Consider the following 133,900-nt stretch of genomic DNA (forward strand, 5'->3'; position numbering starts at 1 on the left):
GAATGATTGAACAAATCAGGTCAACTCCTCACCTGAAAAAGCCTCATTCTGCATGCAGGTTGGAGTGGCATTGCCGTTTATATGATTATGCAGTCAATCAAAATTGATGGCTGGACTGCAAACATGTCTTCCTAGGAACTGGGGATAGAGACATGCTGAAGAACTGTAATGGCAGAGTTTAAAAAAAGAGGGAGAGAGAGAGAGGACAATAGGCTGTGTAAGGTTAAATTAACAATATGAATGTTACCTATGGCACGGTACCTTATTATAAATTACTAAAATTGCAAATATTGGGTCACACGAGGGCACCCTCATTTTTCAAATAGCTCTTCCTACTTTGATCTTAAAACAGCTATCCTTTGAGCCTCTTATAAATCAAGTACTTCTACCCTGAATCTTCGCTGAACCCCATGGCTCTGGTCATTGGCTACTCCATGCATGTTACATTCTCTAGTCTTCATCATCCAAGAGAGGAAATTACAGAAACCCTGTGGCTTAGGTACTGGTGTTTCAAACTCTGAATTAGGCTCAAAGTACTGATAATATAACTTTTCACCTGGCCATCTGCTGGTTAGACATCAGCAGCCCTTTTTACTTCACAGCCATCCTAGAATAAGCACCAGCATTTGCATCATAAGTTGACCTCTGATCAGATGCTGGCTGCTGCAAGTCTTCATAACTACACATTTAAGGAGGAGGCTGTCAGTTAACATTGAATGCACACCCTTAAAACAGGGCCATTAAACATCTGGGTGACAGCCCAGCAAGAGAACAGAAGCTTGAAACCATGAAGGAAATAGTATTGTCAGCCCAATCTCCTTATGCATTTAGATCCAAACCCTGCTCCATGGAGGTCAGTGGGAGCTTTACAACTGGTTTCAAGAGGATCATAATTTGCCCTTTTCTATATTTCACCAAGGAGAGTCCTAATGCATGGTTTTAGGAGTCTCTGATCTACATCTACCCTAGGGCCCGGATTCACAAAGGTGTTTAGGCTTCTAATTTCTATTTATTTTAATGGAAGCTAGGAGCCTAAATACCTTTGTGGAGCCAGGCATAGCCATTTTCTCCTAAAATTTCCCACCTTGCTAATGCCTGGGCAGCACTACCAGGCAGGGCTGTCCCTAGGGGGGTGCAGAGCACCGGCCGGAAGTGACATCACTTCTGGGACCGACAGCGCTGGGTAGGGGAGACAGATCCTCCCCAAACAGCCAGGTGTGGCCCCACCCACACTCCGCTCCCCACAAGGCCCCGCTTCAGTAGCATGGCTGGGCTCCAGGGACCACGCTGCCCACCTTCCCGGGCCTGGGGAGGCTGCAACGGTACTGCCGCATGCTCTCCCTCCCAGTGCTCCAGGACCGGGGAGGGGCTATTTTTCCCGGCGCTGGGGAGGCTCCCAGCACGCTCTCCCTCGGGTGGAAGGGGCGAGGCTGGAGGTAGCCTCCCCCAGCCGGCAGTTCACCTGCTGCCCATGCAGCGCTGGCCAATCAAGGCGGCAAAGCACAGGGCCCGGAGCAGTAGCCCTGATTCGCTGTCCCCTAGGGACGGCTCTGCTACCAGATCTAGCAACAATGGGTGGGCTACGGTGCAGACAGTCACCCATGTTTTTGATGCTGTACTGTCTAACTCTGCTCAGAACGAGTCTAGATGATATAATAGTCAAAATGCCAGCAATGGATGGTGCCTTATCCGCACTCCCTGTGCTGGTTATAGCAATGGTAGGAAATTCTAGGGGAAAGAGAATAATATAAACAAAGCTTAGTCCACTTCTAGCCTTGTCAATATCAAAGGTGTGATGGGTTCCCCCGGGGTGCCACCTGGAACTGGGGTACCACTGAGCCACCCTCACCCACCAGCCTGGACTCCCTTTACACTGTACTGCTGTGACCAGGCTGCCAAGCCCTCGCCCAGGCTCCAGCAGACATACAGATGGGGACACACCCTACATACAGACACTAAGATCAGTTCTGCATGGGAAGGCTTCAGCTAAGGAACTGCCCAGCCACTCAAGTGCACACCCCCTTCTGGAGTGTAAACCTAAAATTATACCATCTTGCACTGCACAGAGAACTGTACAGCATAAATTCATGAAATTTGCCCCCTTCCTCAACGTGGAGAAGGATGTGCAACAGCTTTTGCCCCAAGTTATGACTCCCACACACTGGTTTTAGACAAAGCAAAAAAAAGTTTAACTACAAAAGATAGATTGTAAATGATTATAAGGGATAGAAAACAGATTACCTAGCAAACAAAGCAGATTACCTAGCAAACAAAACACACAAACTAAGCTTAACATACTAAAGAGATTGGATACAAGTAGAAAATTTTCACCCTAAATGATGACTCAAGCAGGCTGCAGATAGTCTTAAGGGGGCCAGCTGCATTTGCTTACAGCTTAAAACCCCATGTGTTGCTTTCACAGGCTAAAAAATCCTTCAGCCTGGGTCCAGCACTCATCCCCATCCCCCGCCCCCCCAACTCAGTCCTTGTTCCTCAGGTGTTTCCAAGAGTCTCTTTGGGGCAGGGAGTCAGTGAAGAACCTTGATGATGTCACTCCCCTGCCTTATTCAGCTTTTGCATAAGCGGGGAATCCTTTGTTTCAAAGCTTGGTTCCCACACCAGTCAGTGGAAAAACACTGGTATCCCAAGATGGTGTCCAGTACCAGGTGACCTGGTCACATGTGCCTGTAGTGTCATAGCAGCCATGAGTCAGAGGCTGTTTGTAGTGTCCTCAGGAAACCCCCCCATGACCCTCCAGTGGGAGATAAGCTGCTTCTAAAGCCTACTGTTTTCTCCTAATGGCCCTTTAAATTGAATGGGCCCTTCCCAGCCAGCCATCTAGACAGAGTGCATTCTGCCTAGTGGGCACTCTCCAGGTATAAACACATGTGTAATACAGATATATAGTCAATATTCCTAACTTCGGATACAAAAATGATCATGCACACCAATAGGACAATCATATTCAGTAAATCATAACCTTTCCAATGATCTCACAGGACCTATCTTGCATAAAATACATCATAGTTATGCCATAATCATATCATAATATCTCTGTGAAAACTATGGGTGCAGTGTCATACAAGTCTTATGTTTTTAAAATTCCAAGACAGACTTGTGAGGATTGATCATTTTTGTGGGACAGCTATGAATGAGATAAACAAGTTTAGCACTAGGATGACACATTGAGTACAGAGGACTGGACTTGAGGACTTCTCGAGGTCCCTTCCAGTTCTATGATTCTCTGATTATGGACTATGAGCAAAGTTTTCAAACCTGACTGTCTGTGTGTATGTGTGCGGATATATTTCCCCTCTGAAAAATACTAATAAAAACATCAGTTACAAAGGAGTAATAGGAAATACCTATTTGGGGCTGGAAATTACTACTGCCATTTTCCTTTAGGTACCATAAAATGTTATAGAACAGCTGGTTACATTTGTTGATCTATAATACTTCTCACCTCTAAAGACCTTCCCAAAGTTCTGCCCCACGCTATTTCTTTTCTCCTGTGGTGTCCCTGTTCAGCCTCTCCAGTGCTCCCATAATGCTAGTCTTGATGCCCCATTTTTGTCTTTTCCCTCCTTTAGTCCCCTATGCCCTTCCCAAGCCAGTTTGCCAAGCCAACATCCTCTTTATTCAAATCCCTTCTACATTCATACAGCACAGAATTGCACATCCTGGGTGACATCCTGACCCTGTTGAAGTCAATGGGAGTTTTGCCATTGACTACAATGGAGTCAGGATTTCACCCCCTGTATTTTAGCTACCTTTTCCTCCCTCTGCCCTTGCTTGTTTGTCTCATTCACCTGACATGTCTTGTCTTAAACGGCAAATTCTTTGCGGTGGGGACTGTCATTAACTATGTTTGTACAGCACCTAGCACAAAAGGATCCAACCTGATTGAGGCCCTTAGGTGCTACCAAAACATAAATGTTAAATAGAAATAGGAAAAAATGCTTCTTTTACAATGGTCACAAAATGTGAATTTTCTAGCAGAGTAGAAAAAACCAAACCCTTCCCCCAAAACCCCAACTATGAACTTTAATGGAAGTATCAAGAAATGTACATGCCTTCCTGAGGAAGATCATTGTTGCCATTTCTCTTCCTGGCTCATTTCCTCTCCTGATCAGTTTAAATAGTATGCTCTTCAGGGCAGAGCCTGTGTCTTTGTTTCTGTGAAGCACCCAGCATGCATGTGGGTGCTCAAAAATAAATACCATTAAAAAAAGCCAAGTTGTAACACATGCCCCCAAGGGCTGCTAGTTGCAATGCTAAGAGATGGACATTAAATCATTCACTGGTAATCATTTCTGCTAAAGACAACAACAACAAAAAAAAAGGGGGGGGGGAGAGAAGAGAAAAAGGCAGACTGAGAACACGTGACATTTCTTTGAACAGCACATTCTGAGTTCAAAATCCTACAGAGCAGCCAAACCACAAGCCAGCATTCATTCCCCTGATGAAAGAACTCAGATGAAAGTGGATTCCAAGCTGTAGAGGCCCCGAAACATTGGAGATGTGAACTGTCGCTCTTTCTGGCAAACACCGAGCTATTGACAATCAAGAGCTATTCACTGACTGGTGGGTAGCACAAATGTCACACTCCTTCTATTATGTGCTAGCCCCATAGCACTGGTGTCAGGGATTTGCGAGTGACAGGAGTTATTGCAAGATGAGGGGGTTCAGCAGCTGAAGGATTTGCAACTTGCCAAAGCTCAGCAGCCAGGAGGCCGAACCATTATTTACAGTCAAATCCTGTGTGCACTGAAGTCAATAGGGAATTTAGCCATTAACTTCAATGGGAGCAGAACTGATCTCTCAAAGCTATTAAACTCTGTGCCATTCCCCATTTCCTCAGCTGGCATGGAACTGCCAAACCCTGGGATCAATCCAATGCTGCTAAAGTCAAAAGAAAGATTCTCATTGACTTCAGTGAGAAGTGAATCAGGCCCCCTCTTTCCAATTGCCCTAGATCAAATGTGCCTCATCATTGCTTAAAGCTTTGGATGAATTCACAGTTTAATCAGTATAGCCAGTTTGTAGGCTGTGCTATGTATTGCAGCTGGGTGAGGGCCATGTTCTGCTGGCTAATTTAGAGCTGTTTATGATTCTGGAAAGATCCATGAGAGAGGCTAGAGCAAAAGGAAGATGCAAAGCCAATTCTTCTTTTGGGCCCTCGTTTTTTTTTCCTCCACTGCTCTAGCCTTTTCTTTTTGTGGGAGTAGCCTGGCCTCCCCCATACACATTGAGCCCAAGTCCTCTTCTCCCTTTCCCCTGCTGGAGAGGGGAGGAGGCCATGGGTAGACTTCAGGTCTATTGCTAGAGAAGATGAGGAGGAGCTTTCCATAAGAGGGAGAAGGGTAGCCAAGAGAAGATGACGGAATCCAAGTTCACACCCACTCCAGATCCATGTGAGAATCCTGGACAATTTCCTCCCCCATTCAGGAGGTCCTGGCAATTCTCCCAGAGCTGGGCTGTACTTTGGACGATCCCTGTCCCTCTCCTTAAGACTAGAGCTTGCTAGCTCTTCTCTTTGGAGCTGAAGTTGTACTTTAGACCAGTTGTAGAACCTCAGGCAGCTTCTCCTCCAGCTAGCCCTTTTCCCAATAAGTCCTTCCATCCCCAGGTTGGGAGAGTTAACATAGGCAGACCTTCCCCTGTTGCTTTCTTCTCCCTACAACATTTACAGACATCTACCCTACTATGAAGGGGGCGGGAGCATTTGACCCCTACTCCCAGCTCATTCCTTAGTCCTTATTGGCTGGGTGAGAGAGGAGCCCTGCCCCACCTTCTCTGCAAGGCTTCAAGTCCCAGGTCCTTAAAAATACAGTAACAGAAGTCCTTCTAAATGCCACTTCTTCTTAGGACCCATCTCCTGTTTTCCGGTATCTCCTCAGGCTTTGTGTATCAAATCACTCCATACTTTTCAAGGGCTGTGCCACATATTGGGTTGCCTAGATCTATACTTTTACATTTAGCTGTATTAAAAATACATATTGCTTGCTTGCACCCAAATGCAGGGTTGCCAGAATAGGGCAGGGGGGCCAGGGCCCTCCCACTTTTTGAAAGTGAATGGGTCTGGTCTGTCCTCTTTTCAGCAGGGGTCCCTCCCCCGCCCCTCCTGGTCAGGCCGGCAGCTGGAGCCGTAGCCCAGGCAGCTGTGGGGTACCACAGACCCCCCACCTGCCCAGGGTGAGGGGGTTGAGAGCACACCCCTGCACATGTCACCGTTCCACGGGCCCTCACCCCTGCACCCAGAGCGGGAGGGTCTGTGGCTTCCCCAGCTGCCCACCTGCCGCTCTTACTTGGACTCGGCTCTGGCTGGGGGGGGCCGCAGCCCGGCCCTGGTAAGAGCCGCGTGGGCAGCAGCACCACGGACCCGCCACCTCCCCTGGGTGGGGAGCCCCCAGGGAGGGGACACGGGCTGGGGGCTGCTCTTGACGCCCTCACCCAGGCAGGGAGGGTCCGCGGCGCAGTTCCCCACGTGGATCTTACCATGGCCAGACTGTGCCCCCCCAGTCAGAGCCAAATCCAGTTGAGGTAAGAGCCATGCACGGGCAGCTCTGGGGAGCTGCGGACCCTCCTGCCCTGGGTCCGCAGCTCTGGGCCTTGGGCAGAAGAGGAGGGGTTGGGGCAGGAGGTTTTGACCCCTGGCCCCCCACTTTTCAGCAAGCTCTGCTACCCTTGCCCAGTTTACCAAGCAATCCAGAGGACTCAATCAGGGACCTATCCTTTGCATTATTTACCATTCCTCCAAATTTCTCTATCTGAAAACTTTATCAGTGAGGATTTTATGTTTTCTTACAGGTCATTGTTAAAAATGTTAACAGTGTAGGGCCAAGAACCGATTCCTGTGGGACCCCACTAGAAACACACCCACTTGATAATGATTCTCCATTTACAATTACATTTTTATATAAATTAGCCAATTTTTAATCCATTTAATGTGTGCCATGTTAATTTTATATTATTCTAGGTTGTTAATCAAAATGTCTTATGGTACCAAGTTAAATGCTTTACAGAACAAATCTAAGAATATCACATTAACACTATTACCTTTAAGAACTAAACTTGTAATCTCATCCAAAAAAAAAAAAATCCCAATAGAGTTACATAGCTGCCAAATTTTCTTCAGCTCCATGTCAGATTTTATGCAAATTATTTAATAAGCCAATTTGCATAATTTCAGATAACTTGCATATAAACATCATTTGTAAAGCTGTGTGAGTGTACTTGCTAGTGAAACGTGTCTGCCTACTTGATATCCTGTGACAACAAGTCACTGATTTCCCACTCAGGGTTTTACTGAACACAGAGTAGATGTGGGGAAGCAGGACCTTCCTTGCACCTCTCAAGTTAGAGGAGAGGGTTTGTGGGTGTAACCCTTCTGCCCGTCAGAGTTGGCAGCAACAAGGGCCGGGTTCAATATCTAGAGGTTCCATTCCAATAACACAATGCAAACCGGCTCGAGCCCCCACCCAGTGACCTGGGACAAATATATACCACCCCCGCTGGGCGCCTCCAAGAGGCAATACTTCCCCTCTCGCAAGCACATAGTCTGAGTGTAGCAAAAGTCTTTTAATAACAGAGAGAAACAATGTGGCATTATGTTGGGGAAACACCACCAACAGGATTCATAACACAACCCATGAGCAAAAAAAAAACCCCACCCCAGGCAAATTGGGGCATGCCCTTTTCCCTTTAGTCCTTGAGTCCAGCAACCCCAAATCACCCAAAGTCCCAAAAAGTCCAATGCCCCAAAAGTCTCTGTCCCTGGTCAGGGCAGCCCCGGAGTTCGAAAGTTTATCTGCGGAGCTTTACCTCCCAACCTGGGTGGAAATGGGACGGGGGTAAGAGGCACCTTACGTGATCTGAAGCTGACCGCCCCATAGCTCCATAGCAGCGCTCCGCTCCGCCAGCCGCCCCACGAACTCCTTCGCTCAGCTGCGCTCCGCTCCGCCAGCCGCCCCACAAACTCCTTCGCTCAGCTGCGCTCCCCTCCGCCAGCCGCCCCATGAACTCCTTCGCTCAGCTGCACTCCGCTCCGCTCCACCAGCCGCCCCACGAACTCCTTCGCTCAGCTGCGCTCCGCTCCGCCAGCCGCCCCACGAACTCCTTCGCTCACCTCCACAGCCCACAAGCAGCTCCTGCCATCCACACACTGCTCCGTGTCGAACTGCTTCACCAGCCATCCCACAAACTGCTCCACAATATATCTTCAGGCTCCCCCACTACTTAACACAACACTCAGTGATTTCAGCTCTTAGGTGAATTCAGCTTATAGTAGGGGAGCCCCAGTGCTGGTGCACTGTCAGCCCAAAGTGAGCTCAGCAGCCTATAACTAGACTTCTAATGAAATCAAAATTAGCTCTGATATTCCACAGTGGAGAGAGGAGAAAGTGCAATCAGCATGTAAGGCCCATCACCGAGAGGCCCATACCACCAAGTATTACTACTTGTCCCCAGCCTCTCTCTATTCACACAGTTTTGGAACCCATGACCCTTGCCTAGCGAGTGCTACTTAGTTGATGGTGAATCCCTCCATCATAACAAAAGGCCACGTACAGTTCCAAGCACAGTTCCCATAATCAGGGTAACAACAATTTATTCTTCCTGCCCCAATAACAGAGACACTGGGGATCCCACAGCAGCCAAAGTGACCATTTGGGCAGCTATGGTCTCATTCTAGGCGTGGTGGGTGTGCCTATGCAAATGAGATCGGCCCCTGAAGTTCTTTTCCACAACTTGCCACACCTCACCACCAGATGTCAGGGTGGAGCTCATCCTGAAACTGCTTACATGGGGAACTAGAGGGGAAGGCAAATGTATCTGGGAGCCCAAGAGGGTTCAGTTGCTGAGTGGAAAGGAGGCAGGGGAGTTACTAGAGGGATTAGTGGGGGGTGTTGTTATAGGGTGGCATTAGGTAGTTCTCCCATCAGACCTTCTCCCTACCCTGCCCCCCTTAGTTCTTCTCCCATTCTGTTTCCTCCCTCACTAGCACCTGCTTTTCCTTCCGTCTCTGTTACCCCCTCTCAGTGCTGGTACCCCATTAACTCCTAATGCTAATGTTGCCGGCACCCAGTGCCGAGAGGCTGAACAACAGCTTGAGTGGTTCGTTACCCGGTGTGCTACACCCAATAATCACAATGGGGTGGAGAAGCAGAAAAGTTTATTTGCAGCTGCAAAAAGGTACAGGGAGAATAAAATCTCAAATCCTGCACAACAGAGCAGGAAGTTACACAGGCTTTTATACATCCTTTTTCTCAGCATACTTATCCAATAGCAAGCTGCCCCAAGTATCCATATAGCCAGCCAATCCAGTTCCCAGCTAGTTCCCTGACTCTCTGTATCATTTGTTAAACTATACATAAAGCTGCTTTATTCAGCATTGTTCTTTCATATCTCCCCTGTTTGGCCTTGCTTAGTTTCAGGCAGTCTGACTCTGCAACATACTGTTGCAGATTCTCAGCATAACTGCTGTGTGTGCCTCCAGGCAGGGGGGCCAAGGACACTTGGGCCTAGTACGCAGAGCTGCTGCGAGTGCCACCAGGCAGGAGGGGGGGCCAAGGACACCGGGGCCTAGTGCGAGGGGGCTTCATCGACACTCGTGGTCTTCCATCCCCTCGAGTTACCTAGTGGCCATGCCCCAGTGTCCCCAACAACTCCCCCCTTTGAGAACACTCAATAGCCTGGGCTCTGAGTTTTCTCACTTGGGCTTGCTACATTGGAGATGTTAACTTGACGGCAAGTTACATTTCCAAACCCCTTTTTTGTGGTAAGATTATTTGTAAGTGTTTCCCTAAAAGGGGAGGAATCATTACACCCACACTGTTGGCCTCCCCTGTTGGTCTTTATCCAATACCCATCAGCCCACTGTGTAATAACACAGGAGCTTTTTCCCACAGGACGCCCATAGTGATCAGATTGGTTTCGGGTAAAACATAACACTCCCTCAGTGAGTACTGCAACTGAATACTCCTGGTCCTGATAGGTGGCCTGCTGTAAAGAGGTCTTATTCCAGAATGGCGAGTCCGTTCTTTCCTGCTCTTTGGTGGTGGCTAATTCTGCTAGGGTCAGGGGCAGCATGTCAAGGGGCATTCCCGTTTTGGGGGATAGTGGAGTTGGAGCACATACCCAGCAATCAGTCTGGTTTGTTAAAGTAGCAACATGGTGCACAAGCAAAACAAAGGAGTTATGCTCCCGATATGCACAGTTTGGAAATACCAATACAGAGAATAACAATGTTACCCAATTAATTATTACCAGAGTCTTCCCAACCCAGGGTCTCCAGTACCTGGGTGGGCCCATTTTAGCATTAAGGTGCCCGCTATTTGTGTCTTTTAAACAGTAGCTTTAGCCCGAGATCTCACTAGATGAGGAGTCAGCAGGTTGGACAGTCCACTGTCCTGCTGACGAGGGGGCGGTTACTGCCTTCAGACGAGAGTGATGGATCCAGTTCTTGTGTCCCTCGATCTTTGCCGCTGTATGGGAGACCAGCAGGACGGTATAGGGTCCTTTCCACTTTTCCTGGAGAGGCTCGTCTTTCCAGATGCGAACAAGCACAGAGTCACCGGGCTGTAAGGAGTGAACGGGAGAGTCCAAGGGGAGAGGCTGGGAATCCTTGGTATACCTGTGAAGAGACAAGAGAACAGCAGACAGGGAACACATATACTGTGACAAAAAACCATTACCCAACTCCCATTCCCCTGACAGAACCGGGGTGCCATTCATAGGCCATGCCCTTCCAAACATAATTTCAAAGGGACTGAGCCCTAATCTACCCTTTGGGAGAACGCGGATACGGAGTAGGACGAGGGGCAAAGCATCAGGCCATCGCAGTGAGGCTTCTTGGCACACTTTTGAGAGATGCCGTTTAAGGGTCTGATTGGTCCGCTCCACTACCCCACTGGCTTGCGGTCTCCAGGGCGTATGGAGTTTCCAGGGGATCTGTAAGGAATGTGAAATGCTTTGAATGATTTTTGACGTGTAATGTGTCCCGCTGTCAGATTTCATCCACAGGGGGAGTCCAAAGCGAGGAATGATCTCCTTAACAAACTTGAGGGCCACTGTTCTGGCAGTGCAGTTACGGCATGGGAAGGCTTCTGGCCATCCGCTGAACCGATCCACTATGACAAGGAGATATTTGAACCCTTGGGTCTGGGGAAACTCAGTAAAGTCTATTTGCCACACTTGTCCGGGGCCCGGAGTGGGTTCTAGGGCAGCTGGTGGCACAGGATGTCCCGGTCGGGGGTTATTCTTTTGGCAGACTAAGCAGTCCGCTTGTACCTGGGCAGCCAGGGGTCGGAGTCCGGAAGTGATAAAGTATTTTCCCATTAGCTGGATAAGTGCTTCCCTGCCAGCATGAGTGGTTTAATGTAGTTTCTGAAGCACTGGCCGGATTGGGTAAGAGGACCTTCCCTTCTGGGGAATGGAGCCATTCCTCCTTTTCCCGGAGACCGAGTTTGTCAGTTAGCTGTCTCTCCTCCCCAGAGTACTGAGGGGTTGGAAGCTCCCCTACTGATGGGATAAGGGCATGCATATGGGCGTTCTCAGCCTGAGGGGATGGCAGGGTGGCAGCATGCTTAGCCTCTCTATCTGCCCAAGCGTTACCTCTGGCCACATCTTGATCTTCCCTTTGATGGGCTTTACAGTGTACCACCGCCACTTCCGAGGGGAGTTGTATGGCTTCTAGGAGCCGGAGGATTTGGGGCCCGTACTTGACTGGGGAGCCTTGGGCTGCCAGCATTCCCCTTTGCTTCCATAGGCCAGCATGAGCATGCAGCACACCAAAAGCATACTTTGAATCAGTAAAAATGTTGACCCGCTTTCCTTTTGACAGTTCAAGTGCACGGGTCAGGGCTATTAGTTCGGCAAGCTGGGCAGAGGTCCCAGCAGGCAAACCTTCAGCTTCCACAGTGTCATGGAGGGTCACAACAGCATAACCCGCCCTCCTTTGCCCATCTATTACAGTACTGCTACCATCAGTGTACCACTCATAATCTGCATTTGGGAGAGGTACATCCTTTAATTCCGGACGGCTGGAGTACTGGACATCTATGATCTCTGAACAGTCATGTTTCTGTTCCTCTGTTTCTGGCAAGAGGGTGGCTGGGTTAAGGGAGGGGCAAGGCTGTAAGGTGACTTCAGAGTTCTCTAACAGCTTAGCCTGGTACCGAGCAATCCGAGCCTGGGTGAGCCAAAGCCCTCCCTTTGCATCCAATAAGGCTTGGACCATATGGGGAGTATAGATTTGCATAACCCCTCCCAATGTTAGCTTCTTTGCTTCCTCAAGCACTAGGGCAGTAGCTGCGACCGCCCGTAAACATGCCGGCCAACCCTTTGCAACCTGATCCAATTGCTTAGAAAAATAAGCCACGGGACGTCTCCATGCTCCTAATAGCTGTGTGAGCACTCCTAGGACCACCCCCCTTCGTTCATGTACATACAACTGAAACGGCTTAGAGAGATCCAGCAGGTCCAGAGCTGGGGCTTCCATCAATTTTCTTTTCAGGATTTTAAATGCCCTATCAGCCTCTGGGGTCCAATAGAAGGGGTAGATCCACTCCTTTTACACAGTCGTACAGGGGTTTAGCCCACAGTCCAAACTCTGGGATCCATATCCTGCAAAAGCCTGCCATACCCAGAAATGCCCTGAGCCACTTACAATTATTTGGAGAGGAACTTGACAGATAGATTCCTTTCTTTTTTTTGCTTGAACAGCTGACGCTCCCCTTGCCTAGCTGTAACCTGATCCCTCTCCACCTCAGACAACAGGGTTCTCAGGAGGATATTACAGTCGTCTCAATCGGCTTGTGACTACTGAGGCACCCCTCAAAGACTGAAATAAACCTGTTTGGGTTCGTTGAGAATTCCCCAGCCTGTTTTAAAAGCTGCTAAGTCTATTGGATTGAATGGCACATGGGTTTAAACTTGCATAGTGGTAGCCTGACATCCATCTGCCCCTGGGCAAGCCACAACAGTCTCGGTAAGCAAAGGATAGAGTCCCACCGAGGAGGCAATCTCTGTAACCCGAGGCATCCTACCCTTATAAGGTGGGGGTGTGGGGGCCGAAGGGGACTCCGGCTCTGCCATTACAGTGGAGGTGGGGGTCTGGGGACTAACATTAGCTACTACCGAACCAGTTGGAGTCAGATTACAGCGCTGTAAAATATCTGGTCGAGTACATAAAGTCAGAAACAAATGCGCATACATATGTTCATTCCATTTCCTTGTTCTCTGACAGAACAGGAGTAACTGAAGGATCGTGTTGTAGTTAATTGACCCTCCTGGTGGCCATCACCCTGGTCCTCTAGTTGATATTGAGGCCAGTCAACTGTACAGAATCATTTTAATTGGCTCTTAGTCATCGGATCTGCACCAAATACCTTCCAGTTTGCTAGAATGCACTCTAGGGGCGTACACCGTGCCCTAACCTCTGAGCTCTGTCCCTGTCCTATACCTACAGGGTAACTCTGGGCATCCCCAGGTTCCAACAGAGCATATAATCCGGATTTTAAAAGGTTCCTACCTTATCCAAGGGACCGGTTCTTCACCGTGGCCTGCAGCTGCTCCTCCCCCATGTCTAAGGGACCGGTACTTCACCGCCGTCCACAACAGCTTCTCCATTATATGAGTGTGTTGCACCGTTGTGCCCTCTGGGGTCGATCAAATCGCGTCTCCTCCGAGGCCCCCGATGAACTCACCGGTGCGCGCTGGGCGTCGGTTCTCGCCGCAATCCTCGACCTCCAGGAGGGGTCCGGGCAAGGCTAAATTGCAGCCTCGTCGCCCACCCAGGGACGCCAAAAGCTGTTGCCGGCACCCAGTGCCGAGAGGCTGAACAACAGCTTGAGTGGTTCGTTACCCGGTGTGCTACACCCAATAATCACAATGGGGTGGAGAAGCAGAAAAGTTTATTTGCAGCTGCAAAAAGGTACAGGGAGAATAAAATCTCAAATCCTGCACAACAGAGCAGGAAGTTACACAGGCTTTTATACATCCTTTTTCTCAGCATACTTATCCAATAGCAAGCTGCCCCAAGTATCCATATAGCCAGCCAATCCAATTCCCAGCTAGTTCCCTGATTCTCTGTATCATTTGTTAAACTATACATAAAGCTGCTTTATTCAGCATTGTTCTTTCATATCTCCTCTGTTTGGCCTTGCTTAGTTTCAGGCAGTCTGACTCTGCAACATACTGTTGCAGATTCTCAGTGTAAGCAGTGTCAGGATGAGCTCCACCCTGACATCTGGTGGTGAGGTGTGGCAAGTTGTGGAAAAGAACTTCAGGGGCCGATCTCATTTGCATAGGCACACCCACCACGCCTAGAATGAGACCATAGCTGCCCAAATGGTCACTTTGGCTGCTGTGGGATCCCCAGTGTCTCTGTTATTGGGGCAGGAAGAATAAATTGTTATTACCCTGATTATGGGAACTGTGCTTGGAACTGTATGTGGCCTTTTGTTATGATGGAGGGATTCACCATCAACTAAGTAGCACTCGCTAGGCAAGGGTCATGGGTTCCAAAACTGTGTGAATGGAGAGAGGCTGGGGACAAGCAGTAATACTTGGTGGTATGGGCCTCATATGCTGATTGCACTTCCTCCTCTCTCCACTGTGGAATATCAGAGCTAATTTTGATTTCATTAGAAGTCTAGTTATAGGCTGCTGAGCTCACTTTGGGCTGACAGTGCACCAGCACTGGGGCTCCCCTACTACAAGCTGAATTCACCTAAGAGCTGAAATCACTGAGTGTTGTGTTAAGTAGTGGGGGAGCCTGAAGATATATTGTGGAGCAGTTTGCGGGGTGGCTGGAGTGCCTTGCGGACCAGCTGGTGAAGCAGTTTGACGCAGAGCAGTTTGTGGATGGCAGGAGCTGCTTGTGCGCCGTGGAGCTGAGCGAAGGAGTTCGTGGGGCGGCTGGCGGAGCGGAGCGCAGCTGAGCGAAGGAGTTCGTGGGGCGGCTGGCGGAGCGGAGCGCTGCTATGGAGCTATGGGGCGGTCAGCTTCAGATCATGTAAGGTGCCTCTTACCCCCGTCCCATTTCCACCCAGGTTGGGAGGTAAAGCTCCGCAGATAAACTTTCGAACTCTGGGGCTGCCCTGACCAGGGACAGAGACTTTTGGGGCATTGGACTTTTGGGACTTTGGGTGATTTGGGGTTGCTGGACTCAAGAACCAAAGGGAAAAGGGCATGCCCCAATTTGCTTGGGGGGGGGGGTTTGCTCATGGGTTGTGTTATGAATCCTGTTGGTGGTGTTTCCCCAACATAATACCACATTGTTTCTCTCTGTTATTAAAAGGCTTTTTGCTACACTCAGACTATGTGCTTGCGAGAGGGGAAGTATTGCCTCTTGGAGGCGCCCAGCGGGGGTGGTATATATTTGTCCCAGGTCACTGGGTGGGGGCTCGAGCCGGTTTGCATTGTGTTATTGGAATGGATCCCCTAGATACTGAACCCGGCCCTTGTTGCTGCCAACTTTGACGGGCAGAAGGGTTACATCACCATAACTGCTGTGTGTGCCTCCAGGCAGTGGGACCAAGGACACTTGGGCCTAGTACACAGAGCTGCTGCGAGTGCCTCCAGGCAGGAGGGGGGGGCAAGGACACCGGGCCTAGTGTGAGGGGGCTTCATCAACACTTGTGGTCTTCCATCCCCTCGAGTTACCTAGTGGCCATGCCCCAGTGTCCCCAACACTAACAACAGCTCTTGAACCCCTCCTTCGTCCCCCTCCCCAGCTAGTTCTCCCTATTAGCCCCTCACATGGGGCACTCACCCCCCATTGGACACCTCCTCTTTCCCTCTCCGCTGCACCATGTGGGCTGGGAACTGGCCAGGGACAGAGGCAGAGAAACTACCAGACTGCTTTCAGTGGCTATGAGGATCAACTTGCTGCTCCCCCCAAGCCCATATGAATGTGTGGAGCTGTCTGGGCTTCGGAGTACACAAGGGGGACTTATAGATGTGCATGTCACACAAGCTGCCTGGCACTGACAGATCTGAAGTTAACAAGCTGCACCTGCCACAATGAGTCAACAAGATCTCCCCCTACCCCCAAGTTCCAACACCTGCTAACAGGGCAGGACAAGAGGAGAGTGCTGCTACCCACTCATGGTTTGTCTCACTGCATCCTGATGTAGTAACAGTGTCTGCATTTAGATCTCTGCATCGTGAGCGCTGTGGTGTGTTGTTCTCGCCAGCTCCATCCCTGCATTCAGGCTAATTTTGGTGCTGTCAGTTCTTACTAGTCTCAAAAGGACGGACACCAGCAGGGCACAGGGATGATTAAGTGAAGAGTTCACTTGATTTGGCACCAATTTCTAGCAGTCACAGTCAAGGTTTGGGCCATCACAGCCCAGTGCACTGGCCCTTGATTGGCTTGATTTTACCAACTCATTCACTGACAGCTTTCCTCAACTCTCCTATTGCCACCCTTCCTTAACCTTCTCCTCAGGTCCCTCTGGCACCAGTGTTACTGGCAGATTCCCATTGTTATCTAAACTTCAACAAGCATGATGCTGATCTTATCACATGTCAAACCGTCGCCCAAATTCAGGCCCCGGCGTGTGTGTGTAGAACTCCCACCAGTTTGTATCTGAGAATCCAGCAGAAGCGTGACAGGATACCAGGGCCCTGGCAATGTGGGGAGAAGCTTCTAGAAGAGCATGGCCATTAGTGGGGCTGAAGAGGTTGAGTGGCAGGGAATGCATTCCTCAGACTGTATAGTCAGGAAGTGCAGCCTGAAACCTCCACTACTTGATAGCTGGAAATCTGGGCCCACTTAAGGGAACTGTTGATTTTAAACCTTTCCTGTGACCTGCCAGTGTCATTTCTGCAGCTGAATGGAGCAATAATTGGCAGTGCTCAAATCTGCCTGAATGCTGGGACAGAGTTGGTGAGAAGAACAGTACTCTAGAGAGATGATGGAAGAGAGAGCCAAGCCTGAGAGACTAGGGCCATACAAGCATTTCACTCGTTAGCTTGACTTACTTCTATTATTTAGTGCTGTTACTCCTCACAGTATCTATTCTGTAACTCAAAGCAGAGAGGCCAATATAACAGTATATTAGAGACCAATGACCAGATTTTGCCTGGCACCATTGTAGGTGCACAAGAGGGTAAGGGCTCAAGAAGACCTCAACTTTCCTCTGATCCTCATGCAGCATTCAAATGCAACTACTGTCCCTGTGCTCCTCCAAGCTCAGGGCCTACTCCTTCCTAATGCTTCCAAGGGTACAAAACACCCCAATGGGTACAGGGATGAGGTGAGGCCATCGCAGAGCTGGATGAGTGCAAAGTGGGGTTGCCACTTTTGGCTGGACATATTCCTGGAGGTTTCATCACAACATAATCCCTAATTAAAGATTAATCTTCAATTCCTGGAGACTCCAGGACACTCCTAGAGGGTTGAAAACCCTAGATGAGGAATGGTGCAACAGGCTTGCTTCCTGACAACATGATTTGACTGGTTTTGAGGAGGAACTTGTCTAAACCTGAGTCACTTCCAGAGGTACAGCTCCTCATTGGACTCAGCTGAAAATAATTTGTAGCCCAAAACATAGCATAATTCAACCCAAATTTGCAAAGCTGGGAGGACACAGAAATATGCCTTCCTATGGAGCTCTCCTGCTGACCCAAAAACACCTTTGTTTTACATTAACATTTTTCTGCAACGAAGACTTGTTTCCTCACCCCATGAGAGAGACTCCAGGCCAAATCCTGTCCTGTGTCTGAGAGCAGAACTGGATTCAGTTTTTTTCCTAGGCAGCATCCTTGCAATGGTTAAAGTATGAGCTCCTCACTGGAGATTTATTTTTTACATTAAATACAGTTCATTTGGGTGTCAAAGTGAATGGAGGTCAAGTTGGCCTTTCCCCTAGGGAGGCTCAAACAGCCTTCTGGATTCTCAACCAGTGAAAGAGAAGACAATTTCCTTCAGCTTCTATGCAGTGTATTCCTCTTTAAAGGCCAAATTATGCCCTGACTGTGAAAGGCCCTTGACTTGAGTGGGGTATATAGGAGGTTGCTCAAGAAAGACTTTTTCCTGATGTGGCCTTTTTACGTTTGCAAAAGGCTGGAGTCAGTTTAGACATGCACAACTGTTAATAAGTTTCCTGACAAAGTGACATGTAAACAGTGTGGACTGCACAAAAAGGAGCCTATATTTTCCACTTCATTGATACCCTTTGCACCCCCACAACCATCAGCTCTTCTGAAAGCTCTGGGTGGAGTGTGCCAGGTGCAGGGGTGGTCCGACATGCTGGTTGTTCTCTAAATAGAGAAGTGAGCCTATTCAATGAGAGAGTGGGAAGCAGAAATATAGCAAAATGGCATCTCCTCTGTGAACTTGCAGTACCTCTCAGTAACTATTGTTTTTGAAAGAAAAACACATCACATATATTGGACTGCCAGGGGAATGTTCTGCAGTACAATACCTCATAGCTCCTTCTTCATATACTGTGTATCACACATTGTCACAAAATCTTGTGGAGTGAGCTCCCATGCTCAGGGTCTAACTGATTGCCATACATGGGGACAGGAAGGAATTTCCCCCCAGGTCAGACTGGCAGTGACTTTGGAGGAGGTGGGGGGTTCCACCTTCCTCTGCAGCGTGGGATGCAGGTCACTTGACAGGTCCCTGAGTGAATCTCACTTAATCATTTTCCTGCCATTGCCAGGGTCTCAGGCACTGTTGCAACTTGGTTCCTCCTGTTTTCTGCCTGTGGCATGTAATAGCCGAGGCTTCTGTGGGTTGTATTGCTTTGGTCTCATTTCACTTGTTGAGTTAGTGGGTGGGTTCTGGATGGTGGCGGCGGCCTATGATATACAGGAGGTCAGGCTAGATGATCAGGGGATCCTTTCTGATCTTAAACATTCTGACTCTATGGGTATGTCTACACTACGAAATTAGGTCGAATTTATAGAAGTCGGTTTTTTAGAAATCGGTTTTATATATTCGAGTGTGTGTGTCCCCACAGAAAATGCTCTAAGTGCATTAAGTGCATTAACTCGGCGGAGCGCTTCCACAGTACCGAGGCGAGCGTCGACTTCCGGAGCGTTGCACTGTGGGTAGCTATCCCACAGTTCCCGCAGTCTCCGCTGCCCATTGGAATTCTGGGTTGAGATCCCAATGCTTGATGGGGTAAAACATTGTCGCGGGTGGTTCTGGGTACATATCGTCAGGCCCCCGTTCCCTCCCTCCCCCCATGAAAGCAAGGGCAGACAATCATTTTGCGCCTTTTTTCCTGAGTTACCTGTGCAGACGCCATACCACGGCAAGCATGGAGCCCGCTCAGGTAACCGTCACCCTATGTCTCCTGGGTGCTGGCAGACGCGGTACGGCATTGCTACACAGTAGCAGCAACCCATTGCCTTGTGGCAGCAGACGGTACAGTACGACTGGTAGCCGTCATCGTCATGTCTGAGGTGCTCCTGGTCGCCTCTGTGAGGTCGATCAGGAGCGCCTGGGCAGACATGGGCGCAGGGACTAAATTTGGAGTGACTTGACCAGGTCATTCTCTTTAGTCCTGCAGTCAGTCCTATTGAACCGTCTTATGGTGAGCGGGCAGGCGATACGGACTGCTAGCAGTCGTACTGTACCATCTTCTGCCGAGCAGCCATGAGATGTGGATGGCATGCAGTCCTTCTGCACCGTCTACTGCCAGCCAAAGATGTAAAAGATAGATGGAGTGGATCAAAACAAGAAATAGACCAGATTTGTTTTGTACTCATTTGCTTCCCCCCCTCCCCTGTCTAGGGGACTCATTCTTCTAGATCACACTGCAGTCACTTACAGAGAAGGTGCAGCGAGGTAAATCTAGCCATGTATCAATCAGAGGCCAGGCTAACCTTCTTGTTCCAATAAGGACAATAACTTAGGTGCACCATTTCTTATTGGAACCCTCCGTGAAGTCCTGCCTGAAATACTCCTTGATGTAAAGCCACCCCCTTTGTTGATTTTAGCTCCCTGAAGCCAACCCTGTAAGCGCCCCTCCCAGCGTCAGAGCAATGGCAAACAATCGGGCATCTGAGAGGGCTGTCCAGAGCACTCACAATGGAGCACTCTGATGGGGCTAAAACATTGTCGCGGGTGGTTCTGGGTACGTGTCGTCAGGCCCCCGTTCCCTCCCTCCCTCCGTGAAAGCAAGGGCAGACAATCGTTTCGCGCCTTTTTTCATGAGTTACCTGTGCAGACACCATACCACGGCAAGCATGGAGCCAGCTCAGGTAACCGTCACCCTATGTCTCCTGGGTGCTGGCAGACGCGGTACGGCTTTGCTGCACAGTAGCAGCAACCCATTGCCTTCTGGCAGCAGATGGTGCAATACGATTGGTAGTCGTCCTCATCGTGTCCGAGGTGCTCCTGGCCACGTCGGCTGGGAGCGCCTGGGCAGACATGGGCGCAGGGACTAAATTTGGAGTGACTTGACCAGGTCATTCTCTTTAGTCCTGCAGTCCTATTGAACCGTCTTATGGTGAGCGGGCAGGCAATACGGACTGCTAGCAGTCGTACTGTACCATCTTCTGCCAGGCAGGCAAGAGATGAGGATTGCTAGCAGTCGTATTGTACCATCTTATGCCAGGCAGGCAAGAGATGAAGATGGCTAGCAGTCGTACTGTACCATCTTCTGCCAAGCAGCCATGAGATGTGGATGGCATGCAGTCCTTCTGCACCGTCTGCTGCCAGCCAAAGATGTAAAAGATAGATGGAGTGGGTCAGAACAAGAAATAGACCAGATTTGTTTTGTACTCATTTGCCTCCTCCCCTGTCTAGATCACACTGCAGTCACTCACAGAGAAGGTGCAGCGAGGTAAATCTAGCCATGTATCAATCAGAGGCCAGGCTAACCTCCTTGTTCCAATAACAACTATAACTTAGGTGCACCATTTCTTATTGGAACCCTCCATGCAGTCTTGCCTGAAATACTCCTTGATGTACAGGCACACCCTTTGTTGATTTTAGCTCCCTGAAGCCAACCCTGTAAGCCGTGTCGTCAGTCGCCCCTCCCTCTGTCAGAGCAACGGCAGACAATCGTTCCGCGCCTTTTTTCTGTGCTGACGCCATACCAAGGCAAGCATGGAGGCCGCTGAGCTCATTTTGGCAATTAGGAGCACATTAACCACCACACGCATTATCCACCAGTATATGCAGCACTAGAACATGGCAACGCGATACCGGGCGAGGAGGCGACGTCAGCGCGGTCCCGTGAGTGATCAGGACATGGACACAGATTTCTCTGAAAGCATGGGCCCTGACAATGCATGCATCATGGTGCTAATGGGGCAGGTTCATGCTGTGGAACGCCGATTCTGGGCTCGGGAAACAAGCACAGACTGGTGGGACCGCATAGTGTTGCAGGTCTGGGACGATTCCCAGTGGCTGCGAAACTTTCGCATGCGTAAGGGCACTTTCATGGAACTTTGTGACTTGCTTTCCCCTGCCCTGAAGCGCATGAATACCAGGATGAGAGCAGCCCTCACAGTTGAGAAGCGAGTGGCGATAGCCCTGTGGAAGCTTGCAACGCCAGACAGCTACCGGTCAGTTGGGAATCAATTTGGAGTGGGCAAATCTACTGTGGGGGCTGCTGTTATGGAAGTAGCTCACGCAATCAAAGATCTGCTGATATCAAGGGTAGTGACCCTGGGAAATGTGCAGGTCATAGTGGATGGCTTTGCTGCAATGGGATTCCCTAACTGTGGTGGGGCCATAGATGGAACCCATATCCCTATCTTGGCACCAGAGCACCAAGCCGCCGAGTACATAAACCGCAAGGGGTACTTTTCGATAGTGCTGCAAGCTCTGGTGGATCACAAGGGACGTTTCACCAACATCAACGTGGGATGGCCGGGAAAGGTGCATGATGCTCGCATCTTCAGGAACTCTGGTCTGTTTCAAAAGCTGCAGGAAGGGACTTTATTCCCAGACCAGAAAATAACTGTTGGGGATGTTGAAATGCCTATATGTATCCTTGGGGACCCAGCCTACCCCTTAATGCCATGGCTCATGAAGCCGTACACAGGCAGCCTGGACAGTAGTCAGGAGCTGTTCAACTACAGGCTGAGCAAGTGCAGAATGGTGGTAGAATGTGCATTTGGATGTTTAAAGGCGCGCTGGCGCAGTTTACTGACTCGCTTAGACCTCAGCGAAACCAATATTCCCACTGTTATTACTGCTTGCTGTGTGCTCCACAATATCTGTGAGAGTAAGGGGGAGACATTTATGGCGGGGTGGGAGGCTGAGGCAAATCGCCTAGCTGCTGGTTACGCGCAGCCAGACACCAGGGCGGTTAGAAGAGCACAGGAGGGCGCGGTACGCATCAGAGAAGCTTTGAAAACCAGTTTCATGACTGGCCAGGCTACGGTGTGAAAGTTCTGTTTGTTTCTCCTTGATGAAACCCCCCGCCCCTTGGTTCACTCTACTTCCCTGTAAGCTAACCACCCTTCCCTCCTCCCTTTAATCACCGCTTGCAGAGGCAATAAAGTCATTGCTGCTTCACAGTCATGCATTCGTTATTCATTCATCACACAAATAGGGAGATGACTACCAAGGTATCCCAGGAGGGGTGGTAGAGGAGGGAAGGAAAATGCCACACAGCACTTTAAGCACAGCACTTTAAAAGTTTACAACTTTAAAATTTATTGAATGACAGCCTTCTTTTTTTTGGGCAATCCTCTGTGGTGGAGTGGCTGGTTGGCCGGAGGCCCCCCCACCGCGTTCTTGGGCGTCTGGGTGTGGAGGCTATGGAACTTGGGGAGGAGGGCGGTTGGTTACAGAGGGGCAGCAGTGGCAGTCTGTGCTCCAGCTGCCTTTGCTGCAGCTCAACCATACACTGGAGCATACTGGTTTGGTCCTGCAGCAGCCTCAGCATTGAATCCTGCCTCCTCTCATCACGCTGCCGCCACATTTGAGCTTCAGCCCTGTCTTCAGCCCGCCACTTACTCTCTTCAGCCCTCCACCTCTCCTCCCGGTCATTTTGTGCTTTCCTGCACTCTGACATTATTTGCCTCCACGCATTCGTCTGTGCTCTGTCAGTGTGGGAGGACAGCATGAGCTCGGAGAACATTTCATCGCGAGTGCGTTTTTTTTTCTTTCTAAGCTTCACTAGCCTCTGGGAAGGAGAAGATCCTGTGATCACTGAAACACATGCAGCTGGTGGAGAAAAAAAAAGGGACAGCGGTATTTAAAAAGACACATTTTATAAAACAGTCACTACACTCTTTCAGGGTAAACCTTGCTGTTAACATTACATACATAGCACATGTGCTTTCGTTACAAGGTCGCATTTTGCCTCCTCCCACCGCGTGGCTACCCCCTCAACCTTCCCCCCTCCCTGTGGCTAACAGCGGGGAACATTTCTGTTTAGCCACAGGCAAACAGCCCAGCAGGAATGGGCTCCTCTGAGTGTCCCCTGAAGAAAAGCACTCTATTTCAACCAGGTGACCATGAATTATATCTCACTCTCCTGAGGATAACACAGAGAGATAAAGAACGGATTTTGGTTGAATGCCAGCAAACATACACTGCAATGCTTTGTTCTACAGTGATTCCCGAGTACGTGTTACTGGCCTGGAGTGGTAAAGTGTCCTACCATGAAGGACGAAATAAGGCTGCCCTCCCCAGAAACCTTTTGCAAAGGCTTTAGGACTACATCTAGGAGAACCGCAAATGCCAGGGCAAAGTAATCCTTTCACATGCTTGCTTTTAAACCATGTATAGCATTTTAAAAGGTACACTCACCAGAGGTCCCTTCTCCGCCTGCTGGGTCCAGGAGGCAGCCTTGGGTGGGTTCGGGGGGTACTGGCTCCAGGTCTAGGGTGAGAAACAGTTCCTGGCTGTCGGGAAAACCGGTTTCTCCGCTTGCTTGCTGTGAGCTATCTACAACCTCCTCCTCATCATCATCTTCTTCGTCCCCAAAACCTGCTTCCGTATTGCCTCCATCTCCATTGAAGGAGTCAAACAACACGGCTGGGGTAGTGGTGGCTGAACCCCCTAAAATGGCATGCAGCTCATCATAGAAGCGGCATGTTTGGGGCTCTGACCCAGAGCGGCTGTTCGCCTCTCTGGTTTTCTGGTAGGCTTGCCTCAGCTCCTTCAGTTTCACGCGGCACTGCTTCGGGTCCCTGTTATGGCCTCTGTCCTTCATGCCCTGGGAGATTTTCACAAAGGTTTTGGCATTTCGAAAACTGGAACGGAGTTCTGATAGCACGGATTCCTCTCCCCAAACAGCGATCAGATCCCGCACCTCCCGTTCGGTCCATGCTGGAGCTCTTTTGCGATTCTGGGACTCCATCATGGTCACCTCTGCTGATGAGCTCTGCATGGTCACCTGCAGCTTGCCACGCTGGCCAAACAGGAAATGAGATTCAAAAGTTTGCAGTTCTTTTCCTGTCTACCTGGCCAGTGCATCTGAGTTGATAGTGCTGTCCAGAGCGGTCAGAATGGAGCACTCTGGGATAGCTCCCGGAGGCCAATACCATCGAATTGTGTCCACAGTACCCCAAATTCGAGCCGGGAATGTCGATTTAAGCGCTAATCCACTTGTCAGGGGTGGAGTAAGGAAATCGATTTTAAGAGCCCTTTAAGTCGAAATAAAGGGCTTCACTGTGTGGACGGGTGCAGGTTTAAATCGATTTAACGCTGCTAAATTCGACCTAAAGTCCTAGTGTAGACCAGGGCTATGAGTATCTCAAGTAGAAAATGAGATAGCACTGAAATAAATTGGACTAGAACAGTGGTCCCCAAACTGTGGGGCACAGCCCCCCTACAGGAGAGCAGAGGAATATTCAGGGGGTGCAGTGGGCCACAGACCAGCCCCCATGGGGGCCAGGGAGGGAGGGCCACACTCAGCCCCGCTCTGCCCCCAACCCCAGCAGCAGCTCCAGCCCCAGCCTCAATCACCAGCTCCTGGCCAAGTAAGGGTGGGGGTGTGACCAAAAAAGTTTGGGGAGCACCGGCCTTCATGGGATGCATAATGTGTGCCACACTAGTGAGCTGCACTTCAATGATATGTGCATTTGATAAAAATATGTTTTAAATATCTAGAAACAATATTATTATTAGTAGGCCTAGAAATTTACTGGAAGTCAGGGCTCCATTGTGTCTGGCATCACACAATAAGAGACAGGAGCACTAGAACGGCGGGGTCAGGGAGCCATGGTCCTCCCATTTTTTGGAAGTGGACAGACCTGGCCCATCCACTTTTCACCACGGGTCTGCCCCTGCCCGTCCTCTTCCCCCCCAAGGCCCAGCCCTCCAGCCAGGCCAGCAACTGGAGCCCGGTCAGGGAGCGTGGGCCGCTGCAGACCCTCCACCTGCCCAGGGAAGGGGAGCCCCCAAAAGCAGCCCCCGGCCTGTGTGCTCACCCCCAAACCTCCCATCCAGAGCAGATGGAGGGTCTGCAACACCATATATCTGCCTGGGCGGCTCTTACCATGGCCAGGCTGTGGCTGCAAGGCCCGCCCCCTGGCCGGAGCTGGGTCAGGGTCAGAGCTGCACAAGCAGCTGTGGGGAGCCATGGATCCTCCGCCTGCCCTGCGTGGGGAGCCCAGGAGTTGGGGACATGGGCTGGGAGCTGCTCTCTGTCCCCCGTCCTGGGCAGATGGAGGGGCTCAGGTTCCTCAGCCCTGATCCAGGTTGAGGCCTCGGGAGGAAAGAGGAGGAGCGGGGCAGGGCGAGGCGGGGCAGAGTGGGGCCATGGAGGGCCCTGCCCCCCCCACTTTTGGGAAGGCTCCACCGCCCCTGCTAAGAGAACGTCCCTATCCCAAAGAGCTTGCAGACTAAACCAGCAAAAGATGGGAGGGGAAAAATAGAGGTAAAGAGGCTTATCCAAGGTCACACAGCAAGTCAGGAACAGACCCTGGAATAGCCAGTCCCCAACCACTAGACCACACCAGCTCCTTCTCACAACGCCATTTTATTTGGCACAACATATTTCATTCCAATTGCATCCCAAAACGATATACAGATGTAAATAACAGTTACAGAATTAAAGTAAAACCTGATGGCACATAGGGAGAGGGAGAGAGAGAGATCTTGGCAAGGGAGGAAATACACATTTTCATGAGATTTGAAGAAAAAAAGAAGTGAAGGAATCCATAAGGTGCAGAGCTGCAGAAAAGCTGTTCCAGGTGGCAGGTGCTATGGCAGCAGCAATGAGATTGTTTGATGTACTGTCGTTCAGGTTAGTGCTTCTTTAGCAGAGAGAGAGGCGGCCCGTCGGATAAGCTGGAGCAAGGCCACGGAGCATTTTAAAACAAGGAGAACGAATCTGAACTGGTTCTGGAAATGGATGAGGAGCTAGCAGCATTGTCCGAGCGTGGACTATGAAGGAGAAGGAAGGCAGCAGCATTCTGCACATGCTGCAGTCTAGAGAGCACTGGCACTTTGGAAGAGAGCTGTGAAAGTCAAGGCCTCAGGATAAAGAAGAGATGAGGATGGAAGCAGGAGTACACCAGGGACAGCGGCAATAGGCAGAGCTGATGGGCAGACTGAGCTACAGAAGAGGAAGGAAAACAAAGGAGAGGATACGTTAAAGTTGCAAACGGTGGAAGTGAGTGAGATGTGTACAAGGGAGATGATCCCCTGGCCCAAGGGAAAGCATTTCAGCCTTTAAAATGCTTTGATTAAGGAAGCCAAGCTGGAACCATGAGTTTACTTGGTCAGACAAGCAAAGAAGATGAACACAGAAGAGTCATTTAGGCCTGATCCAATGTCCATTGAAGTAGGTGGAAGGATTCCCATTGACTTTAATGGGCTTTGGATCAGTTGGTTATGTACAGTTATACTGCTAGTGTGCACAGATAACTTCAGAAAAATGTCACAGGGATCATGCAGCCTTTTGATAAGATCCACAAGAGGGAGCTAAAAGTAAATTAAAACATTTGTACAGACATTGCAACATTCTGGAGACGAGAAGAAAGCTTCAGGCAATACTCTGTCTCCTCTGCCTAGTTAGCGTGCTGAAGGGGTTGCTAAGGTCCCAATCCAGCCATTTAGAACAGGCAGAACAGGGCTCTGCATGCATGCAGCAGCCCACTCTTGTGTTGCAAACTGCAGAATCAGGACCTAAAATTTGACAATAAGTTGGAGTGACTAGAAGAGATATTAGGCCAAATGAACCCTAATGTAAACCCACTAGCTTCAGGGGAGCTCCCCACAGAATCATAGAATATCAGGGTTGGAAGGGACCCCAGGAGGTCATCTAGTCCAACCCCCTGCTCAAAGCAGGACCAGTCCCCAATTAAATCATCCCAGCCAGGGCTTTGTCAAGCCTGACCTTAAAAACTTCTAAGGAAGGAGATTCTACCACCTCCCTAGGTAACGCATTCCAGTGTTTCACCACCCTCCTAATGAAAAAGTTTTTCCTAATATCCAACCTAAACCTCCCCCACTGCAACTTGAACACCTGTCTCAGAGAGCCAAATTCAGACTTGGTGTAAATGGATACAGCTCCAATAAAATCCAAATTTGGCCATAACTTATTTTAAGAAAAGTTAAATAAGTGATTAAGTCATAATGATTTAGCATGAAATAAGAGATTGTAGACATATCTACTGACTTCCTTGGGGCTATACAGTGATGAATTTGGCCCATAATCTTTACTATCAAAGCTTAAAATGGATATGGGGCACTGATCACTTATAGTGTTAGTTGGAAATACCCTTCATTCCCCACTTAAAGCCCTTATTCCTGCTCCCATAATACTCAGATTTAGCTTCATATCTTAAAGAAATGAGACATCACAATAGAAAATTTCAGCATTAAGTAGTACAGGTGCGTTTTCATGTTATTAATTTGTGAGATTGGTCAGAGATATAAATGTTCCATCAAATTCACAGCATAGCAGCTGGATTGAGTGATGGAAAGAACATGGCACCGTCCAGTGCTTTCTGAGACAGAATTGTTAGGACTATAAGGAGGACCTTTAGTAGGCCACTGAATCCAATCTTTCCCTCTCTGTGTGTGGATGATGAAGAAATTGTGATGAGTGTGACTTGAGAAGGAATGATGGGTGTGAGATGGTCCCAGATTCCTGTGCAGATTAAAGCTGCTTTTCGAGAGCACATTAAAACCAATGGGAGTTTCCATTGATTTCACTGGACGTGAAATCGGAATCCAGGTAATGAGCCCTCAAGAGCCTATCCAGTGAAGAAATTAAGCACATGCTTAAAGCTATGTACATGAATAGTCCCACTGAAGTCAGGGGGATTATTCATGTGCTGAAATTAAGCATGTGCTATAGTGCTTTGTTGAATGTACAGCCAGACTGCTTAGCACTTTGCAGGACAGGGTCCTATATGTACAGTAGGTAAGGCTTCTCACTTAGGGCCCAGTCCTGTTCCCACTGAAATCCACAGAAGATTTGCTATTGACTTAAATGGCAGGAAGATCATTAGTCATTATGGATCTGATCCTGTAAGGTGCTCAGCCCCTTCTGTGAAATAAGTAGGAGCAGATGGCACTTAACTCTTTGTAGGATCAAGGGCCTGTGGAGATGTTTCCCTCTGCATCTAGGTTGAGCCTGAACTGTTACAAATACAATCTGCATTTTTGAAATGTATAAAAAAAGACAAATTCTTATTTGAAGGTAGATATCTGACTTGCCTTTTTCTGCCAAGTATTGAATCACCCGTATACACGGTACCTGTTGCTAGAAGTCTGCTGCCACTCCCTAACATACAGTGACAGACTGGATAAATGAATCATCATCATTTTTCAAACCACTGTGAGGCTCCTTCTCTCTCTTACTAAGGTTGGGATCAATCTAGATAACTCACCCACTACAAAAACTAATAAATAAATCATGGAAATTTTGAAATACCATCTCCTATTCATTTCACAGTGGTTGTCAACCTTTTTCGATAACTCAACCACTACATAAATAAATAAATCTCATTATGTTGAAAAATATTTTGTAGTCCAGTGGTTGTCAACCTTTTTTCATTTGCAAACCCCGAAAAATATTTAAAATAGTGATATGGACCCCTTTGGAAATCTTGCAGAGTCTGCGGACTCCAAGGGGTCCCCGGACCATGGGTTGAAAAACCACTGTTGTAGACAAACATAGCAATTTGGATGATTAATTCAGGCCAGCAGGAATGATAGCTGCTGGCTAGAGAAGGCCTGGATACCAATTACTGCTTCCATGGATGGGGACTGGGAGAACACCTGCTATGCATGAATAATTCTCCCTGAGCTAATATGCTTTCATTCGGAGCTGATTAACTCTATACGACATATGGGGTGATGATAACAATGTGATTAATTCCTTTATTTTTGCAACCCTCTGATAAACTACATTTATTTTTCACCTTTGACCTCCTCCCTTGCACTCTGCCTATTAATCCTTCTCAGTCAGGACTGCTGCTAATATTCCAACCCTCCCCCCCCCCCCAGCAGCCATCAAACAGTTGCCTCTCATTTTCTTTTATAGAGAACCTGCCACAAAAATTTAGGACCCGTGAAAGAACAGATTGCAAATTACAGCTGGAGGACCTTTTTGTAATATGTGCACACAGTGTCAAACATACTGGGGGCCCAATTCTTGATCGGGGACTCTAGGTGTTACCACATTATGTAATAATTAATATATATGCTTGTCCTATTCAGTCCTCGATCAATAATAGTTGTAAGGTGTATCATCTTGCAGACAATCAGGGCTGCAAACACAGGGCCAGACAAACCACTTGAAGAAACAAATATAACCATCGGACTCACTAGATATTAGCCCATGTCATGGAATGGGGGTATTAACCTTTATTTCCAGGCTCCAGGTACCTGACAGGACTCTAGGTTGCAAAGGTTAATGAGTCAGTGTTTATTCTTACACCAGGCCAATTTGAATTGACTGTAGCTATGAGCTGTGATCTTGTCAGCTCTCCTAAGATGAACAGGATGAGACTTGGTCTGTGCATGGATGGGAGACCTTCAAGGAAAACCTGAATCTGCTGCAGAAAATGTTGCTTGTGACTAATCTGGTGGCATTTCTTCCTCCTAATCTGCACAGAACCAATGTGTTAAAGGCTGGAGGGATCACCTCTGGGTGAGATGTAAGACTGAGAAACTGCCCACTAGTGATCGTTAATGATACCATGACACTTTCCACCTGGGTAAGTGTATTGATCCAGGAGTTCTGATCAGATTCCAATTTGACTAACTATGTATAATCCCCTGAAAATTATAAACATTTCATTTACTAGTATGCCCTGTATCCTGTTTAGTTTTTATAGTTCTTTCCCCTTGGACAGTGAAAGTAGAGAAGTCAATTTTACTTTTCTGTTTATAGGCAGCGTTGCTTTCCAATTCCCATGTTTTAGCACAAATATTGTTGTGTTTGGATTTCCAGCACTGTAGGCAAAACTTTAAAAAATTCATTTTACGGGATTCTCTCCTAATGGTGAGAACCTGGTTTAGGACCAAAACTATTTGCCATAAAATCTGCAAGAAACCTATTCTTTGTATGTTTGTTAAGTCTTCTAAGCATTCTCTATCCAGTATTAGTTCATATTCATCCAGTTCTTATGGTCTGATATAACAGATTCTCTGATCTAGACAGACATCCGTCTTTTAATTCCTATCCCTTCCCCACACCATCAGCTGTGAATTTTTTTTTTCTTTCCATGTTTGTATTACACACAGTCTTGGTCTTCTGTGTACTCACCCTAAGGGTAAACTCCTTCTCTGAGTTCTCCTCTGACCATTGTTTGAAAATCTCTAGGGGGTTCAGCAATAGTCTCTATCTTGATATCCTTTCTTCTCATTCAAGGTTTCTGAAAATCTTCTCTAGGAATGAGATAGATAAGTGTCAGTATCTCAGTGTAATTTTTTTAACTCCCCAATCAACTGGTTTTCCTCATTAACCTTGTCAGGCTTAAATGCCATTGTACTCTTCATGTAGATGTTTCAAGGTAGCTTGTAGTCCTCCCTCTTCCAGTACTTCAAACAATATGTCTATTTTCAGGATGTCCTGAGTCTTTTCATATTCTTAGTAAGAAGCTATATTCAGCAGCTTGCTCTATTCATCTTACTTCTTCAGAACTGGAATTATTTTGGATGAGCCAGGGTTGAAGAAATAATTTGGTAAACTGCCAGTCGCCATGGTTGATTACAGTTCAGACACTTCTGTGGCCTCTTCACCAGTATTTCAGTGATCAACTTGTATCAGTCTAATAATAAACTGCTGTGTCAGGGCTTGTTGCACCCCAGCGTGCAGGGAAGTTTGGGGAGGCGTTGGGGAAAGAACAAGGGTGCAAGAATTCAGAAGGAACAAGGGGTTGGGGAAAGGTGCAAGTAGATCTGTAAGTGTTCGGATCCACTGATCATTCTCCACAGTGGAGGTGAAATGTGCCAGCTGCAAGGGTTACTGATCAGTGCCATTCCCTCTTTGCAGGCTGGGGGCAAAGATTCCTTTCCCTCAGGCCCGAGGAAGGTCCCTAGAACACAATCTAAAACACTAGGGAGTGAACGCTCAGTTCCCCAATTTGGCCCTAATGGCCTTTGCCTTGTTGGTTTGTCACATCGCTACGTGATGCCCATCTTTTATTGCTCAACAGGTTGGGCATTACAAATTGCCAGCTTTTCTTTTCTTACTTTCAGTCAATTCATCTCCTTTCCCAGTGTTGACCCCTTTGCCTGGAATGACCTCCCCATCCTAGTTTGCAAAGCCAATATCCTCCCCCTTCATTCAAAACCCACGCCCAAAACCCATCCCTTTTGCAATGCCTATATCGTGCAGGACATAAGTTACCAATAACATTCAGTTATTCCCTCCTCTGGAATCCCCAGTGCACCCTGCCTTTAGACTGGTCTTTGAGATTGTATGCTCTGCAGCACGGTTTGAACCAGATCCTCGGCTGGTGCAAATCAGCAGGGTTCAATTCAATATACCAGCTGAGGATCTTGCCTACGGTTTTTATCTTTTGGTCTTGAACTGCACAAAATCCATTAGTGCTGAACAGCCAACCAGTAAAATAATAGCATACTGCAGTTGGAACAGTTCTGCTCTCTAGATCAAGAGTCAGTAAAAAGATATGGATTTAAATACAAGCGCAAAAGGCCCTTAAAGTGGATTTTATATCATCCATCAATGACAGAAACAGTATGACTGAGAAAATTTTAAGGTAGGGACCATATATAATGTTAGCTAACTGATCAAAGTGGCCTGCAGCATGAATTCATTCAGATTAAACAGCATGTGGCTAATATAAAGCTAGAAGCCTGGCAGGACAAGACGACATCAGCCCATCAAAATGTGTTGAGATTTTCACTTTAGAAAAATAACGTCATTCACCAAATATTTTTGTGAAAGGTGGGTTGGCTTTCCCGGGCACTAATGCTTGTGTTGAAAGAAAGTTGTCAGTTCTGAAAAACATTTACATTTGAGAGGAAACAACTGTCAGTGGAGACAACAGAGCAATCAGGCCCATCAGGGTGGTAATTACTGAGAGTTCAGAAAATATTAAGAGGATAAAATAGCATCTTTGGGGAGAGGACACCCACTCTTCTTTCTCAAATCAACCTGCATATTGGTGGGTTTTTTCCTCTCTTCCTCCTTTTTCTGATTGTGAGTTTGTGATACACATTAAATATGGTTTCAGAATTTGTCTAAGTGGATTTGTCTACTGCAGCGTTACACAGTGTGCTACTGTGGGCGTTACAAATTGCTAAGCAGATTTAAAGTGTTCTTTTGAGTTGCAAACTGCAGAATTTCTGCACATACTGATTATTATTCATGTCTTCCAAGACACACAGGGCCTGATCCTGCAATCTGCTGCACTCCTATTAAAGTCAGTGTTAGGGGAGTTTTGCCTGAGTAAAGTCAGCATGATTAACACCCAATTAGTAGAACTGTAGGGTATAATTCCATGAATCCTGAGAGGTTCATACACCTCCTCTTGTTTTTATAGGGCTCTGGAATGGGTTTACAAAGACAGACAACATAGATTGCATTTACAATGGCAACATGGTGCAAGACTAAAAATGTTGGACTAAACTGTGCCTTCAAGCGCAGAGATGCGCTATGGGACGTGGTCTCAGTGGGGGTACCTCTAGGCATTCTGACTGCACTTGACAGAGGTCGATTGAATGCCTCAGGAGCCACATTTACTGCCCATACAAACCCATCTCCTCCTAGTGCGCTGTCTGCGCAGGTGCAAGGGGTGGATGGCTCTGGCCCCACTTCTCAGTCACTCCCCTTTTGAGGAGTGCCTCTCAGCCACCCACACTAATGCAGATGGCACTACCTGAGCTACCTAGCTAATCTGATTGATCTCGCTCTCTAGGTTCTTCTATCACCCCCATCACTGCAGTATCTAAGTGCCTCTCAGTTACGAACCCCACCCCCCACAAATATCAGTCTCTCTCCCCGTTCCCCTGCAGGAAGGAGTAGATTGCTCGCTTTGATTCTAGGGTTGGAAATTAGGTTTGTTTTTTGTTGGTTGATTATTCAATTCTGAAAAAATGGAGGGAAAACTAATTCAAAGGGATGAGTTTCATACAGAGTCCTGATTGGGGTGAGGTCCGTGGTCCTTTTCATCTCCAGGGGGAGGGAGAAAGAGAGCAAGTTCCATAGTCTTGCTCTGGACCATGTGAAAGTTCTGTCTCCTGCACTTATGAGACTCCCCCGCTGGTCAGTTTCATTGTTACAGTGGAATGCAGCTGTTGTGAAAGGTCATGGTTGCAGAGGAGGAAGCTAGGGACAGTTCCATGGAGGGCTTTGAATCATAGAACAAAGACCTTGAACTAGATTTGGTATTGAATGGTGAGCCACTCCAGATAGAGGGGCACTAGCATGTGTTCATGGAAACCTGTGCTGCTAAGCAGAGAGGATGCTATGCTTTGTACTAACTTAGATTGTGAGGTTTCATTCTTTGAGAGGAGTTCCAATAACTGAGCATGGAAGTCACAGATATGTAGATCCTATGGCCAGGTCTGAGTATGACAGGATGGGATGCAGTTCCCTTTTCCATCCCCAGCTGGCCAGAGTTTTCCCCCCAGCTAGGGCTGCATCCAATAGCAGGAGGAGTCTGAAAGAGCCTAAGCTACACCCTTAGGGTGGGTCTACATTGCAGTTGGGAGGTGTAACTGCAGCACATAGAGATATCTGAGCTAGCTTTGATCTAGGTAGGTCAACGCTAGCTCAAAGTAATATATATCCAGGGTCCTGGGTGGATGGGGCTCGGTTGTGTTGCCAGCCATGCTGAGGTGGCTTCGTGGCTATTGTTACTCGCTAGATTCTTGGTATTGTTACTCACTATTGTTACTTCCTACTAGAACAAAGCTAACTGTGGTATGTCTACACCTGCTGCAGCCACATCTCCCCATTGCAGAGTAGACATGGAGTCTGAACTCAGGGTGTGCTAACAGTGGCAGTTGCATATCTGCTGACTCCTGTGTGGGGGCACTGAGGCCAGAGCAGATCCCTGCAGCATCCAGGTCTCCCCCCAGCCCAGCATGCCTGCATGGAAGAGAGCCTTGATTTCTACCTAATAATCACTTATTCAGAGAACATGTTGCGTGAAATCTTGGCTCCAGTGAAATCAGTGACAAATCTCCCATTGACTTTAATTGGGCAGGATTTCACCCATTGTGTCAGCAAACACCTGTGAGAGTGAAAAATGCTCAGTCAAAAATGTAAGCAAAGAAGCAACTTTTAAAAGGTCACAATTAGTTACTTTTCTACCATGGGGGTGTTTAATAATGAAAATTGGGAGTGAGGCCATATTAGCCCTAATTATAGCTCATTAATATTTATAGAGCTTAATCTTTTCTAACCTGGCTAATTTTTGTTGCCATATGATGCGTCTGTGCTGCTGACCTATTCCTTCCAACTCACCTGTGTCTGTTCACATTATAGGGTTTTGATCAGCCATCACTCGTTTTGAAATGCAAGGGATGGGAATGCAGCACCGAGAGGAAACCCAAAGAAGTGAGAACACACTGTCTAAAGAAAAACCAAGAGAGTTTATGAAAATTAGTCACCAGCTGTCCCCTTAGGAATCAACTGGGACAACCCAACTCCATTTTCACTGGTGACCTCAGCTAGATTGGACATGTCATGTCCAGAGGTAACAGGCTAGTGTGCCAGCACTCTCTGCCACCTCACCCTTTTTGTTGTTTGTTTCGAACGACTATATTAAATGTACTAGAACTGGAGGGAAGAGAGATAAGGTACACATGACAGGTTTCAGAGTTCCATATGGTTGCTGATACAGAGTTAAAACTGAAGTCCCTTTCCTTAACTTTTTCAAGTCCCTTCTTCAAATACCTATCTTTCAAGAGACCTAGAAACCCTAGTCCTCCTTCCAGAGAATTGCTAACAAGTTAGAGGACTGAAAATCCAAAAAACAAACAAACAAAAACTGAAGTAGTAATACAACGAATGCTAAACTCCACTCTTCAGTCACACTGTACATGGACCACTTAGTTTGTGCGCTCTCTAGGACAGAGAGCTTGTATTTAAACAAGCCTGAAAAGCACTTAGCAAATCATGAATGGTATATAAATAAAAACCAAGAAAGAACAGCTAATATTCACAGCAGAGGGTGGGAAGCCCTGTGGTAGTCTTGAGTTGGTCACGTTGAAGGCTAATAGCATATTGGGCTGTATAAATAGGAGCACTGCAAGCAGATCGAGGGAAGTGATTATTCCCCTCTACTCGGCACTGGTGAGGCCACACCTGGAGTATTAAGCCCAGTTTTGGGCCCCCCACTACAGAAAGGATGTGGACAAATTGCAGAGTCCAGTGGAGGGCAACGAAGATGATCAGGGGGCTGGGCAACATGACTTATGAGGAGAGGCTGAGGGAACTGGGCTTGTTTAGTCTGCAGAAGAGAAAAGAGTGAGGGGGGATTTGATAACAGGTCCAAAGAGGATGGAGCTCAGTGGTGGCAGATGACAGAACAAGGAGCAATGGTCTCAAGTTGCAGTGGGGGGAGGCCTAGGTTGGATATTAGGAAACACTATTTCACTAGGAAGGTGGTGAAGCACTGGAATGGGTTACCTAGGGAGGTGGTGGAATCTCCATCCTTAGAGGTTTTTAAGGACCGGCTAGACAAAGCCCTGGCAGGGATGATTTAGTTGGTGTTGGTCCTGCTTTGAGCAGGGGGTTGGACTAGATGACCTCCTGAGGTCTCTTCCAACCCTAATCTTCTATGATTCTAATATTTTATGTTTCCTGACTGGTTGTTAGCACTCATATTCCTGAACCTGTTATACAGTCAAAGAAATACATCTGTATTACTGGATGCTTCCAACATATTAATCAGTGCTAAGTTGAAAGGTAGATCTGTACCTCCTCTGGCTGGCTCATGAACTTCCCAGGGAAGTGGGAGAAAAGAATAGAGAAGGACTGCAAAATGAAAGCTACTACAATAGCTCAGAAAATGGATCCAACCAGTATTTGTTTTTCCACCACTGGATTTCTATATATTTATAGTTTTTCCTTTTGAATTGGCTTTCATACTGGGGAAAAAATGATCTTCTCTCCTATCAGTTTTATGTAAGAATAAATGACTTCTCTTTTACGGTAACAGGTTGCTATTTAATATGCACAGTGGCATCACCAGCAATCATGCTGTTAGCTGAAGGTCTATAGAGAAATAATATTTTCTCTAAAAGCTTGTTCTTTGCTTGACACAGCACATGGATGAATGAGCCGTTGTTAAGTTGAATTCTTTACTTGTTACTAAGCAGCTATCCCAGTAATGCATGCTAAGATAAGGGGGATCAGATCTCATACTTCAGGGTGAAAGCTAATCACTAGACACATGATGAACATGTTTTCCTTCCTCTGATGCATCACGTATTGGCCACTGCTAAAGGATACCATTGCCCCTTTTCAACTTGAGGAGTGAGTCAGATTTTGGGGCCCTGTGGATGTTCCAGTTGAGAGGCAAAATTATTGATAGGTATTTCTTTGATGCACCTTTGTTTATTTACAAAGACATGCAGTCCTGTGTCTCTGCATTCCGAGATAACCAAGAACAAAAGGAGATGCATTTCAGCTTTTAGCTCCAAGCCTCTTTAGCCAACAGACCCAAAGCCCTCTAACTTTTTCCAAGGTCATACTGGGCTTACAGACTCCTGCTTGGAGTTTTTGCTTTGCCTCTTATCAGAGGGGAAGCCATGTTAGTCTGGATCTGTAAAAGCAGCAAAGAGTCCTGTGGCACCTTATAGACTAACAGAAGTATTGGAGCATAAGCTTTTGTGGGTGAATACCCACTTCATTGGATGCTCTGCCTCTCTGTTCTTATCTGTTCAGTTTCTGTGCATTCTCTCACACACCAACACACAACCCCTACCCAAAACACAATACTGAGCCCAAAGCTCCTATGTTTCACGCACATCTTTTGTCTTAGGTGGGGGCTTATGCTTAGTTATGTTAATTGAAGGGTGAGTTCACATCTCGCAATCTCCTTGGGGATTTAAGTTAACCCATAACAAGTTTCTCCCAACTCCTAATAATGCCATATTGGTTTAATGCAATATAGCAAATCCGACTCTCCTCTGTTCCTAATAATGGGATTTTCTTCACTCTAATAATATGCCCTACTCCTTCCTTATGTTTATTATTTGGATTTTGAACTGGACTCTTTGGTATGTATCATTCATTAAGCAAAGAAATGAAATGACTTTGGATCACCTTTGTTTAAGGGTGAGTAACAATTGAGTTACTTGTTGCCATTTTCCCATGGTTTGCATCCAGTCAACATCTAGCAGCCTCTACCTTGTGAAGCTGAAGTTTCCCCACTTAAATCATGTTGCTTCAGAACAGAGCTGGGTGAATCCTATAAACGTCATTTCTGTGACTGTTCATCTGAATTTTTTTTAATGGCTATGCTTCAACGATGTTCCTGCCCCTTTTGTGTTTGCTTTCCACAAATGTCCTAGTAAATGAGTTTGCTGGTAGGAATAGTTACCAAGAGTGATTTTCATGTGACTATGAAGAAAAAAACTGAATTTATAATCAAAAGTACATGCACCAGAAAAACCAATTCCAAGCGTTAAATGTCTGTTCCCTAACTGACAGAGTGTATCATGTGATCTACAGTGAAACAGCTTGAATATCAAATACTCCCAAGGTACTGCTTGCAAATTGCTAAAATAGAGAGTTATTCTCTAAAATTACTTAGCAAGTAATTAGGGCCCTACCAAATTCACTGTCCATTTTGGTCAATTTCACAGTCATAAGATTTTAAAAATTGTAAGTTTCATGATTTCATCTATTTAAATCTGAAATTTCACAGTGTTGTAATTGTAGGGATCCTGACCCTAAAAGGACATGTGTGGTGGTCACAAGGTTATTGTAGGGGTGTGTGATAGGGTGCTGGCTAAGGAAATCTGAGCCTGGTCTCTGTCACATCAGCGCCAATCAAGAAAGGGGAATTGGAGCTGGCTGAGTAAGCCCAAGCCGGATTGACAAACGGGGAGCAACTGCTGGCCTCGTTAGTGAGGGGCTACATAAAGGCTGGCAGGAAAGAAGCTGGGGGGGGGAGAAGAACAGGGAGGCGGTAGAGAATTAGAGGGAGTACTTCTCTGCTGGCTCCAGGAGCTAGCAGTCCCTGAGGCTGTAATACTGAAGCTGTTTCTAGTTAGAAGGTGGTGGGAAAGTATACTGTAAATAAAGAGCATGGGTGATTGCACCAACACAGAGGTCTCTGGCTGGTCTGTGGGTACAGCAGGGGCCCAGTGACACCCTGTTACAGGGAGGTTGTACTACTGCTACTCTTACTTCTGCGTTGCTGCTGATGGTGGCGCTGCCTTCAGAGCTGGAGAGCAGAGGCTGCTGGCCGGGAGCCCAGCTCCGAAGGCAGAACTGCTGCCAGCAGCAGCACCAAAGTAAGGATGGCATAGTATGGTATGGTCAGCCTTACTTCTGCACTGCTCCCTCCGGAGCTGGGCCCTTGATCAGCAGCCGCTGCTTTCCGGCTGCCCAGCTCTGAAGGCAGCAGCGCAGAAGTAAGGGTGGCATGGTATGGCATTGCCACCCTTACTTTGGCACTGCTGCTGGTGGGGTGCTGCCTTCAGAGCTGGCCACTCTCTGGCCACCACTTTGAGAAATGCTGGTCTCCCCCATGAAATCTGTATAGTATAGGGCAGTGATTCTCAGACTGTGGGTCAGAACCCCAAAGTCGGCCATGACCTCATTTTAATGGGGTCACCAAGGCTGGCTTAGACTTGCTGGGGCCTAGGGCCAAAGCCTGAGGGCTACAGCCCTGGGGAGCAGGGCTCAGGTTACAGGCCCCCTGCCTGGGGCTGAAGCCCTTGTGCTTGGGCCCACCCACCTGGGGTGGTGGGGCTCGGGCAGCCTCAGGTTTCATTGTCACCGCCTTGGGTTCATGTAGTAATTTTTGTTGTCAGAAGGCGGTTGCAGTGCAATGAAGTTTGAGAACCCCTGGTATAGGGTAAGAACACACAAAAGACCAGATTTCACTGTCCATGAGGCTTTTTTCATAGCCGTGAATTTGGTAGAGTCCTACAAATAATTCTCAACACATGAATCTGAGAAAATTGTGATCTGTTCACATATAAGCCATGAACAGGAAGAGAAGCAAAATCAAATACAATATTTGCTACGTGAATAAGTCACAGGAGTACTCAGAAAATAACCAAGAAAGATGCAAAACAATTGGTCTTGGAGAAATTCACCCTTTTAGATGGATTTCTTAGGTTAGGTAGCTTCTTATAGGGAAACCTGGAAGAAAAAAAAAACCAAAACACAAAACAGCAGAATAGCTACTTCCTGTTGCTCACTGAAAAATTAAACATATTCAGACAACATCCTTGGTTTGAATATTGGAGTGAAGGAATAGCAAAGAGTCTCTGATAAACAATAATGATCTCAAATCTTAACTCTATTAATCCAGGCAAAGGGTATGTCATAGTCTAAGCCAGGGGTGGGCAAACTTTTTGGCCGGAGGGCCACATCGGGGTTCCAAAACTGTATGGAGGGCTGGGTAGGGAAGGCTGTGCCCCCCTACCCTACCCACCCCCTCCCACTTCCTGCCCCCTGACTGCCCCCCTCAAAATCCCTGACCCACCCAACCTCCCTTCTCCTTGTCCCCTGACCACCCCCTCCTGGTACCCCCTGCCCCAATGGCCCCCCGGGCCATCACCCGCTATCCAACCCCCCCTGCTCCCTGACTGCCCCGATCCCTATCCACACCCCCGCCCCCTGACAGGCCCCCCTCTAAAGCCCCTTTCAGAATGCAGCCTTGCGAACATGGGTGGAGGACTCAGGAGGAGCAGCAGCAGCCAGAGAGAAGTGGCTGTTTCCCCTTCAAAGTGGTGCTTCTCTCTGGCCAGCTGCGTGGCTGCCCGGTGCTCTTCCCGAGTCCTCCGCCCTCATTCGCTGTGCTTTCGCCACCCGCACCGCCCGCCTGCTCCCCTGTGGCTTCAGGGGGGCCTTCCTCCCTGCTCTCCCCTGCCCCCGCAGTGCAGCCCCCTCCCACACTGGCGGCACCACGAGCTGAGGCTGCGGGGGAGGGGCTGGTCTCCTGACCGGGAGCTCAAGGGCCGGGCAGGACGGTCCTGCGGGCCATAGTTTGCCCACCTCTGGTCTAAGATATACTGAGGCACTGGATGGCAAGTGACTAAGGACATAATCCAAACACTGTTGCCCAAAATTTCTGAAGAGATGCCCAAGAGGACATGTACGGTGGGTTTTTTTCCTAGCACACTTAAGCAGTATTCTTGTGCTTCTTCATTTGTTCTCTTGTTGAGCCATGAACTAAATTTCCCTTCTCTTGTACCTCTGCTTGAAGTTAGATCACAGCACCCCACTAAAAGATTGTGTTCACTGGTTCTCTTTCAAACCTCCATTCAAAAGCCTCTGCATGAAAGGCAGAGCGCATCCCCCAGGGCAACTAAGTCTGCCATCTGGTAGGCTTGTTTTTTATAGAGTCATTTGGAAGATATTAAATCTTCTTTTGTGTGCAGTGAATTAGGTGGTAGAGGGACTTAAAGTTCTATTGAAGAAGGAAAAAAAGACATTGTGTCCAGAGTACAAATTATAGAGGCATTAGTGGAAAGACAAAAGGCAAGCAAGCATCAGTCCCTTTGAAAGCTGTAAATCACAAATGCCTCGGGTTGTTGGTTAAGTTCATAGTTTGCTGGGTAATCATTGTCCTGCGTTAGAACCTAAGTTTCCAAATAGTTTCTTTTGAAACTAAATCATTCAAAATGAGCAGCCAGAAAGTCCTAATGGTGTCAAAGGGGAATCATGGAGAAAATAACTTAAAGAAAACCTTTAAGAGAGCCCATATATTCTATTTATGATGCTAAATTGTTTATCATTAGAAAATTAGAATTGTTTCAGGCTGTTCTCTTTGGCCACTGAACATGATGCTGAGGATAGTTGGTTTCCTCAGGGGGAAAAAAGCCTCTTCATAACTTACCTCGTCACTTGCAGTAACTCCATGGACTGACGCTGAAGAGGTTTCCAAGTCAACAGCCATTCCAACAGATGCCAGCAGCTATGTTCTTGGTGTGGTGCCCCTCCAGTTACAACGAAATGATTGGAAGCTTCTCGCAGGTTGTTCCAGAGGCCAAAACCAGGAGGCCCAACTAGAGAAAGAACATTTGGCAAGTTTGTTACAGGAAGTTCAGAAAACTTTGGCAGGGTCTCAGTTTTGAGCAAGTGGCACATCACAATCCACCCATACTATTAATATATAGCAAAGACCTAGACAAGGTGCCTCTTCATGCAAGAGTTCTCTCATAATATGCACTAGGGAAGTAGTCTCATTGATTCTCCAGTGACTTAGGGTGATATAGTAGCACTCCTGGGTGCTATTTTGAGTGGCCTACCAGCCTGAAACTGCAAAGTTATTCAAGTTTATAAGCATGGGTGGCTCAGTTACTTACACAGGACTGTATACAGCTCGTAACCTCTGCATCATGAGAGGGAAAGTCTCCAAAAAGGAAGGTCTGATTACCCCATGGCAATCATATTGTAGTCCCACAGTTGTTGCAGGACAACATCTTAGTAAAGATACAAGAGGCCTCACAAAATGCTGGGAGTGAGCCTGACAGTTGGTCTGCTGGCTCAGCATAGGGCAGAGCTTAAAATGCAAGAGGGAATCAGGCAAGTCATGCAGAACGACCAGAAAAAGTAAACACAAAGAACCTCTCAGACCCACAGCATTAGTGGATAGAACAGGACTAGAATTAGCAGCAGTACAGCACTCTGAAGAAAAAGGCCATATCTATCTGGCAGTCATGGACTATTTTTTCTAGACCACCTGATTCTCACCAGATCCACGTCAATAGGTCAGAGAAAAGTTTAAAGCCACTGTTTTGCCCTTTGGCATTCTAAAGAGGAATAGTCACTGACGGTGAGCTACCATTGGCCAGCTCTGAATTCTAAGCTCTTGGGATACACAGTAGGACTTTAAATATATTGCCTCCAGCCCCTACCACTTACAGAGAATGGACAGTATCAATTGCTAAGAGAAGTCTACAACACGGAGATTCCATATTAGCTCTACTGAGCTATCGGGCAGTGCCCACATCAGTCACAAGATTAGGCCCAACTCAGCTGCTTGAGGGCCAACAGATCAAATTGGCCATAGTTATAGAATGTGGCTTGAGAGATGCCAGATCTAAGAAGTCTCAGGCTTTTTTCCCTTAATCATCAGAATGCAGCCCAAAATTTATCCAGGGTTAACCCAGGAGACCTATTTCTGATAAGACTAAATGAAGAAAAATATGGGAAATCCCCAGCTTTTGTCACTGCACTGTTGATTTGTTAATGACTCCAATCTGCGGATGTGATTGCAGAGCCATTGGCCACTATTTTTGAAAACTCATGGCGATTGGGGGAGGTCCCAGATGACTGCAAAAAGGCTAATGTAGTGCCCGTCTTTAAAAAAGGGAAGGAGGAGGATCCTGGGAACTACAGGCCCGTCAGCCTCACCTCAGTCCCTGGAAAAATCAAGGAGCAGGTCCTCAAGGAATCAATTCTGAAGCACTTAGAGGAGAGGAAAGTGATCAGAAACAGTCAGCATGGATTCACCAAGAGCAAGTCATGCCTGACTAATCTAATTGCCTTCTATGACAAGATAACTGGCTCTGTGGATGAAGGGAAAGCAGTGGACATGTTGTTCCTTGACTTTAGCAAAGCTTTTGACACGGTCTCCCATAGTATTCTTGCCAGCAAGTTAAAGAAGTATGGGCTGGATGAATGGACTATAAGGTGGATAGAAAGCTGGCTAGATTGTCGGGCTCAATGGGTAGTGATCAATGGCTCCATGTCTAGTTGGCAGCCGGTATCAAGTGGAGTGCCCCAGAGGTCGGTCCTGGGGCCGGTTTTGTTCAATATCTTCATAAATGATCTGAAGGATGGTGTGGATTGCACCCTCAGAAAGTTTGCAGATGACACTAAACTGGGAGGAGTGGTAGATACGCTGGAGGGTAGGGATAGGATACAGAGGGACCTAGACAAATTAGAGGATTGGGCCAAAAGAAATCCGATGAGGTTCAACAAGGACAAGTGCAGAGTCCTGCACTTAGGACAGAAGAATCCAATGCACCTCTACAGACTAGGGACCGAATGGCTCGGCAGCAGTTCTGCAGAAAAGGACCTAGGGGTTACAGTGGACGAGAAGCTGGATATGAGTCAACAGTGTGCCCTTGTTGCCAAGAAGGCCAATGGCATTTTGGGATGTATAAGTAGGGGCATTGCCAGCAGATCGAGGGACATGATCCTTCCCCTCTATTCGACATTGTTGAGGCCTCATCTGGAGTACTGTATCCAGTTTTGGGCCCCACGCTACAAGAAGGATGTGGAAAAATTGGAAAACATCCAGCGGAGGGCAATAAAAATGATTAGGGGACTGGAACACATGAGTTATGAGGAGAGGCTGAGGGAACTGGGGATGTTTAGTCTTCAGAAGAGAAGAATGAGGGGGGATTTGATAGCTGCTTTCAACTACCTGAAAGGGGGTTCCAAAGAGGATGGATCTAGACTGTTCTCAGTGGTAGCAGATGACAGAACAAGGAGTAATGGTCTCAAGTTGCAGTGGGGGAGATTTAGGTTGGATATTAGGAAAAACTTTCTCACTATGAGGGTGGTGAAACACTGGAATGCGTTACCTAGGGAGGTGGTGGAATCTCCTTCCCTAGAAGTTTAAGGTCAGGCTTGACAAAGCACTGGCTGGGATGATTTAGTCGGGGATCGGTCCTGCTTTGAGCAGGGGGTTGGACTAAATGACCTCCTGAGGTCCCTTCCAACCCTGATATTCTATGAACAGAGGATTGAAAAAATGGAAAATCCCCAAGGGTAGGATGGGGAGAGACAAAGGTGTTAGAATCTTCTGTTAATAGAGAGACTCTCTCTAGCAGAACCAGAAGAGAAGGCTGTGAAGGAGGGGTGAGGAAACTGAGACAGGGTATTCCATACAGGCACGTAGGAGTGTGCAGTCATCCATTCGCATCAGTCTCTGAGGGATACCACACCCCTTAACTGTCAGGCCCCTGTTCAGGCAAGGGTTACTGGGGAATTAGCGATCTCAGAAGTGCTGGCTCTCTAAGCGGGGCCAGGCAGCAAGCAGTTCAGGGCTTGGGCCCTCAGGCTCCAAACAGTCTTATAACCTAACTCTGGCAGACAAACGTAGAACTTCTGACTGAAGGTGGGGAGGAAGCCACCCCAGGTGTGGGGATGGCAGGAGGGGGTAGCAGGACCCAGGCCCACCCCACTCCACTGAGTGCCAGCCCAGGGACTAACAGTTGCAGATGGTTCTGCCACTGCGTCAGCAGGGATCCAGCCAAACCACACTGACCTGGATTCAAGCAACAACGCAAATGGACTAAAGTCTGGTGTCCCTCGGCTACTTCCTACACTCTCCTGGCTGTGTACCCGGGTCTTGGGGTTGTCTCCCTAGGTATGTTGCCAGCAACAATCACAGCAGCCTCCTCAGCATCCTGGTTGGCTGGCAGCTCTGATGATCCTTGTGAGTGCTCAGCACAGTGGAGGTCCATCCTCTTCAGGTTCCTGCTCTAGCAGCAGGTAGAAGGCATCTGTGTACCTCAGAGTCAGTGGCTCCAGCCCAACTAAGCTACGGGACTCACCTTTTATACTTCCTGTCCCACCCTCTGCTTCTAGAGGGGCAGGTGTGGGTGTCCTGGCTCTGCCCACCAAGGGGTGGGGGGGTTCCTTCCTGTCTGTCTCAGAGGGAGGCTATGCCCCCTTGCTACAAGAGACCTGTATATCTCGTGCTTTGTGTATGAGTAAAGTGTGTGTGTTTTAGAAGAGCCTGTGCAAAGTGTCTGTGTTACTTACTTTAACTGTCAAAAAGTCATCAGAGTTAAATTAAGGTATCTCCACGGGTGGAGCTCTGGAGAGGGCATATATCAGCTACTGGGGAGATTTGGAGGGTTCTCACTGGTCTTGGGCCCTAGGGCAGCTGAGGCATGTGTCCCACATCACAACGGGTACCAGAATTGGCATCTTTATCCCAGGAGTGGGCCTGAATGGTCAGACACAGATCCAGTGTCTGGATGCTGCTCAGACTCAGTAAACTTGTGTCGGGTGCAAGATTTGGGTCTGATACAACAGCATGAGGAGCATCCACAAGGGGAAACTCAGCCAAGGCTGTAACACACATATCTTGATGGCATTATTAGGTATTATTTATAATAATTGATTTTGATGATTCATTTGTGGCAATGATAAAAGAAGAGGTGATTTAAGCAGGACTGAAGGAAGAAAGGGTAGCTGGGGCTTGGTGACCAGACCTGGATGAGTATCTCCTAGAGCTGTATTATGAAAACAAGGCAGTTTGTTACAAACTTGGGTTTGCAATTTTTTCCAGGGAGGCATTTAATAAATAAATCTAATAAAATAAACAGCAACTTACATTATCCATTAAGGGAAGGAAAATCACCGGGGATGGAAAGATTATTTTATGGTTAAAACACAGGAGTGGAAGTTCAGAGAAGAGGTTTTGTTCCACCCTGTGACCTTGGGCAAATCACTATCTCTGTGCTTTGATTTCCTTACGTGTATTCCTTCAAAAGATTGTGTGAGGTTTAAGGCATTATTGTTTGGAAAGCATTTTGAAAGTTTAACCAGGGTAAAGGAGATCACAAACAGCTAGATACTATGAAAGTTGTTTAACCACCACAACCTTCTCCATACTCCGATTTGAAAAGGGAAGATGTGATACTGGCTGATAATTAGCAAGACTGTCCATGCATCTCTTAGACAGAACAGGCTGCCTGTTGCTTTCCAGGAAGCAACAGGCAGCCTGTTCTGTCTAAGAGATGCATTGACAATCTCCACAAGTAAGGAACCCAAGACTTCTATACTGGCCTTCAGTAGCCAAAGAGGACATGGCTCCAAAGCACAAGTTGTGGGACAAAATTCTCCCAGCACCTCAGGGAGCATCACCGGCTGAAACTCCAGCCAAGACAACAAAGCTCTTGTTCCCTGAAGACCTTGCTTTGTCACCACAGAAGTGGACAGGGCATCCCTAATCTGATCAATTTGGATTGTAAAATAGCAAGTAATTTCCTTAGAACGGAAGGGACTCAGACAAGCTAGTGAGCTGAGACAGACTGCATTTACCAGACTACCATACAAAACAAATCTGCTCTCTGAGATCTTGCAGATGCTACGGTAGAGGAAAAGAACTTTCTCCTTGCTTCCCACACAGCCACAGAATAAGAGTTTTAAAAAATCTCTATGCTGCAGTCAGTCAGGCTTGGCATAAGTCTTCTGCTATTGGCACTCTAATCATCTTCCTTCTCGTTTCATTTATCACAGATAATCAGTAAACCAAAGTGACCATCAAGAACAAAGCCAGTGAAGAGGATGGCTAGGGGACACCTTATCAATAGTACAGAGTATTATAATCACCTACCAACCCTCAAAGGAGCAGTCTGTCAGTGTTCTCAGACAGGGCCGGATTTCCAGTTAGGCACAGTAGGCATGTGGCTAGGGGTGCCGGCATTCTAGAGGTGCCTAGAAGTTAAAAAGAGATTAAAAGTTTCATTTTTTATGGAAAACACGAAAGACAGCTGTAGGCCAGGGCAGGGCACTGAAGATGCTGTGGCTAGGGGTGCGTAAGGTTTAAATTCGGCCCTGTTCTCAGAGCTCTCCGGAACATTTCTTGTTTCCTTTAATCTTTAAGGACGGACCACCAAAACAGGTCTCTCATCCTGACTGGAGAGATGAGCCCGAACCATATGTGGTAATGGTAGGTCCATGACACCAGGTTTAAGGTCCAATTTACTAATTGCCAACTCCAGTCAAAAACCATATCCAAAGTGTGACCAGCTATATGAGTTGAGCAAATAACTACCTGGGATACACCCATGAGCTGCTTCTGAAGATTCATCATCTACATGCAGACTGAAATTGCCAAGAACAGTCAGTATCTGTATTTCCAATGCCACTGCAATGACGAATTTAGTCAACTCATGAAGCAATTTGGCAGTGCAAGCTTTTCAGTATGACCGGTCCCATTTTAGTCCCATCCCAGGACTCAGATATTAATGGACACAACTCTATAAGATCCAGGTTTGGAGAGGGCAGTGGCATGCTGAGGGTGTTTCAGCAATGGTTCAAAGACTCAAATCTGGATCCCCTTTCCCCCACCACAAAAACAAAATGAAAAAAACCCCACCACCAACAGTGCAGTCACCACTAAGTAATACTTTTACAAAGGGGCCTTCCTAGCTTTCTCTAAAGCAGTAGTTCTCAACCAGGGGTCCAGGGCCACGTGAGGGGGTCTACCAAGTATGGCTGGCATTAGGCTCGCTAGGGCCCAGGGCAGAAAGCTGAAGCCCTGCCATGTGGGACTTCAGCCTGGGGACCCGAGTCCCACCACCCAGAGTTGAAGCCGAAGCCTGAGCAACTTAGCTTTGTGGTGCCCCCTATAGCATGGGGCCCTGGGCAATTACTCTCCTTGCTACCCCCTAACACCGGCCCTGGCTTTTATATGCAGAAAAACAGTTGTGGCACAGCTGGGCCATGGAGTTTTTATAGCATGTTGGTGTGGGGGGAGGGGCTCAGAAAGAAAAAGATTGAGAACCCCTGCTCCAAAGCACCCCCATTAATTAGCTCATCTCAGTCTATCTGCCTTGCTTCCAAGTCCTCCATAGAAATAACTGCCACAGCCATTGGCGGCGGGTATAATGGGCAAGGGGAGGAACGCCTCTCCTAGCACAGCTGTCCCAGCCCCCCACCCCCAGCCCACCTTTTCCCCTCCCTGCTCTGACCCTTCCATGAGGCTCTCACCGCTTGCTGCTGCTGCCTGGAGTGAATCTTCCTCCTCTCTTCCACCCCATCCCCTTCCGCCCTCGGAGGTTCAGGCAGCTGCCGCATCTCCTCAGCCCCCGCCCCCAGCGGGGCATAGGTACGTATGAGAATGCAAGCGGGGAGTCAGTGGCAGATGGTGGGGGGAGGGGGGCACAGTTTGAGGAGGTGAGTGGAGGGGATCCTTGAGTAACTTTACACATTGACAGGTTTCAGAGTGGCAACCGCGTCAGTCTGTATCAGCAAAAAGAACGATGAGTACTTGTGGCACCTTAGAGACTAACAAATTTATTTGAGCATAAGCTTTCATGGGCTAAAACCCACTCCATCGGATGCATGCAGTGGAAAATACAGTAGAAAGATATATATATACACACAGAAGTATCTAGGAAGTGGACCTATTGTGTGGACCAGTCCACACTGAGGTTGATAGTAGGGTAGAAATCAGGTGGTAGAGAAGGGAAGTGGGGGAGGGGTCCAAGTTTGCTTCTTGCTCTGAGTCCCAGCCCCTCTCAACCCCTGTGGGTTTCTTACCCTCAGTCCTTAGATACTGGGGGGTAAGGTCTCCCTTACTCCAATTCTCAGGTCTTCTAAATCTCATAACACACCATAAAGGTAAGTCCCAATCCTCAGTTCTCCTCTACCTGCCTGATGCAGGGGTTTTTATTAGATTCCTAACAGGGCCTTAATTGACTGCAGGCGCTCCAATTAACCTGCAGCCACCTTCCGTAGTCTCCAGGGAACCACACCTTAATTAGCCTTGAGTTTATATATCTAGCACTCTCCCACTACTCCCTGGCCCTGCTGTATTATAAAACCCAGTGTAAGTAAATGAGTCTGGTAGGGAATTCTGTGTAAGAAAGGTGATTAAACTTAATGCAGGCTGTCAATGGCAAGCACTTTTTCCAAAGGAGAGATTAGGGTTCAGGTCTCTCTATACAGCACACACGGAACTCCCTGCCACGCAGAGGAGACTCTTTCTGGCAACTGAGCTACACCTCTTGTCTGTTCAGTTCCCTTGGGGAATGTTATTAGTGCTTTAAGGTGAAAAGGGGAGAGGGTGTCATGGGGGGGTGCAGCAGCAGGGTGAGGAGGTGAGCGTTGAGCCAGCTGCACAGCAGGTGGTGGTGGTGGGGTCTCATGGCGGTTGGGGAAAGGGTCTGGTAGGGAGGGGAGTTGTGAGGTCAGCAAGCGGGTGGGGGAGGAGGTGGGGAGGGGAGGAGGGAATCTCAGGGAGGGTGAAGAGATGAGTGGCGAGTCAGTGGTGGGGCCTGGGGCAGAGCAGGGGTGGAGCGTGGGTGGGGCTGTGGATGGAAGAGGCAGGACAAGGTGCTTGCCTCCCCCAGGGGAAGTTTCACCCACCACCCATGGCCACATCACTTAACTTTTCCTGCCTGTGGGGGCTTGGGGCTCTCCTGAGTCTCCAGCAAACCCCTATCCAAGTTGTTCATAATGTCCTTCCTCTGTCTGTAATACACAAGGGGTTCTCCAAACAAACCAAAGACTGGTCCTTTTCTCTCTCTTTCCATTGAGAGGGAGGGGAATCAGAGTAAAAGAAAGGCAAAGGTGGTCTGTCTCTTAGGCAGTCTTTTGGGATTGGCTTATCAGCTGATAGTGTATTTAATTAGGTTTCAGAGTAACAGCCGTGTTAGTCTGTATTCGCAAAAAGAAAAGGAGGACTTGTGGCACCTTAGAGACTAACCAAGCTATTACCAGCAGGAGAGTGAGTTTGTGTGTAGGGGGGGGTGAGAAAACCTGGATTTGTGCTGGAAATGGCCCATCTTGATTATCATGCACATTGTAGAGAGAGTGGTCACTTTGGATAAGCTATTACCAGCAGGAGAGTGAGTTTGTGTGTGTGGTTTTTGGAGGGGGGTGAGGGAGTGAGAGAACCTGGATTTATGCAGGAAATGGCCCACCTTTACTATCATACACATTGTGAAGAGAGTGGTCACTTTGGATGGGCTATTACCAGCAGGAGAGTGAGTTGGGGGGGGGGCGGAGGGTGAGAGAACCTGGATTTGTGCTGGAAATGGCCCAACTTAATGATCACTTTAGATAAGCTATTACCAGCAGGACAGTGGGGTGGGAGGAGGTATTGTTTCATGGTCTCTGTGTGTATATAATGTCTTCTGCAGTTTCCACGGTATGCATCCGATGAAGTGAGCTGTAGCTCACGAAAGCTCATGCTCAAATAAATTGGTTAGTCTCTAAGGTGCCACAAGTACTCCTTTTCTTTTATTTAATTAGGGTCTATCCCCAGCCGTCCTCCTCGTGGGATACCCTGTTTTATAGGTTTCAGAGTAGCAGCCGTGTTAGTCTGTATTCGCAAAAAGAAAAGGAGTACTTGAGGCACCTTAGAGCCTAACAAATTTATTTGAGCATAAGCTTTCATGAGCTACAGCTCACTTCATCAGATGCATTCAGTGGAAAATACAGTGGGGAGATGTATATACATAGAGAACATGAAACAATGGGTGTTACCATACACAGTGTAACGAGAATGATCACTTAAGCTGAGCTATTACCAGCAGAAAAGCCGGGGTGGGGCAGTGGTGGAAACCTTTTATAGTGATAATCAAGGTGGGCCATTTCCTGCAGTTGACAAGAATGTCTGAGGAACGGGGTGGGGGGATAAACATGGTAAAATAGTTTTACTTTGTGCAATGACCCATCCACTCCTAGTCTTTATTCAAGCCTAAGTTAATTGTATTCAGTTTGCAAATTAATTCCAATTCAGCAGTCTCTCGTTGGAGTCTGGTTTTGAAGTTTTGTTGTTGAAGAATTGCAACTTTTAGGCCTGTAATCAAGTGACCAAAGACCACTCCGACTGGTTTTATAGCTGGTCCATGCAGTTTCAGTGGCTATGAAGCCTGCTACTGTCTCCCTCTTGGCTGATCTGACAGTCTCTGAGGTACGGTAGTCTTTTTCCTGTTCACCACTCCTTCCTGTGACAGGTTTTCCCTTTAAAGTGTCTTCCCCCCTCCTTTCCAGGCAAACCAAGCCTTACTGGTGCACCCTGGTAGTGGTGAACAAGCCCAGAAAAGCTTGATAGTCTCCTCTCTGAGTGAGCATATGCCCCTTCACACTGCCCCATGGACATTCTTAGATAGGTCTTGATTAATTTTAGCTTGGTGAAATTCCTTTCATTAGCAGCCACGGTTACAGGAAGACAGCAAAAAATATGCAGTGCTGTTTTTATGTTAGGGAAACTCGCATCTAAAGAGCTTTTGTGAATGTAGCCAAGGCGATCAATGGGCACCTTTGTTTTTAAGTCATCCTTAAAAATATGCTTGCAAAAACTGGCAAAGAGTTCAGTATTCTTAATACTCTCAGAGTTTAAACCCTCAGGGTAGGTGCTTGCTAAGTTTTGAGGATGCCTCTTTAGGTCTTCCCTGTTGAGAAAGAAAGCAGGTTTGTATACCTTTGTCAATTGTGCAACCCTTTTCCAACCGTTCTGCAAGTTCCATCGAGCGAGGGACTGCCTCCATGTGGTCCTTCGAATGTTTGTGCTGGCATACTCACTCGCTAAATTGGAAATAGTCAGTGAACCCATTTTTATGGTTCACAAAGGAAGATGAGGAATTTGGCTAGAAAAGCAAACAAGTGAAACAGAACAAGAAGGCAGGAGTCAAACCGTATATCAACCAAAATCTCTGGCATAACTCCCTATTAGGAGTTTTGACAAAGAATCACAATTTTAATAATTGCCTTCCTCTGCATTCGTTAGATATGTCTTGTTGTAAATGAACAACAAGACTGTTTTCTACCAAAAAAACCAGTGAACAGAAACCATCACTTGTGGCCAAGTAGTCGTATCTGCCTTGTCCAAGTCAAAATTCTGCCCCACGCTTTCAGTAATCAGATCACTTTGTGTCTAAATCCATAACAGTACTAGCAACCAACAGACAACTTTCTATCCCAGAATCAGACTCTAGGATCAAACAATTTAATGCCAAGCTCTATGCTGGAGTCAGGGACTCCGACACCCAAGAAGCCTGACAAACCAAAATCAATGTCCTCATGAGATAAGGAAGGCTCAGAAATGCGAACAGCAGAATTGTCTGTGGCTTGTTCACCAGGAACATGCTTGTATTTCACACATTTCAAGAAACTTTGTAGACCATTCACATTTTTCTGATCTTTTACACAGGCCTGCTGCAGCTTGTGCTTTTGACCACCACTTTTGTGCTTGTCGGTACTCATGGAAGGAATCATGGTTAACTGTAAGAATTCACCCACCAAGCCCTTCACGAATGAATTGCTAGGTTTGGTATGACTGCGGCAGTGTGTGAAAGAACTAATATCTCTGTGAAACTCAGAGAAATCAGGTGAAAGTTCATAATATCTCTGGTTTCAGAGTAGCAGCCATGTTAGTCTGTATCCGCAAAAAGAAAAGGAGTACTTGTGGCACCTTAGAGACTAACAAATTTATTTGAGCATAAGCTTTCGTGAGCTACAGCTCACTTCATCGGATGCATACAGTGGAAAATACAGTGGGGAGATTTTATATACACAGAGAACATGAAACAATGGGTCTTACCATACACACTGTAACAAGAGTGATCAGGACAGGTGAGCTATTACCAGCAGGAGAGTGGGGGGTGTGGTGGAAGAGGGGAACCTTTTGTAGTGATAATCAAGGTGGGCCATTTCCAGCAGTTGACAAGAATGGGTGAGGAACAGTGTGTGTGGGGGGGTGGAATAAACATGGGGAAATAGTTTTGTGTAGGTTTCAGAGTAGCAGCCGTGTTAGTCTGTATTCGCAAAAAGAAAAGGAGTACCTATGGCACCTTAGGGACTAACAAATTTATTTGAGCATAAGCTTTCGTGAGCTACAGCTCACTTCATCGGATGCACTCAGTGGAAAATATAGTGGGGAGATCTCCCCACTGTATTTTCCACTCGCTGTAGCTCACAAAAGCTTATGCTCAAATAAATATGTTAGTCTCTAAGGTGCCACAAGTACTCCTTTTCTTTTTACTTTGTGTAATGACACATCCACTCCCAGTCTTTATTCAAGCCTAAGTTAATTGTATCCAGTTTGCAAATTAATTCCAATTCAGCAGTCTCTCGTTGGAGTCTGTTTTTGAAATTTTTTTGTTGAAGAATTGCCACTTTTAGGTCTGTAATCGAGTAACCAAAGAGATTGAAGTGTTCTCCGACTGGTTTTTGAATGTATGAATGGATGTAGAAGCCCTCTACACCAACATTCCACACAAAGATGGATTATAAACCGTCAGGAACAGTATCCCCAATAATGTCATGGCAAACCTGGTGACTGAACTTTGTGACTTTGTCCTCACTCATAACTATTTCACATTTGGGGACAATGTATACCTTCAAATCAGCGGCACTGCTATGGATACCCGCATGGCCCCACGGTATGCCAATATTTTTATGGCTGACTTAGAACAATGCTTCCTCAGCTCTCGTCCCCTAATGCCCCTACTCTACTTGCGCTACATTGATGACATCTTCATCATCTGGACCCATGGAAAAGAAGCCCTTGAGGAATTCCACCACGATTTCAACAATTTCCATCCCACCATCAACCTCAGCCTGGACCAGTCCACACAACAGATCCACTTCCTGGACACTATGGTACTAATAAGCGATGGTCACATAAACACCACCCTATACCGGAAACCTACTGACCGCTATACTTACCTACATGCCTCCAGCTTTCATCCAGACCACACCACACGATCCATTGTCTACAGACAAGCTCTTTGATACAACTGCATTTGCTCCAACCCCGCAGACAGAGACAAACACCTACAAGATCCCTATCAAGCATCCTTACAACTACAATACCCACCTGCTGAAGTGAAGAAACACATGGATAGAGCCAGAAGAGTACCCAGAAGTTACCTACTACAGGACAGGCCCAACAAAGAAAATAACAGATTGCCACTAGCCATCACCTTCAGCCCCCAACTAAAACGTCTCCAATGCATCATCAAGGATCTACAACCTATCCTGAAGGACGACCCATCACTCTCACAGATCTTGGGAGACAGGCCAGTCCTTCCTTACAGACAGCCCCCCAACCTGAAGCAAATACTCACCAGCAACCACACATCACACAACAAAAACACTAACCCAGGAACCTATCCTTGCAACAAAGCCCGTTGCCAATTGTGTCCACATATCTATTCAGGGGACACCATCATAGGGCCTAATCACATCAGCTATGCTATAAGAGGCTCGTTCACCTGCGCATCTACCAATGTGATATATGCCATCATGTGCCACTCTTGTTACAGTGTGTATGGTAACACCCATTGTTTCATGTTCTCTGTGTATATAAGATCTCCCCACTGTATTTTCCACTGTATGCATCCGATGAAGTGAGCTGTAGCTCATGAAAGCTTATGCTCAAATAAATTTGTTAGTCTTTAAGGTGGCACAAGTACTCCTTTTCTTTTTGCATAATATCTCTGTGAAACTCGGCACTATTCTAGGTGAAGCTAATAGCCAGAGCTCAGGAATGCGGATAAAATAAATAAAGGTGAAGAGAAAAGATAAGTTTCAGAGAAGACTAAGGCCCCATGGTGGAAGAAAAAAGCGAGAAGTAAAAAAGGGACCCTTTGTGGGCCCCTAATGGTCCAGGGCCCACTTCCATGGAACCCTCCTTTGCACAGCTGTAGGAGAGAGACCTACACTTCGGGCAGGATGCACTCAATACAGCTGCACCTCCTCTCTGCTGATGCCTCTGTTGGTTCATGATGTATGGCAGCAACTATGCCAAAACTGGCCCAGCAGCAGCATCCAAGCGGTGTCAGTAATAAGTGGGTAAGCCCTGTGGCCTGAAGCCTTAGAGGGAAGGGAGCTCGTCATTGTCACCTGTTTTTGAAATGGGAGAAAAGCGGCCCAGAGCTGCTTAAGAACGGCAGATAGGCAGGGGCTCCACTGGGGATGGAGTTCTCTGCCAGCTTCTGCGGGAGAGCAAGGGGAACTGACTAAATGGGTCTGACTTATTTGCATGTTAGTTATGTGACGGATTGGGGGCATTTTGGCTAAAAAACAGTTAAATTTTGAGTTTGGGGGCAACAAAATGCTTTTGACCTTGGCAGGAAATACGAGGACAAGACATCGACATCAAATGCAACTGCGGCCACTCTGACTGGACTACTGTCAGGCACAGTTTGGTGAGGGTGCCAGAAGACAGCAGGGGAGGGACAGCTGTGGGAAGTGCCTCTCTGATGGTGAGGACTCTGTTAAGGATCCATCAGTGCCCCGATGCCTCTCTAAAGAGCTGAACGGAGACAGAGGATGATGCAGACTGGCAGTGGCAGCTTTGAAGCGACAGGCAGCACAAAATAGCTGTAGTGGCGGGCAGCAGCTCTGAGGTGATAGCTGACCCAGTGCAGCAAAGGCAAATTGGAGACAATGGATGGAGCAGAACAGCAGGGGCTGGGATAGATCTGGGGCAGCTTGGCCTGAAGGCACAGACAGAGCAGCAGCCTAAGGATTATGGCCACCCTACCCAGCAGTTAAAGCTGAAATCATCTCAGCTGGGCCAGGTGGTAGAGCCTTCAGAGCAGCCTGGGCCTGCCAGGATCTGTGAACTTTTCCTGTTCAGGACAGCTAACTGAGAGTGGACAGCTGGGAAGGCACACCAACCAGACAAATCGCCAGGAGCACTGAGGTTGATTGTTATGGGCTCCTGGGAGGAGGGAGTCTTACCTCAGATAATTTCTCAATTTATTAATTGCTAGTTTTCCCAAGTTTATTCTGTTATCATCCCCCACCCCCTGGTGCCTCCTTTAATATAGTTTTCTTTATTTTAAACCCCAGACTCAATGCTTGCAAGTGGGGAAGTATTGCTCATCAGGGTGCCCTTGGGACTTGATATAGTTTCCCAGGATTCTGGATGCGAGTTCCAGCTGGTGTTAGTTAAGTCTTTACAGAAACCCCTAGAAAATGGAACTCAGCCTTTTTTGCTGCCATCAGCACCTGGCACAGTCAGGTGTTTCACCTTTTAACAAACCATAGAAAGTTGATATTTTATTTCTCACTGACTAAGCCTTAATCATCATGAACGGAAGACCAGGATCCTTATCTCTTGACAACTAGACCTCCTGAGAGACCAAAGGAACAGAAATTAAACCTTTTGTTCCTGGTTTAGAGTCTCCTTACAAATGTATTATCATCTGATCTCCCACTGCCAGCTACCACAGGGATTGAGGACTCCAAGCCCCCACACCACACCCCATGCTGGGCCTCCATAGTCCCAGTATTGTTCCATTCTCTTGGCCATTTGACAGTGGCCATCAAGGGGATACATCTGGGTGCTCCAAAAGACATCTCAACAAAACCCTTATCACACACACCACATCCTTTCCAACCCACCCCACACTCACTATCTCACACTGAATATCCTCCCACCTTACGGTGCCAACCCTCTCAAAACAAGAAAAAAAATCCTCCTAATTTCTATAGTCATTAGGTCTTTCTCCCCATAACCACACTGTCACTGTGCCCAAATGGAGAGGAACATCAAGACAACCACCCACATGCCGCATGCTATCCACATTTCTGATGGCACCATCACCTATAGCCATAATCCCTGCCACAGAAGCTAGCCCATAAATTCCATCCTACAGGCATCTCATTTTAATGATTTCTTACCCTGCTGGCCTTTCATCCCACCATTGGAAACCCTCTCAATCACAACAAACTACTCCCAGATCTAAATCTCTCAACAAGAAGAATACACCATAAAAAAACAACAACCCACAAACAGGCCACCACCCAGAAGGTCTGAAGTTTGCTCCCAGCCCTCTGCTGAGTTCCTGGTGGCTGAGAAGAGGCCCCTGTTGCCCTTCAGTAGCAGTCTGCTCAAATGGGACATCAAAACCAAAACTCCCTCCTTAGCAGTGGTCCATCCCATTAAAATGGGATGATGCTGGACTATAAGGTGGATAGAAAGCTGGCTAGATCATCGGGCTCAATGGGTAGTGATCAATGGCTCCATGTCTAATTAGCAGCCAGTATCAAGCAGAATGCCCCAAGGGTTAGTCCTGGGACTGGTTTTGTTCAATATCTTCATTAATGATCTGGAGGATGGTGTGGATTGCAGCCTCAGCAAGTTTGCAGATGACACTAAACTGGGAGGAGTGGTAGATACGCTGGAGGGTAGGAATAGGATAGAGGGACCTAGACAAATTAGAGGATTGGGCCAAAAGAAATCTGATGAGGTTCAACAAGCACAAGTGCAGAGTCCTGCACTTAGGATGGAAGAATCCCATGCACCGCTACAGACTAGGGACCGAATGGCTCGGCAGCAGTTCTGCAGAAAAGGACCTAGGGATTACGGTGGATGAGAAGCTGGATATGAGTCAACAGTGTGCCCTTGTTGCCAGGAAGGCTAACGGCATTTTGGGCTGTATAAGTAGGAGCATTACCAGCAGATAGAGGGACGTGATCATTCCCCTCTATTCAGCATTCGTGAGACCTCATCTGGAGTACTGTGTCCCCTTTTGGGCCCCACACTACAAGAAGGATGTGGAAAAATTGGAAAGCGTCCAGTGGAGGGCAACAAAAATGATTAGGGGACTGGAACACATGACGTATGAGGAGAGGCTGAGGGAACTGGGATTGTTTAGTCTGTTGAAGAGAAGAATGAGGGGGGATTTGATAGCTGCTTTCAACTACCTGAAAGGGGGTTCCAAAGAGGATGAATCTAGACTGTTCTCAGTGGTAGCAGATGACAGAGCGAGGAGTAATGGTCTCAAGTTGCCGTGGGGGAGGTTTAGGTTGGATATTAGGAAAAAGCTTTTTCACTAGGAGGATGGTGAAGCACTGGAATGGGTCACCTAGGGAGGTGGTGGAATCTCCTTCCTTAGATATTTTTAAGGTCAGGCTTGACAAAGCCCTGGCTGGGATGATTTAGTTGTGGATTGGTCCTGCTTTGAGCAGGGGGTTGGACTAGATGACCTTCTGAGGTCCCTTCGAACCCTGATATTCTATGATTCTATGATGTATAGAATTTTGCACTGTATCTGTTTGCATACTGTCATGTTTTAGCCCTGGGCAGATGAGTTCAAGCCATGAAATTCAGATCTGAAAGTTTAATGTGAACATCTCAAAGTTTATGGGTGTTTGTACTATGGTTTTTCATCCTGTTTATGATAAAGGTCGTTTGCAGGGTAAGATGACAAAACTCCCTCCAGCCCCAAATCTGGAGGTGTTTGGTCAGTGTCATCTCTAATATATGAGTAATATAATTTCTCCTCCGCACAGAGGTGGGTAGAAATAGCTTTGCTGCTTCCTTTATGGAAAAGTCCTGTAAAATGTAAAAGATGTTTAAATCGAGAGGGTTCGGTACAAACAGCGGATTTTATTAAAGTTACATTAAATATCCTCTAGAATTTCACAGAGCATGATCTTCCGCTTATGTCTCTCTAAAACCCTGGCACCAACAGGCTACAACAATGTCTGCCTGTAGGCATTTTCAAAAACCATCCCACAAATTTCTATAGCAAAAATATATATATTTTCCCTGTTAAAGTCGACAGGACGGTTTAACACAAACCTGTAGCAAAGCAACCACGCGCTGCTCAGTGTGCTATGTAGGACTTTTCCGTGGGGCCTGCAGTTTGAAAATCACGTCGCTCAGTCTCCTCCTGCCTGCCTTCCAAACTCAGGAGCTTCCACACGAAGCCTGGGCGGGGGAGGACGTGGGGAGCTGGGGCGGCTCAGCCCCACTGTTGCCGGGGCCCGTGGCTCCCGCGCCGCCGAGTCACGAACTCTGCCCGCACTCAGCCTAGGGGAGGGGTTTCCTGGCCCCGGGAGCGGCGGAGCTCGTTTGCATGCGAGGAGGTGCAGCGGCCGCAGCAGCGCGGTGCCAGCCGCTGGTCACTGATGATGTGGATGCGCTGAGGAGCGGAGGCTCCCTCTGTTCCTGTGCATGGGAGGTAGAGGGCTGCCTGCCTGCCTGGAGCTGTGCCTCTCTCCTAGCGGCACAAAGCGGCAGCTGCTGGCCATTTCCTCGCAGCTTCCCTGCTGCACCGGGCAGCCCGGGCTGGGACGCGCGGAGGCGACTGGGCGCCTCGCACCGCAGCAGCAGGTGAGCCGCGGGAGCCGCTGCGCTTTCGGGGCTCGCTGGGGCAGCGCAGTGGCGCGGTCCCGGGCAGCGCTGGAGGACGGGTGGCGGCGGGAGGGCTGGGGCCGCTCTGCCCGGGCAAGGAGCCGGACTCCGGAGCTTCTCGCGCGCCGGGGAACCCCGACTAGGGCTGGGGCAGGAACTGGAGTAGGAGGCGCAGGCAGGGAAGGCGCTTGGGGCAGGAAGCCAAGGCAGGGCAAGGGGGCCGAAGCAAGGACAGGACGCAGCCGTGGCGTGGAGGCAGCCCAGAGCAACCTCACTGGAGGGAGAATTCGATTCGATTTCTTGGCAACCCAAAAGGCTATTTTTATTCAAGATAAGGGCACAATGTGGTATGGTATAAACAGAAAGGGGCAGGCAGCTCTCTTTATTTTCATTCTGTGTAGGAATGATCACGCACAAGACACTTGTGGCTGCGGTCTGCTACCCATCAGTTCACACGGACCTATAATTAAATACATCGGCCACGCTTCCCCTCGGTGTATGGTAGATTTATATCTCAAACTCCCATTAATGGGAGTTGTAGTCATAGGTCCCAAATACTTCAAAGGAAGGAGATTACACTTCTAACAGCTCTCTGCAGAGGATATTCTGCACCACCTGGAAATAGAACCCCCCCTAGAAATCATAGAATCTGACAACACTGATAATGGCATCAACAACAGTCAAAAGTTTATACCTACAATTTCTGGGCATAAACCACTTAAGGAATAATTGTAACCTATCGCTATTCGCAACCATATGTGGTCTTCTTTAGCTCCAACTACTTAGGAGTTATGCAGTGAAATTTAGGAAGTGTGTATATAGATGAGTGCATATAATATACTGGAACATCTTAGAAATTGTCTTTTACTGCTTGTAAATAGTTACGTGCATCGTAAGTTGTGTGTGAAGGAAGGAATAACAATTGCATGTGCATTGCTTTCCCCCCTTTTAAATATAGTTCTTTTACCCAGCAAAGGAGGTTAAGCAGGATTAACTAAAGAATGGTTATTGTCAGTGCATACTTTTAAAAAAATCCCATTTGGTAGCTGGATGGCCTAGGTTTGAAGGAACCATGATGAATAACAATAGCATCAAGACAGGTTTCAGAGTAGCAGCCGTGTTAGTCTGTATCCGCAAAAAGAAAAGGAGTATCTGTGGCACCTTAGAGAATAACAAATTTATTTGAGCATAAGCTTTCGTGAGCTACAGCTCACTTCATCTGATACATCCGATGAAGTGAGCTATAGCTCACGAAAGCTTATGCTCAAATAAATTCGTTAGTCTCTAAGGTGCCACAGATACTCTTTTTCTAATAGCATCAAGAGACTTTGGTTGGTGATTATCTTAGCTACTCATTTATTTCACCATTTGCAAGATGAATTTTGAAAGGTAACAAAATGTAACTTTTAAAAGACTAGGCTTTTACTTGTAGTTTGGATACTCTGATTAAAAGTATCCTGAGTTCTGGTGCTTTCCATTAAATTAGCAAATATCACAATTATAATTTCATTTATAGAAATAATGAGTCTACTATTCCATGTAAGCAGGGATAATGATTACTCTGAGCATGAAGTGTGAATGTTTTCATATGATCCCAGAGATTGCCAAATGAAAAATACCACAAAAGTTTTCATTTATTTGGTACAGAGATCTGTTTGTATTTTTCTGAGTATGGCCTCAGTCACTGGGGGAGAGTTAGGCTAAAAGTGTGATAGAATAAACCTTCTAGCTAAAAAAAGCAAGTTGTACTGGACATACGCCTTCAGGGCAGCTTTCTCTTTTTAGTAGGTTTTGTTGGCTGACATCTTTACTAAAATACTATGAACTAGTTGATGTAGTGGATTGGGACACAGCAGAGTGTACTCACATCATAGCCCTAATTTGTCTGCATTACAAATCCGCCCTATAGTTTGGCACTATAAGCAATCTTGAAAGAAGCCCAAGAACAAAATAGCCGTTTTCTGGACTGAAGCGTACTTGGCAGAGCTGGACACGGGGAAGCTTGCACGCTGCATGCCTGCACAAAACCCCTTCCAAAGCCTGTGTTTTATGTCCCTTAGCTTTATGAGCAATACATTTGGTCCCCAGAAAAGAATGCAGCACGTAGCTCAATATTCTAATAATTATTATTCCATTTTAAATGCAAGAGTCAATCTTATGATTACAAAGAAGAAAAACAAGGAACTATTTGACATGGTTTCCTTGCTTTCCTGATGTGGCTTGACAATATGTCAATCATGTGGTATTTTCTCCAACTTCTCTGGTACATTACTTTAGTAGAATAATGAATGTGCAAATACAGTCACTATCTTCTCTCTTCCTCACAATGATCTCTTTGTATTGAGCAACATGTTTTTGCATAGATCAGCTATCAGATCTGCAGAGTATCATACACAGTGAAATGACTTCCTTGTCCTTTCTAAAAGTATGTGCATGCACATATGTGTGAATAAATCCACCACCCTTTCCTTTTTCAAATCCCTCCCCAAGACTCCCTTCTACTAGGAGGCCTATAGAAACTGGCAACTAATAATGACTAAATACAAGGAAAGTGGGGTAATTGCCACAACCATTTTTTAATTTGAACAGAAGTATGTCTTCTCCCTCTCCCTCATCCTTTGTTCTTTCTTTGATTGTGAACACTTTGGGGAAGGGATTGCATCTTATTATATGTTTGGAAAGCACCTAGCATATTGTGTGTGCCACCATAATCCAAATAACAACAACAGGAGATCTCTTGTCAGCAGTGTGGGCCAAATTTTGCTGTGCTACAACTTTGCAAGCCTGTTGCTGTCAATGGGGTTGTATGGGTGTACTGACAAAGAATCTGCAGTCACATTATGTTAGAAGTCAGTAAAGTTTTGAAAGTACAGCACATCTGTTCAAACCTCTGTAATATTTGTAACAAATTGCATGAATTTCCAATTAATGTCTGTCAGTGTGCCCACAGTCTTGAGTGGGCATGTGCATTTGCCCATGCTGACTGAGTGACTAATGTACGTCAAACAGACCTGCAGATCTTTCAGGTGCATGTTTGGAAACTGGTTGGAAGGGTGGCCCTTTGCAGTGTTTAAGCATGTGTGCTTTTAGATTTCATGGCTTATTTCAAGACTCAGGCAGTGTTGTTGTTTTTTTTAAAAAAAATAGTTTCCCTTCTTTATTTTTTCCATGTGTTGCCTGCTATATGCAACTGGACTACCCCTTCTGGGACAGCACATTGCATTCCCATGTTAGCCGACTCAGAATGTGGCAATGTTTAGTACTTTGGAAATTCAATTTAATTCTTGTTGCTGAGCTTTCGATTTTTAAATCAGAAAGAAAAAACTCCTCTATCCCTAGTGCTGAGAGATGGTATCGTGACACTTTCCATTCTTCTGTTAATTACATTAAGAGCCGAGTCTGTATCTTTGTTCTTGCATAGACTTGCATTGCATAGTCTCCTTTTTAAGGCCAATCTTTTACATTTCTGTTCAAATACTTTGGCTATATTAAACTCTGAACTAAAAGGCTCCTGGTTACAAGATCGTAGTGTAGTGTCTATCGTACCTCATTGCATATATCAGAGATCATATAGGGAATTATACGGAAATACCTAGTTTTCATCTTTGAGGTAACTGCAATTCCATATGTCTAACCTGCTCTTGTCCTAATTCTGTTACCTATAAATCTGCACTTTGTGTGATGGACAAACTGGAACATTCTTTCATGATGCCTTCCAAAAAGAGAACAGACAATTTGGAATCCATCTCAGACTACTTTTCCTTCTACTAATTGCCTAGTCTGTGCTGATGCTCTGACATGCATACATTCTTCTGCTAGTGGAAATGCTATCTAATACTGGGACAATCCAGAAGAATTGACAAGTAGTGAAGTATGGGAATCCAGTTTCCATGCTCTAAAGAACAGAAGAGTCAGCCAGGACAACCACCTGTTCTGTTGATCAGAAGCACTAAAATTAGGACCCTGTTAAGTAGAGGAGGCGGAACAGAATCTTGTCTGCTGTCAACTCCCAAAGCAACTACAAGGTGTGGGACCGCCCTAATGCGTGTCCAGTGTCCTGCCTCAAACAGTGTCAAAAAAAAAAGAAGTACCAGCTTCATTCAAGGAAGGTGCAAGAAACCCCATCGTGGATAATTATGGAATTATTGGAAGTTTCTCCCTAACCCCATTTAATGACCAGTTGGCTTGTGCTTTGAATTAGGAGGGTTTATATGCTCATTTGTAAACTGTTTGGTGTGTGATACTTCTTGAACAAACCAGGAAGCCCACAGCGTTCTCTGCAGTGACAAGTGAAGTGTAGGAACATGCTGCTCATTAAGGGCATTTTCAGATTCCAAAAGTAAGTTCTCAACAGAGATGTTATTTGTACAGCAAGTAACAGAACACATATCTGTAAAAATGTATCAACAGCTTGTTGAGGCTTATCTTTAGTATCTATGGGGTTGATTTTTAATGAGGTCCTCTCGCGTCAACCAGTTCCTGTATTGAATGGCAAAAATCCTTCCCTTGGCACAGATCCACAGTTCTATGTGGAGTCTGTGGAGATTTCCATGATACTGAGGCCTACTAGCATTCAGAGAAATTCATTTAGTCACTCTTCCCATCTGCTCCATTTCTCTCTCCCTCTGCTCCTCTGCATATTGCTTCCCTGCTGCCTGGCCCTCCTCCTGCCTCTGCTCATGCTGGCTTGCTGCCCTTGCTTCCTCTCTTCCTGTCCCCTGCCCCTGTGGAGTACCTTCTTCAGAAAGCTCCTGTAATTAAGTGTTGAGATCAAGGGTTCACAAACTTAAGTGCCTGTAAAACATCTGGAAAAGAGGAGTATCAAGCGGTATTGCCAATCCTATGTGTTCAAAAACCATGAGTCAGGCCACCCCCAGAGGCCATGAGGTTTTTTAAAATACATTTTGAATTTTCCTTCTGTTTTATTTATTATTATTTTTGAGTGGTTAGGATTCACTTTTCCAGCTTTACTCTGCAAGCGGGAGGGCTAGACACTTACTAAAAAAAAAGAAAAGAAAGTTCAGATTCTCATGTAATCACAGGACTCCAGGAGCTGAGGCTTTAAGAAAAACACTAAATATCATTAGACTCACAATACAACCACAAAAACTAGTGAGACTGAGTAGAGTGACTTGCCAGCTCTTTGGAGGCCCCAAACCAATACTTTGTAGATCAACAGTGGCAAAACTCTGACCGAGTTGATCTTACACTGCTAGCTGATCTGGAGACTGGTACAGAAAAAAGTAAAAACTAGCTCTTCATGAAGTTAGCAAAGAGAGAGCAGCACACTCCAGAAATAGAAGCCTCCTACCCCCTTTCACTTTCTAGAACTCCATGCTATGTCTCATTCCGAAATGCTGCTCCTCCACATCGAGTCATTTTAGCTTGCTGCTGCTTTTTCAGAGAAATCAACATCTTATACCTAACACAGGAAGCTGTGAAGAGGAAGGCAGCTCTGGACTTGTGGAGAGGAGAACTCAAGTACAGTGTGGGAGGGAAGAGACCAGAGCACCTTCTGAAATGAAAGAATAGAACAGATATCTAACCTCCAGACTCTGACACACATTTCACTTGTCTCGGTTGCTTAGGAAAAATATTTGCATCCAAACAGAAGTGGGAGGTTTAAGCAAGATCTCTCACACATGTGTAAATCTCAATTCAGTGGTCCATGTTATAAGACTAATTTACATTTACATAGCTCCTTGGATCCCAAAGAACTTTATAAAATGCACATCCATCTATCACAGAAGTACAGCCAGAGGAAACAAGAAAACTGTCTAATGTTTCCCACTGTTTAACAGCTTAGGATAGGTGGAGAAGAAGGAAGTGGTCTCCATCAAAACTGTAGGGTGCAGGATCAAAGGTAGGTACTGATTCAACTTGGAAGTTTTCCAGGACACTGAAGCTAGTCCTCCAGCTCCTGCAGAAGTGCCATGAGTTTCTAATAACCACAAGTGGTCAGGAGTTTTTACATCTCATCCACAAGGTGATATCTTAGGCATCCAAGTGCCTAAGATACAGTTCAGTACAAATATATAATCAGCGTTGATATGGGGGGGAAAAAACGTATACCCACACTAAACACACAGTACCACTTCCTGCAGAATACCTTGGCGATCTTCCATCCAAATACTACTGCCTAGCCCATCCCAGTCAACTTTATGAGATCAGACAAACTCCCTGCCCAAAGCAGCATGGTTGCAACTGCAAATAGCTTTCTTTGCACTTGTAGCACATCTCCTGAACAACCTCATTGTGAGGATTCTAAAAGACCTTCCAATCAAATACTGTATCTATCTACAAGCAATACTTGAACAGAAGTGGTGGAATGGTGTCCTGAGCTTGGGGTAGAAACCATTGATCCCAGAAGGGACACGTGATAGTGGTGGGAAGTGCCCTGCTTGCACAGCTCAAAAGATGTTAAATTAAAATAAGTAAACAAGTTGCAAATGCAGAATTTCTCCATCTGCAAGAACCAAACCATTGAGTAGGCTGAATTAATAATCTGTTTAGTGCTTACAGTACTTACTTACAATGAATACTAAGGAAAAGGGGAGCATTGTTCAAGATTTTAAACAGTGGCAAGGTGTGCGGGAAGAGAGTACAAACACCTGGAAATACAAAGAGCATAATTTGAAAGTATAAAACTGCATTTAGTGCTGAGAGGGGTGGAGATCAGAAACTAGCCCAAAGAAGAAATAGTTAACTTTTTCCAGAGTTCACCAGAGGGGGAATTATCTACTGGTTTCTTTCTTGACATCGGTAGTACACTGTCTGCATTTCTTCTTCCTTTCAAAGCCATGATTTAACATAATCTTCTTGTTTGATGAGACTTAAGAGAGAATTTGAATATTTAAAGATCATCAGTTAAGTGATGGATGGGAAGACAAGAGTGAATGGAAGTTAAAATACTGTTAATAATATTAATCTTACATTCACATTCAGCTGTCGATAACACGTGTCAACTGAAGTTTTTAGACCTTAGAGGTGGTCTGACAACAACCACTTTTTGTTTCCTGGTCGGTATTGAGATTTTATAATGAATACATTAAGAAAGATGAACTGGGGAAAAAAAGCTTGTATAGCTGATAATGGAAACAATGCTAATGGGAAAAGATCAGTAAACCCAGAAGCTATCTAGGATAATAGCGTAGGATGAATCAGTCTTAAACAAGGCACAAAAGAACTGGCTATGCAGAAACACCTGGCACTAGAAAACTGAATGTACCCTCCTTCTCCTGGATGAGCATCTCATGGTTTTTTTTGTTCTTCATTTGCCACAACAATTGCAACTCAGCCAGCGATCACTCCCAGGCTTTGCAAAATTGACAGACTTTACCTTCTGCAGAGAAATCTGCCAAAAATAATGCATCTCCTTCCTTCTTTTATTGAGTAAATTGGTTGATACCCAAATACTCATTTTCAGTCACTGTCCAAAATTCCCTGTTGTTTACTGAGGCTCTCCAGTTTGGACACACTTAGCAGCAAATCATGGCTTCTCCGCTTTAACGTTATATTTCCACATCAGCTTTATTTCAGTTTTCTTCTCAGTCAGTAGCTTTTTGTAATGAAAATGAAGAGAACACCCTGTTGGCCAGAGAAATGCTTGCCATTCTACAGAGCTGTTAAGTGGGGTAAGGAAGTGGGAGGCAAAGGGCCTAGTCTTGAAATCATTGTGCACTCAAAACTCCATTGAAAGTCAGTGGTAGCTTTGTGTACAAGATAGCAGGATTGAGCTCCAAGATTACATTGTTTACAGTTAAACCATATATGGAGCTACTGTGCACCTTTACAGAGGGGAGAGGGTGTGGAACCCCTGAGTACTATTTAAATAGTCAGTAAAGCTCATCGTATGGCAGCACAGTTCCTGCAGTGACTTTTTAAATAAATTTGCATGTCAAATAACTCTATACGGCCAATTTACAGCTATTTATAACAAGGTGAAACTTCAATGCAATATTGTTAGGCTGTTAATATTTCCATTACTGTTATATGGAAGATTTATTTACTTGAGAATCATAAAGAGGATGGAGAATATGGAAGGGAAATACCTGTCCTGTAAAAGAGCTGTTAATCTGATGTTAAACTTTTATTTATTATTATTAAATGTGTTGGATGATCAGTCTTGCTAATATTCTTACAGGTCACTTCTGTAATAATCATTTTTCTATTGTCTAGGATACCTGGAAAGCTTTTGGTGAGCAGGCTAACAGTTTTGTACTGAGTTGGCTGAGGTGTGGCTGTTACGTGCATATCTAGGTGCCTAAATAAAGGTGGACTGACTTTTAGACATGTCAAGAATCCACAGCTCTCATTGAAATTAGTAGGAGTTGCAGGTGCTTAGCACCTGGCAAACAGGGGCACTTTTACTTAGGATTCCAACTTTAGGCACCTAAGCTTAAAAAAGTTCACCACCTTTTATTTCAATTGCATTGATAGAACATGAGTATTGGGAATTTCAGTTTTGCAATTTTAAGTTAATTTACACATGAAATTTCAAGCCCAATAGCACAGATTTTTAATGAATCCATAAACTTTGGGGTCACACACTGTGACTGGAGAATTGTAAATATAGTACCAATATTTAAGAAAGGGGGCGGGGAGGAAAGTGACCTGAGAAACTACAGGCCGATTACTTTGGCATTAATTGTATTCAGGGTCTTAGAACAAATTTTGAAAGACAGAGTAAAGCACAGAGGTAAATGATAATTGGGATAAAATACAGAATGGTTTTATGAAAGGTAAATCATGTCAGACAAACCTGATCTCTTTCTTTGAGAAGTTAACTGATTTTCGAGACAAAGGAAATGCAGTAGATGTAATCTACCTGGATTTTAGTAAAGCATTTGATACAGCTCCACATGGGAAATTATTAGTTAAATGGGAGATTATGGGGATTAATACAAGAATTGAAAGGTGGATAAGGTACTGGTTAAAGGGGAGACTATAACGGATCATACAGAAAGGTGAACTCTCAGGCTTGAGGCAGGTTACTAGTGGACTTCCTCAGGGATTGTTCTTGGAACTCATCCTATTTAATCTTTTCATTCATGATCTTGGCACAAAAAGTGGGAGTGTGCTAATAAAATTTGCAGATGACACAAAATTGGGAGGTATTGCCAATATGGAGGAGGACACAAGAAGATCTGAAGGACCTTGACAACTGGAGTAATAGAAATTGGATGAAATTTAATAGTGCGAAGTGAAGGGTCATGCATTTGCAGACAAACAACAAGAACTTTTGCTATAAACTATGGATGTATCAGTCGGAAATGACAGAGGAGGAGAAAGACCTGGAGGAATGGGTCAGTCACAGGATGACTATGAGCTGCCAATGTGATGCGACTGTGAAAAAGGTTCATGCAATCCTAAGATGCATCTGTAGAGATAGGGAAGTACTGTACAAGGCACTGGTGAGACTTCACCTGGAATACTGTGTGCAGTTCTGGTCTCCTATGTTTAAAAAGATTAATTCAAACTGGAACAGGTACAGAGAGGGTCTGCTAGGATGGTCTGAGTAATGGAGAACTTACATTACGGGAGGAAACTTAAGGGGCTTGGCTTGTTTAGCTTAACAAAGGGAAGGATGAGGGGAGCTATGATCGCTCACTATAAATACATCTGAGGGATCAACACCAGTGAGAGAGAGGAGTTATTTCAGTTAAGGGCCAGTGCTGGATCAAGAACAAATGGATATAAATTGGCCATCAATAAGTTTAGGCTTGAAATTAGACAAAGGTTTATAATAATCAAAGGAGTGAAGTTCTGGAACAGCCTTCCAAGGGGAGTAGTGGGGGCAAAAAAACCTAGCTTATTTTATGACTGAGCTTGATAAATTTATGGAGGGGGTGGCATTATGGCATATGGGCCATCCATGACTGCTGTTAGCAAGTATCTCCAGTGGCCAAAGACGAGACACTAGATGGGGAGGGCTCTGAGTTGCTACAGTGAATTCTTTCCCAGGTATCTGGCTGATGGGTCTTGCCCACATGCTCAGGGTCTAACTAATCACCATATTTGGGGTCAGGAAGGAATTTCCCCCTGGTCAGATTGGTGGGACCCTGGGGGGTTTTTTCGCCTTCTTCTGCAGCATGGGGCATGAATCACTTGCTGGTTTGAACTAGTGTAAATGGTGGATTCTGTAACTTCAAGTCCTAAATCAGGATTTTAGGATTTCAGTAACTCAGCCAGAGGTTATAGGCCTTCTGCAGCAGAGGATGGGTGAGGATTTGTGGCCTGCAATCTGCAGGTCAGACTAGATGATCATGATGGTCCCTTCTGGCCTTAAAGTTTATGAGTCTGTGAGTGTTGCCAACTCTCACGATTTTTTCATGAGTCATGGACTCTCAGCCGGCAGTCTCATGATGACATGAGAGGCTCCTGCCCCCTTGTGAATTTCAGCCTGGCCGTCTCCACTTGCCTGCCTCCTGGGGAAGAGCAGCCAATCAGAGCTGCTGCAGGTTGCAGGCTGTGGTCTCTTCCTCTCCTCAGGAGCTGATGCTATTCTCCCAGAAGGGGGGAGAGTGAACAGAAAGAGCCCAGCATCTCCACACTCTCCTCATCTTCTGTGTGCAACAGGGCGGCTCCTTTGCTCCTGCTTCCCTGCAATGCCTGGCCTGAGAAGGGGGACGGGACCCTCTGCAGCTCCCCCATCCATGGGCCCAGGAGAGTGGAGTGAAAAACCTGTGAAACTGCAGGATAAGCAGATGTGAGGCAACAGGGGTGTCAGAACTGATTGGAGGAGTTGCGGGGGAAGATGTGGGGGCAGAAATGATCAGGAGCTAGTGGACAGACAGATGTGGGGGGATTAGGGGGAGCAGGATTGATTTAGGGATTGGGGCAGAATTAGTTGCTGGGTAGGGGGATGAGCAGATGTGGGGGTGAGATAGGGTGAACCACTTTGCTGAATGGAAATAAGGGAAAACCACATGAAAAATAAGGGAGAATGCTTTTATTTTACACCATTTCCTTTAGCATAGCATGTATTTTTCTCTCAAGTGTAAATTTCTACTGCCCTCAAGTATACAATGCAATTATCATAAGCTTCAATTTACTGTTTGAAATGGTACTTACCAGGTTTAATACATTTCAATACATCTTAAATAAGGGATGGGTGGTCACCCTCGGGGGAAAATCAATGAAATAAGGAACAATCTCTTGAAATAAGGGATGGATGGATGATCGCCCTTGGGGGGGCCAAAATCACCTTAATAAACCTGGGAGAGTTGGCAACACTAAGTTACCCACGCCCTGGGGATGGGCAGGGGGAGTTCAAGAATCAAAAGACGGCCCCAAAAGCACAGTATAATCTGTTGTAAAGATTGAATGATTTTTGGCCAATCTCATGGCATTTTGGTGTCTGGCTCATGACTTTTTGAACCTTCGGGGTTGCCAATACTGTAGTTAATCTGCCACAGACCATCACGGAGCCGCCCGCTCCCCCACATGGGAAGGCCAGCCCTGCCCCCACAGCTCTGACTGGTTAGGGGCGGAGCCCAAAGGAGCAACTGGCTTCAATCCACCTGCGGAGGCTAGAGAGCTGGTTGCAAATCCCACCCCTGCTTCCTGCTGCCAGCTCTTTTCCTTCTGGAGGATGGAAATGCCACTCTAGAAATCACCATTTGGGACAGCAGGCCCAGAGGCTGAGCTTTGGACCAGGAGACAGGCCCAGCCAGCTGCCTTGCTTTGTGGCCAGAGATGCTTGCTGGGCATTGGACGTACAAATCAGTCATGGCCCAAAGGGAAGGTGGTGACCTAATCTGGGCTAATGAACCAAGGCTGAAGGGCAGAGATGACCCATACCTGCTGATTGGGGGGAGGGGAAAGGGGGGGAGGAAGAGTGAGGGCAGTGGCTTCAGGAGATGTTACTGAGCATGCGCAGTTCAAGCCAAGCAGCAAATCTGGTGGGGGGACATGTGACCCCCAAATACTCCCCCACACGTCACCTCTGCTGAAGGAGCTGTTTGGGCTGTTTGTTACTGAGGGAATCAGGGCTCTTTTGTTAAGCATCCTGGATTGATGTCATTGCACTCTCAGTCACAGTGCCCATCGGGGACACTGTGGTTCAGCTCGCCATGCTGAGAAGGGTGTGTGAATAGATCTGTGCATTGGAGTGGTTCCTGAGTGAATTCCTGCCTCCCCAAAAGTTGTACGAGGGATATCCGCCTGCAGGCAAGGGGAGTTTGGAGTAACCTACCTTTCAGAGAAGAGCTGATTAAATCGTCCCGCTTGGCAATGCTGTAGGCATCATTCATATATTTATTATGTTTCTTGCAGTAGTGCCCTAAAGGCTCCAATCAGAATTCAGGCTCCATTGTGCTAGGCACAATACAACACACAATCCCTGCTCCAGAAATCTTACAATCGCATCTAAGACCCGGCACATGAGTATGACAAACCGCTGATGAGAAAGGGAGGTTGGCGGTAAGGATTACAGGCTCACCCAGTGACATAGCTCAGTTGCTGCACAACTTGGTGTTTTCAGATCAACTGAATTTTTTGGTTTCTTGTGACATAAATAAAATAAAATAGGAGCTATCCCAGACAGCTGCCTAGCTAAGTCATCATCCTTTGGCTGATCCCTTACAGGCATCACAGCAGAAGTTGTCTTGAGGAGGGGCATCAGAAGGGGACGGGAAATGGGTCTGCAGATTAATGCAGGGAGGGCATTCCATGTGCAAGGGGTAGCGTGGAAGAAAGTGCACACTTATTTGTGACAAATATAGACAAATTGGCACTCAAGGCTGGCATCAGTGGCACAGCAAAGGAGGTGCGGTAGTGTAATAAGAGACAAGAGCAGATCAACAGGGAGGGGTTTTATTGGAGTCATTTTCAGGCAGTGCTTCCACATCATTAAAGCTCACCATGTGGCCTCAATAGCTGTGCCTTGTTTTAAAAGATTAAGCAATATTGCTGAAGGAAGGGTATTTGTTAATGTTTCCTTTAATGTAAACCAAAGAAGATAATCATGTCTATTTGCTGGATGAAGTGAGTATATCTCCACGCAGAGAATAACGGCATTCTGATTGCTTTGTACTTTGGAAGAATTTCCCTCTAAGACTTCTAGACTGAGAGAGTTTTTTTGTTTGTTTGTTTTAAATATGGCTTTGCTGGAGGGTTTGGGTCTCTTTCCACTGGACATTTTTTAGGTTGATTCTTTCTCATTATAATTTTCATGTGACTTAACATCAGAGGTGTGACTTAACATCTCCCTCAGAGAGCAGGTGCTGCATGGGCAGGTGTTACATAGCCAAGGGGGCTCAACCTTGTTCTGGGCAGAAGTTCAGTGTCCCAGTCAGTTCAATCACTGGCTTCTCTGCTGAGACTGGACAAGTGGTAGTAATGATGGTGTTTTTGGTGAATTGTTCTGCAGGGAGTGGACTGAAGCTACTGGATTCTTATAAGCCACTGAACAGCTATCAGATGTGATAATTTCAGGGAGCTGCTGTCCTGTGCTGGATTCATAGCAGTGACCAAGAGGAAAGCAATTCTATAACCATTTAATAATCGCGTACATCATTTACTCTGTCACTGATAGCTGACTCAGTGTATAATAACTGTCCTTACAACATCTAATCTTTTCTAAAGGAGAGATTTAACATAGGTCAGTTCTTGCTGCATTTTCATGGGTTTTACTAATAGCAGTATTATAGTGGTCAGTGGGATTAAAATCTTCCTACCGGTGTATTGGATCACTAGGTTTTGAATGCTGTCCAGTTTCCAAATAAGAGTAAAATATTGAGTACAGTCATGAATTTCTTAAGGGACAGAGTAACCGATTCTCTCAAGTTGATCTGATAATTGGAGAGGAGTGAAAAATCACCTGACAAGAATTAAACAGTTTTGAACTGAATTCTGGGGATATGAGAGGACTGTGTTGACTTGGAGAGAAATGCTAAGGTACGTGGCTTGCACCAGAAGCACACTGAGACTGTCTCCTTCTTTAAAGGCAATAGCCATGGGCTCTAGCAAGAGAAGAAACTTTAGAACACAAGAGGCAATTTTGCCTAGCCACTCTTTTTGAATAAAATCAGTGTGCAGTTAATGCAGGAATATAAATTCTGGCAGAAAGGCCTCCAGAACAGGTAGGTTTGTTTAATCACTTGGGTCAGAATCCAAACCACTGGAGGGTATAAAATGTATACACTACTGCCATTCACGTCAGGGAAAATGCCTTTTTCACGTCCAAAGAAGTAGCTGTGGCTGGCATAAAAGTAGCTTTGGCAAATCATAGGGCTAAATGTATTTCTCAAAGTTTGTTTAGTTCAGCTATGTACTGTTTTTCATCACTGTAACTTTTCAAGCTATTTAGCTAATATTTTACACCCAAAACTAAGTAGAAAAATGGGTGATGCATGTTACTATAATGGGAGCCCTATCTCAGTTCACCAAGCAGCCACTCTGTCATTGTTCAGGGCATCACCTTCTTCTCATTCAGATTCCTCCTAAAAATCACTTCTTCTGTGATGCCCATAAGAATACAGTAATATAGATCTGCCCCCCAACCCCTAAATTATCGCCTTCTCTGGGTTTCCCAGTATGTGTCTTCTATGTTTCTTGATTGATGGCTCTTTGGGCAGGGAATGTCTTTACTTTATGTTTTGTACTGCACCAAGCACATTGTCAATACTAAACTAAATGACTTACACTATTGTTACTACTTACTAGCTGTTTTCCCTCATAAAACCAAAATTCCTATGTGTAAGAATCAAAGCGTGTCCCAGTTTCAATAACGAGCATGTGGCTTTGCTTCTGATTAGGGACTAAGGTTCTCTAGTCATGAAGAGTCAAATGCAAAGCTATTTGAACCAACAGCCTTTGGGGGGCTCTAGAGTATTAACTGCCTCAGTAATTCACTAGGATTTGCTAATAGCTGTTTCCTAATCAAGATTGATTTCCATTTGGCATTGAAAATTATACAAGCCTCCAAAGTAGGAGTTTCTGCCTCCTCCCTCTGAAGCATGAAGTTTATAGTAGTAATCTTTCATACCGGGCTCTGCCAGCTTTGTCATTTTCATTGCATTTTTTGATTTTCTCTAATGTTGTCTCTTTCAGATACATTTAGGATTTGACTCTGAGAGACACTTCATCACCAAAGTGAACATTGGCAGCAGAGACAGTTTTTGGAAACGACATCCATTCATGTGATTAAAGGTAATATACTACTCATTTCATTGTCCTGTGTTTATTATTTATCACTCCAGTTTAGAAGCTGTTGCTGTTATCTTGCTCTCCCTTCCTTTCCTGTTTTTTCCTAAGAATCAAAAGACCTTCCTGGCATTTATCTCAGGGTCATATTTGCTCCTATCCTGACAGTCTGAAAGCCTTTGCTCTCAATTTCAGTCTTAGCTTTTTGTTAAAAAAAAAAGAAGAAAAAAAAAAGAAAAAAAACCTCATTGAGTCAGAGAGTGAACTATATGGTTCTGTCTGTCAACTGCAAAAATTTGGCAGTATCATACAGGGTCTCTTCCTGAAGCACAATGAAATATCTGAAACAGATGACTGTTCACCCTCGAGTTTGTCTGAGTGCTGCAAACAAATGCTTCCAGTGTCGGTACTGTAATCTTCTGGAATGGCTGTGCCGCATCATGGTCCCTCTCTTGAAACGTATTCTAGTGGCACTGGTATACAAACACGTAGTGGGTCTAATGCTGCTCTTGCACTCTGGTGTAAATCTGGATTAACTTCTTCGAAATCAACGGAGGAAGTGTTGATGCCAGCGAGAGGAGCATGAAGTCTGAGAACTCTACAGTTATTTGAAGATTCACTGGACTGTGACACCCTACATGATACCAGAGAGCCAGATACTCACAGAGTCATGAAATGCAGCTGGGAATTGCAAGGGGAGGCCAAAGCTGATTGATGACAGGTTTATAGAGGGGAACTAAAACCGCCATTTCAGTTCTTCTATCGAGGTACATGCAAGTACAAGTATCTAGCTTTCATTCATCTTTAATAGAAACGTATAGTATACGTACATCCAATTTAAGAGCAAGGTTCCTGGCAAGTTGCCAGTGATACTGAGCTATTTCTATCCCTGCCCTAGCTGCAGCCTCCATTAAACCAAGTGTACAACCATTTCAGAGTTGTTTAGATCAGAGCAGCGGCCCATCCAGTCTGATATCATATATCCAGCAGTGACAGGTACCAGATGTTTCAGAAGAAGGTGCAAGAAATCCTGGAATGGACAATACCTGCTCATGGGGAGATTTAGTCCTAATTTGTGGTGGTTTTTGCCCTGAAGTGTGTTTACCCTGTTTATGAAATATTAACATGTCTTATGTGACTGTGGATGTTCTTATTAGCCATATAAGTGTCTAATGTTTTTGAAGCTGAAGCTCTTCTTGGCCTGAGTGCTATCTTTTGACAGTGAATTCCACAGGTTAACGCCTGTGTAAAAAAGCAATTTCTTATATTGTTTTTAAACATAGTTATGACATTCTCTCTATGTATTCACTCATGTGATAAGAGGCTCATCATTTGTCAAACAGTTTAGTGCTCTTTACCCCACTGACCTTTTTAAGTAGCATCACCAGCAGAAAGACAAAGCTTGTTTGTTTGCTAGTGCCTCCAAAACGAAATTGGGACGGGATTATACCAACAGAGCATGGAATTGTTGCTGTGTCTTCATCACATTTAGTTTAAAATTTGACTGATTGCATTTGAGAGAATGTTCTCTGCATCTAGGTTTTTCACAGAAAAGCAAGAATAGATTTTGCTACTTTTTTAATTAGTACATTCTAGCTCAATTAAAGCCAAGGGAATGTAAATGTATCTCTTAATTCATCGCTAAAAGAATTTTAAGGCTCAGAGTAGGTGACTCATCCATTAGAACAGAATTTATTCCCTTTGTTTGTAAAATGCTGTTTATCACCTTGCTTTGCATTGCTATGGCTACTGTATGTCATTGGTGATGTCAGCACATAGAGTACTGTACATAAAATGAAATCAAGACCCCGTGTAAAAGAGTATGCAGTTCTTATGATAAATGATAAATTTTATGTTAATTACCTGTCATTGTGGTTTAGAGCTACTTATATAAAAGCAGCAATAAAACCCACCAAGATCACCTCAACAATAAAAAATTATTTTCTGTTAATATCATGTCACAGCCACAAAAGGTCTTTCAGATTCAGCAGTGCTAGAAATCATTCTCCAGTGTCCTGCAAGCGATTTCCATCTTTCAGCTGAATTGATGTGCAGCTGCATTTTCAGTTCTCTTATTGCTAGCTATTAATATTAAATACTTAGTTAAGTGTGTTACAAACATCACTGCATTCCCTAGACTATAGAGAGAGCTCTTGCTCTCCTTCAGTGTTTATAACCAGAGCTTGTGAACAATTAATCTATTTCAGTTAAAACCTAATTCCTTGCCAATTCTATGGCCCTACATTCTTTTCTGAAATGCATGAAGTACAATTACTTCTGCCATCCTATTGAACCAAATGCTGAAGGTCCATAGATTTTTTTGAAGGGAATGAACTGGACTTCAACAGCTTGAGTTCTGATTCACTAAGGCATCTTTTGTGACGCTGGCACGACAGTCTCCACTTTCCCAGCCAGAATAATTTATCTTAGTCATTGAGAAACAATGTGCAGGGCTTACCATGGTCTCAGGGAAGTACCAAGTCAGTTATTGACCAATAATGAGATTTCATTATGTCGCAGTGACATTTTTTTGCTTAGACAACTCGTTTAAATATATGCATAAGGCTATTGCTCTATGGAACAAGGGCAGGGAAGTGTTTTCAATACTGGATAGCAGAAGCAGAGTGAATAGCAAGGTGAAATGTCTGTCAATCTTCCTATCTCCTTAGGATGGGTCCAAGTCCCAGATTAGAGCCCTCATCTTGAACCTCTATCTATAATGGACAGAATCTGGAGATTCTTGAAAAAACTTGAAGATTTTGATGTGGATTTAGAACATCTAAGCTTAGGAATGCTCAGATTCAGGCTTTTGGTTCTGCCCACTGCAGAGATGATGGGCTTGATTCTGCTCTCATTTACTCTGCTGTCTATCAGAATAAACACCATTGAATTCAACTGAGCTAATAGCATATATTAGATCTAATCTGGCCAAAGAAATTTTTGAAGCCAGAGAATGCTTCTGCGATTTTGGTTCCGGCCCATGTCTAATCTCAAGTTTGTAGCAGATCTGTGGTTTGGTTTGGTTTGGTTTTAAAAACATGATTCAGTGGGATTTTACAATCCCAATGATACCATGCTGTTCTGTGCTGCTGTTAATTAAAGTAATTGTGAAGAGTTTTATATTAACTCCAGAGATTGTATGTTTTAGATTCATGGGGCAGTTGGTCACATGGGCCTGAAAAATGTTCTCCTTAAGATGTGTTAGTTTGTTGTTTTGTGTAGAAATAGTCTTAACAATGTAGGCCTCAGTTTGAGAGATGAGACCAATAGGACTAGTGGCATTTCAGAATGCATCAAACAGTCTTTGCTGTGGCAAATAGCAGAACTGTGTAACTGATAGTGCCGGCATTACATATTCTAAAGGAGTCTCACATAGTGAGTAGCTTTTCATTTGCTGAACTCTTAGTAGATAGAACTAAACACACTGGGCCCAATTCATCCAGGGCATAACTCCACTAAAAATAATGGAGTTACACCCAAGATGATTTTAGCCCATTTTGTCGGTAGATCATACATTTAGATAATTAATTGGGAGATTGATTTATCTTTTGATGGCTGCAGTTTTCCTAATAATTTGTGTCATTTTCAGTCACTACCATATTTTTTTTCAGTAGAAGGACAAATATTTTATTTATAAAGCTCAAGTATGGGGAAAATCCTAATTGTATGGAAGTAAGTATAAATAATAGACATGCAGTAGACTAAGTAACTCACTGTAGTGAAGATCATTGTGTGACCATCTCCTTGCCAGTGTCTGGTCCCTCTTAGATCCCTCTATTTTCAGTTATGTGTGCTAGACAGAATCAGAAGAAAGCTAGGGCCAGATTTGCAAAGGCATTTAGGTGCCTAGAGATGCAGATAGGTGCTAGTGGGATTTATAGCCACACTTAAGCAGGTTAAGCACCTAACACCCATTGGTTTAATAAGATTTGGGGGATCGATTTGTCAAGGTGTTTAGGTAGCTAACTCCCATTGATTTCAACAGGAGCTAGGTGCCCAGATACTACCTTTAAAATCTGGTCCTACAGGCCTAATCAGCTTAGGTGCTTTTGAAAATCCACTAGGTGCCTATCTACACCTTTGAAAGTCTGGCCCCTAGACATCAAAACAATTTGGTTGAATGCAGTTAATGGTTTAGTAGGAATTATTGTGTCATTAATAAATAAATAAATAATAAAGACATCTTGTCATTGTAAGCGTCTGTCATTATAAAATATCACAAGTTAGTTTAGTTCAAGTTTGTTTAGTATTTCTTTGGGTACATATTTGCCTATAGATACAATCTATATGACCATATATTAATAATTAACAGGTCACTGTCAAGGTTGGCAGGCCCCAAACTAGCCTTGATTTCTTGTTATATGTTTCTCCTTCTCTGTTTTCCCCCAACACAAATACTTTGATACTTCTGCTTTGCAAAATGCTGCCCTAGTGCCAATTTTTCTATCAAGGAGTGTGGGAATTTGGAGTTTCTTCTCTAATCTCCCATTCAGAGGCAGAAGAGGGTTGACCACATAAACCCAGAGATGTCAGGACTAACCAGTAATAAACAGCTTGTAGATTTCTGCTTGGAATTCTGCTCACACTGAAAAGGACCATGTCATGTCTAGCAGCTGTTCTGCCAGCTCTTTCCTTTCCTATCTATCTAGAATCTGATACAATACCTCTCCCCACCTCTGACTGTACCTCCAAGAGCCATAAGTGCCAACCAGATGGACGGACCTCCAGGGAGTCTGTGGCGTACAAGAGGGCATATTGCAGCCCCCCGCCCCCCCCCCCCATGGATTTGGCTCCTCATTTGGCAGTTTAGCAACTTCCTGCACCATATAGCAGAGTGTAGCATGTGGCCCAATCTTAGTAGTCCTGTGACTATGAGCAATAATTGTGTGTACAAAGGAGGTGTTTTAAATATAAAGGGAAGGGTAAACACCTTTAAATCTCTCCTGGCCAGAGGAAAAACCTTTTCACCTGTAAAGGGTTAAGAAGCTAGGATGACCTTGCTGGCACCTGACCAAAATGACCAATGAGGAGACAAGATACTTTCAAAGCTGAGGGGGGAAGAAACAAAGGGTTCTCTCTGTCTGTGTGATGCTTTTGCTGGGAACAAAAAAGGAATGGAGTCTTAGAATTTAGTAAGTAATCTAGCTAGATATGAGTTAGATTCTGTTTTGTTTAAATGGCTGATAAAATAGCTGTGCTGAATGGAATGTATATTCCTGTTTTTGTGTCCTTTTGTCACTTAAGGTTTTGCCTAGAGGGATTCTCTATGTTTTGAATCTGATTACCCTGTAAGGTATTTACCATCCTGATTTTACAGAGGTGATTCTTTTACTTTTTCTTCTTCTATTAAAATTCTTCTTTTAAGAACCTGATTGCTTTTTTCATTGTTCTTAAGATTCAAGGGTTTGGGTCTGTGTTCACCTATTGAAATTGGTGAGGATTTTTATCAAGCCTTCCCCAGGAAAGGGGGTGTAGGGTTTGGGGAGGATTTTGGGGGGAAAGACGTTTCCAAGCAGGCTCTTTCCCGGTTATATATCTGTTAGACGCTTGGTGGTGGCAGCAAATAAAGTCCAAGGGCAAAAGGTAAAATAGTTTGTACCTTGGGGAAGTTTTAACCTAAGCTGGTAAAAATAAGCTTAGGGGGGTTTTCGTGCAGGTCCCCACATCTGTACCCTAGAGTTCAGAGTGGGGAAGGAACCTTGACAGGAGGAAAAACACTGTTAATAAGTAAACAGATTTCAAGAGGTTATGTTAAAAGACAGCCTGTAACAAAATTATTTTAACAAGTGCAAAGCTGAATTTATCCAATTTGATTTTAATACTTGCAGCATGACAGAGGTGATGAACACACGGGAACCTGTTATGGAAGAAGGCGGCCCTTCTACCCAGGTAAGTTCAGCTGAATCAGAAAGTATTTTGTATTGCTTTACAAAAAACATATGCAACGTAATACAACTGGTAGCTTTTATACGTTAACCAGCAACCTAGATCAACTGACAGTAAGGGACACAGAAAAACAATGTCTAAAATATACTTGTAATCCTATTCAGTTTTAATTTTAAAAATGTAAAGTCTGTGATCCTGATCATTCTCCTAGTGAAGCCAATTGCAAAATTGCTATTGACTTGAATGGGAGGAAGCCTTGTTTCATGCAATAATAAATGTTCAGACACTGACAGGGCTACAGTACGGACAAAGAGTAAAGTTTATCAACAAGGCATAACATACTGTTTTTTAAAAAAAGTAGATTTTGCAAGTATGCGTATCATCTATTTCAGGATTAAATTAGGATTAAAGTCCTAGTCTCATCATACCTGACTCTCTGTCCCGATCTCTCCTGTCTCATTCCTACTCTCCTTGCCCAGTCATTCCCATTTTCTTGTCCCTAGTCTCCTTGCCCAGCCAGTCCCAGTTCATCCCCTCCTGGTTCCTCATCTGATCTCCCTCTCTCCCCGCATACCCTGGCCTCCAGTTACCCCACCATCCCACCCACATTCCCTGTCCCCACTGGCTCCCAATCCCAATCTCTTTCACCAAGCTCCTCGTCCAATCTCAGCCTTCCTCCTGCCTTCCAGGATTCCTTGACCCAATCTCTTTGCCCAGCCAGGCCCAGTTCTCCTCCTGCACGCTGGCTTTTAGTCACATCTGTCTCTCCTCACCACCTTTTCCCCGCTCCAACAGCTCTTAGTTCCTGTATCCTCCCCCAACCGGTATCACTTTTTCCCCAGCTGCCAGTCTCCTTGCCCAGCCAGGACTAGATCCCCCCATCCCAACTCCCACTCTTTCCCTCCAGCCAGCCTTTAGTCCAGTCTCCGTCCCCCCCACCCTTTGTCCCAATCTACTTTCCCCACCCCCGCCACTCTGACTCTTGTCTGCTCTGCATGCAAATCCGGCAGCTTCCTTCTCCACACTGGCTGGCCCAAGAAGGGGTCATTGAGAGTACACGAGAGAGACGCATTCTTCCTGCTCCCAGTTCAGGTGATCAGACCCAGAGCCAGCACTGCTCACAGGAGCCCAGAACTGCAATTGCAGGGAAAGTTTTGCTCGGCCCCAGGCAGGAGCATGCTCAGTGAAGATGGAATTTAGCAGCTAAAATCCTAAGTCTCTACTAAGCATGTACAAACTGCAGTTTTTCAAAGGTTTAATACTTGGGCAAATTTGGGCAGGTTTTCCCATAGAAGGCAAAAGGCATATGCCTCACACAGATTTCAAGTCCCTGCTCCAACCCATTTATAATTTTTCCCTAGCCCTATTCCCATATACAGCTGAACAATTTTGGCTGAAAATTTTCCAGAAAAATTCAGTGTGAGGCAGACATCTGAGATGGAGAATTTCAAACCAAATGGTTAAAGTTTGGCAAAGTTATAAGCAGCTGAAAATATGGTCATATAATGGGAGGTGTCAGGCAACCTTAGTACTAGGTGTGCTACCAACCCTGATTATAATAAGGAAGGGTCCAGCCATTTAAAGTGCATCTATTTTAGGGGTGGAAAGGTTTAACTAGAACAATTGTTAAACTGTTGAGCTAAAACAGTGGAATTTTCTAGTATACTGAAGGCCTTTATTTAATAATTTCTTTAGCAGTCTGTCACATTAAGCATGCTGTGTAACACTGCATCTTCAGGGAGCTTTAAAACACTAATTAATCCTCACAACACCACTGTGAGGTAGCGAATTATCATCCTTCCCATTTTACAGATGGGGAGACCTGTACAGAGGTTACAGTTACATATTTTATCTATCATAGCAGTGCCAAAAATGGTGCTTTCCTGACATACAGGAATAGACATCGCCTTCCCCAAAGAGCTTACATTCTAATAGAAGACATGATACGACACATGACAGCTGCCGCAACATTTGGGGTAACTAGGAGCCTGAGTGGATGAGGGTTACAAAAATAAGGTCATGTGGTTACTTAGTTATGCCCACTTTCTGAGTCAAGGCACCTGGTAAAATGCAGTTGTCTTGTGATTCATTTCCAGTTTGTCACGTAGACAGGACCTGAACCACGTTTTCAATGTTTTAGCCTCGTTGGGGAACATGGTAAAGGTCCTGTTTCTACTTCTAACTGGAAATGGGTTATAGCTGGGTCAGATAACAACCATGATGTAACTGGGTTCCCTGATTTAGTTATAACTCTAGTGTAGATGGAGGTGGGGGAGTGGGAGTGGAATTTGTGAGTTGCCCAGCATCACACAGTGAATCAGTGGCAGAGCCTGGAATTGAATTTGAGAGTTCCTGGCCCCCCAGTCCTTTGCTTCGTCCACTAGTCTCCAACTCTCCTCTAGTGTTATAAAGAGAAATTTAAATGTTGAGAAGAAAATAACACAATACACCTGTACTGACTTGAACATAGAAAAGCTGGGGAAGATCCAAGTGTAAGGCTTCAGCAAAGTGGCAACAATATTAACGTTGTATTAACATGCTGGAAGCGTTTGTATTTAATTTTCTTACTTTCCTAAGAAAACAAAGGATTCAAAAATACTATATGATCTACAAATGTTGAAAAGCAAAAGACAATTGTTGACAAGTTGTAATATATCCTTTGCTAAGAATATCTAGTTTTCAATTTAATATATGAAGCTTCTTACCTTTAAAAAAAGAAAAAAAGTTCTGTTTCTATCTTTGATTTCTATATAGTGTGTGACCTGGAGATTTAATGGGTCAACTAAAAATAATAACTTGAGCTGTTCTTTGGGCTATGATGGTCTCCATGGATGCCTGTTTTGCATGAATGTGCTATTAAATATTGAATTGTACCTTTTACAAAATAGCTCATCGAAATGTTGGCTTCTAAATAAACTTTCATGGCAAGAAATCATGAATAAATCACATCTGAGCAATAGTAGTGAAGGGCAAAGGATTGAAGATGTGTGATTTAGTAACACAGATGTGGTCTTGTGTCTTACAGTTCCTCCAGTGATTACATATGAATGTTAGACTAGTAGGCGACCTATATTGAAATGGAATTTTTTGCTTAACTCTTTTAATATTTTTATTAAATATGTTGGGTCACCCTAGTGATCACTAATTGCTTGCACAGCATGCTGGAGAAGTGTTGGATTCCTGGGCCCAATCTCTTACTCTTCAGACAATCAAGGATTGTCAGTGCATAGGACAATGCACATAGCACTAACCGGAGGGAATGCTTCTGTGAATCCCCGACAGTGATTACATCAGTCAATTAAGGAGCTGTGTCAATGGCATGCTATCCAGTACCTCTTGACTGGAGGTAGGGTGGATGGGACACACACTCTTTACAGTATGATGGATATTAAAGTAGAGTGGCAAATGGGGAGGATACCCTGGAGTTAGTTAGGAAGGAGGAGGACCTCTTCCCTATGAAGGCCTTCTGTTGTACTCACCATCACAGCCCGAATACAAAAAATATCAGTGTGTGCTATTCTGACTCACATATAACCCAGTATTTTATTAGGCTTTTCCAGATTCATGTGAGAAGTACCCCAAGCTGTCAAAAAGGTTGCCATCAATTGTGGTAGAGCCAACTGAGTCAGGGGAAGTTGAAAGTGGAGAGCTACGCTGGCCACCTGATGACCTGAAATCCATGGAAGACAAGAATCCCCTTGCTGACCAAAGAGTCTGTGTTCAACAGCAGCAAATGGATCTGGAAAGTATGAATTCATGATCTTCACCCTCCACTATACAAAAATGACATTTCCAGACAGGGTAATATGTTGGAATTCATTGCTGATATACAGAAGCCACTAAATGTGTAGTTAGATACTACAGGGACAGGTGCCTTCGAAATACCTGAGGTGAATATAGATCTGTTTAAGGAATGAACAATCAAGGTTAGCTGCTGAGCATCTGAAATGCCTAAAACTCAAGTTTACCACTGGTCATTCAGCTGGCTAACAGCCAGCTTATTGCACATTATTAGCACTTCACTCTGAACTGGGAAACAAATGTGTCAACAGTCATAATCCCCTTCTATTTATATATATAAAAGCCTAGAAGCAAAGTATTTAATAACTGTATGTTTCCAAAGCATCACTATGTCACTGAAACATGCATTAGTTCAACATACACGCTAACACATACATATATTAGGACTATTATGACTATGGGTGGTAAATATCTGGCTAAAAGATATAAACGTGTAAGGGTATAGTTCTTACATGAAGTCCTACATTCTGTAGATTGTTATAGATAGTAGAATACTTGAGGCCAAGAAAAAAGGACTGTCTTCTTAAACCTTTATGGAGTTTGCATTTAAATGCATCAACATTGGAATCCCAAACTGCATGCCCTTCTTACCCCAAACTCCTGTTGACTTCAGTAGGACTGCCTGTGAGAAAAATGGTTGCAGGATGGGGCTGCAAAATCTTTCTTCAGTGCACGCAGCCCCCCTTATCTCCAAAAATTGAGGAAGGACAAATAGTTCTGTTCTTGAAATCAATCAAACCATTCACCATGTCAGTCAATATGTTGGGATTTTAGGCTGGAGGCAATAGAAGAATATAATCCTTCTGTCTGCTCCAAGAGGAAATGTGAACATGATCTGTATTCAAAAATCTGGTCTGCACATCATGACCACAACATTTTTCTGACACTTGTACCTGAGGTCCTTAAGTAGTGGAAGGCCTAATACATTGGATATATAAGGCATGCTCCTGTAGTCCTTACTCAGCCAATACACTGCCATGACTTCAGTGGGCATTATATCTCAAACAAGAGGACTCAGTACTTCCCCATTTGCATAATATCAGTCTTCGGTTTCTGAAGTCACCTGTAAAGTCAAGTCACTGTGTAGTTAGTGTTTCTTATTTTGGATTTCACAGCTGGTTTGCAAGTACAGTTAATTACTAATTGCAAGTCTGAGCCCATAAATACACATCATCTGCTTCAGTGAACACAGTGAATCAAGTAAGGTTATCATAGTCATATGGGGAAATAAACACCAATGAACTGTTTCTTTACAGATATTTTAGCACATCCAGCTCCAGAAGTGGAAGGCAATACAGATAACACTGAAAGCAGAACTGAAAAGGATGACTAGGAACTCCACAGCCTCAGAAGTGAAACTTCATTGTGAATGTTGTTGAAAAGCTAACACATTCTGAAGACATGTTAAAGTAATCTGTATTTAAATCTGCAAAGGTTTTATTTAGTTAGTACATGGTAAGAAGTGTATGGGCTTTAGAACTGTTCTTTTGAACATTTAATTTTTCAGGCTGGGATTCATATTATTTGTTTAAATTTTCCTTAGGAAACAATGGGACACATTAGGAAATACATTCCAGTTACTGTGAGATCACAAAGTGAAAATGCTCACAATTTCAATTAGCACATTTTAGTGGATTCGCCTTATTGGAACCAAGCTGCTTTCAACAGCAGCACAAAGGGTTTGCATTTCTACAGAAGGAACATCTTAAAATCTAAAACCTTTCTTTGTTTTTAGCCATTTAAAACTAGCACTGTGATATTATGGACAATAGATTTAATATAATGTCACTCTTTGACTTTGTAACTTTTTGTATAGAGACACAAGTATAACATTTGCATACATGGCTACACAGAAATTGAAGATGACCTTTACAGGTGAAGAAAAGAGCAGTACTCTCCCTTTGACCAATCTGTGCAAATTCAAATGAACCAGCCTCTTATTAACAGTGTTTTAAACAAGGAGCAAAAGTCTTAGAAATGCTTTGTTGATGTACAATTCTTGAACCGGAATAGCTAGTCACTGGTGTTTGTGAAGTGAGACTGTTTATTGTAGATTTGATGGGGTTGACTGTGCTGTTTGTACACACACACTGCAGGGTCCAGATTCAGCCCTGGTGTAACTGAGTGTCATCGCCACCAACACCAGTAGAAATGGCCCCTGCTTACACCAAGGCTGAATTTGCCCCAAGATGTTAATAGGAACTGTTGTGATTATTCTTTCATTATGTTTAGTGTATCAAAAATAAGTAGAGAGGTGCAAACCATTCCGCCTCGACCTGCAAAAGTGGGGGACCACAATGGTATCAGCCTTCCTCTGGACTCTTTGAGGCCTTGCCACATGGTGTGAGGTCTGCGCCAGGGGAGGGAGTGAAGATAGGGCAGTTTCTGGTAGGAATGGGTGGGATAGTGCTGGGTAAATGCATATCCTCCCCCATCCCGCCCTGTCATCAATCAGCAAAAGTAATATGGGCTGGACCTGCATTAATCTCTTCTGCTAAGCTCTTGGGTGCAGCTGCAGCCAGGGGGAGGCTTTGGTAGCACAGCTCCCATGGAGCCATCTTCTGGAGGCCAGAGCTGGTGCTGGGACACAGGACCTCCAGGGATGCCCTGGGCTCCCCTGGATTCTCCATATCAGCCATGTCTGGGGATGGGCCCTACAGCCTTCTCTGGGGAGCCGGCTTTGCCCCCAACAGAGAGGAGCCTTACAGAGATTCCCTGTCCTTGGGCCCCATCCCATGGGAGGGGATGATCTGGGCCAGAAATATTACCCAGTGGATAGTGTTTGATGGAGGATATGCATACATTCAGCAGGATTCCACTCTTCAACTGACAAAAGCCTTGTAAACTATGGAATTAGAACTGTCCACGTCTCCGTCCTTTTCAGGACTGGATGGGTCCTGTATTTCCAGTTAATGTCTCAGATGGAAAAAGCAGCTTGTTACAGATTTAAAGAAATAATACAATTTCTTCCAGCATTTACTCTGTTTACTTTCAAGTGCATTCTTTTGTCCAGTAATAATTTTCTCTAGCGGAAGCTTTTCAGTGTGTGATGATCAATAAAATTTACTGGCCAGATGTGTTAATAAGATAATTTTATACATTCTTAGCCACCAAATTTAATATATTTACGTACAAAGAATTCTGTGGAATGAATGTTTATTAGTACAAAGGAAAGAGACTATTTTACTTCAAAGCAACATTAATGTATGTATATGTATATAGTTCACTATTTGGGGTGTTTGGGATTTGTGACCATTTTATAAGCAGCGTAGTATAGTTATAATGTAATATTTGGTTGAACTTTGCTCTTCAAACATTTATAACAGTCTGTTTTGCCTTTTGCTGTAGACTTTCATACCTTTTCTTTCACAAAATGAGATTGTTGGCTGGATGGGATTCTGGCTAAAGACTGTCCAGAATTCATAACAGTACCTGAAGCTTTGAGGAGGGCCTCATAGCCCTCTGCAGCGTCTGGCTGCTGACTCTTGTTAGCCCCTTCTGCCTGGTGGTCTTAGTGGCACTGCTCTTACCAAAAAAAAGTGAGAACAAACTCAAGATTTTTGTTTGAGTAACACATTGAGTACCCAGGGACCAGGCATGGATGCAGTGATAACACAGCACTGACAGGAGCAGGGCAGTGGGGCCTAAGTTGGTATGATCTACATCACTTCCACTATGACAGAAAAAACAAACAGGTAGCCAACCACAGCAGTGAGGCAACTGAGTGGGTGTGTGGCATGCTCTAAAATACTGGACTTTTGCTTTCCTTGTCAAGAATTTTCACAACAGCCTGGAAAAACCCTGAGTTTAGCTCTGAGAATTCACTGAAGTAATAACCTGCAGCTTTGCCCAACTGAACTTGGGGTGACTTGAAACATGCCACCTCATTTATTTTTCTTTTCAAAATGGAAAAACTTGATTATTCCCCAATATTCTCTTTCTGCTTTTGGACAACTTACCCTTTCTTACCCCATAGGGGCCATATCCTGTTTCCAGCTGAAGACAAAGGGACTTTCCCAGGAAGCACAAAAAACAAAACAAAACAAAAAACCCTAGGCATAAATTGGCAAGATAGCCACACAGTATTACTTTTTTCATTGAATTACATAGGACTACAGCCCATACAGAGTTGCTGTACTTTCTCATTTGTTCAACCTAATCATTTTCCTCTTCCCTGTTTCCTCTTTCATATTACTCCTTTTAAGCATTTTAATGGAAGTGAATGGATTCTTAAAATTAAAGCTTTCCACTAAAGCCAAATGGCCTCAGTTTAACAAAACTCACAGAACAAAAAAAAAAAAAATTGTATTTTCCTGAAAGTAGGCCAGACACTCTAGAGAAAAGAGCAAGGTGGAAAGAGAGAACATTGTTTTTAAAAAGCAAGCCCTGTTTCTTCAATTTGTAGGTCTATGTGTCATTATTTTGTCTCTGTACAACAGTGTTGTCTATCTGAAACTCAATGGTTATTTTGTATTTTTTCTGGATGAAAAAACTTTGTAGAAACTAAAAAAAGACCTTGTCATATTTTTCTAGTCTAGCTTATAGTATAATATTTCATGTAATGTGGAAAAAAAGTTTTATGGAATAAGACATTGTTAGATTTTGCTCTATTTCAGTTCTTTCCAATTTTGTAAAATGTCATCTGTACTTAACATTCAACTACTGTATGTCCCATAGATGTATTACACAATTTATTAAAAGCCTATAATAGACCTATTTGAAGACCTGGTACATCAAAGACTTGCTTGAAAAATACAAAATGGCATCTGGGGGGGGGTCTCATTTCCCATTCCGCATATAATACAGAAGCCATTTTAGTTAGTCAGTTAAGCAAACTCATGCCCTGCAAACTGAATGTTCTCACATTGTTTTTTATGCAGTTAATGGCCACTTTCCTCTGTATAAACTATTCTAAATTCAATTCCAGTTCCTTATATACAGTATTGACCATTTCCCCTCTTTTTAATAGAGCTGTTCCTAGACAAGGGAACTCAGAATTCATGGGTTATGTCTTGTCTTTAAAATTATTAAGGTTTGTATTTCTCTTATTCAAGCAACCTTCTTAGTTCTGTTGCCCTGTGTTGCATGACACACTAGCAATAGGCCAGCTGGCTCATTTTCATTCATCTTTTAATACAGTGCACATTTTAAACACTTGTTTGAAAGATTGTTGTAGAGCCCAATAGGGACTAACATTACTGGAAGCTCTGTGCTTATGCTGGAAAAGCAGCATCATACAGCAGAAAAGATGAAAGACTGGGATAATCCATCATGGAACAATGTTTTCCAAAAATGTCATGTTACCAAAAGGATAAAGATCATGAAACTTGAGCGCTGGACTCTGTCAATCATGCTTACAATTATCGAGAGATTCTATTTAAAAAGGAAGCAGGAGAGGTTGTAACATTTTGTGGTATGTAGGTCAGTGAAGCGGAAGATATATAGATATCCTGCAAATGATAGCTTTTCCTTAGAAAAGACTGGGATTTACTTTCTGGCTGTTCTATGCTAGCTTGTGGCATAGCACTGGGGAGGCTGCCTGCCATCTATTTACATGCTTATGTGGCCCCCATCGTGGTAGTACTTCAGCAATTCACAAACTATCTAATTTAGGCTCCAAACAGCTCGCTCCCCCCCCCCCACCACCATATTCTCTCCAGTTTATAGATAGAAAACTGAAGAACAACATCTATTAAGTGACTTTCCCAAATTCATCCAAGAAGCCTGTGGCTGAGCCAGGAATTGAACCCAGTTTTTTGAAACCCAGTTTATCCCCAGTGCACTAGACCATCCTTCCTACTGCAACACCTGAAAAGCAGGTACCTGAAATGACTCCGCATTGGAGAGCGCGCTCTCTCTCTCACTCACTCACTCAGTGGTGTTCATACACTTGAGAAAACTCTATAACCCAGCTTGCTTATCCTAGAAGTATCCGATTTCAGCAGGTGCCCCCAAATGAACTTTATGCAGGTACAAGTAGATTTGTGCTGTGCCATGATTCTTATTGTTACATTTCAATGTGTTGGTCTAAGGACAATGAGTAGTTTACCATTAATTAGGATGAAGCATGAGGACAGCATTATACTTTTACCAACCTACCCAATAGATATATTTAAAAAACTAACTAAAATCCAGCTCCAAGTCTCAAATCTGAAAAAGATTTGGGGGGTCACGTGGATAATCAACTGAACATGAGCTTCCAGTGTGACACTGTGACCAAAAGCGATCCTGGGATGCATGAACAGTGGAATCTCAAGTAGAAGTAAAGAGATTATTTTACTTCTGTATTTGTCACTCGTGCGACTGGTGCTGGAATCCTGTGCCAGTTCTGGTGCCCACAATTCAAGAAGGATGTTGATAAATTGGAGAAGATTCAGAGAAAAGCCATAAAGGATTAGAACACATGCCTTATAGTGACAGAGCCAAAGAGCTCAAGCTATTTGGCTTTAACAAAGAGAATTAAGGAGTGACTTGATTATAGTATATGTGTGTCTACATGGGGAACAAATATTTAATAGTGGGCTCTTCAGTCTCACAGAAAAAGGTGTGGCATGATCCAGAGGCTGGAAGTTGAAGCTAAACAAATTCAGACTGGAAATAGGGTGTAAATTTTTGACAGGGTAATAAACCATTGGAACAATTTACCAAGGGTTGTGGATCACTGACAATTTTTGAGTCCAGATTAAGTGTTTTCTAAAAGCTATGCTCTTGGAATTATTTTGGAGAAGTTCTATGGCCTGCGTTATGCACGAGGTCAGACTAGATCAGTGGTTTCCAAACTGGGGTTTGCAAAATGTTACAGGGGGTTCTCTGGGAAAAATTCCATAATGGCGGACGGAGCTGTCCCTAGGGACCCTGGGCAGCATGGGGCCAGCAGCCTGGAGCTCCTGGACTTCCAAGAGCTAAGCAGATCAAACCAAGCATATCTATCACACTGAGGAGATTTAAACTTCAAGACTCCTTATAAGAAATGGAAAGGGAGGTGGATATTTTTTGCTGTTTTTAAAATTAAATAGGTAGCTAGTATTGTTTTTAAAATTATTATGAAGAACAAGTTTAAGCTTTGTTGTAATTTGTGTTGTTTGCCTGGACTGCTCAAGACCTGAATACTTGTGTAGGAGGAACTCTTTGAGTTGGCTTCTTAAATACTTCCATGCTGTTTCACATCTGATACTCCTTGATGAAACATAGGAGCCTTGTCTTATAACAGGCTTATTCAAAGTGATACAAGCTACAAAAGTGAGAGCTTGGAAGAGTGTTGCCGTTTTCATAATGTAATAAAAATAATGATAAATAATAATTTATAATAAATAGTGTGTAATAAGCATGTCATAAAAACAAATGTTATATTTCCAAGATCACTGCTTTTATAATTTATACTCAGGTAAAGGAGAAAATCCCTGGAAATATTCATTTTTAGGAGGGGGGTTCACGAGCCATATATTAGGAGGGGGCTTTGACATTTTAGTTAAAGAGGTTCACAGGTTGTTAAAGTTTGGGGACTAGATGATCACAGTGGTCTCTTCTGGATTTAGAATCTATGAAATTCATGTAATATTAAGTGCTACCATTTTCATGAATATTTATTCAGCCTTCTACTTATTGGTGTCTCCTCTCTGATGTATGCTTCTTGACATTTGTATGTGAAGGCTAAAACACCTCTTTCAAATGAAGTGGCCTTTATTTAAGGCACTGTCAGGAATGGATCATCTGATTGTTGTGATGCATTGTGCTAAAAGGTGCCACTTTTGTATCAAACCACATCCCATTAACCTCCATACAGAAGAGATCTGGCATAAAACATTTGGAAGTACGGGAGAATCCTATGTATCTACAGTCATACATTTTAGCCCAATGTATTTCACATGAGCAACACATCTGACATCCCCTATTTGTTAGAAATTTGTCCTGAGTTTAATGAAAGTTTTTTATCCTATATCATCAGAACCTCATTTGGTGCTTACGATCTTTCAGTCTACAATCCAGCATAAAAGTCAATTTTCTACTGTATGAAAACTCTTATATTTGTTCAGAGGAGTGACTCCCATGATAAACAGCATATTCCTCAGGTTCACAGTATAGAGCTGCTGCTCATATTCTTCTTGCCTGCTACAGCATAGATTGGAAGAACGCTCTTCTTTATACTTTGGGAAAATACAATAATTTCTTACATCCCAGGTACAGTATCTAGATTCCAATGAGCTCACTTGTGCCAACAGGGACTCACTCTGGGGTATGTTAAATGGGCTTCGTCGTTTGGTTTTTTTTTTAAGCTCACTCAGTTCTGGACGTTTGGATTTTCAACTAGGGCTTATTTACACTACCAGCCAGATCGACAGGCAGCGATAGATCCAGCGGGGGTCGATTTACCATGTTTAGTATAGACGTGATAAATCGACCGCCGATCGCTCTAGCATCGACTCCGGTACTCCACCTCAACAAGAAGCGCAAGGGGAATCGACGGGAGAACTAAGTACGTTATTCATGTAGTTGAAGTTGCTTAACTTAGATTGATCTCCCCCATAGTGTAGAGCAGCCCTAAATGTCTCCTTTCTTCAAAAATTGTCAATTTTTTGTTGAAAAACAAAAAGTTGAAAATGTTTCAGTTTTTCAATAAAAAGTTGAAATTTTCTTAAAATCTTGACGAAAACAAAATTTGTGGCAGAAAAAAAAATCCCCAATATTTTCCAACTAGCTCTATCAAAAATCTTTGTGATCTAAGAAAACTCCGGCCTGTCTTATATCACATAACTAAGACTGATGAATAGGAATCCAATTACATGGAATCTTCAGCCAAGCAGAATTATTATCCCTCACCCCAGTCTCTCTTATACTGTCATGCTCACTTTGAGGCTCTGGACCTTCCATTACAAGGGACATGTGTACGTTTTCACGCCCTCTGACAATTCACACACATAAAGCATGGGATTTGTTTAAAATGCAAGCAATTGTATTAATTCCAACAATTGGTCAGGGATATGAAATCAAGCCAAAGCTCAAGATTGTTTTTGTTAATGGATGTGACAACCTTTTTGTATGCACTGGTGATTTAATTTATAAATAACATAAAATACCAAGGACTTTTCATGTTTTCTAACATACCTGATGCATTCGAATACTATACAGCACATGTTACTTTTTTAATATGTAGTGTTGGCAGGAGAGCTCATGTTCAGCCAAATGAGGTAAATTCAATATGGGCCTGAATGCTGCCCTCAGCTTCTATGGGTGGAGAAGAGCAGAACCCAGCAGATCTTGACTGGGCAGAATGGGTGACAGAAGGGAATTGCCTCCATGGCATGGTCTCCACTTTGCCTGCACTTGCAGGTTTTCAGATGTGATGAGCGTCCACAGCTCCCATTTATTTCAATTGAAGTTTCATGGTCACAGGACGAAGGAAAATAGACTCAAAGGGCAACTTCCACTGACTATCAGCGTGGCTGCAGCCAGCAAGGTGGCTGCCATTTGCCTAAGTCTATCTGCATATGGGAGCGAAGCTGCTCTTGATAAACCATTTCTCATTGTTTTCAATGAGATTGAAGCCATGCCAATAGGCAAAATGGCTGCCACTCTATAGTTTGTTTGGACAGGATGCAGGGATTGTGAGGAGCAGCAGAGACACTGTGAAAGGTGCATGGGGAAAATGAGGGGGAGCAGGAGGTAGTTTTAGGAGGAATGGGGTGCAGGGTGTTGAGGGGTACAGAGGATAGTGATGGGCAGTTGGATAGCAGCTCCCACAGCCTGGAGGTAGTGGTGGGGAAGGGAAGTCCCCTCTGAGCAGCCAGGGAAGGCAGTATTGCCACTCTCACAAACTGAGCGTGAATCGCAGGATTTTGGTGCCTGCAACAAACCTGCCCTGCGACTCAACGCTGACTTCATGTGCAGCCTTAGAGCAGACAGAGTGTCCTGGGGTAGTGGGAGGCAGGAGAGTTGGGCTGTTGGGTGAAGACAGTAAAAGGAAGTGGAGGGAATTTCCACTAGCTTAAGGATGAAAAGCAGGTAAGTAGAGTCTCCATATGAGCAGCCATTTTTGTGTGCATTATAGGTTATTTTTTCAGCCTGAAACAGGCTCATGGGCAGAGGAACAGAAGGGAATTAAAAAGTCAAGAGACAAACTAAAAAATGTGATTTGATTTTTTTTAAAATCATTAATTTGGGGGCCAATCACATTTTTTGAAGGTCTGACTCATGATATCTGATTAGGTTGGCAATATTGTGTTTGTGAGGTGCCCAAATGCTATAGTGATGAGTCCCGTAGAAAAGCCTATTAATACATAACTTTTTTTCCAGTGCCTCATGATATACAGTGTAAGTTATTCCAATAACATAAGTTGCCTTGGGGCTGCAGGATATTCCCTCTTTATCAAGGGCCTGGCTGCAGGGGTTGAATTGGGATGTTGAATTGGTATGACTAATGGTGATCAGTGAACCAGTACTTTTGCACATCAGCTACTATCTTGTATTCCACAATCTGTTATTCATTTTTACAAAAACTAAGGTTCTCTCTAAACTTATGGCTAGAACAGCACTGCTGCGATCAATGCAATGGTGTCGATTTAGCAGGTCTGGTGAAGACCCATTAAGTCTATGGCAGAGTGCTCTCCCATTGACTCCTGTACTCCAGCTCCCCGAGAAGAATAAGGTAAGTTGGTGGGAGAATGTCTCCTATCAACACAGCACAGTGTAGACACCGCTGTCAGTCAACCTAAGTTACGTCGACTTCAGTTACATAACTGAAGTAGCATAACTAAGATTGACTTACAGCTGTAGTGTAGACAAGCCCTAAGTCTCTAGTCCTTGTAGTTGTGACAAAATGTGAAGTGCATGTAACAAATACACAAATATCTGTCTGAATCAGCAGAGAACCTGAAACAACACCTCTGAGAGATATGAACTGGCATGTTATCATTGGGTTTGAGTTAATTTTCAATATCAGTGTTAATTCTAGCAGAAACAACCAGTAAAGGTGCTTATCCCTCCATCGCAGACATCTTTCCAGAAAACCCAGCTGTCCCCTACACAGCTGCCCAAATCTCAAGCTTCCTCCCTGATAAGTTCTACAAGGCAGTTAGGCCTCGGTAACAGAAAAATGTTGACATGTTAAATACTGAAAATATGGAGCTAGCATAAAATAAACTGTATTTAATATCAACAACAACAACAGAGGCTACTGAACTTACTCTGGTCTTCATTTTTAGAAATCAGTCCGTGAAAACCTCTTTAGTGAATTTGCCACAAAATTTAGTCCCACTTGCCATGAAATACATTGGCCCATCACAACAGCATAGGTTTCCTCTTCTTCCTGCTTAACAGGAGAGCTCCATCCACTACCCTCCTAATTCCTTCCCCAAACACATACTCCCCAGATCTGAACACAACTACTCAACACCCTTTACTCATTGGACTGAGGTTTTGGGCGCAGGTGGGGGTGGAAAGAAAGTTATGAAATCTAGGACCTTGCCTTCAAGAGGCCACAACCACACAGTCGGTCCCAGATTTGCTTGAACTGGTCCTGGTAGTGCGGACTTGATCAGCAGCACAAAAAGATAGGCCCTCTTTCCCTGCAGGTCCCTCAGGTTAGGAGATCATACTTCCTGCCTCCTTTGCAGCCAAAAATCTCAAGACAACATCGTGGGTATATCTACACTGCAATCAAAGGTGTGGTTACAGCACTGATTGGCACACCTACACTAGATTATGCCTTTGATTGCAGGGTAGACAGACTCCATAAGGCAAATGTGAGGTTCCAGGTTGCTATGGATATCTGCGAAAGATACTGTTTATTAAGAGGTCAAATGTCAAGGGAATGAGGCTTGTTTTCATACTACCTTCATGTAAGATAACATGGGGATGGTCTCAGTTCTGCTGCAGCAGACTTGGGCATGGAAACTCCCTCTCTTGGGGGAAAACAACCCATCAGTTTGTATGACACTCCAATTTTCCCCCAACTCTGTGTTGTAGCATGTACAGTGTTTGCCCAGTAGTAGCACTCCAACAGCATTATTCACATACCCTATGCCATGCCTCCCGGCATGCCATTGAAATAATGGACCTGATCCTGCATGCATTGAAATCAATGGGAATTTTGCTCACAGTTTCAATGGGAGCAAGATTAGGCCCAACTGAAGCCTGGGGTACAGCACCCTCGGGAGAATTCAGTGCTTCATAGAAAAGTGATAGAACTAGGGTGACCAGATGTCCTGATTTTATAGGGACGGTCCCGATATTCGGGGCTTTTTCTTATATAGGCGCCTATTACCCCTCACCCTCATCCTGATTTTTCATACTTGCTATCATGGCACCCTAGATAGAACAGGAGAAAAAACAAAACAAAGCACTAAAAACAGCACCCCCATCAGACTTGAGGCCAAATCCTCCTGTCCATCTCACCAACATAAATCCAGAGTAACTGTTGACTCAATGGAATGACTGGAGCAGAATCCGACCCTAGGTTTTTACATGCTATTTACAAAAAAAAAAAAAAAAAAAAAAGACATTATGGGGTTTCCCCTCCCCCTCACTACCAATCTCAATTTAAACCTTTTTCCTGCCCCATGTTAGCTGCCACTTTAACACTACAGCTACATTCAGAGTCCTCTGTTACTTTTAACAGCCCAGTTGCATGTGCTCTATACGCACCTCAATTTAAAGCAAAGACTCTGAAGTGTGATTGCAACTGAGGAGACGCAGCTGACTCCAGTAGTTTACATAAAGACTAAGGTGGTGCTACCTATTTTTAGTAAGGCTGGGTTAAATAAAGTGACTTATTCATCTGTGAGGTTTTAAATGAATTCCAAAGAGGACAAAGAGACTTGTGTCTTTTCTCCCACCCATTTTTTCAGCCTAGTTTCTGCATGCAGAGCTAAATCCATCCTGACTTGTTCCAAGAGCGAGTCAAAGTAAGACTAGAAAATGATTTGCTAGATCAGCAGGAGCCACCGTTCTGCTGGAAATTATCTATGTATTTTCATATTCATTATGAGGAGAGAGGAAGTAATTAAAATAATACAAAGCATCAACACACAGGACCAAATGACTTCAGTGGAATTACTTTGGACTTAATGCAGTGTAGCCAATATACAAATTTGGCCCATTGGGTCCCAAGGAAATAAAAAATGAATAACATTTTATAAGGTTATTTCAAACCCTGCTCTACATAAATGTTGAAATAAGCACAGCACATGATTACTGTTAGCATGGTAAGCCCCTGTCCCAAGGAAGGCAACTCTCTGATAAAGTACAGAGCTACTGCATTTTTTTAAAGCTTTATTTGTTTGTATTAGCAGAGCATTTGCTTGTCCATGCAAAAATAAAATACATTTGGTGAGAAGTTCAACCTGTTGGAGGTTTTTATTGTGCTGAATACTAGATAAACAACATTAGATGTGTAAAATTCATTTCAGTTAATAAGAACTGGTTTCACTCTAAATTTAACCAGATCACATGTTCTTAATTATTAAAATCAATTATGAAAATCTAAAAGGAATCCTACATAAAGTGGAAACATGGACAAATTGCTACGGATGAGTACAAAAGAATAGCATGAATATGTAGGGGCAAGAGCAGAAAGGGTCAGGCACAAAATGAGTTACACCGAGCAAGGGGTACAAAAGACAAGAGGTTCTGTAAATACATTAAAAGCAAGAGAAGAAAGAAAGTGTAGGTCCACCACTTAACAGGAAGGAGAGCTAATAACAGATACCACCAAGAAGGCTGAGCCTGGTGTTTAATACCTATTTTGCTTAAGTCTTCTCTAAAAAAAGTTTTTTGTAACCAGATGCTTAACACAATATTAACAAGCGGGAAGGAACGCAAGCCAGAATATGGAAAGAACAGATTAAAGTATATTAGGTAACTTAGATATATTCGAGTTGGCAGGGCCTGATGAAATTCACCCGAGAATACTTAAGGAACTAGCTGATGCAAGCTCGGAACCATTAACGAGAACTCATGGAACAAACTAAGGAAATGTGGTCTATATAAAAGTACTATAAACTGTGTGCATAACTGGTTGAAAAACTTTACTCAAAGAGTTATTATCAATGGTTTGCCCTCAAATTTGGAAGACATATCTAGTGGGGTCCTCCAGAGGTCCACCCTGGGACTGGTACTATTCAGTATTTTCATTAATTACTTAATAATGGGGTGGAGAGTATGCTTAAAAAAACCTGTGGATGACATCAAACTGGGAGAGGTTGCAAGTGATTTAGAGAATAGAATTAGAATTGAAAGTGAGCTTGATGAATTTGAAAATTGATCCGAAATCAACAAGATGAAATTCAAGTACACACTGCTGCATTTAGGAAGGAAAAAGTCAAATGCACAAATACAAAATGAGGAATAACTGTCTAGGCAATAGAACTGCAGAAAAGGATCTCTGGTTTATAATGGATCACAAATTGAATATGAGTCAATGATCTGATGCAGTTGTGAAAAAGGCTAATATCATAATGTATTATCAGAAGAGTTGTATGTAAGACCTGGGAACTGTCCTGCTCTACTCAGCACTGGTGAGGCCTCAGCTGAAGTACTGTCTCCAGTTTTGGGCACCACATTTTAAGAAAGATGTGGACAAACTGGAGACAGCAGGCCTGCCAACAGCAATTCTGGGCCCCAGGGCAGAAGAGTCAATGGGGCCCCATGCATGCACAAGCCGTGCCCGCGCGGACGCAGTCCGCCTGACATTTGGGCCGTGCTGCACCTGTGCTGGCTGGTGCCCAGCGAGCTGCCAGCTGTGCTGTTGGACGCACTCTTCCGGCACAGCCAGGGCATCCACATGCCCACCCAGTCGGGTTGCCTACTGTCTAATTGTGCAAACCCAAAGACCTTTGCCCAACCCCTGCCCTGCCCCTTCCTTGAGGCCACGCCCCTGTCCTGCCCCTTCTCTGAGGCCCCACATCCTGCTCACTCCATCCCCCCGCTCTGTCATTCACTCTCCCTCACTTTCACCAGGCTGGGGCAGGCGGTTGGGGTGCAGGAGGGAATTTGGGTGCGGGGTGTGGGCTCTAGGCTGGGGCAGGGGGGTCGGCGCTTACCCCGGGTGGCTCCCGAAAGCGACCGGCACACGCCTCTGGCAGCGACTCCCAGGTGGGGGGCCCAGGAAGATCTCCGTGCGCCGCTGCATGCAAGCACCAGCCCTGCAGCTCCCATTGGCTGCAGTTCCTGGCCAATGGAAGCTGTGGAGTCAGCACTTGGGGTGGGGGCAGTGTGGAGCCTGCCCTCCCAGGCGCTGTAGGACCGTTCTGGAGGCTTCCGGGAGCGGCACAGAGTGAGGTCAGGCAGGAAGCCTGCTTTAGCTCTGCTGTGCTGCCAGCGGTGGCAGTGGCCGGAGGCCCCTGGGCCCTTTTAAATTGTCCAGGCCCCTGGGCAATTGCCCCCTTTGCTTCCTCTCCTCCCCCCGTCGTCAGCAGGCCTGGGAGACAGTGCAGAAGAAAGCTACAAAAATGATAAAAGATTTAGAAAATCTGACCTATGTGAAAAGGTTAAAAAAACTGGGCATGTTTAGTCCTGAGAAAGAAGATTGAGGGAGGAACATATGTCTTCAAGTGTGTTAGAGGCTGTTGTACAGAGAACAGTGATCAGTTCTCCAGATCCATTGAATGCAGGACAAGAAGTAATTGGCTTAATCTGCTGCAAGGGAGATTTAGGTTAGATATTAGGAAATACTTCAAAACTGTAAGGATAGTTAAGCACTGAAACTGGCTTCCAACAGAGGTTGTGGAATCCCCGTCATTGGACGATTTTTAAGAACAGGTTAGACAAATACCTGAGATGGTCTAAATATACATGGTCTTGCTTCAACACAGGGGGATAGACTAGATGACCTCTTAAGGTTCCTTCCAGCGCTACATTTCTATGATTAAGCAATTTATATGTGATCATAATACCCACTAACATCGGGCCTCGGTCACCATAATAGTTTAGTACTTACAGGTAACACAGCTGAACCTTTACGTCAAGTGATTTAGACTCTAAGCTTCTTGGGGCAAGGGCTGTCTTTGTTTATGTTTGCACAGTGCATGCACAATGGAGTCCTGGTCTATCACTAGGGCCCTTACCAATTGCTCTGAAGGCAGCACAAAAGTGAGGGTGGCAATCTTGGGACCCCTCTACAACAACTTTGCAACCCCACCCCCAATGATCCCATTTTGGGTCAGGACCCCCAGGGTTACACCACCCTATAATTTCAGATGTAAATATCTGAAAACGTGAACAATTTTAAAACCCTCTGGCCAGGACATTGACCAGAATGGACTGTGAATTTGGTAGGGCTCTATCTATCACTATCCTTAGGCAAATAAATAACTAAGTGGTAGAGTGTATATTTGGGGACGAGCATCCTGGGTTTTAACCCTGTTGATGGCTATAGTGTCTGGATGTACTGGACCAGGCTGGGGTTTAGTACAGGAACACAGCACTAGAGAGCAGAATACCCATTGCAGGAAATTCCATTCTTTTAGTATTAAATTGGCGCAACAATTTTCCAATAAACTAAACTGTCAGACTAACTCCTGGCCAGCCCAAGGGAGGAATGTCAGATCAGGGTCTGCAGTCTATGGGGGGAGAGTGCACTCCCCCATAAAGCAGAGAGCTGCGCCCAGTCCTCCTAAGCCACAGGATGGGTTAGCCCACTGGCGGAACTCTGAGGGGAAAGAAAAAAAAAAAGAAAAACAAAACAATCAGCAGGAACCAAGCTGTGGAGAATGAAGCTCAGGCCAGGAGTTGCCTTCTGATCCATCTCCCAGATGTGTTTCCTCCCTCTCTGGTCCTCCTGCCAGAGAGGGAACTGGAGCCGGTCTGTGAATTGCAGTGCTTGCAGGAGATACAGGCCCCTCCAATGAGTGGTAGTCCTGGCTAGCTGGTGCGTAAAGGCAACCCTGAATGAGGGACACCTTCCATAAATACTAATGACATTTTTAGTAAACACTCTGCTCCCTGGACCCTACAAAGGCCTCTCCTCTAAGCAGGGCCAGCCTTAGGGGCGGGCCACCCGGCTCCATGGTCAAGGTGGTGCCATGCGGCAGTGTGCCCTGCCAGTGTAGAGTCAGAAACTGCTCCAGGTTGCCAAGGAGCACTGTGTGGGAGGGCACCCAGATTTTTCCCTGCTTCCTCCTCACAAAGGAACATGGGGTGGGGTGGCAGGGGGTTGGAAGGAGGTGTGGGGTGTAGGCTCCGGGTGGCAGGTACTTCAGGTGGCTCTCTGGAAGCGATGACATGTCCGTCAGCTCCTAGGTGCAGGGGCAGCCAGGTGGCTCTGCGCTGTGCGCGCTGCCTCTGCCCACAGGCACTGCCCCCGCAGCTCCCATTGGCTGCAGTTCCTGGTCAATGGGAGCTGCAGAGCCAGTGCTTGGGGCAAGGCAGCACACAGGGTCCCCTTGGCTGCGCCTCGGCCCAGGAGCCGAGGGACATGTCACCGCTTCCAGGGAGCCGCATGGAGCCAAGTAAGGAGCCTGCCTTAGCCCCGCTACACCGCGGACCAGACTTTTAACGGCCCAGTCAGCATTGCTAACCAGAGCCACCAGGTTCCCTTTTTGACCGAGTGTTCTGGTTGAAACCTGGACACCTGGCAACCATAGGCGAGACAGGTAATGGGCTGGCCTGTATGTTAACAGGCACCTAGCACTCTCCAACCCAACCCCCAAGATGACTGCAAGAACAAGGCCAAGGTGCACTTTGCTTCTATTACTAAAAGGAGCAACAAAATATGTTGCACATCACAACTAACCCCTAGCCCTCCCAGTAGACTCCAGCCATGGCCTTTGGCATAGGATACTCTGAGTAGTCTCTTTGCTCCTTCTCCTGCTGCAGCAGACAGGAGCAAGTTCTAGTTAGGCAGATGCTGAAGGAGGCCAATATAAACTCAAGTTGTTGGATGTGTTTGCATGAAAGAGGATTAAAAATCAGCAGCCTGAAATATCTTAAACCTCCTTGTCACGTTCTCCTTGTGCTGATAGGAAACACTTGGACAATATTTCCTACATAAAAGCTTACATGCGTATATCTTAAAATGGAAATGTTTTTGCCACAGAATTCTGCCAAGAGCAGTGCTTATTATTCTAGATTTACAATTAAAATTGTTTTACAACTGATCTAGATATATAGAGTACAGCCCTGAAATGGGGATTTGGCTAAATCCAGCACATACATCAAATAAGAAAATATATACAGGCTTGGGAAAACACCATGTTGTGTTCATAAAAGGCCTTAATATCTAGGTGTACGGAGGATATATCAGACCAGACAGGCAGTACTGGATTGATGCTATAAAGTGATACAAAATGAAGGCTATAAAATCTAGTGGCTAAAGAAAAGAATTGATAGCAAGGAAGATATTGGGCTCTAATCTAGCCTGGGCCACTGAATTATGCCTGAATTTAAGTATGTCATTTGACCTTTTGTTTTTCAGTCACATAACATGGAATATTGGATAAACTGTGGCTCCTCAGTGAGAACTAGATGCTATGTTTGCGTCAAACTTCCCTACTTAAATGAATTACCCATAACTATTCTTACTTATATAGCAATTTACCTCCAAATACACTTCCCCGCCACACACCATTCTGTATATACTATATATATATATTCTCAAATATGAGAAGACCTGATCTTGCAGCTTTTAATGGGATTTCATCAGAAAGTCACATAAGTATGGCATGCAGGATTGGGCCCATAATTTGCATCACATGAGTAAATTACCAGTACAATATGATCTCACCATATAATATATATTCATGTACAACAGATACATTGTAGTAAATGTATACTGAATATGCATTGTTGTAGATATATTTTTATATACTGTGCACTTTTACATACTGTATATTTTATATATGTCCATACAAAGTACATCACATATAAAGTTTTTTCTAGAATCACAGCTAACTCTGCTCAGAAGAACTCAAAAGAGAACTGAGGCTACTTCCACTCCTGTAGCTTCCTGTGATTCCTACTGCACCCTATCTGCTTGTGTTGGTAAATAATGCTTTTTATGGACTTGCCTTTTATTTTGTTTTATCCCACCACTTTTCTTTTTAATGCATTTTAATAAAGTTTAATGTCGTGATTAAAATTCTCATGTTGAATTCTATCAGGACTGTGCATGCTGGCAGTAAATCAGAAAAGCTGTATATGCCAGCATTTCTACAAGTTGCCAGGAAAACACAGTACTCCATAGACCAACTTATCCTGTAAGTAGCTGTAGCTCCTACTTTTGGATCTATATTTTCTAGCATGACACCATCCCCTGAGTAACACATCAGTAGTGCTTTATTTTACCAGTTCAAAGCAAAGAGCTCTCGACACGGAATTTATAAAGGAATAGGAATATCAGATTCTCTCTTTCCATACTATATTCCTGAGATCCACAATTCATACAACACAGGCATAATACTACAGTACTTTTATTTATGCTTTTGCAGTGCTGAGCATTTGATGAATATGCTCATCAGCCTAGGATTCTCCTCTCATATCAGGTTTACACTGACTTCAAAGGACTTATTCTTGCTGAAAGCAGAGGAAAGCCCCTAGACTCCAAACTGAATTTACCATTACACGTTCTCAGCCTGATCAACCTAATATCAGCTGTTTATTTGGAGAAGTCCCTGCTTACATCACATCCACACTACAGGCCATATAGAACATTCCCACTCACCTTTCTCAGGGCATTTGTCTCTTCCAGATGCACAATCCTAAATCATAATCTTTACACTGTTCCCAGAAAAACAAAAAACAACCTCTCAGTTGAGTTCAAGCTGTTATTTCTGCTTAATTTTAAATAGCTGAATGGTTGTGGCCCAATGCGTCCGACATTCTGTGTTAACCTTCTTGCTGATCTTTCACAGAGGTCAGAAGCAGCATGTTACTTAAGCCTGCCCTGTTCATCATTAAGTTCTCAGGGCCTAAGACTTTCACCAAAAGCCATTCACTGCTTGGTCTTAACATTTAAAACTACAGCTGTGTATTTATGCTGATGCTTTTGACAGTTTTATAAAAATAAAACTTCAGACAATTTAAAGATGTGTGTTGCAAAAGGAAGGCCACTGTCTCCTAGATCATCATCTTACCATTTTCAGGCCTGCTCACCTTTTCCACCCCCCTTTGTTTAGAAATGTATAATGGCACCCACCATCTATGTCCCACACAATGCTGGGATCAAAATCCAAAATGCTGTGGGTGAAGTCAGAGCTCATGAAACAGAGACTAGAGGGATGGAAGTAGTGTGACCAAAGTTGTGCATGGTTCTCTTAATACACCTACAGGCCCTGTCTACACTAAGCTAATGATGATATGCATCTACCATATATCTCCATGGTCACCCCTTGACAAGGGCTGAAAACTCTTTGGCTGTTAAGATAGACAGGGACAAACCTAGATAGGAACAAACTATTTGCAACATCCATTGCAGAAAACACCCTACCTTCTGATGGAAAACAAATTCCAGGGATTAATGAGACCACCATATTTTTTCAAGGTACCTAGAATTTGAACTTGAAAGGCTAGTGAACTAACTTTGTACCACAACTGTCTACCAGCACTCATTACATAAGCTGTCTATCTAATCCCTTTGATGAGAGCTGAGGAACACGAAGGGTTAAAAACAAACAGGCATTGGGGAGACATCTGCAACATGCCAGTACAGCACTTCAATTTAGCAGGGAAAAATCTACACCTCTTTGGGGAATTTTTGTATATGGGTAGTTAGGTCTTCTCAGCCTCTTGTATAGTAGAGGCTGGAGAACTTGTCCTAAGATTTGGAGTAAGAGTCAACAGCATTGCACCATTTTGGCACAAAGCTCATTTTCAGTTGACTAATGCATACTTTCAAACACAAGACGTGTAAAAAAAAGCACATTAAAGTTTAATGCACATGGTCCTAAACAGTGGAGCCGTCTGAAAGGCTTTGCACAGCATGACATGGCTGTCTTCATTAACTCATGAGAGCAGACAGACACCACTGGGAGCCTAACAGTGCAGGGAACTTTCTTTGGCATTTCCTTTTCCAGTCAAATTCGTGTGAACTCTGTAAACAAACTGAATATGTCCATAAATGTTTCAAAGGATGACTCATTAACCATTGAGAGGAAGCATGCTCTCATGGCTACAGCACACCTCTGGGAGCCAGCAGGCCTATGTTCTGTTCCTACCTCAGACACAAACTTGCTGCATGACCTCAGTCAAGCAAGTTACCCTAGCTAGGCCTCATTTTCTCCATGTTAAAATGGGGACAATGTTTCCTTCTCTCACAGAGTGAGTGTTAGACTTCATTCATTCACGGGTGTAAAGTACTTTAAAACCTTCAGATGTGAGTGAGATAGGAGTGAAAAGTATTATATCTCCAAGTACTCTGTCAGACTAGTGCAATGGTTCTCAAACTTATTTGATCGGGGCCCCCTTCTTTGTCCCAGTCATTTATGCCTCCCCTGCCCTGCCCCCCACTACATATACTACCACCCAGATCTGAAGGCAGAGCAGAGAGCAGCAGCTGCTGGCCAGGCACCCAGCTCTGAAGGCAGCACCACACCAGCAGCAGTGCAGAAGAGTGGCTGGCAATATGAAAAGTGATATTTGTAAACACTTTACACAGCAGACGTAGCACTTCATTGCCACCCTTACTTCTGCACTGCTTCTGCTGCCCCAGGGCTGACAGCTGGAGCCCCACCGCCGCCAGGTGAGGGACTGGGAAGGAATGCCTGAGCCAAGGCTGCCTCCCAGTAAGAATTGGGAGGAGGGGTTAGGAGACTCTTCATGTGGAATATGGTTGACATAGCAGGCTGTACATGACCCTTTTCCAATCCCCTCAGTATAGAGGGTGTGTTCAGAGCACAATTCTGCTCCAGTGATCTCCAGCTACTAAAATGACTCCAGGTGCTGCTGCAGCTGAGCACAAACTTGAGCAGCCCAAAGGCTGCACTGTTATAGACTGGGATGGTGGTGGTCAGGTGTAGTGGGTGGAACAGGCATACAGGTTGGGAAACAAAGCCAAGTGTCAGCACCAGAGTCAACTGCCAATTACCAGAGCAAGGGGGTCAAACCAGAGTCAGAACCAAGAATTGAATCTGAGTCAGAGCCAAGGGCAGATCCCAAATGCCAGAGCCAAAGGTCAAGGTAGGGTCAGAAGTCAGGGTCAGAGCCAGCACTGGTCACTGAGGATTGGAGGCAAGTCATAAAGGCAGGAAGAGAGGCAAAGATCAAGCATGGTGGGAACAGAAGCAAAGGCAGGGGTAAGGCAGGAGCCGAGCAGAAACCAGACTGAGTGTAGGAAGCAAGCACAACAGAAAAACCATCTTGCTACTCAGACAAACTTCCTTTTCCTCCTCCTGGCTTAAATAGTGTAGCTGGACCAATCAGTGGAGCTGGGTGATCCTCCAACCAGAGTTCCTGTGTGTGATGCCTTGGCTATAGCCCTAGTAGCTTCTCAGCCCAGTTAATTTCAGCAGCCATTGGGTGGAGACCAGGAAGTGGCAGCTATCTGGGGGATGCCCAGGCCTGGGTTTAAAACCTAGGACATTGCATGCCCTAGCTTGTGCTAGGGACTGAACTGGAACGCCATAAATGTGGCATATAACCCTTGCAGCTTAACTAGGTCTGAGAATATTGCCTTGATGCACTAGGAAAGTTGTGTATTCAGTCACCATGGATTGTGAAGACCAACCATTTTGCTCTTTACATCCACTACCTCCTCTTCCCAGACAGAACCGAGAGAGATCCCTACCCCACATTAGTCACTCACCTGGGCTATGGAAGACCAACATACAAACTCTCCCACATCCCAGGTGAATGATGTAACCAATGCACTATTGGCTATTCTGGATTGGGTCTCTCTCTCCCTGTTTTTTGGGTCAAATATGCATTGTGGTGTGGAACAAAAGGAGACGCTGAAACCTCAAAAATGTCATGAAACTGCATTTTTATTTTCCAGCCAATCCTACTGCTGACTGCTGTGGAGAGGGGAGATGTTGGGCTAGAACATAAAAATAGCCATACTGGGTCAGAGAAATGGTCCATCTAGCCCAGTCTTAGTATTCTGATAGTGGCCAATACAGGTGCTTCAGAGGGAATGAACAGAAGAGGGCAATCATCCAGTGATCCATCCCCTGTCATCCACTCCCAGTTTCTAGCAATCAAAGGCTAATGAAGGCCAGAGGAAAAGAATCAAAAGGCAAATTACAAGATTTCCACCTCCTAGGGATTAGCAAAAGTTACTATGTCCTCTCCTCACTGACTTATTTAAAAGCCTAAATATATATTACATGGCAAACTTCAAATACCCAGTTCCTCATACTTGCTCTAATACTGCCTTCATCCCATTCCTGTGGTACTGATGCAATTACACAGCACTTCCTATTCCTGTCCATTCGCATGTCATGACAGGCCTAGAATGTTTTCCTGCTTTGTATAGCTGCAGATGGGAGAACTCTGATGGCAAACTCTTCCTGTCTTTCACGTGGAGATTCAGGCTGGCTCCTGCTTATGTGGCCAGAGCAATGGTATAGAATGATTGTTAAGAAGACTGTGAAAAACACAAGATGCTATATTGTTTAATTGCAGTGATACTCCTTTCATTTTTCTCCTTTTTACCCAATGCTTAAAAGCAGCAATTTATATGCCTGGCATTTCAGAAATGTTTAAAATTAAAGACTACAAAGTAATCCTTATAATGCCTACATAATGTGACATGGAACATTGCCACTTAGCAAATTAAACAAGAGTCATTAAAGGTGATGCAAGAATATGGATACAATAGCAGTATTATTACCTGTGATTCCTGGAGACAGTTAAGGCTTGAATAAAACATACTGGAGAGGTTGGCATGATTTAGGATTTACATTTTCATATTAAGAGGCGTAGACTTACATATGGCTTAATTAACACTTAGGAGCAGTTATAATTCACAATCATTGATTTCTCTCTCCATTTGGTGTTTGCTTTTGTGTTGTTTCAGGTGCCAAGACTGCATTTTCAACATTGATTCCGAAACATTTCACATATTTTAAATTCAAACCAGTGTTAACAGATGCCTTGTGCTGAAACTCCCCCATTTCTTGTCTCTGGGACACAGCTGCCCTAGCATGGGCCTAGCTAATGGCTTATCTACACTTAAAACGCCACAGCTCCCCTGCTTTAGTGGAGACATTCCCTATGCCAATTGGAGGGATTCTCTCATCAGTGGGGATCTTCCACCTCCCCGGGATACAGTAGCGAGATCAACAGAAGAATTCGGTCAACCAAGTGTTGTCTACATGGGGACTTGGGTCAGCTTAACTACACCGCTCAGGAGGGTGGATTTTTCACAGTCCTGATTGATGTCCTTAAAATGACCTAATTTTATAGTGTAGACCAAGCTTAAGAGGGAGTTTTGGAATCACACTGGTAATGAGTCAAATCCTGGCCCTTGATTAAGCCTGAACAAAGAAGCAGATTCCCTGCTCCCCTATCCCAGACCACTAGCACAGCTGTCTGAGTTATAGCAGCATCCACCTGCTCTCCCATACTCTCCACATGGAGCATAGGCCAGTAGATCCACATAACTGTGGAGCTACTAGTCACATTTGTGCCCCTTTCACAGCGTACTCCCAGACTTACTTGGTATATCCACAAAGGTATTTAGGCTCCTTAACTTCCATTTAAAATCAATGTAAGTTAAGAGCCTACATACCTTTGTGGATCTGGGCCCTGGTGCTTTTCCCTTCTACATGAGCTCCCCACCCTCACAGGCACCAGTGAGCTTGCCATTTTTAAAAAGGGCTCCAGAGGTGATCCTGGTAATTACAGGCCAGTAAGCCTGACTTCAGTACTGAGCAAACTGGTTGAAACTACAGTAAAGAACAAAACTGTCAGACACATAGATGAACATAATTTGTTGGGGAAGAGTCTACATGGTTTTTGTAACGGGAAATCATGCCTCACCAATCTACTAGAATTTTTTTGAGGTGGTCAACAAGCACGTGGACAATGGGGAATCCAGTGGATATAGTGTACTTAGATTTTCAGAAAGCCTTTTACAAGATCCCTCACCAAAGGCTCTTAAGCAAAGTAAGTTGTCATGGGATAAGAGGGAAGGTGCTCTCATGGATTGGTTACTGGTTAAAAGATAGGAAACAAAGGGTAGGAATAAATGGTCAGTTTTCAGACTGGAGAGAGGTAAATAGTGGTGTCCCCCAGAGGTCTGTACTGGGCCCAGTCCTATTCAATATATTCATAAATGATCTGGAAAAAGGAGTAAAAACAGTGAGGTGGCAAAATTTGCAGATGATACAAAATTGCTCAAGATAGTTAAGTCCCAGGCAGACTGCGAAGAGTTACAAAAGGATCTCTCAAAACTGGGTGACTAGGCAACAAAATGGCAGATGAAATTCAGTGGTGATAAATGCAAAGTAATGCACATTGGAGAACAATCCCAACTATGCATATAAAATAATGGGGGCCAAATTGCCTGTTACCATTCAAGAAAGATCTTGGAATCATTGTGGATAGTTCTCTAAAAACATCCACTCAATGTGCAGCGGCAGTCAAAAAAGCAAACAGAATGTTGGGAATCATTAAGAAAGGGATAGATAATAAAACATACACTGAATACTGCAGCTTCTGTGTAGCTGCATGTATAGATGTGGTAGCCCCACCTCAAAAAAGATACATTGGAATTGGAAAAAGAAGTTCAGAAAAGGGCAACAAAAGTTATTAGGGGTATGGAATGGCTGCCATATGAAGAAAGATTAATAAGACTGGGACTTTTCAGTTTGGAAGAGAGATGACTAAGGGGGGATAAGATAGATGTCTATAAAATCCTTACTGGTGTGGAGAAAGTAAATAAGGAAGTGTTATTTACTCCTTCTCATAACACAAGAACTGGCGGTCATCAAATGAAACTAATAGGCAGCAGGTTTGAAACAAACAAAAGTATTTTTTCACACAACGTACAGTCAACCTGTGGAACTCCTTGCCACAGGATGTTTTGAAGGCCAAGACTATAACAGGGTTCAGAAAAGAACTAGATAAATTCATGGAGGATAGGTCCATCAATGGCTGTTAGCCAGGATGGGCAGAGATGATGTCCCTAGCCTCTGTTTGCCAGAAGCTGGGAAAGGGCAACAAGGGATGGATCACTTGATGATTACCTGGTCTGTTCATTCCCTCTGGGGCACCTGGCATTGGCCACTGTCAGAAGACAGGATACTGGGCTAGATGGACCTTTGGTCTGACCCAGTATGGCCGTTCTTATATTCTGCCATTCCACAAACTGCTGGATTTGTCTCAGTAACTTGCACCTTATAGTACCTTCCATGTGAGGAGGTCAAAGTGCTTTACAGACATAAGTAAATTAACCCTCATGCTGACCCTGTGAGCTCGATAGGTAAAGTATCCCTACAGCTTCCAGATGATGAAACAAAGACACAGAGATCAGAAAGCAAGTCTGTGGCAGCTCCAAGTCCTCTGCTTTACTCACTAGAAATGCTTCCTGTCATATACAACAAAACTGCATCATCCTCTTGTGTAACAAAGTGAGTTGCGTGTCACACACTGGTTTGCAAGTGAAATTTTGCAAAACAACCAAGTTTTCCTTGTTACTTAGAAATTCAGACTACTTTCTTTAAAACTACACCTCTAGCTCTCTGGGAGTTAAAATTTATATCCTGTTGAACAATCTCTAACTAAGGCAATTTAAGCCACATCCTGCTGTGTTACTCAAATTGTTTTGTATTGTAAAACATTCCAAATGTAATAGTCCTGCAGAAGCAATGACCGTCTCTAAACTGTTTTGACTAGCTCTAATCAAGGCTCAGTCTCTTTACTACAGCACAGAAATAAAAATACCCAGCCTACCTACCAAAAATATACCACTCTATAAATTGTGAGCCAAAATAATCCTGATACTGATTATGCTGCAGTAAAACATTATTGCTGATTATCTGCTTCAGTAATAAGGATACTGGCAAGACATCAATAGGGCCTTAATCCTACAACTTATGCATGGGCAGTTCCTGACTGAAATAAATGGGACTCCACCCACAAAGAATCAATTGCAAGGTTAGGGTTTTTAAACATACCTTATTCCTCTGTAGCAGTTTAGCTTTTACACCCTCCTGTATGCATCATCATAACCTCAGAAGATCTGCTTGATAGACCCCTCTTCAGGTATGTCTTCATGGAAGCAACCAGTACCAGAGTCTGAGCACTCAGGTTAGCCTAAGCCTGGGGTAAGCAACCACACTGCAAAGACCTACACTAGCTACTGCGTCTTCGCTGATGTTACACTCACCTTCATGTGCTGCTGGGACATCTCAGGACATATCCTATGATGCTTTGTGCTGCAGCCACTCTATGGTTCTTTCCCAGTGAATTGTAAGAGAACTTGTTTGTCCTTCCAGGCACATGGGAAGAACTGTGGGAAGGCACTGGAGGACTAGCAGCACATAAGTAATTTAGCCTGTATTTTCACTGCACTGGGGGTGAATTGCCAGCCCAGGTGAACACATCACATAAGCTCTAACACAAAACCCTGCCTGGGCCAGTTTTAAAGCACCACCAACCTCAGGTAGGAGATTTTTGTGTATGAACAGGAAGAGAGTTAGAGGCAACAACTGAGTAAGAGTCCAGGCTACCTCTGCAGTGAAGATATATCCTTTTAACTAGACTTTTGTGTCAGAAATGTTAGGCATTCGTTTTACAGTAGTTTGATTTCTATCTATTCCTATTCAGTTTCCCATGAAAGAGCAGAAGCTGCATGTTAGAAGCAAAGTATTCAGTAAATTTATAGTGGACATCCATTCCCTCATCTTAAAAGAAGTTAAACTATAAATTCCACTCCAAATGGACATGATTATCTTTGCAGAACTTAGAATACTTTCCCTTCGCTGATTCACTTCTCTTCCTATGTTTCTCTTCTGAGCCAGAAAATTTAGTATCTGTTTGGGATACCAGCTTTCAAAGTATTAACTAATCAGAAATGTATCACAGACAGCCTTTAGGAAGTGTACTCAGCATTCCAGTAGATGAGCTACCCACATTTGCAACTATACTTACTGTAGAACCTCAGAGTTACAAACACCAAGTTAAAAACTGACCCATCAACCACACACCTCATTTGGAAATGGAAGTATGCAATCCAGCAGCAGAGACCAAAAATAAAAAAGCAAATACAGCACAGAACGGTGTTAAACTACTAAAAAAATAAAGGGAAAGTTAAAAAAAAAGATTTGACAAGATAAGAAAACTGTTTGTGCTTGTTTCTTTAAAATTAAGATGGTTAAAAGTAGCATTTTCTTCTGCATAATAAGGTTTCAAAGCTGCATTAAGTCAATGTTCAGTTATAAACTTTTGAATGAACAACCATAATGTTTTATTACAAGTTACGAACATTTCAGGGTTATGAACAACCTCCATTCCCGATGTGTTCGTAACTCTGAGGTTCTGCTGTACTATTCTTGCTATGTGTTCGTAAAGTTGGTCCCGACTAATGTTCCAAAAAAAACCACTCACCTTTGGGCTGAAGCCGCAGCGTAAGAAATGTCAGCCCAAACTCGATTTTTCTCCTCAGGAAAAGGAAACAAGCTAATAAAGAGGAAAATCATCTTGTGGTTCAGACTCAGGAGGCCTGGGCTCAGTCATTCCTTCTGGCACAGGCTTCCTGTGTGACCTTGGGCAAAAGTATAATTGGGTTAAAAAAAGAATGCCTAAAGAATTAGATAAATTCATGGAGGATAGGTCCGTCAATGGCTATCAGCCAAGATGGGCAAGGACACAATCCCATGCTCTGGATGTCCACAAACCTCTGACTGCCAGAAATAGGGAGTGGATGACAGGTGATAGATTAATCAATTGCCCTGCTCAGTTCATTCCCTCTGAAGTATCTGGCTCTGGCCACAGTCAGAAGACAGGATAGTGGGCTAGATGGGCCATTGGTCTGATCCAGTATGGCTGTTCTTATGTTCAAGTCCAATGGGACTAGATTTTGAAGTGCTCAGCATCAGCACCCAGAATAAGGGCTAGATTTTCAGAAGCGCTCAGGTCTTAGAAACAGCCAGCGTGACGCTTCTGGCCAGATTTTTAAGAGATCAGCCCCTCTCCCCCCCACCCCCATGCTCAGTTTGTTTGAAAATGTGGCCATTTATTCTGGTGCCTAAGTGGGAGGTGAGCTCCTCTGAAAATTGGGCCCTTATCATGGGTACTGAGCACTTGTGAAAATCTGGCCCTTAATCTCTCTCTCTTATTCTGGCCTCTCTTAGCTATTTCACTTTATCAGCTCTTTGGGGCAGGGACCATCTTTTGCTATGTACAGTTAGTGCTAAAACACAAGCCCCAATCTCGCTTGAGGCATATGTAATATACATCATGAAATACACAAAGAATGGTATTGCCTCAACAGTTGTCACTGTAGCAATGCCACTCAGGTTCAAGAGCAACATATTTCAGCCCTGTCTTTTTGATGTGTAAAGGGGATGTTTCCCCCCATCCCTGGGCACACATATGCTGCACGTCAGAATGCAGCAAGGCATGGCCTCTGTTTTTTCTGAAGAATATTTATAAATATTCCATTACCTTTGTTAAGACTCTTTTGAAGGTTCCCTTCCACATACATCTGATAATAAGGGATGTAGCAGCAACTTTGTTCCTCTTGCAAGGTTTAGGTTATTATACATTGTACTGAGAAAGTGATCAGAGAAGTCCTGGTGGCACAAAAATAACTCTTTGTTTCTCATGTGGTATATGTAAAATAAGGGCCAGAAATAGCTATTGGAGAGTCAGCTTCAAGTGGTGCCGACCTTTCATTTGCACCCAGTGGAAACCTCCAGCACAGAAATACTTTAGCACAGGGCACACTGTGTCTACTGCATTCCCCAGTCATCCATAAGGAATACAGATATCTTTCAGCTCTAACCTCTTATTAATCTTTGCAGTCAATCTAATTCAGCTTTAGTCACATTAGCTAATGTGCTGAGGAAGGAAGCCAGCTTATCCAGACCTGGGAAGACTTTTCCAAGGAGAGAGACAGGAGAAGCAACAGCATTGTAATAAGGTGGTTACTTGCTATCCTCTTTCTTCGATCATTTTAACTGAGCTATGGCTGAAGCACTGGTGGGAAGCCACAGCTGAGTGGGAATGTGCGTGTGTGAGAGAATGGGGCAGCCAGGGAAGGGTCATTGGTGCTGCGTGATCCAGATGCTTGGCAAGAACACCCACCCAGATGTGAGGAGGCTTACCCAAGCATTCTGAAGCACCCCCCAACCCCTACACACACACACACACACACACGAGGCAGTGTGGTCTAGTACACAGGACAATGAATGGGGGTCAAAAGACCAATTCCCCGAACCTTGTGTAAGTCTCTTCTTCTCTCGGATTGTTTCCCTTCCCTCCTTTGTCAGTCTTGTTTAGACTGTTAGATCTTTGGGGCTGCAAAAGGATGGTGGCCCATCGCTGGGCACTGGCTGGGGAGGTCTCAGCCTGCACAAAGCTCCGACAGAAAAACATTTTGGTTTCCCAGAATAAACCGAGTTCTCCTCGAACAGCTGAATCTTGTGATTAAGGGGGTAACATATGCAGTATGAGAGTCTAATCATATCATGTACTGTATTTCCTCTGGGACCCCTGCCTCATTCGGTGCACAGAATGAATGGTGCTCAATTAATGAGCAGCTATTCAACATTTTGTTTTATTCCTATTGTTCAGTGAGTGGCTCCATGCCCCATTTACTGCATGCTATTTAAACCCTGCTCGAGAGACAGGGCTCTTAACGCCCTCCTGGGCTTATCTAGGGGGCTCAGCACTATCGTACCTGAGTGCTTCACAAACATTAATAGACTGATTTTCACAGCACCCCTACAAGGAGAGGGGGTGGTGAGGCACAGAGAGTTTACGGTCAAAAGTATCCCCTAATTCTGTAATCACCAATCTGAGATGCCTAGGACCTGATTTTTCAGAGTAATCGGCATTATACAGCACTTTGACATCAGTGGGCTTTGAACATCTCATTACAGTTGTGAGTGCTCAGCACTTCTGCAGCTCAGACCCAGGGTCTCAAGTCAGGTGCTCAGGAAATGAAGGACACACAGTTAGGGCTTGTCTACACTGGCAGGTTTCACCGCCTGTGAAAAGTCTGGTTGAAGTGACTTGCCCAGCATCACACAGGAACTCTGGGGCAGAGCTAGAGATGGAATCCAGTTCAACTTTCAGCTACCTTAACCATGAGACCCTCCTTTCTCTTCCTGCCATCCCCTGCCTCTTTCATTACACACCTTCCAAGATCTGCAACAAATAAGTCAGGGGTCCTACAACAACAATTTCCTTTACTCCACAACCCTGATTCACCCCAGCCTAAGTTCATCTTGTGCACTGAATGAGACAGGGAGGCCTGTGGAAAAATACAGCATGTGGTCATGTAAACTAGGGGGCTGCACGCTTCATAGCTTCTGTAGGCTAAGCTCAATGCACACACCAGAGTCTCCTTGCATCCCTCCGTTCCCCACACAAGCTCACTGTGTGCCACCCTCCCATCCTCTATTTCAGGGACTCCCTGCAACTCCCCCCAGTCTTCATTGGATAGGGGCTCTGTTTGCCCCCCATTCTCCCCTCCTCCCATACCATGGTCCCCCATTCCTCCTCTCCCACACCCCCACATGCCAGGGTCCCATATTCTTCCCCACCAGAGGTTCTGTTCGACCCAGATTCCAGGGTCCCCCAAGCCAGTAGTTGTGTGTCCCCCATTCCTCCTTTCCCCAACATGCCAGGGTCTCCCATTCCCCACCATGTACCAGGAGCTCTATCTGCCCCCTATTTTCCCCTCCTAAGAATATAGCTGCAATGCTCTAGGAAGTCTCCACTAAGCATGTGCAAACTATGATTTTTCAAAGGCTTATCACTTGGCCAAATTTGATGGATTTTCACAGGAACAGCAAAAGGCACAGCCCTGACAAAAAGACTTACAAAAGTCCCAGTACAAAATTTCGAGTCCCTACTCCAAAGCATGGGGATGCTAGAGCTTCTCACAGAAAAGATCACTGGAATTATTATTTTTTTTTTTTAACATGAGCAAAACATTTTTTCCTGGCCTTGTTCTCAGAAACAGCAGAGCCATTTTGGCTGAAATTGAAAGAAGAAAAAAAAGAGAGAGGCGGGGGATAGCACCTGAGACAGACACCCAGGATGGACAATTTCAGTCTCAACAGTTAAAGTTTAGCTAAGTTATAAGGACTCAAAACCTTAATAATGGGGGTGCTAGCTGCCTTACCTCTGATAATAGATTAGTGATGGAAGCTTTTCAAAAAGAATGTTATCTGCAGAACCATTTCTAAACTTGCAGTCTGGTGAAGAAGTGCAAGTGTAACAAACAACAGAGGGAAACAATTACATCCAAATGGATTTTCCTCTGCAATCTTTGATTACACTTACATCTCCAAGCATATCTATCATATCCAAGCAAAATTCCCCACTCCGATTCCAATGTTTAAGGTGCCCTCCAGGAAGTGACCAATCATGGAATTTAATTAGTACATAGCAAAATTCTCCAGGTCAGAGACAGATTTTTGAAATAATTCCCCTTGCCAGCGACCAACCTGCCCCAAACCCATCTCAGGGATTGACTGTATGAGCTCATAAGAACCAGCCAGTTTAAAGCCCTTTGTGATTCACCCTGTTGATGTGGAGTGCTTTTGCAGTCTTCACTCTCCCCACAGATCTCCTACTGACATCAGCGGGAACTCTGCCTGCAGAATATAAACAAAAATATGCACTAGGTAGTCCATTATAGATTAGAGAAATTAAGACCTCCCCCTCCTTAATATTTTAATCAAATAGGGCCAAATTTTGCCTTAATTTATATCTTTGACTTCAACTTCAATTCAGTGGGGTAGCCCAGGTGGCAAAATTTGGCCCAAACAGTGTTAGCATCAGATTTGAATGACTTGACTTTTGTTGGTTCATGTCCCAGTTTCAGCATTATTTAAATATAATTTCATTTTCTATGTAATGAGACAATCTTGCAGAGAGTTAGCATACAAAGGGTAGATTATGGAGGATCAAGAGCTAAGCCTTTTGGGACACTTGTGCAAATTGCAGCTGAGGCAGATAGTATTTAAATAGAAAGTCTAGGCACAATTAGAAATAGAAGAGGGAAGCCACAGAGGAACAGGAATCTAGACTGACAAGATTTTGTAACCTTGGCAACAACTTCTTGTGATTGCCAGTATCAAATGCAGAGGATACAGCAAGAAATAAGTAGCTCATTCAGAGCCATCTTTGCTGATCTGCTTCTTGCAAATTTATCTGTCACTCTGCTCTGAAAAGGTACTTTGATTTCCCTGAGCCCATGGAGAGTCAGTGTAAAATTATGTGGAGAAAGATATTTAATGAGCAGAAAAATATCTTAATACTGCAAAGGAGTTGCAGGAAAATGTGCCAAGTACAGGACAAAAATAAAAGGGACACTCAAAACTAAGTTTTCAAACAGAACTGTGGTCTGGTCTTTTTCTTTGGAAACTTTGTTTGCCTCCACAAAGTTTATAATCCTTCTCAGTTTGTGACTGCAGGAGCAGAACTCAGGTTACACCACTTGGCAGTACGATGTGCCCTAGAGGCCATCAGGTAATCTATAACCATTACTATTAAGAAATGACAGAATGGTACAAAACCAGAGGCAGTCATTTGCAGGTGAGAGAATATTGCCAGATGCACTGCTGTGGAAATGACTTAGGGTATGTCTACACTACGGAATAAGGTCGAATTTATAGAAGTTGGTTTTTTAGAAATCGGTTTTATATATTCAAGTGTGTGTGTCCCCACAGAAAATGCTCTAAGTGCATTAACTCGGCGGAGTGCTTCCACAGTACCAAGGCTAGAGTCGACTTCCGGAGCATTGCACTGTGGGTAGCTATCCCCCAGTTCCTGCAGTCTCCGCTGCCCATTGGAATTCTGGGTTGAGATCCCAATGCCTGATGGGGCTAAAACATTGTCACGGGTGGTTCTGGGTACATATCGTCAGACCCCCCTTCCCTCCCTCTCTCCCTCCGTGAAAGCAAGGGCAGACAATCGTTTCGCGCCTTTTTTCCTGAGTTACCTGTGCAGACGCCATACCACGGCAAGCATGGAGCCCGCTCAGGTAACCGTCACCGTATGTCTCCTGGGTGCTGGCAGACGTGGTACAGCATTGCTACACAGTAGCAGCAACCCCTTGCCTTGTGGCAGCAGACGGTACAATACGACTGGTAGCCGTCCTCGTCATGTCCGAAGTGCTCCTGGCCACGTCGGCTGGGAGCGCCTGGGCAGACATGGGCGCAGGGACTAAATTTGGAGTGACTTGACCAGGTCATTCTCTTTAGTCCTGCAGTCAGTCCTATTGAACTGTCTTATGGTGAGCAGGCAGGCGATATGGATTGCTAGCAGTCGTACTGTACCATCTTCTGCTGAGCAGTCATGAGATGTGGATGGCATGCAGTCCTTCTGCACTGTCTGCTGCCAGCCAAAGATGTAAAAGATAGATGGAGTGGATCAAAACAAGAAATAGACCAGATTTGTTTTGTATTCATTTGCTTCCCCCCCTCCCCCGTCTAGGGGACTCATTCCTCTAGGTCACACTGCAGTCACTCACAGAGAAGGTGCAGCGAGGTAAATCTAGCCATGTATCAATCAGAGGCCAGGCCAACCTCCTTGTTCCAATCAGAACAATAACTTAGGTGCACCATTTCTTATTGGAACCCTCCGTGAAGTCCTGCCTGAAATACTCCTTGATGTAAAGCCACCCCCTTTGTTGATTTTAGCTTCCTGAAGCCAACCCTGTAAGCCGTGTTGTCAGTCGCCCCTCCCTGCGTCAGAGCAACGGCAAACAATCGTGCATCTGAGAGTGCTGTCCAGAGCAGTCACAATGGAGCACTCTGATGGGGCTAAAACATTGTCGTGGGTGGTTCTGGGTACATATCGTCAGGCCCCCGTTCCCTCCCTCCCTCCGTGAAAGCAAGGGCAGACAATCGTTTCGCGCCTTTTTTCCTGAGTTACCTGTGCAGATGCCATACCACGGCAAGCATGGAGCCCGCTCAGGTAACCGTCACCGTATGTCTCCTGGGTGCTGGCAGATGTGGTACGGCATTGCTACACAGTAGCAGCAACCCATTGCCTTCTGGCAGCAGACGGTGCAGTACGACTGGTAGCCGTCCTCGTCATGTCCGAAGTGCTCCTGGCCACGTCGGCTGGGAGCGCCTGGGCAGACATGGGCGCAGGGACTAAATTTGGAGTGACTTGACCAGGTCATTCTCTTTAGTCCTGCAGTCAGTCCTATTGAACCGTCTTATGGTGAGCAGGCAGGCGATATGGATTGCTAGCAGTTGTACTGTACCATCTTCTGCTGGGCAGGCAAGAGATGAGGATGGCTAGCAGTCATATTGTACCATCTTCTGCCGGGCAGGCAAGAGATGAGGATGGCTAGCAGTCATACTGTACCATCTTCTGCTGAGCAGCCATGAGATGTGGATGGCATGCAGTCCTTCTGCACCGTCTGCTGCCAGCCAAAGATGTAAAAGATAGATGGAGTGGGTCAGAACAAGAAATAGACCAGATTTGTTTTGTACTCATTTGCCTCCTCCCCCATCTAGGGAACTCATTCCTCTAGGTCACACTGCAGTCACTCACAGAGAAGGTGCAGCGAGGTAAATCTAGCCATGTATCAATCAGAGGCCAGGCTAACCTCCTTGTTCCAATAAGAACAATAACTTAGGTGCACCATTTCTTATTGGAACCCTCCGTGAAGTCCTGCCTGAAATACTCCTTGATGTAAAGCCACCCCCTTTGTTGATTTTAGCTCCCTGAAGCCAACCCTGTAAGCCGTGTCGTCAGTCGCCCCTCCCTCCGTCAGAGCAACGGCAGACAATCGTTCCGCGCCTTTTTTCTGTGCGGACGCCATATCAAGGCAAGCATGGAGGCCGCTTATCTCACTTTGGCAATTAGGAGCACATTAAACACCACACGCATTATCAAGCAGTATATGCAGCACCAGAACCTGGCAAAGCGATACCGGGCGAGGAGGCGACGTCAGCGCGGTCCCGTGAGTGATCAGGACATGGACACAGATTTCTCTGAAAGCATGGGCCCTGCCAATGCATGCATCATGGTGCTAATGGGGCAGGTTCATGCTGTGGAACGCCAATTCTGGGCTCGGGAAACAAGCACAGACTGATGGGACTGCATAGTGTTGCAGGTCCGGGACGATTCCCAGTGGCTGCGAAACTTTCGCATGCGTAAGGGCACTTTCATGGAACTTTGTGACTTGCTTTCCCCGGCCCTGAGGCGCATGAATACCAAGATGAGAGCAGCCCTCACAGTTGAGAAGCGAGTGGCAATAGCCCTGTGGAACGCCAGACAGCTACCGGTCAGTTGGGAATCAATTTGGAGTGGGCAAATCTACTGTTGGGGCTGCTGTGATGCAAGTAGCCCACGCAATCAAAGATCTGCTGATATCAAGGGTAGTGACCCTGGGAAATGTGCAGGTCATAGTGGATGGCTTTGCTGCAATGGGATTCCCTAACTGTGGTGGGGCCATAGACGGAACCCATATCCCTATTTTGGCACCGGAGCACCAAGCTGCCAAGTACATAAACCGCAAGGGGTACTTTTCAATAGTGCTGCAAGCTCTGGTGGATCACAAGGGACATTTCACCAACATCAACATGGGATGGCCGGGAAAGGTACATGACGCTCGCATCTTCAGGAACTCTGGTCTGTTTCAAAAGCTGCAGGAAGGGACTTTATTCCCAGACCAGAAAATAACTGTTGGGGATGTTGAAATGCCTATATGTATCCTTGGGGACCCAGCCTACCCCTTAATGCCATGGCTCATGAAGCCGTACACAGGTAGCCTGCACAGTAGTCAGGAGCTCTTCAACTACAGGCTGAGCAAGTGCAGAATGGTGGTAGAATGTGCATTTGGACATTTAAAGGCATGCTGGCGCAGTTTACTGACTTGCTTAGACCTCAGCAAAACCAATATTCCCACTGTTATTACTGCTTGCTGTGTGCTCCACAATATCTGTGAGAGTAAGGGGGAGACGTTTATGGCAGGATGGGAGGTTGAGGCAAATCGCCTGGCTGCTGGTTACGCGCAGCCAGACACCAGGGCGGTTAGAAGAGCACAGGAGGATGCGGTACGCATCAGAGAAGCTTTGAAAACCAGTTTCATGACTGGCCAGGCTACGGTGTGAAAGTTCTGTTTGTTTCTCCTTGATGAAACCCCCCGCCCCTTGGTTCACTCTACTTCTCTGTAAGCTAACCACCCTCCCCTCCTCCCTTCAATCACCGCTTGCAGAGGCAATAAAGTCATTGTTGCTTCACATTCATGCATTCTTTATTCATTCATCACATAAATAGGGGGATGACTACCAAGGTAGCCCAGGAGGGCTGGTGGAGGAGGGAAGGAAAATGCCACACAGCACTTTAAAAGTTTACAACTTTAAAATTTATTGAATGCCAGCCTTCTTTTTCTTGGGCAATCCTCTGGGGTGGAGTGGCTGGTTGGCCGGAGGCCCCCCCACCGCGTGCTTGGGCGTCTGGGTGTGGAAGCTATGGAACTTGGGGAGGAGGGCGGTTGGTTACACAGGGGCTGTAGTGGCAGTCTGTGCTCCAGCTGCCTTTGCTGCAGCTCAACCATACACTGGAGCATACTGGTTTGGTCCTGCAGCAGCCTCAGCATTGAATCCTGCCTCCTGTCATCACGCTGCCGCCACATTTGAGCTTCAGCCCTGTCTTCAGCCTGCCACTTACTCTCTTCAGCCCGCCACCTCTCCTCCCGGTCATTTTGTGCTTTCCTGCACTCTGACATTATTTGCCTCTACGCATTCGTCTGTGCTCTGTCAGTGTGGGAGGACAGCATGAGCTCGGAGAACATTTCATCGCGAGTACGTTTTTTTTTTCTTTCTAAGCTTCACTAGCCTCTGGGAAGGAGAAGATCCTGTGATCATTGAAACACATGCAGCTGGTGGAGAAAAAAAAAGGGACAGCGGTATTTAAAAAGACACATTTTATAAAACAGTGGCTACACTCTTTCAGGGTAAACCTTGCTGTTAACATTACATACATAGCACATGTGCTTTCGTTACAAGGTCGCATTTTGCCTCCCCCCACCGCGTGGCTACCCCCTCAACCTTCCCCCCTCCCTGTGGCTAACAGCGGGGAACATTTCTGTTTAGCCACAGGCAAACAGCCCAGCAGGAACGGGCTCCTCTGAGTGCCCCCTGAAGAAAAGCACTCTATTTCAACCAGGTGACCATGAATTATATCTCACTCTCCTGAGGATAACACAGAGAGATAAAGAACGGATGTTGTTTGAATGCCAGCAAACATACACTGCAATGCTTTGTTCTACAATGATTCCCGAGTACGTGTTACTGGCCTGGAGTGGTAAAGTGTCCTACCATGAAGGACACAATAAGGCTGCCCTCCCCAGAAACCTTTTGCAAAGGCTTTAGGACTACATCTAGGAGAGCCGCGAATGCCAGGGCAAAGTAATCCTTTCACATGCTTGCTTTTAAACCATGTATAGTATTTTAAAAGGTACACTCACCGGAGGTCCCTTCTCCACCTGCTGGGTCCAGGAGGCAGCCTTGGGTGGGTTTGGGGGGTACTGGCTCCAGGTCCAGGGTGAGAAACAGTTCCTGGCTGTCGGGAAAACCGGTTTCTCCGCTTGCTTGCTGTGAGCTATCTACAACCTCATCATCATCATCATCTTCTTCGTCTCCAAAACCTGCTTCCGTATTGCCTCCATCTCCATTGAAGGAGTCAAACAACACGGCTGGGGTAGTGGTGGCTGAACCCCCTAAAATGGCATGCAGCTCATCATAGAAGCGGCATGTTTGGGGCTCTGACCCGGAGCGGCCGTTCGCCTCTCTGGTTTTCTAGTAGGCTTGCCTCAGCTCCTTCAGTTTCACGTGGCACTGCTTCGGGTCCCTATTATGGCCTCTGTCCTTCATGCCCTGGGAGATTTTGACAAAGGTTTTGGCATTTCGAAAACTGGAACGGAGTTCTGATAGCACGGATTCCTCTCCCCAAACAGCGATCAGATCCCGTACCTCCCGTTCAGTCCATGCTGGAGCTCTTTTGCAATTCTGGGACTCCATCATGGTCACCTCTGCTGATGAGCTCTGCATGGTCACCTGCAGCTTGCCACGCTGGCCACACAGAAAATGAGATTCAAAAGTTCGCGATTCTTTTCCTGTCTACCTGGCCAGTGCATCTGAGTTGAGAGTGCTGTCCAGAGCGGTCACAATGGAGCACTCTGGGATAGCTCCTGGAGGCCAATACCGTCGAATTGTGTCCACAGTACCCCAAATTTGAGCCGGCAAGGCCGATTTAAGCGCTAATCCACTTGTCAGGGGTGGAGTAAGGAAATCGATTTTAAGAGCCCTTTAAGTCGAAATAAAGGGCTTCATCGTGTGGATGGGTGCAGGTTTACATCGATTTAATGCTGCTAAATTCGACCTAAAGTCCTAGTGTAGACCAGGGCTTACTGTACACAGAAAGCTTAAAATAACTAAATAGAGTGAAACCTGTCTTAAGCTACCACCTAAGGGCAGACAGAAAGAGACTGCTGAAAAGCTGCAGTCTTATTACGTATTTGTAGTAGCTTCCAAAACATTTTGGCAATTTCCAGAAAAGGGAGAACAGATCCTGCCTGCAGATTAGTCCAGGTGGTATCAACTTGCACTCAGTACATTTGGGAACACTTTGGGGCAGTCTGGAGGTTGCTTAAAAAAGAAACCCTTTGCAAAGGTTTCATTGCTTTTCCAGAGTCATAGTTATAACCATCTACAGGTGTTTGAAAGGTGCATAGCAACCTCAAAGAGGTTTAGGAGGTCCCTGAAGCAGTCCAGGCAAGCATATCTAGAGCTCATTGTTAGGAAATTTATGACTGCCTGATCGTGCAAGTCGACTTGGTTTGCAAGTACTCAACGCTGAAAATCAGGCCATTTTGTTAAGTGCCTAACTATAGATTTCACTATCTAACTTTAGGCACTCAAGTTTGAAAAAAATAAGTGCTCCTTATGATTTCTGGTTTTACAAATTCTAGTTTCCATTTAAGAAAAAGAAAGAAAGAAAGAAAAAAAAACCTCTCTCCACTGTTGCTTACCAAAAGACACACACAAACGAGGCAAATGGTTGACAATACAGAAGAAACAGAAAAACTGCCTGTAAACAAAGTGATGTCAAAAAGCACACAGCAAAAAAACGGGAAACAATAAAGAAATACTTTCTGTCTAATCTCTCAGGTATAGACATGTAGGCATTATCTGGACCCCAACAGGTTAAAAAATGCCAGAGAAGTGTAGAGAGCATCCCTTTAATTTTCAGACTATTACTGTATATCTCAGGATCAGCTAACGTCGGTATGTAAAATTCACAATTTTACTTTAATTCAAAGTGTTTTCTTAAAGCTTTCCCTCTTGAAGAACCTAATGAACCAGCAGGTTAACATGCTAGTATAAGCTAAGCTCATATGACCATGGGATTCTCGGATGAGTAAACAAAGAGGAAAGTATTACTGCTAAAATAAATTCTCAGGCACAGTGTACAAATGGGGCTGGAATGAAGCTCAGCAATGTGGGAAAAGGGTTTGTCTCTCTTCAGAACCATCTTTAGCTTACGTGGGTCCAAATCAGTGTGACAAGGGGGAGGGACTGACTCAGATCATGATAGCTTGGACAGTTGTACTCATAGAATCGTAAGACTGGAAGGGAACACAAGAGACTATTTAGTCCAGCCCCCAGGTTAAGGCAGGATTAAGTATACCTAACCCATCTCTGACAAGTGTTTGTCTGACTCGTTCTTTAAAACCTCCAGTGACGGGGATTCCACAATCTCCTTAGATAACCTGTTCCAGTACTTACTAGCCATATAGTTAGAAGGTTTCTCCTAATATCTAACCTAAATTTCTCTTGCTGCAAACTAAGGGCTTGCCTACACTGGCAATTTACAGTGCAGCAACTTTCTCACTCGGGGTATAAAAAAAACAACAACTCACTCCACCCTCCTGAGCACAGCAAGATTCTCAGCTGTAAAGTGCCAGTGTAAACAGTGCACCAGTGCTGGGAGCCGCACTTCCAGTGCTGGTAGCTACACCTCTCGTGGAGGTGGGTTTTATTTTTGTTGTTGTTTGTTTTTTTAAGAGCACTGGGAGAGCTCTCTCCCAGCACTCTGCTGTGACTACACAAGCCCCATTAAAGCTTTAGCGCTGTCAGCATAGACTAGCCCTAAGCCAATTACTTCTTGTCCTATCTTCAGTGGCCCTGGAGAACAATTGATCACCATCCTCTTTATAACAACCTTATATGTCCCCCCACCATGTTCTGTTCCATTCTCTGTTCACTAATCCAATACGTCACACTAAGCTGTCTATCTCTCAAAAAGAAAAGGAGTACTTGTGGCACCTTAGAGACTAACCAATTTATTTGAGCATGAGCTTTCGTGAGCTACAGCTCACTTCATCGGATGCATACTGTGGAAAGTGTAGAAGACATTATATACACAGAGACCATGAAACAATACCTCCTCCCACCCCACTCTCCTGCTGGTAATAGCTTATCTAAAGTGATCATCAAGTTGGGCCATTTCCAGCACAAATCCAGGTTTTCTCACCCTCCGCCCCGCCTCCCCCCCCCCAAACCTGGATTTGTGCTGGAAATGGCCCACCTTGATTATCATACACATTGTGAAGAGAGTGGTCACTTTGGATGGGCTATTACCAGCAGGAGAGTGCGTTTGTGTGTGGGGGGGTGGAGGGTGAGAAAACCTGGATTTGTGCTGGAAATGGCCCAACTTGATGATCACTTTAGATAAGCTATTACCAGCAGGAGAGTGGGGTGGGAGGAGGTATTGTTTCATGGTCTCTGTGTATATAATGTCTTCTGCAGTTTCCACAGTATGCATCCGATGAAGTGAGCTGTAGCTCACGAAAGCTTATGCTCAAATAAATTGGTTAGTCTCTAAGGTGCCACAAATATCCTTTTCTTTTTGCGAATACAGACTAACACGGCTGTTACTCTGAAACCTGTCTATCTCCGTACCTATGCCGTTGCTACATTCCACCATGTCCTGGATAGTGGGGGGGGGGAACCCCACCCTCATTGCTTTAGCTTTACCTATTGTTTGTGTCACCTACTGTGATTGAAGCTGTACTTATCTGCCTTTTCTCCCCATCGAAAGCTGAATTCTGTTATCAGCAGAGTGAATTAATGAGTTCAGTGTTCTATAGCAAGTCCCAAACCGGGAGTCCTTGTTAGCATCTGAGGTAGCACTCAGCCACAGTCTCTGAAGTTCGGGCTCTCTTTGTACTAACCTTTCTGTACCTCCTCAGGAGCCTCCTGCAGTTTTGAGTTTCACAGGTGCCTAAAGTGATTTTGGGATGCTCATATTGGTAATAACCCCTGCAGAGAAACAGTCGCACTTTAATCTTAGAGCCATGCTGGCTTCAAATAAGCCCTTTAAATCTTTGTTAAGAGCCAACGTGGCTGTAAACAACCTTTTTGCCTTTACTAACTGTTGACACAGCTGTGCTTTCATGTTGTGGCCTATGCAATTGAAAAATCATTTAAATATGAAAAGAATGTTCATTAGCTATCTTTCCCCCTCACTAGCCTGTTATGCACATTTTAATTATCTCCAGCATTAGAATTTAACAAGGGCTAGCTCCCTGTGTCTGGAGATCAGAAGAAGCAGGTACTTTTACTTTAGGTGAGGAAGATGGCAAGTAGGAAAATCAGCTGAAGAGGAATCTCTTGGAGGGACCAGGGCTGGGAAGCACCCTACTGTGCTTTAAGGCTTCATCCACATACAGCTGCGTGATGTTGTGCAGACCAGCTATATATGGGGATACTCTTAAATCCATTTAAACCTGGCTTAGAGCAGTTTAGCTTGGCTCTGTTATGGGGTAAGCTGCGGCTTTGCCTACATGGAAACTGGAACCATGACTTAATGCATATTGAAATAGAGTGCTCTTATTGAAAAAATAAGAGTGTCCACACAGGTTTGCATTGAAATAACTGGAGAGGGGAATTACAATTGATTCAGTTATTTCTGTCCCTGTTTTCATACATATCCGTTTGTGTGTAGACAAGTCCCAAGTGGAAAAGTAAGAAGTTTATGAGGCAGCAGGGGAGGGTGATGATCAGACTTTCGTCAGATCTCCATAGAGCAAAGACCTGTTCCACCCATTTCTATTCCTCCTTTTCTTTCCCTATTAGTTTACTCTTCTCAAGCCACCATCATGCCCAGTAACCTTCAGTCACATCTCCCCAGCCATGCATACCTTCTTCTTCAATTGCACATCCATTCTGTCAGTATGGCTAGGAGATTTTGGATTGATGCACCTCATGATAAGGTATATGTGTGCATGTATGTACAACCTATGGTGAGCAAAATAAAAATCTAAGTTCCTTGCAGTTGATGGAAAACAAAAGATTCAACCAACAAACGCCTTTACTGAACGATTTAGGCATCCAGCTTTAGTTTAATGTTTAGACCATATTTCCATAATAATACCCAGCTGTTATATCACACTTTTCACCAGTAGCTCTCCAAGCATGTTACAAAGGTAAACATAATTATCCCCATTTTACAGATGATGATACTGAGGCATGGGCCCGTGAAGTGACTTGCTCAAAGACACACAGTAGGGTAGGGGCCAAGATGGGAATAGAACCTAGATCCTTAGACTCAGTCTAGTGCACTAGCCACTAGGCAACACTGCCATCCCAAAGAGTGCATACTAACAAAAGACATTTTCTTAATACCTTTTAGATCATCATCATCATCATTTGTCCAGAGAATGTATTTTATTTTGCACAGGTCTGAAATATTCTTGGTGGAAATTCATATTTCCTGGAGATAATCCAACATATGTTATAGTGTTTAGAAAGGGTGGATCCACCTACACTATGCTTCCTTCAAGTAGATAACATTGGCAACACAAGAAGCACCAGGGAAGGCCCATGTGGCCTGAGATACCTGCTCTCCTGTGGTTGATATTGATTCCACCCTATTTTTTTTCCACACGATCCCCTCCTTCAAGAACAAATCTAGGTTTGTCTCCAATTGTTTCACTCCCTTTGCTTTCACCATCTGTCTATCAGAACTGCCTGGAGCCTAAATTGATGATAACTTCCTTTGTTTTCAAAGCAAAGGCCAAATTTGGCACATAAATTGAAGCTGCAAAGGAAACTCACACCCATTATAGTGGTTTCATCCCTGCCCAGGCTCCCGCTTCAGCCAAGAGCCTCCTTCCTGCTTTTATCAGCCTTCTGCTCTGCCTCAGAGCTGAGAGAGGTTATGTCTCACAACAGAGATGTAGCCTAGAGCCAGTGGCGGATTAAGGATTTTGCCGCCCCTAGGCCCAGAAATAATTGCCACCCCCGCCCCAGCTCACCTCCGCTCCGCCTCCACCTCCTCCCCTGAGCGCACCGCCCGGGCCTGCTTCTCCCCGCCAGTGATTGTGCGCAAAACAGCTTTGCGAAGGAGGGGGGAAGGGGGGTTGAACGCGGCACGCTCAGGAGAGGAGGCGGGGCTGGGGCAGGGATTTGGGGAAGGGGACCAATAGGGACAGGGAGGGGGCGGGGAATGAAGGCGGGGAAGGGGTGGAGCTGGGGCAGGGCCGGAGGGCTCGAACCAGCACCAGGGGAAGCAGCCCTGCTGTTATAAATTTGCCGCCTCTGCAAATTTGCCACCCTAGGCCTAGGCCTTGTAGGCCTAGGCATTAATACGCCGCTGCCTAGAGCACAGTCTTCCCGGTGCACCCATGGCCAGAGACTTGGACCTCTGGCTGAAGTGGTATAGGGCAGTACACTAGTCATCTCTCCCTGGCCATAGAGGTTTGTAAGTAGTAACCAGGGTGCAGCAGCCAGAGCCCCCATAGCAAGGGAGGAAAGAACAGGGAGCAACCACACTAAACACTCAGGTAGGGCCTGGCAGCCAGAGCACCCCAAAGTGATGGCTGGAAGCAGCCAGATCCTACTCTGAGCCTAAGGCAAGCAGCAGCCAACTCCAGAGCCTCTGCCCTCCATTCAACCCAGGACAAAGAGCACAGGACAGTCCCTAGAGGATGGTTCAAGGGGAGGTTCTTAGAGAGCCATGCTCCCAGGAAGCTAGGCTGCAGTGCAGAGGAACAGGACCTCTGAGGGTATATCTACATTGCATTTTAAAAGCCCACAGCAGCAAGTCTCAGAGCTAAGGTCTGTGGGCTCGCGCTACGGCACTAAAAACAGCAGCGTAGACATTGTGGCTCAGGCTGGAGCTTGGGCTCTGAAACCCTCCCGTCTCTGCCGGCTTCAGAGCCCAAGCTCCAGCCCAAGCCCAAACATCTGCACAGCTCCTTTCTAGTGCCACAGCACAAGCCCCGCATCTGTAGATCCAGGCTCTGAGCTTTGCTGCTGCAGGTTTTAAAACGTAGTGCAGGCTTTCCATGAGGGGATAACCCTGTGTGTCAATGGCTCTTCAGGGAGCCATACACACCATAGGAATGTAAACTTCCTGCTTGTTCCACCGGGCTAAACTCCAGTGCCCAATGTTAGTAGGCTAAAGAAAACACCTGGGGAGAAGAGATGCTTGCCAGTGACCTAGGCTTGTTATTCTTGCACAGGGGATAGTCAACCCTTTCATCCCCATGTCACTGAAACCTTTCAGCGGTGCATTAACTTCAATAGATTTATTACATTATTTTGAGAACTATGAGGACACCCTGCTGACCTCCCTTTCCTGAGGGGAATAAGCCCAATTCCCTTAACCATCCCTTTTAAATTTAGCCTAAAACAAACCAGCGACAGTAAAATGTATTCCAACCTGGTGATATCACCACTGTTGTGCCCCCAGCCCCATTGGCTTCAGTCTGTCCGCCAGATCACAGGACCCTTTTTCAAATTTGCCTCTCTTGGTGTCATCACAGCCACTCTTGACAATTTAGTACTTGTTGATACCCACTACTGCTTCCCATACTCAGGGTGGGCCAGGGGGCCATGGCTCCATCACTTTTTACTGGCCTTAAAGGTGAGCAACAGGAGGAGGGGTGGAGAAGAGTGAGCAGGGACAGGGTCTTGAGGGGAAGAGGCGGCGTGGGAGCAGGGCTTCAGGGGAAGAGGTTGCGCGGGGGGCAGGGCCTTGGAGGAAGGGGCAGCGTGGAGGCAGGGGCTTCAGGAGAAGGAGCAGAGTGAGAGGGGCAAGGCCACAGTCTGGGCACCCATGGTCCTCCCACTTTTAGAGAGCTTCCAGTGCTCCGGTCCCATACAGCAGGTTTTATGGTATTGCCAACCACAAGCTTTCAAAAATCATGTCAGGCCCCACAAAATCATGAGACTGGCTTAAAAGTAATGACATTTTAAAAACATAAATTTGGGTTTATTTTTATTTTCTCAGCAGTTATGGGGGCTAGAAATAAAGCTCAGATTCTCAGCTCCAGGAGCTGGAACTTAAAAACAAACTATCATAAGCGTCACAATAAAATCATGAGTGTTGTCATAAGGACACCATAAATACATGTGTAGTCAAAGGGACAGATTCTGATCTCAGTTACACAAAGTGTAAGGAAGGAATAACTTCACTGACTTCAATGCAACTTACCCAAAGAGTCTTCCAGATGCACTGTTTATGGCTCAGTGGGGAGGAAGGATGGTTTTGTGCTCAAAAACACTAGACTGGGGAGGTCAGGAAATCTGGGTCCAGTACCTGGCTCTGCCACAGGAATTCGGGAAAGTCACTCTCACCCTGTTTGTAAGTCAGTTTCTGCATCTGAAAATTAAGGTGATCAGCTACCTCACAGAGGGGCTGTGAAGCTTACTCTGTTCATGTTTCCACAATGCTTTGAGATGGCTATAGAAGTGCAAAGCATTTTTATTTACTGCAGCCCTTTCCTGAACCAAACATTACAGTTCTTCTCATGTTTCAGAGTAACAGCCGTGTTAGTCTGTATTCGCAAAAAGAAAAGGAGTACTTGTGGCACCTTAGAGACTAACCAATTTATTTGAGCATGAGCTTTCGTGAGCTACAGCTCCGATGAAGTGAGCTGTAGCTCACGAAAGCTCATGCTCAAATAAATTGGTTAGTGTCTAAGGTGCCACAAGTTCTTCTCATGTTATCACTGATTGTCTCTGACATGTTATTCCCTCCCCCCCACTCTTTTTTTCAGAAAACAGCCTCAAAATTCTGCAACCGAGCGACTCAAAATGTAATTAAGATGTACATTAAGTAATATCCTGCAGGAAGATTGCAATTATAACTCCCTTATTGTCTAGTATTACATCCCCTGGTACCAATAGGTCTGTGCAACAGGTGAGCCAGTTAAAGATAAGAAAGACATCCACAAAAAACACTTAACTTTGCAGTCTGTTAGGTTATTTAATGGACTTTGCTTTGTATAATTATTAGACAAACACCCAGTCCCAAGCTACATTGCAGTTATTACACAATCAGAGAAATTCAATCAGCTCCACAACCACCCCCCGCCACCCAATAAAAATCCCCCACAGATAAATCTTTAAGAAGAAGTTTCCACAAGCTAAACAGATTGTTGGCATGATAGTTAAGAGGCAGTAACTTTATGAACTGTAGCTCACGAAAGCTTATGCTCAAATAAATTGGTTAGTCTCTAAGGTGCCACAAGTACTCCTTTTCTTTTTGCAAATACAGACTAACACAGCTGCTACTCTGAATCCTACCTTATCACTGTTTTTTAGCAACTCTGGTTAAGAACAGAGCAGCCTTCCCATTATAAATCCCCAGTTAGAGGGGTCAGAATTCTACATTAAAAATGGGCTCTAGGCTGAAAATTACATACAAGGTATTTTTTAAAAAAATCTTAATAATTAACTTGATTGCATTGAATTAAAAAAAAGAAAAAGTAAAGAGAAGGTAGGTGGCTTCAGATGACTTCTCAAGTTATCTAGAAATAAAAATAAAGAACTTTTTTTTTAAAAAATGAAGAAAGCATTAAGGCATAATGTGGATCTGGGCTAGTTTTGAATCATGCCATACATGCAAAGTAATAATCGTTGCTGCTACTAATAAAAAATAACAAGGTCCTTTTGTAAAGGAAGGTGACAGCTCTGTATGCAAAGTCACTTTGTCAACAAATTTCATAGCTATTTTTAGCACCCGCCCTTCACTTGCTGGCAGATGGCCTTGTGTACTAGAAAGGGTGGAGCAATACCGGTCAACCCTCCAAGTGGAGAGACAGCTTATACCAGGAAAGGGGTTCTTTTGTGGGTATAGCTTATACCAGTTCCCCGAACAAAATAAGCTCTGGGTACTTTTTTTCTGGTATAACTTACCTACACGAGGTCTTTTGCCAGCACAGCTATGTCAGTTTGGGGAGGGTGATATTTTTCACACTTCTAACTAACATAGCTATGCTGGCAAAACTTCTAAATGTAGCCCAGGTGGAGCCAAACAGACCAGAGAGTCACCAAAGGAGCCTTTACAATCTAAGGAATGAATCAGTCTCCACAAGTTAAGTAGTCTTTAAGTACACTTATCACAAAACGTGTAATGGCCCTTTAGTGCTGCTACAGTCCCCATTTTAAAAATGCCTTGAAAGTGGACTTCTAGAAATGTTTGCAGTGTTGTGGTAGCTGTGTTGGTCCCAAGATATTCTAGAGGCAAGCTCAAAAGCTTGTCTCTCTCTCACCAATAGAAGTTGATCCAACAAAAGATATTAACATTTCTATAAGTCCAGGTGGGTGAGGTATTTGCCCAACAGACTTAACGTCTCTGTGTTTTAAAAAATGAAAACCAAAGGAACACATTTAAGAAAAGTTAACATACATGAGAGAAGAGAAACTGAGATTGTTCTACTTTATATATTAATATATTACTGGGCTCGGAGATCAATGCATGTTACCTACCTTGGGTCAAATTCTGTACCATGTAGGCCTCTTTCAGACCCTGGAATTCCACCTCCCAAAATCCCATGGAAGTTAGGTCTCCAGAAGGAGTCAGTCAATGGCTGCATGCAGCGTAAATCAGAATTTGACCCATTGGAACTGGTGTGCATCCAAAAGCAGAATACTGTTCGTGGTTTTGTTTAGTTAATTTAACATCATTTACACACAAACATCCATGCTCCTGAGACAGGAGGAGATTTGTGTGTTTATGGGCTTTGAGCTTCAAGGGACCCTCTATTTGTGTGAGTGGAAGGCAGCAGAGCCCAGCAGGCCTGGCCTGTGTTTTGGGGCAAAGAGGGGAGTATCAGCTCTGACACATGCTCTTGTGTGAAAGCCCCTACTGAGGTGTCCATGGTGCAGCTCTGAAGTGGTTAGGCCAGAGTGGGGGAAGGCCACCCTTCATGTCATTGGTCTCCCACAAAACCTGGGGGTCAACCTGAGGCAAGTTAATAAGGCACAGAGACTGCACTATCTTGAGTGCTGTGAATCCTTCTGGGTGGGGTGTGGGGGGCAGCTGGAGTCCCCCAAAGCACAGCTCCCTAGAAATAAGGCTGCCATGCTGCTGGAAAAGCTGATGGTGTGTGTGTGAAGCGGTCTGGTAGCACTGCAGAGGCACCGGACCTCTGGGCAAAAGGGCACATCCCTCCAGCTCCTTCCCACTCCCCTCAAGATCTGCAAGGGAGGGAGGGGAGTGCAAACCTCCTTCCACTTCCAGCCGGGGCAAATTCTGCTCCGCCAGGGGAAGAATGAGAAGGAAATTGTGAGAGTATCTCTGTGGCCCCCTAAATGGGAATAAGATTTATACATAGATCAGGCATAAA

General features: G+C 45.1%; 1 protein-coding gene and 1 long non-coding RNA gene across 3 annotated transcripts; one reads left to right on the forward strand and one right to left on the reverse strand.

Moving 5' to 3' along the window:
* Nucleotides 1-11,910: 11,910 nt before the first annotated feature.
* On the reverse strand, nucleotides 11,911-59,407 carry LOC140913396 (uncharacterized). Of its 2 annotated transcripts, none has more exons than XR_012159574.1 (5): nucleotides 58,801-59,407; nucleotides 51,682-51,847; nucleotides 46,861-46,961; nucleotides 41,395-41,563; nucleotides 11,911-13,872 (listed from the first exon to the last, which is right to left on the reverse strand). It is a non-coding gene; the product is annotated as an uncharacterized lncRNA (long non-coding RNA). The 2 variants fall into 2 exon arrangements; XR_012159575.1 differs by lacking the exon at nucleotides 11,911-13,872 and adding an exon at nucleotides 25,897-26,492.
* Nucleotides 58,960-88,905, forward strand: LBHD2 (LBH domain containing 2). Its single transcript, XM_073349718.1, has 5 exons — nucleotides 58,960-59,334; nucleotides 74,410-74,508; nucleotides 80,331-80,391; nucleotides 83,939-84,134; nucleotides 85,446-88,905. Exons 3-5 carry the CDS (start codon nucleotides 80,332-80,334, stop codon nucleotides 85,520-85,522), a joined length of 333 nt encoding a protein of 110 aa, XP_073205819.1. The 5' UTR covers nucleotides 58,960-59,334; nucleotides 74,410-74,508; nucleotide 80,331; the 3' UTR covers nucleotides 85,523-88,905.
* Nucleotides 88,906-133,900: the final 44,995 nt, after the last annotated feature.

This window comes from Lepidochelys kempii, chromosome 6 (genome assembly GCF_965140265.1).
Source record: "Lepidochelys kempii isolate rLepKem1 chromosome 6, rLepKem1.hap2, whole genome shotgun sequence".
Classification (NCBI taxonomy): Eukaryota; Metazoa; Chordata; order Testudines; family Cheloniidae; genus Lepidochelys; species Lepidochelys kempii.

Bases quoted from the DNA above. Each gene is read 5' to 3' on its own strand.
- LBHD2 (XM_073349718.1), top strand. From the start codon at position 80,332: ATGACAGAGGTGATGAACACACGGGAACCTGTTATGGAAGAAGGCGGC. The intron at 80,392-83,938 runs GTAAGTTCAGCT...GTATTTTATTAG, and splicing joins AAGGCGGCCCTTCTACCCAG to GCTTTTCCAGATTCATGTGA. The intron at 84,135-85,445 runs GTATGAATTCAT...GTTTCTTTACAG, and splicing joins GCAGCAAATGGATCTGGAAA to ATATTTTAGCACATCCAGCT.